The 144,179-nt window shown below is 40.3% G+C and overlaps 1 protein-coding gene and 2 long non-coding RNA genes across 24 annotated transcripts; 2 read left to right on the forward strand and 1 right to left on the reverse strand.

Moving 5' to 3' along the window:
* The first annotated feature begins 32,596 nt into the window (after window positions 1–32,596).
* LOC135290865 (uncharacterized) lies at window positions 32,597–37,998 on the forward strand. The gene is made up of 2 exons (XR_010353688.1): window positions 32,597–33,792; window positions 35,184–37,998. It is a non-coding gene; the product is annotated as an uncharacterized LOC135290865 (long non-coding RNA).
* Window positions 37,999–49,751: 11,753 nt separating this feature from the next.
* Window positions 49,752–117,920, reverse strand: LOC135290285 (uncharacterized). Of its 20 annotated transcripts, none has more exons than XM_064404206.1 (8): window positions 117,731–117,920; window positions 117,402–117,501; window positions 113,720–113,858; window positions 63,459–63,541; window positions 62,862–62,982; window positions 59,855–59,953; window positions 53,160–53,259; window positions 49,752–51,620 (listed from the first exon to the last, which is right to left on the reverse strand). In XM_064404206.1, exon 8 carries the CDS (start codon window positions 51,550–51,552, stop codon window positions 50,761–50,763), a length of 792 nt encoding a protein of 263 aa, XP_064260276.1. In that variant the 5' UTR covers window positions 51,553–51,620; window positions 53,160–53,259; window positions 59,855–59,953; window positions 62,862–62,982; window positions 63,459–63,541; window positions 113,720–113,858; window positions 117,402–117,501; window positions 117,731–117,920; the 3' UTR covers window positions 49,752–50,760. The 20 variants fall into 20 exon arrangements, with proteins under 20 accessions (XP_064260276.1, XP_064260266.1, XP_064260279.1 ...); XM_064404196.1 differs by having other exon boundaries at window positions 63,408–63,541; window positions 117,731–117,892; XM_064404209.1 differs by lacking the exons at window positions 113,720–113,858; window positions 117,402–117,501; window positions 117,731–117,920 and adding exons at window positions 92,176–92,251; window positions 95,926–96,036; window positions 100,232–100,494.
* LOC135290287 (uncharacterized) lies at window positions 85,742–100,012 on the forward strand. 3 transcript variants are annotated; one of them, XR_010353032.1, is made up of 4 exons: window positions 85,742–85,906; window positions 87,085–88,084; window positions 95,657–95,744; window positions 97,025–100,012. It is a non-coding gene; the product is annotated as an uncharacterized LOC135290287 (long non-coding RNA). The 3 variants fall into 3 exon arrangements; XR_010353034.1 differs by lacking the exon at window positions 95,657–95,744; XR_010353033.1 differs by lacking the exon at window positions 87,085–88,084.
* Window positions 117,921–144,179: the final 26,259 nt, after the last annotated feature.

Raw genomic sequence — 144,179 nt, forward strand, 5'->3', positions numbered from 1 at the left:
GTAGAAGTTTATGGAAGGTATGTCAGACATGAGTTGGGGAATGGTGTGCAACCTTTCCAGCTAATAAATGATAATTTATAAAGCTGAAGCTCATTATAATTCTTTTGGTGTAGTGTCATTTAACAGTCCTTATTTCTATTTACACCATTCTCAGGGAACTTCATACTTGAGCTTGATAAATGGAGAACTTACTGGTAAAAAAAGAGGCATTCAGTCTCAGGTTGTGTAGAGATGCTCCCATAACTCCTGGCAGAGCTGGAAACACCAGCTGTCCTCAGCCTTGCTCAAGCCAAACCTCTCTTTAGTGAAGGACAGCTTGACAGCTTTTTCTAACACTCCTCCCACCCCACTGACATTCCCTCAGACAACAGGCTGCTCCAAAAAACAAGTTAAGCATTCTGAAGAGTAGGGGTGACTCTGGGAGTGGTGATGGATGAAGTCCATGCTGTCCATACATTACCATCTGTTAAAAAATTGGATCTTTTGCAAACTTTACCACCCTAGAAAGAATGTCGAGGCATTTCAGGGATAAAGGTGTAAAACACAGTCAGCTCCTGCTCAGATGATGGTCCCCAAGAGGCTGAAATAACTGTGGAAACATCAGATTTTGCAGCAAAGTCATCCCTGTATCTGGCCAGTAGAAGGTCAGTCAACAAAACCCATGAAGTCACAGCAGAGAGGGAGGCAGTGCAGAGTTTAGATGTTCCAGGTCATCTCAAGATGTACATTCATCACAACTGTTTGAAGCTCACTGTGACAAATAACTCCAGGAGAGACTCATATGGAAAAGCCTTCATCTCCATGGAAGTCAAAGTGGCAAGATGGGTGCATCATTTTGACACTGGGACAAAATCCCACTTTATCCCACTTTACCCACTTTATTCTGCCGGCAGGTATTATTCTGGATACATATACTGCATTTCTCAGAAAAGCCAACAAGGCAAATTGTTCTCCAGATCCTGCAGCCTTCCAAAGGAGAATTGCATTAAAGGAAAATGCTCTCTCTCTCAGTTTGCTATGACTTTATCATTTTATTGAACAGATTTTATTACTGATAGGACTTCATACCAAGCAGTGCTAGAGCTAAGTCTCACGTTGCTGTGAAATGCTACAGTCTGTGATGGTGGGACACTTACTGCTGACAGAACAAGATCCCACGTTTGCAAGGTTCAGCAGACTCCAGCTAAGGGAAGTATTTATAAAAATGCTGCCACATCAACTGCTATTTTCTTGCTACAGCTTTGCCTCAATTGCTTTACCTCAACTGCTTTACCTCAATTTCTCCTTTTCAATGCCACACAAAAAGTGTTTCCTTGTTCTCCTTTTGACATCTAGAAGTATTTTTTTCCCTTTAGATGCAAATCCAGACTAAACGTACCAGTTTCTCTTAATTTTCTGTGTTTCTGGCAAGAATTCTGCAAAATTATGCTAGATATTTACATTTATAAAAATGGTTGATAAAATGTTTCCTTTCTTTGTGTGTATGTGTTTATGAGTGCTGATCCTAGCATTAAAGTGACCTGTACACAGGGGATGAGCTAGAAAAGCTGAAAAATCACATATAAGAGTAGATTTCTCTGAGCACAGAATATGAAATATTAGACAACATAATTAATGTCAGAACATGTACAATTTTCAGTCCATTAGAGACAAGGGAAAGAATCATAAATTTGATTAAATGCTCTATATATCAAACTGTCCAGAGCAAGGCAGGGTGTGTGTGTGTCTGTGCAGTGATGGGGAGCTGAGACTGGGCAAAGGAAGGTTCTTAAAATGCACAAGAATGAAGGCGACCCAGACAAAGAATTAAATGTTCAATCCTAATCTGGCACAGATATTAAGGCAAGGAATTTTCAGTCCTAAATTCTGTGTCTAATGGGAAAACACAGGAAAAATGTAAAATGAGCTGAAAGATTTTCTCAGCAAGGCCTCAAAGCTCTCCAAACCAAAAATCTAAAAGTTCAGCTCACGTTTCTCATTGCCTTATTCAGCTAAATGTTCCTTGTTGATTTAAGTGATTGACTTGAGGATCTATGCCCTGAATCAGCAGGATCTCAGAAAATGCAAGACATCTTCCATGTTTCCTCTCTACCTGCCTTACCCAAGGACAGCATCCTCCACAAAGTCTAAGAGGCACAGGAAATAGAACCACTTGAAACAATGACAGTCATCAGTTTTACTTAAGCTGAGAAGATTTTTCTTTTGCTCCCCAGACCCTTTATGTTGACAGGGCCTGGTTTATTCAAACAGCTAAGGGATCCTGGAAGCAGGAGCACAGTCATGCTTATTACAAAATTACTTGCAAATATAAACGGTAGCTAAAAGGAAGAAAGATATTTCTTTGCCATGTCTGTGATGAAAAGGGCAGGACATGAACTTCAGCAGATGGGTTTTAGGTATACCATGAGGAAGCATTTGCTAACAGTCATAATGACAAAGTCCTCAGGTCGATTTTTGTGGAGATTTTTCATTGGTTCCAGGTGTGATTTGTCCAAACTGACTGATGATAACTGATTTTTTACTGTTAATCTACAACAGCTCCTACTTCACTTTCCTAGTTTTTCCTCTACTCCTTCTCCTAATCCTACTAATCCCCTAATTCTTTGCCAGTCAAAAATCCAGAGCATGGCTATCATCCCCTAAATTGAATCTGCATTGGACAGACAACACTATCACTGGCATTAGCTGTCCCTAGGATGAGTTTCCTAACACTGAAAGCACTTCACTCAGTACAATAGAACAGATTAAGACTTTTTTAATTTACAGTGGACGTACAAAGACCATCTGGTGCAACTGCCTGACTCCTTCAGGGCGTAATAGAGGTGAAAACTGATATTAAGAACAAAAATGATAGGTTTCACGCATTGACCGCCACTTGAGGAAACCTGCTGCAGTGTTAGGCCACACTCTCCCTAAAGAAATGCTTCCTTGCGTGAAGTCTGGACCTCTCCTGGTGCAGCTTTGATTCACTCATTCCTGCCCTGTCACTGGATCCTAAGGAAACCTTGGAAGGTCCCTCCCAGCCCAGACTTCTCTCTGATTCTAGGAGACAAGATCAGCACCTCCCTCCTGAGGAAGATGCAGAGAGCAATGGCCCCTCAGGCTCCTTCTCTCCCAACCAGGCAAGCCAGAGAGCTCAGCTACCCCTGTCCCTGGCTGTGCTGCCCTCCTCCATACCCATTTTGTCCCCAGTGTGTCCCAGTGATACCTCTGCAAGGCCTCTGGTCCCTCAAGAGAGTCACAGCACCTCCCAGTTTGGGATGAGCAGCAGCCTTGGAATGGGACCTTCAACTCTGGCATCCTGATTGCTGGTGAAAATATCAAACAGAGCCAGACCTAGGACTGAGCCATGTGGTCACATCCCTGGTGACCTGCCATCAGCCAGGCATAGCCCCATTCCCTACAAATCTAAGTCCAGCTGGTTCTTCACCCAGAACAACTTGAACCCACTCATCCCACAGCTGGGCTACTTGTCCAGAAGGCTGCTGTGAGACATGCTATCAAAAGCCTCATTAAATATAGAAAATTATATCCACCACATTCCCTCCATCCACTGGGTGGGTGACTCTTGTCTTAGAGTGAGATCACATCAGTTAAAAAGGATTTTCCCTCTGTACACCAGTGGTGGCTGTCCAGCCTTTCAATAGTGCCCCTGATAATCTTTTCCATGGTTTTCTGCAAGCTCCCTGAACCAGAGGACAGAGAGGTTCTTCCAGGGACCAGTTCTTCCTGCTCTCTATATGAGATTGCTTTTGGAGAGGCATGGTTCTCTCTGATTACCATAAGGGCATTTTAAATTGATGCCTTGGGTGGGATATCTAACTTCTACCTGCCCATCTACAAACAGGGTGAAGATCGTAACTATCACATAATGCAGGATTCATTGATTTTACCAAAATGGGGGTTCAGCCCTTAAAGGGTGGCCTTTGATGTGGCTGGAATTGCCATTTTGCAGTTACAATATGACTTGGACTTCATAGAAGAAGAAATATGTGAGGCAAGTGAGGCAAGTCTTAACTACAAGCCCTTTTTTACCTGACCAGTCTATGCCAAGAAGATAGTAACCTGCCCTGTGCTGTATTATGGGTAAAGGCAAGGTTTAATAATGAAAATAACATTTTAAGTGTGCTGGTTTTTAAAGTCCTATTCTGGACTAAAATGAACAATAGAAACAAAGCAGTCACAAGGTGTCTGGAAATCATTTTCCAAATCAAGAGCACAAAATTCTTGGTGATGTCTTGTGGGACATGACAGTGCTCATAATCTTAAGACTAGTGTAACCCTACACTAATGTCACCATAGGTTATTTTGGTTTTAAGAATATGGCATTATTTGACTTGTGAACATAAGAATATGACATATTATTTGACTTGTGAACCTTTTGTCTGTCTTTTGGTGTTCCTAAGGCAAGTGTCAGGGTCAGACCTGAAAGAGGGCAAGACTCTAATGCTTGACTACCTTGTAATTGCTCTCTAGATTGCACTGTAGATATAACCTCCATTCAACTCCAGGAAATCTGAACAATAAATGGATCACTGTGTCCCATGGCAAAGTCTCATCTGCAGCCACTGACATCTTATGCAAGCAGAAAAATACACATCAGCACTCAGGAGCTGAAAACTGAAATGGAAAACATTTAAAATTGAAGAAAAGCTCTGGCTCTATGCAAGAAAGCTATTAAGTGTTAAAATGTATTATCCACAGAAATGCAGGGTTCTGTCTTCACTTGGAAATGCTGCACTGTGTCCTGCCCATTATCCAACTGGTTGTACTAGGTGATGCTAATGATTCCAGTTTTGCAGTGTGGGAGTTTTTCTAATTTGGGGAAGGATTATTTAGGTCTCTGTGGTTCTCCCAGCCCTATCATGAAGCACCAGCTCTGCTTGTTTATGCTGTAAATTGTCATGAGCAGAGACTGTGCTTGTGCTGTGCTGCTTTACAGCCCAATTGGTCCCTGAATGTTGCTCCCCAGTGCTTTGGCTGCTGGAAAATAAAAACTGTTATAATTTATATTAATTGCTTTTATTCCCACAACTAGTATGGGGGAAAATAAAATAAAATAAAGGTACAGGTGTAAAAAGGCAAAACAGTGTTAAGAGGAATGGCAAGATGAAACAGCAATGAAAATTGATAGGAAGGGCATTTAGCCCCTCCCTCTCTCCAAAGCCCCCTGCCTCTGATGGCCTTTTTAGCTACATCAGCCTCTATTCTGCCCCACAGTTAGCCAGATGCCATTTTTCCCAGTGAACTCTGGCTGCTCAGAGACAGGATGCTCACCTGGATTGTCCCTCTCAGTTGGCAACATGAGGACAGGCCCCACCAGAGGGAAGGCAGATTGATAACCACAGTGAAACTGGATAGTTCCCCTTCCTGGCACTTCCAGCTCTCTGCCATGGCTGCAAAGAAAGCACTGCATAAATACACTCCACTGTACAATACACTGCAGCCTCAGCCTGCAGATCCTTCTCCAAGCTAGGAGTTTTATTATCAATTTACATGCATAAAGATTTGGGCCAGTGGTGAGAGCTTTGAGAGTGGAAAGATGGCTGAGAGTAAAATCAGAGAAAATGGAGAAGTTATATCCTAACAGAAGCTATAACAGTGCAGAAATTATAGGGTAAAATCCAGCTGCTGTCCCTGGAAGGAATATGGCTGGAATGCTTGAGACCCATCCCACACCCAAAATCTGCACCCACAGCACCTGCAAAGGGGGATGGAACGGAGGGTGGGTGGCCGGGCTCTGCAGGAATCCTCGCAGGGAGAGGAACTCGATGGCTCTCTGCAGCTGATGAACCCACAGCACCTGCCAGCCAGGGCAGAGAGGAGGACATGTCCTGCTGCTGAGCCACCAGCTGGGGTGGAGTCGCTCTCCTTGGATGAACTGGGTTCACAATAACCTAACTGTGATATTAACACACCTCTCCATCCAGTGTTACCTGCCCCAGGGTCTGACCACCCCTCACTGGGCACCTGCTCTGTGGTTATCGACTGTGAGCCAGGTGAGAGAAATTTACACCATCAGTAACAAGGGCATGTATGACCTGAGCCACCCAACTCCACTAAATATGAATTTATAGTATAAAAACGAGTCAAGAATGGGGAAATTTAGGAAGATTGCATTGTAACTGCTGGGATCAGTCAATAGGCTGAACCTGCCTTCTCCGCTGTAGGGCACCTGTCGGGTGAGAACTCTGTGTGTGCTGAACACATTTATTGGGGTTTAGAGCTCCTGTGTCTGTGCTTTGATCATGTTTTTGCAGTCAGATACTGCCAGTGATGCTCCTCAAACCCTGGGCTGTCACAGTTTTGTGTTAATAGAGACGCTTATTCCATAAACTGTCCGTGGGACCCTTTGGGCGCTGGCAGCGCCGGCCATAGGGAACAGACTGGAACAAAGTGGGGAGACCCCTCAGTGCTGCTGGGGTGTGTCCCTGAGGAAGTCAATCAAAGTCCCTCCAATCCAGCAGGGCTGTCCAGTGAAGGGTCCCTGTAATGGGGCACTGACAGACTGGTGGGGCACAAGGTCTCACCTTTCCTGGGGTGCTGACAGAGAAATCCAACACCAAGGGTCAGGACATCTCCCCTTCCCACGTGACACAGTCCCACCTGCCTTTTGTACCTTAGTCCTCTGGGTTTCTCTTCAGGCTCTTTTAGAGAGCTCAATGCCACCATTTAAAGTGTTTCCTTTCAGCAAGGCATTTTTTTATACTGCCAGAGTGCAGAAAGGAGAGACCACCTTGGCATTCATCCTGAAGGTGCAACTGCTGACTGCTGCCAGCATCAAACACAGCCAGTGAATATTCAGTGCCCTGTCTTGCACTGAACTGTTACTACAATCAAACCAATTTTTCAAAAATAATCTGTGCATCATTGTCCAAATTATTTTACTTATTTGAATATGCAAAAAGAATGCAACATTGCCAAATGTAAATGAAGTATTACTCAGTATAATTAACAACATTTTGCTGGGATTAAATATCCCATTGCTTCACAAACCTGACATCTCTCACACATACTCCCTCTCTACCAAGTTCCCTCTTATCCAACTGGCCTTTGGAATGGTGAGCTCTTTGGAACAGTGAGCCCTTTGGAATGGGGACTTCACGTAATTTTTGTACATCTCCATGCTTCTTGTGACATAGACATGGTTCTGGCAATTGTTTTGTGTAATATGGATAATTTCTAATTTGCTGTAACACAGCTATTACCAAGAGCCAAGCTGTGCCAGGTATTGACACAGCCCATAATTTTGAGTTTCACTTTGAGTTTCCCACACTCACAAATTGTTCCTGCTGCAAAGGCATAAGATATATGGAATATAAATATTAGTATAGCCAAAATCCATAAAACCATTAATCATCTGTTATGCTTTAACTCCTAGATAATATCTGGCCACAATTAATACATGAAAAACTGCTGGTGCAGATGTAGTCTTAGAAGACACTATTACCCCAGAAGATCACAAAATTGTTTTTGCATTTACAAGGGAAGTTTTAGCCCTGGATCCAAGCTCCTCTGATTTCTGGAGGAAATGAGGTGAATAGTGGATTTCAAATCAACCTTCCTGTCTCTGGATTTTCTTGTACTGAAAGATGGAACACCATCCCAGAAATCTGCATCAAAATATCTCCCAACAGTCTGTGCTGAAACTTCTGTACTGTGAGCAAGAAATCTGGTATTGGAAATCAGTGATTAGTTTACAGAAATCTTTTACGAGGCACTATGCTGGTGAGGTGGCACAGGAAAGAAATAAATGTTAACAACAATAAAACCACAATGTGAGCAAATTTAAGTGTTCAGAAAAGCTACCCATTGCTTTGATTTTTTTGCAGGTGATTATAATTCTGCTGATGCCAGCCCTTTATCTCTAACTAGGTTACACATCAGCAGAAGCATGAGCACTCAAAACACTGCTGAGGTGTGTGATGGGATGCAACCAATTCATTAACACAGGAGAAGTTCTATACCATGACAAGGCAGGCAGAGAACTGGCAGGGCATGCAAACACAGTTTTTATTAGGATACAGTTATCCTTTATCCACTTTCATTCTGCGTTACTCACCAGGTTGTGCACAAACTACAGAGGGAATTCCTCCATAGCAACCTTAAATTAGCTGCATTTAAGCACTAAATCTTGGTTATCCCTAATTTATGGTCCATTTCTCACCAAAATAAAACAGTATTTTTGCAACAGTGAAATGCAAGAATCATCATATTGCAATAATGCAGAAATTCTATGTTTGAAGTATGCAAATCATAGGTGAGAACCAGACAACCAAAAAGTCCTCCTACATCTTTACTAGTGAGAATACAGAAAACACCTTAGAAGAAATTTATGCATTTAAAAAAAAACCCAAAGGGATGGGTTATTACAATTTATGTCTCTCACAACCTTGAAATCTGATATCACAAATGCTGTCAGAAAATGCTAAACTGACATCTTAAAAATATTAATAAGCAAATGCAGCTGTAACTGTAGCTGCAAATCATTGCCCCATTCCCATTGACAGAAATGGGAGAATAGTGTAGTCAGTCTATGTTGCAACTATCTGTGAATTAATACTAGATCAGCAAGCAATCTTGTGGGTTCATCTCCCAAAGATTTTTTTTCCATTAAAAAATATGGAATCAGGGAACATAAAACTTTTCACCAGAAAGCATTTAAATTAGTAGATTTCCCATTTCAACAAAGTTTAACAATCTATACCAATGCCTTCTAAGTGATATTGCTCTGTAGTTCAATATTACAATGTCTAAATTGTGGGGTTTATATTTTCATGAATAGATCAAATGTGATCATAAAACATGACATGTCCAAAGGATAAAAAAATTATCCACTGAAACCATTTTTCATTTTACTGGAAGTTGTTGAAATTTTGCTTTTGGGGAGTGGAAAAAAAAAAACTATCAAAATATCTGGGATTTGCATGTTCTTGTTTCCACAGCTCTTACCAGTCCCTCCAAGCTGTCTGGACAGGAGGATTTGTTTTGTGCTTCCTATAAATAATCCAAAATCAGGAGCAGCAGTTGAATGCTGCATTAAACTCATCAGATCATCTCTGATTGCTCTGTAACATCTCTCCATGCCATGAAATGTCCAAGGTTGGGTGGGATGGAGTATTTCTGAGGGTGGTAGGCTAACAATACACACAGGATAGATCAGGGAAAAAGTAATCCTGGCCAATCACACATCACAATAATTAATTTTTTTCCTGCAGGCAAAAAACTTTCTTCTTCAGCACGGCCGCACAGCTTCACCTCCTGCTCTTTCCCTCTCCTCCACATCAGCTAATAGCAGTTGCAATTCCTGATTCAGCCCCCTCTGCCCCCTATCACCTCCACTCAAGCAGTGAAGGAAAAGAGCTTCAGGGAAATGACAGAGAAACACAGCAAGAAAGTCTCAAGCATTCAGTATCAAGTCCAGACTCTGACATTTACTGCCAGAACCTGGCAGCAATCAGCACAAGAAACACTTTTAGCAAGTAATTTGCATTGTGTTCCTTACCCTGTTTTTCTCTGTTAGGCAAGTTACAGAAGAATAATATCCATTTTATGCACAAGTGATTTATTTCATTATTTCCATTCTGTTTTTATATTTGCATATTATATACTGGTGTACTTCTGAATAGATCCTGCTGCTTTTATTAGAAACAAATACATTCAACAAACAGGGAGAGTGTGGGCATTGCAGCTCGTTGACTTGGACTGTTTTTTAACCTGTGGATTAAAGGGAATCATGAACAGCCATGTCTTGGTGTCTGCAACATTTTCATTTGCAGTGAAACACAATACAGCTTGTGATTAAAACACCACTGGGAAATATTAACCAACCACCACAAAAACACACCTTTTTTTTAAGGTGAGTGCAACAGATCATACTGGTGCATGACTTTGAAAAATGAGCCCAAGTTTTGAATGGTCTGAATGCCAGATTTCCAGAGCAATCTGCCTCCTTAATGCAGTGGTGGCTGTGGGGTGCTGCTGGAAGAACCTGGCACACTTAGTGCTGTTACAGGCATTCATCAGACTTTTTCCATCCTCCTATCTCATTCCAGTTTCTGCTTCAAAGTAAAGATGACAGGGATGGGTATGAGGAACTATGAAGTTACACTGTCCTCTGTCTCTCCCTCCCCCTACCCTAAGCTTTCCATCACACTCTCATAATCTTTTTCTAAATATTTCAAAGGATTTGTCTTCAAAAGCTCACTTCTCCAGTGTGAAACTGGGTAATTATATCCATATTAACAAAACTAAATATTTCAACACATTGTTGAATAATGCATTATTAATAAATTACTTCAATAAATACTAATTGGTCTCAAAGGGATTTATTTCATTTATCACAAAAACCACACCTTCTGAGGCATCTCATTTTACTTGTACTATGCTTTTGTGCAGCTTCTTTAACCTGTTGTCTGAGCATATGGCATTCAGTAGGTGTTTTAGTTTTTTATTTTCTTTTAAAATGTAGAAAGCAGCAGTGCTGTCTATAGGCACTGGCTGTATCCAATATGTGCTTTCTGTTCACATTCTCACAAACCCTTCTGGCTGCTTCTGAAAATATATATCTGAATCTGAATACACAAATGACCTGCTGTCTCTTGCAGATTATTTTTAAAGAAATATACTAGGCAGGGAGAGTAATGGAACCATTTCTATCACTAGGTGTAAATGTCCAGACAGGCTGGTGAATCATGACAAGTCTCAATAAACTGCCTTGGTTCTGTGTCGTGAGACAGGGCTTTTTAACAGAGCACCTGGTTTCAAACAACTCAGCTTTAAAAAAGATGTAGCATTTTTTTCTAAACCTAGAATTCCTCCCTGGAAACAACACATTGTCCATTGCCCACTATGGAATGCTTGGAAAGACTTATTTTCCTTCATTAGCTGTAGAGGAAATTCAGGAAAAATAATTTTCTTTAAGATGAAAGTAGGGTTTTTTAGTTTTTTCTTCTTCCTAATACACCTATATAAAATACAAAAGGGCTGAATATTACAAGTTGAATTAGTGCAGAAAAATAATGCTGAACAAGACACACAAGCACAACACATTCCTGCAAAGGGCACAGGCAAAAATCACAGATACTTATTCCTCTGGATTAAAAAAGGGATTAAACTTGCAAGTAAAATAAAGACCCTAGAATTTTACTACCCTAGAATCCCTGCTCAAAATCACCTTTAATATCAAAGGCATCTGATCAGAAAAGGCTTTTTACTAAGTAAGGGTCAATTAACTCTTTCTAGTGTAAAGACTGACAGAATGATGATAATCAGAAAAGCTTCCCCATCCTTTGAGTTTGCCACAGTAAATTCTTAGCCTTGCACAGAGCATGGGAGCTTTTATTGCTTGTTATTTCCTGCAGACACCACACTAGCAGCACCAGGAAATGTTCTCCTTTCCACAGAAAAATTCCCTGAATCCCAGGTAGTCATATACCTGAAGGCAGCACTGAGTTCAGCAGCAGAAGATCTTGTGGTACCTCTTAAAGCCAGTGCAGACTGAGAACATTTGTTCTCTCCAGCAGTTTCAGGGACTGCTTTTTATGTTGCACAAAGCAAATGCATTCAAGTAGTCCCAACTTTTGCTTGGACCAGAGTGTATTTCCCCATCCTCTGCAAAAAAAAGGAAAAAAAGGTTAAGGAAGGAGTAATGTGAAAAATTCTGCAGAAAGAGGAGAGAATCATCCTCCTGTGGCTTCTCATGTCCCCATGACATCAATTTAGCCCATGCTCAAACACTGCCTTCTTTAGGGTCATCTATCAAACAAAAGCAAACCCTTCTCTGCTGGGTCCAGTTCAGTGCTCTAAAACAGACCAGCTCCTCCTTAGGGCACACCCTGCTTTACTCTGGAAGGTATTCGCCTTCCTAGTCTCCATATATACACTAGGTAGTTTTAAACCATAGAATTATAGAATGGTTTGGGTTGGAAGGAATCCCAAAGGTCATCTAATTCTAACCTATTCCACCATGGACAGGGACACTTTCACTATCCCAGGTTGCTCCAAGGCCTGTCCAGCCTGGTCTTGGACACTTCCAAGGATTGGGCAGCCACAGCTTCTCTTGGAACCTTGTGCCAGAGCCTGACCACCTTCACATGGAAGAATTTCTTCCTAATATCCCACCTAAACCTAATCTCTTTAAGTGTAAAGCCATTGCCCCTGTTCTGTCACTCCATGCTCGTGTCAAAAGTCCCTCTGCAGCTCTCATGTGGCCCCTTCAGCCACTGAAAGGCCCTTATAAGTTCACCCTGAAGCATCTGTTCTCCAGGATGAGCAACTCCAACTCTCTCAGCCTTTCCTTACAGCAAACTGGGTCCATTTCTTTGATAATGTTCATGGCCCTCTTTTGGACTCACTCCAGCAGCTCCAGGTCATTCCTGTGCTGGGTCCCCAAGCTGCAGGCATCACTGCAGATGAGGTTTAACCTGAGCTGGGCAGAGGGGCAGAATCCCCGTCCTCTGCTCCCCACAGGGCTTTTGATGCTTCCCAGGACATGTCTGGCTGGCAGCACATATTGCTGGATCAAATCCAGCCTCTCATCCGCCAGCACCCCCAAGTCCTTCTTGGAAATGTTGCTCTCCATTTGTTTATTTCCAGCCTGGGTTGATACCAGGGGCTGTCCTGATCCAGCACTTGGTCCTGCTAAATCTCATGGGATTCCCATGAGCCACTTTTGGAGCTTGCTCAGATCTCTCAGGGTATCCCCATCCTTCATGTGTGTGAACTGCACTGCTCCTGGTGTCTGGAATGTCCATCTCTGGAAGTTTCACCTGAGCTGGGAGGGTATCATGCCCTTCTGGCAAGCTGAACCTCAAGAGAAGAACACAAGATTGTGAGAGATCACACAATTCTTTGTTCCATGGCTCAGAAACTCAACTCACCCACAAGAAAAGAAACTATACAATGAAGTGTCAAAGCAAGGAATGGTGCAAGGGAGCACAAGGGATATGGCAGAACTGTCTCATTTCCTGGGGAGCCTGTCTTTGCTGCACAGACCAATACAGACAGTAGGATGTGAAAAGGCATATTAAGGGTATAAGGGTATCGTGACATAATCTCTAAGCCCTCCATGCCTTAGGGGCTGCCCTGACATTGCCCCACAGAGCCCATGGGCTGCAGCTCAGGGCGCCTCTTGCTGCTGTGAGGCAAAGTTACAGGGCAAACTCTTGCATAAGTACAGCAGATAGAATTTGCCTTGATATGTCCCTTTCTCAGGCTATCAATTTCATCACAGCCAGGGAACACAAGAGGATGCACAGTACTCCAAACTAATTTAATCTTACTTCATGTTTTGTGGCTGCCAATGTCCTTAAATCCAGTTTGAGGAACTGAGATGGTCCAGGGGAGAGAGTAATAAAAAGAAACAACAATTAAGTGCATGAGGGAAAGGCTAAGGGCAGTGATGATTATCCATTGGATTGGAACTAGAAGTGTTGCAAAGGCTCCCAAACCTGAAATTGGCCATCACCAAACTGAGGTTTCAGCACTGCCTACAATAATAAGAAAGCAATGCTAGCATCAGTGGATATTCAGAAATAAGACAGTGAAAAGCATTTTTATAATGTTCCTAAAGTCTTTAAAAATACTATGGTCAAAAGACATCACTTTACTACAAAATCAGTAAGAAAAGAAACACAGGAAGTTATTCTACTTAAATGAATGCACTCCAGAGTGCATATAATCAATACTATCAAAAGTACTATTAAACAAGACAGATTTCCGTTGCAAAACTATTTTTTCTTTTTTTTTGTAGACAAAAAAGTTATAATGAATGCAGGTGTACAGGACATACACAGGAATTGCAATATATTTTATATTCAAAATTTCTTAAAACATGAAAGTGAAAAAATATTTTCAGTGTACATATCTATTTTTTATAAGCTCTGTGTAGCCCAAGATTATTCACTAAACCCATAGCTAATACATGGTTTTTAAGGTTTTGTGATATTTCCATCTTAAAAAAAAAATCCAAACAAATAAACAACAACAACAACAAAAAAAAAAAAAAAAAAAAAAAAAAAAACCACCAAAAAAAAGAGAACACTCCACCAAAACAAAACCTAAACATGAAGAAAGAAATCTGAGCAATCTTAACTTGGATTACAAAGTTTTAAGGAAAAGTGATTCAATACTTAAAATGAAAGATAAGAAAACAGCTAATCAAAGAGGTTTGGTGAAAGTAGATTTTCAATCCATACCACAAGTTAAGTACCTGTGTTCCCTGTGGGACTTTGATGCAAGGTGTGATTGAGAATGTTCATTTCCATAAGTGGAAATTTCTTGAAGCATCAGGCTTTTTGGTTTCCAGGGGTTTTGTTGGTGGACAGCAGGGTTTAGCATGGAAATATTTTCAGTTATCGAACTTCCTTATTAAATATGATCCTTCATGACTTGCTTTTTAAAGAGTTAAAGCAAAGAGAAAGGCAGATGTTGCAAAGAAAAATTACAGTGAAATAAATGAAAAAAGCTGAAGTTGATGACTACAGAAACATTAGTACTCTCTGAATGTGTCAGAAACCTGCACTCTGAGAAATTCCTAAAAGACAGCTTTTTACCACAGATGCCGGGCATTTAAAATTTGTTCCTGTCTTTTATTAATGTTAAAAATATATATTTCTTCAATGAAATACTTAAAAAACACTTGGAAAAGCAATTGCATGTCTGGTTTTCAGTGTCCAGTGGACTTTTGGAAACTTTGCTATAATGATATATATGAAACCTTTTCCATAATGATTTAAATATATGTTGGAAAAACAATTCCTGTTCGGCAGTTGTTCAGATTCTGATGACACAGGTAGGGATGTGGCACAAAGTCTGGAGAAGATTTCGCTGTTGCAGTCCTCCTGAAGGAAGCAACTTTTCTGAGCTAAGGCACAGCTCCAATTGACATGAGGGTCAATATCACTGAATAATACAACATGGCCTCTAACACAAATTTCTTCTTTTCTCCCATCTAAACAAACATTATCTAGACACTGATATAATAAAATGTATCTTTTCCCAGGCCTGGTGATAAACAAAATAAATCCATCTTGGATCTAGAAACTATTTTACAGTAGAATCATGCTCAAGTATTCTTAAAATGTCTGTTGGAGATTAAAAGAAACAGACCAAAAAAAGTCACAAAGGAGCACAGGAACAGTACTCTTCTTTATCCTGAGAGTATAAAAAATAATGTAAAATGCAAAACAGCATCCATATGTATACATGTTATATAATGACATTTACATCAAATAGATTGGTATCTAGATAACTGACTATATATATACATGTGTGTATAAAAATATACGTAATTCTATATGCATGTAAACATATTAGTAATGTAGTAATTAACACAAATCTCTGTATTTAGACATATGTAGAGACATAAATGAGCATTTAAATTATTATTAATTTCTAGGTATTTCTACACTTGGACAATTTAGACGTATAATTACCTGTTATTATTTCTTACCAATATACCTATGTCTGTATATAATAAACATACATTTAATTACTAATTGCAACTAAATTTCTCTGAGTAACTTCTGCTATTCTTTGGTACAACTTTGTCCAAAGTTCTGTACAACTCTGGTGTCCAGCTTATGCCCCCAGTTTTCAGCTGAGTGTGAGAGTGGTTCTCTATGGAAGATGTGAGTATCTACTGCCTTACATCCAAAAGGAGCAAAATATCCACACATATGGATTGAAATAAACGTGTGTGAAAACAGCCAAAAGAAAATGCCACTGGTACCACATTTAGAGAGTTTGTTTTTATGATGTGCAGGCAGTTCCAAGCCATTTGAAATCTAACTGCTGTATCCTTCTTGAGAATAAACTGCTGAGCCTGGCAAAGCTGGGCAGGGGATGATGTGAAGGGAACATTTGACAATTTTCATTCACCAGAAGGCAATTACCAGCTTGTTTTGAGTATGAACTGAGCATGCAGAACATCAGTTCCAATGAACTCTGCATCACCCTAACAAAGGCACCACCCAGGAACTGAACTTTCACTGAGCAGAAACACAGGTGAGGAGTTGGGATGTTTGTCATTAGCACTGGCAGAAGATTTAGCATTTATTCTCAGCACAGACCACCTGGCCTTGAGCACTATCCACAGCTTAGATTTCCTTCTACCATTCATCACTGGATGTCTCATTTTAGTGCATATTATGTTGCACTGAATTTACCAGTGCTGTATTACTCTGGTGATGGAGTTTCCCAGTGACCATTCCACGAACTCAGTCTTGGCTTTGTCTTGTCTTGGGCAACATAAAGAATGTGGAGAAGTTCCCATCTTATCGATTCCTGGGGGTTTTGGGGTAGGGGAAGTGTAAATGTATTCAAGATGAAAAGCCAGACCTGACACAACCTTCAGCAGTGGCTGCTGCTCAGCTTTAACCAAGCTAAAAAACAGCCATCTATCTTCTTGTTTTGTTTCACGTCTCTTAGCTTTGAATCTATAAAAGCACTTTACATCTCATCTGTACATCTTGTTAAACAGCCTTCTGTGGCAAACCCTGACAGGAGCTTTGGAAACTGCTAATAAAAGTGCCAGCTTGCTTACCTTCACCCTCCGTGTTCTGATTGCAGTAATGAGCTGCAAGGGAAGTCCTGCTGGAAAATGCACAAGTCCGTGTGGTTTAAATGGCAAATTTTTAACAAGATGAGGAATAGGTGAATTATATCAGAGAAGGTTTTATTCAGAGAGAAGTTTTAGTTTCAGCCAGTCCTGAAGTCCATTCCATTCAAATGTTTTTGATAGCTTCAGCTGGACAAAAAAAAGGGAAAAAAAAAAGAGGGGGTAAGTATTTTTTTTTCTCCCTCTGAATTATCAGGTAGAATTACAAAGATCCTTTAAGCTCTGGTCTGCACAGACCACAGCAAGATGTCCTCACCCACAACTGCACAAGAAACACATATCTAGTCAGGCCATTTCTTCAGTTCCTCTTTGCTGGATGCCTGGGTTGCAGCATCATCATTTCTCCCTTCTATTAAGCAGGAAAAATAAAAGCATTATTCAGAACACAGGAGAAACACTCATATTTTACTCTTTAAATGAACCAGGCAGAATTCTGAGAAATCATGTGGTAGTTACTTCATTATGTGCATGATAAAGCCTTTGATACTTTTTCATGTAGTGCATCTTCAAAATTCAGGATTTTTTTCAAATATGTGATTCTAGAAAGCTGTAAACAAATATATTTCACCATTATACTTAAGAACACTGTGTTCAAGTATGCATTTGTTAATTTCTAACATTTGCCAGACATCACACATGCTGTGGTTTAACCCCAGCCAGCAGCCCGGCTTCTCACAGCTCCTCACTCACTCCCCCACCAGTGGGATGGGGGAGAGAATCAGAAGGGTAACACTTGTGGGTTGGGATGAAGACAGGTTAATAGGGGCAGCAAAAGCTGCTTGCACAGCAAAGCAGAACAAGGAATGAATTCCCTGCTTCCCATGGCTGGGCATGTGTTCAGCCATTCCCAGGATCCCAATGTACAAAACAGTGACTTGGGAGGACAAATGCCATCACTCCACACGTGCCCCCTTCCTTCCCCCGCCCACTTGATACAGTAATCATGATGTCACATGGTCTGGAACATCCCTGGGGTCAGCTGGGGTCACCTGTCCTGGCTGGGTCTCCTCAGCATGAGGAGCAGCAAAGGCCTTGGCTCTGTTCAATCCCTGCCCAGCAATAATGAAAATATCTCTGTATCATCACCCCTGAGTTCAGCACAAATCCAAAACATAGCCCCGCACCAGCCATGGAAAGGAAATGAACTTTACCCCAGCCCAAACCAGCACACACATCTAAATAAATTCAATTTGTATGAATATGAACTAGGAAGTAAAATTGCCTGCAACCTATAAATTGACAGGCTATTTCACTTTTTATTGCAAACATTGGGTGAGACTGAAAAAAACCCCTCTCTCAAATAGCCAGGCTTGAAGAAAATGTGAAAATACTATCCAGTTGCATAATCCTTATAAATGTTCAGTTTCCAATTTCTTCTTTTTGAGGGAAAGTAAGTTTCTTCATAACTGCCAGCAAAAAAAGTCAGTTTTATTCCAAATCTTGAAATAGAAAAAATAAAGAGGATAAATACTAAATAAGCTATTACTGTTATGAAAGTACTTCACCTGAGTTATCACTTCAAGGAAGATGCTTTTTTTGAAAATAGAAACACAAGCGTATTTGAGATAAAAACATAATACAAAAGAATGGATATCACTTTTTCATAATAAAGCACACCAGTGAATCTTGACATCAGAAAAACTGGCAGGGAGAAAGTGTAAATATAGTTAAATCTAGCAAAGAGGGCTATGTCACACTGAAATGCAAGAAAGATCAAAGTTCAGAAGCAGCTGCCAGTTTAGGAGAGTGGAAATGGGGTGGTGGAGAGTCATCGGGAGTTAAGAGGCAAGAACTGCAGAGTGACTCCTAGAGGAACATGCACATCAAAGCTGAACTAATGAAAAGAGAAAATGAAAATCTTTTAGCAAAGTGAAATGCCTGGACTTCAGGTGGGCTGGGCTGAACTTGTGGAGTGGGGACTTGAAAGGACACTGAAAAGCAAAGGAGCTCAGGAAAGCTAGCAGACCTTTAAAGAACAGCCCACTCTGGTGTGAAGGCAGACAAGCCATTCTGTCAGGACTTGGCTAAAAAGGACATGATGGCAGAACTCCAGCATAAAATGCAGCAAACAGGCCTGGGAGCAAGGACAGAGTGCAAAGGAGGAATTTAGTAAAGCTGCCTGGGCAAGTAGGGCTGGTGTCATTCAAGCCAGAACTCAGCCCAAGGACAGGAAAAGGGCCACTAATCACACACACCCTCAAAAAGGGACACAGGGGTGATCTGCAAATCAGTCAGCCTCATCTTGACTCTTGGTAAAATCACAACTAGAGTCCTCTCATAACACATTTCTGGGCATTTGAAAAAGTAGAAGGGGACTGAGTACAGTCAGCATGAATTTATCACAGGTGGAACATGCCTGACGCAGCTTACCTTTTCTGACAAAAAAACAGGATTCGTCGGGCAGGGGAGCAATGGACTTGATTTGTCCAAGGCTGGTCAACACTTTGGGCCACAATCTGATTGTGTCCAATTTTGGATAGTACAGCCTGGCAAGAAGTGGGCTACTATTGTATTTGCAGGGACCCTCGTGGCAGGAAGGAATGATGAATCTGACTCTATGTTCTCAGAGGGCTAATTTATTATTTATGATACTATATTATATTAAAGAATACTATACTAAACTATACTAAAGAATACAGAAAGGATACTTACAGAATGTTTAAAAGATAATAATGAAAACTCATTACTCTTTCCAGACTCCTGACACAACTTGGCACTGATTGGCCAAAGAGTAAAAACAATTCACACCAGATACTAATTAAGCAATCACCTGTAGATAAACAATCTCTAACCACATTCCAAAGGAGCAAAACAGAAGAGAAGTAAATTAAATAATTATTGTTTTCTTTTCTTTCTGAGGCTTCTCAGCTTCCCAGGGGAAAAATCCTGAGCAAAGGGATTTTTCAGAAAATGTAAATGTGACAGGCTGCTGTGGTTTTATTGCAGGACAAGTCATTTAACATCACTCAGTGACCTGCAGAACACACTGGAGGACACATTCATCAGCTTTGAAGGGAACAGCAAATTTGAATGACACTTGAGGACTCTCATTCAGATGGGCAGAACAGGCAGGGGAAATTGGGCCAACAGGGTCTCCATAAAATTCTGGGAAGAGCAATGGGCAGCTTTGACCCGGGAATGCAGACCAGCCAAGACAGCAACAGCCAACCATGCAAATGTCTTTTGAATGGCATAATCTGGATTTAAATCACATTTTTAAATCCTGAAAATAAACAGGCAATGGAGCAAATGCTGTATCACCTCCTTGTTCAGATATTTTCAAGAATCGGTTGGAAAAAGCCCTCAGCATCTGGGTGTGATCTCAGTTCTGACATTTCTTTGTACATGAGGTCATACTTGACACCTCCCAAGATCCCTTCCAGCCTGAATCATCCCTGTGACATTAATACAAAATACTTTTCCTATGCATATGAGGGAAATGCAAAGCATACATGAGAATGAACATCATTGGCAGTGCCAAAACAGAGTTAGCATATAAGCATTGGTGTTCCTCATATTTAGTTTGTTCTGCACAGATCAGTTAAGAATAAAATTAACTGCAAACATTTATACCTATTTCCTATCTTCTAGCAGAGGGGGTCGGTTCTGATGAGCTGAACAAGAAAATAGACACCTGAAATCCATTGAAAAAATGAGTGGCCCTCTGAAAAATGGACATATAATTATTTTTAAAGTTAATAAGAATGATCCAAAGCAAATGCAAAATGCTTTACACATATAGGAAAGTTGGGTTCTAGGGTAGGTTGGGATGTTTTGGAAGAAATTTCTACTACACCAATGGAAATGCAGCTACACCAGAACAGTAACTGATGCAATGCAGATGATACTGAATTACAAATTACATTCTTTTTCAAATGAAATCACAGTAATTTGCTATTTTAAGTAAAATCTTTTTAAATTTTTCAATATGACAGTCTGCAAATTTTTTTTACATGCTTTTCATTACAATAGCTCTACAGTGAATTGAAAGTTTTACCATTCTTATGAAATGGAACAGATTATTTTGCTGAAATCATGACAGGTAATTGAACACTGATTTTTTTCCTTTTTTCTTTACAAATTCTTTCAGCACAAGCAAGAATTGGAGAGACTGAAAATTGTACTCCAGTGTGACGTCTATCTTGAAACATTTTATGCTTTTGTAAGGGCTCAGGACTTGTTTCCTAAGAACTGACTTGAACCTTACATATCAAAGAACAAGGGTGAACAGCAATATCATGGAGTAATAAATAGAAAAGTTGTAGGAGGAGTATGTAACTTTATAATTACTCTGGCCTTCTTTCAGCTAATTACTCCACTAGATTGGCATGAAAAAATACCTGCTACTGATGAAAACATGTTCCAGCTGGAACAATAAAATACTGCCTACAGAGCAATCTGGAAGACTGCAGTCAGGATCAGGTCTGAATTGTCCTAGCCTTAATGCACCATCTGACCCATTATATTAATTTAAAAACACAAGTTTTGTGATATTGGTTCTTTGTTTATTTTATCCCATAAAATGTGCTATAGTTCCAATGCAACTTTTCATGAGAAGCTCTGGCAATTTAGGTATGTGACCTCATCTCAAAAATTACTATGCCTGCTTCTGTCCCACAACATATCTTATTTAATTGGATTTGGTGCCTTTAGCTATCTAGCTAGCCTAAACACATGGATCTGAACTTTACAGTGTTGCATACAAATTAAGTCTGAGCACTGAGTCAAAGTCCCTTTGACAGTTTGTCAAAAATATTTCAACTTTACAGGACCTTGTGATTAATAAATGAAAATAATTACTTCAAAAGACTTATTTTGAGTAAGTGTTACTTGAATTTTTCAAGTACATCTAATAGCAGAGAAGTGTTAAAAGATGCATCATGTTTCACAATTGAACACCTTGCTATTTTCAAGACTTCAAGTCAGTTTTCAAAACACTTTCAAAGCTCTGGCTGGTTTATACAGTGATGTTTTTTGGAAAGTTATCACAGGCACAAAACACCTTGAGTAAAACTTATGTGAGATCATCATGAATGCCATGGTGTCACAATAAATAACAAACAAAAGAGAGGAATGAAGAAAATAAGAATGGGGTTGTTCTAAAGCTAAAGGATGTGGTTCCCACAAATTCTTCTCCACATGTTCTCAAACACTCCTGATGACCAATATTTAAATGGTTTAAATACAAAGTCAATGACATTAGTGTTTTGTATTAGAAATGCAGAAATGCTTGTGTATATGGTCACACTAAAGCATTTTTATAAGTGTTCTCAGAGGTATTTATTTAAAGAAACTTTTCTTCCTTTCAATAATATTTCAAGTCATAGTCTCAAACCTATTTTGATTAGGCATGTGTTTTCCATAGTCATTGCAAATAACAGAGACACCACTTTTGAAATATTTTCCTGTATAACCACAAAGGCAGACACCTCTGTGTTGGACTCACAAAATCATGCTGTTCAAAATGACAATGCATGGAAATACTTTCCATCTTTCATTTATAATTTCCTGCCCTTCTCCTCAATCCCCTTTCTTATGCTCCACCTTACCCTTCCATCTCTGCACATACCAGCTGAACTGGCAACTATGGAGCCAAAACTGACTCTTGAACCTGGTAGGAGTTTTGTTCCTGCACCCAGTAGAAACATATCAAAGGAAATGTGCTTTAGCTTGAGAAATTTATGGGAGTTTTTTAACCTGTCCTGAATACAGAAAAGGATACTCTCTTTTGCTGGCTTACTTTCATCTTTCCAGAATAATTGCTCTGCTGAATATTCTTCCTCTTTCCATTATCATGGTGTACCTGAGATACCAAAGGCAGGAAAGAAAATGGAATATAATGGTTTTGAGGCAAAGCAGCTTTACATCCTGCTTCTTCAACCTTGCCCACATTTGAGAAGTTAACTTTGTAGAGCTTCTGCTGTATATCATACATGAAACAATAATTGCTCTATGAATTAAACCATAATGAGAATCCATCTCTTCTGGGATGAGATTGCCTGTCTGGCAATATCACTGCAGTGTTCAGTGCAAGGGAATCATAAATGGGACTGAAAACTGCATCTGTTCTCACAGGGTGGTCTTTTTGATTTCCAAGAGACTGCTTTGCGCAAAATGCATTACACAGTGCATGCAAAAATTAAAGTACTTAGGCATTCATCTATGTGCGAGCATTGGGGATTTTATGTCCAAACCAGCCACAGCACGTGTCACATATCCTGAGAAGTACAGCTTGTAGATTTAGCAGTTCTGAAGCTCTTTTTAATTCTTTGGATTTCCTCCCAGTGGCAGCTCAAAACTGTCCTTTCCACCAATTACATCATCACCAAGGAAGGTGGGGAGAGGTAGACAAGGACACTTCAACTCCTGAATCTCCCCTATACCCTCATATTCACTACCTTTGTTTCAGTAACAAGGGAATCTGTAGCAGTGAGAAACATTCAGTAAAGCTAACAGCTTTCCCTTTTAGCTATCAAGGTATGAGATGCTGGGTGACTCCTTCCCTGTGGTACTGGAAGTAAGGGTCCTTTGGATATCTTACTGCTAGACATGGCCCAGAATTACTTCAATCTAATATTATTGTGTTTATTAACCTTTCACCTGCACGTCTCATTCCTCTCCCCCTTGCAATCAGTCCCCACAGGTACAGTATTCAAAGTGTATCCCTGCTGGGGATACATCTTGCAAGCATTTATGGAGAACCACCTTTATTCCACTCTCTTTATTTCACCATTGGAGAACTACTCTGATTACCCAGTGTCTTCATACAAACACTGCAAAAATTTAAAGTATCCACAGTGAGACACCAGGCTAGGAAAATGCTGCTGTTAAAAATGCCATGGGAAACAAGCACGCAAGGATCTCACAGGTTCACTTGCAAAAAGATGTTATACTGATATTAAGGTTATTTCAGTTCTAAGGGGAATTCCAGACTCTTGGACTTAGTCCTAATTATTTCAAATAATTAGGGAGAGAAAGAGAATTCCCTTTCAAGGAACTGCCACAAAGATAATCAGAGGGCAAGAACACATTTATTTTATGAAGACATGTGATGAAGTAAGGGCTGTTCAGCCAGTAGAAGACAATGCACTGGAGAGAGCTTAGAGCTGCTTCTAGGACCTAAAGGAGGACTGAGTGAGGTGGATATGAACTTCTGACAAAGGCCTGGAGTGTCAGGACAAGAGACAATTATTTTTTGTACTGAAAGAAGGCAGGGTTTAGACCAATATTAGGAAGAAATTCTGTCATGAGAGGGTGGCCAGGCCCTGGCACAGGGTGCCAAGAGAAGCTGTGGCTGCCCCATCCCTCGAAGTGTTCAAGGCCAGGCTGGACAGGGCTTGGAGCAACCTGCAACAGTGGAGAGTGTACCTGCCCATGGCAAGGGGTTTTAACAAAATGGGTCTTCAAGTTTCCTTCTAATCCAATCCATTCTATGATTCAAGATCTGCTGAAAAAAGCATAAGCATCACTAGATGGAGTTCCTCTGTTCTGGATACCTCTAGAGAATTTGGACACCTCCATGCTCACCCATTAGTCAGTGACCTTAACTGGGCCCATTCACAATTTACAGTTGGGCTGCAGGTGCAGATTTTTTAGAAAACCTTTTCACACTAACTCCCTCACTGGCATAATTATTTACTGACATAGAAGGTCTCTGTGCAAAACAGCTCAATCTATTCCAGAAGACAAGGCCACAGGAAGCCATCCAGCCTCAGAGCACAGAAGCTTCCATGTGTAGAGCAGGCAGTGTTCTTCTCACTCCTGCCAGGGCTCATCTGCAATATTACTTGTGACATACTTTGGACCAGACCTGAAAAGCACCTCCAAATTCCAGCACCGTCTTTCAAATTTTCCTACAGTTTATCATCCAGACTCCAAAGCAGGCTGATTAACCATACATAAAAGGGTGCTCTTTCTCTTGTATTTCATAGTGACCTCTTCTATTGTGTCCAACTTTTTACAGGTGGACAAGACCCTTTACTGATAAAAAACCCCCAAAAACACTGGGTATCAACAGGAAATGTAAGAAAATGCAGCATAAGCAGCCTTATGGCTTTTCTAGAACAAGGTTATTCTCAAAATCTTCCAATATATGGCATTCTGACATTATTCAGAATTAATAGAGTAGTGGGTACATGCACCACTGCATTTTGGCAGAGCCAATTAGACCAACTTCAATATTTGTATCTAACTTGTCAAATTGGCTGTATAACTAGTAATAGTTAATAGGAGCTCTTCATTAACCCAGGCAATCAAGCAGTGATTCATCAGAAGCCAAACTTGCAATAACCTCCATTAGCACCCTGTACCTCAAGGTTAGAGGATGTGCAGTGCCTATGGTGTAAACAAGCAGAAGGATGTTAAAGTAAAAATGGAAAAGTGTTTCTCTTTTGCATTTAGAACAGACTGTTAAAAAAAGGGAGTGAAAACATTTTCACCACTCTGCAAGAGTTCTTGACATTTTCACTGGCTTGCATCAAGTCTAAGTTTCAAACTTTAAAAAAGGCTTGAAAAGCAAAAATCTCATTCAAATCAAATAAAAGGGAGTCAATCAAATTCTTTGTTTCAATAATTCTGAAGAGTTGTTACATTTCATCTATAGTACATACTATAGATCATGTTTAGTGTCCACATAAGCAAATTCTCAAAGCTGTTCTTTAAATTGAAATGTTTGCTTTTACACTTTTTTTTCTGGTACTGGTAGTCTCATTGAAAGGGACCTTTATGCTCAACCAGTTTGTGGTTTAATGACTCAAGTATTTTCCTCTGAAAAAGTAATTTGAAAACTATTCAGCCAGCTGTGCTTCTATTGATGTGACTGAACGGTACCTTTTTGCAAGGCTGATCTTCTGAAACAGTCATCCCATAATCAAAGGATATTGAAGGAGATGTCATATATCAAGTAAAATTGGAGGAAATTGAAGTACCTTCTTCGTGGCACAGGCCTTACAATTACTTTACCGTATCTTGACTTCACTAGAAATAGAGTTTAAAATCATAGTACTATCAGGTACCCCAAAAAAATATTGATTTACAGAGGTACGTTTGCTCCGGTTGTTGCATGTCTTTGCATTGTTAGCAGTTGCTAGGGCACAGCTTCATTTACTGAATTGTGGACATAGCACATCCAGTGAGTGCCACAAAGGTTCTGAAATCAAATGCCATTCACAACAAAATTGCCCAATTATATCTTTGAAGAGCTGATTGTGTTTGAAAAACGTGCACTGTGCTTGAAAATAGCAATAGAATGAACACAATGAGGATTATCACATTATTGATGAGACTATTTTGCTGTAAAGGGCAGAGTCAGGCAACTTAGAGACATTCCATTTAAAGAGAAACATGCTGAGATGCTCCCACATCACCCACATGACAAAGTTACATTTCCCTCTTTGCTCTCTCTGACTTATTTTTTTAAGGATTTTTATCAGTCTCCTTTCAATTTCCTTTTCATTTTCTTCAGGACTCAAAAAGAAAGACAATACAGTGTAAATTAGTCCAGTTTTGTCCTCATATAATTCTTTCTTCTTCTGAAAAATAATTATCTTCACAACCTGAGATTGCCTTTGTAGCAGAGTAAAAAAAAGACAAAAAAACCCCAAACCCTCCTTGAATGTAGCAAAGACAGGCTCTTGAAGACTGGCAAGGAAGGTGAGGCAGGGGGGCATCACCTTCCATGTCAATGACCAGCTGGAGTGAAGGGAGCTCTCCTGGGGATGGTTGAGGACCTGTCTGAGAGATGATGGATCAGGATTTAAGAGAGGTGATCAGGATTAAATGTGACTTTATTGCATTCTGCTCCAGGTTATCCCACGAGCAAGACTGAGGAGATGATTTCCTCTACATGCAGATATGAGCAGCTTCTCATTCCCAAGCCCTGGTTGTCACAGGGGGTATCAGCCACCCTGAAATCTGTGGGAGGGGCAACACAGCAGGAAGAAGCAAGCCAGAAGGTTCCTGGAATGCATTGATGATGCCTCCCTTCTCCAAAGAATAAAGGAGACAGGAGAGTAGCAGTGCTGGATCTTGTTCTCACCAACAAGGAGTGGCCGGTGGAGAATGAGAGGCTCAAGGGCAGCCTGAGCTGAAGGGACCAGGAAATGCTGCAGTTAGAGATCCTCAGGGCAGAGACGAGAGGGCATGGAAAGCTCAGTATCCTAAAGCTCTCTCAGAAGAGCAGACTTTGGCCTCTTCAGGGACCTGCTGGGTAGAGTCCCACCAGATAAAACCCTGCAGGAAAGAGCAGCCCAGTAAAACAGATTGATATTCCAGGATCACCTCCTCTGAGCTCAGGAGCAATGCATCTCAACAAAAAGGAAGGCAGGCATGAACATAGGAGGCCTGTGTGGATTAATAAGAGGCTCCTGGAGAAACTCAAGACACAAAAAGGATGCCTACAGGGAGTGGAAGCAGAGACAGAATGTCTCAGAGGATACAGAGAGACTGTCCAAGCAGACAGGATTTGGGTTAGCGTTGGGGTGCATTAGTTTTAAGTTGGTTTATTCCTGTACCCCCCATTCCTGTTTATGGTTTTGCCCGGGCTCTCTCTCTCTCTCTCCCTCTTCTTGATTGTCCCGTCAGTTACACTTTTATCTTTCCTAGTCCCTCCCTGACTGTCTGTCTGTTATTCAGTATCCTTGCCCATTCATCCAGAACATTCTGTCTTGGACATTGAATGATTGGACTAGAGGTCAGGGCTCAACCCCTAATTTATTTACACTGGACATCCGAGCTGTTTGTTACGCGTTATTCCCTCCTCTCAAAAATTTAGATTGGTCGCTGTGTTCTAGTTATAAGACCTTGCCGGGCAAGCATTTTTGTCCGCGCCCGACGCACTTTCAATAAAACACCTCCTTTTTCCCTGTCGACGCGGTCCAAGCCTTTTCTCCTGCGGGACACAGCCCAGCTTCTCTCCTCACGGCTCTGGGGGTTTCTCGCCCTTCTGAAGGCATTCCGCCTTAAACACTCTCCCTAGGAAGTCTCCTAGCGGGAGAGTGCCCTTCCCCCCTCACCGCTGCCGGCGGTGCTGGCCGGAGCAGCCGGGCAAGTCAGAGAATCAGAGGTCAGCAGCAGCCACTGCAGGTTAGGAAACCTAAAACCCTGAAAGAATTAAACCTGACCAGGGATATTGAGGGCAAAAAGAGAACCTTCTATAGATGTATTGATGATAAAAGGATGGCTGGGAAAAATGTGAGCCTTCTCTGGAAGGAAATAGGAGAGCTGGTTACTAGGGACATGGAGAAGGCTGACGTATTCCATGCCTTTTTGTCTCAGTGTTCACCAGTGAGGTCTCCAGGCACACCACCCAAGTCACAGGAGGCACAGGCAGTGACTGAGGGGATGAGCTGCCCATTGCAGGAAACGATCAGGTTCCAGAACATCTATGCTACCTGAGGAGGCACAAACCAATGGGACCTGATGAGATCCTAAGGGTACTGGCAGATGAAGTGGCTGAGCCACTCTCCATCACGCTTCAAAAGTTGTGGCAGCCCAGTGGACTTCTCACTGACTGGAAAAGGGAAAACATAAACCCCACTGGTAATAAGAAGGGTAGGGAAGACACAGGGAGCTACAGACCAGTCAGTCTCCCCTGTGTGCCCAGCAAGATCCTGGGAACTGTGCCAAGACACAGGGACAGCCAACACGCTTCACTGAGGGCAAACCATGCCTGACAAGTTTGGTGGCATTCTACAGTGGGTTACAGCAGTGGTGGATGAGGGGAGAGCTGCTGACATCATCTACCTGGACTGGTGCAAAGCATTGGACAGTGAAATCCTTTACTCTCAGGGTGGTGAGGCCCTGGCACAAGTTGTCCAGAGAAGTTGTGACTGCCCCATGATCCCTGGAAGTGTCCAAGGCCAGGCTGGATGGGGCTTGTAGAATCCTGGGATAGTGGAAGGTGTCCTGAACCAGACTAGGGTGTTTTTAACTAGGTGACCTTTGAAATTCCCTTCTAACACAAACCATTCTGCTACTTTATTAAATCTTTAAAACTCTATCCTTCTGCTGAGATCCAAATCGTGACAGAAAATAAATGAATACAACAGTTAATTTTTTTCCTAACATTTGTTATAAATGAAAGTTCTGTTCAAGGAAAACAGTCTACTCAAAGCAAGTATTCATAACAGCTTTGTGCGTCTTCAATTAATATATCATTAATGTTTTTCCCTTAATCCAAGTGTAAACCATTAAATTATTAGAATATTAATCACCCAATTGAAACAAAAGAGTTACATGACTAATCGCGTTGTCAGTTTTATGTTTATTGTTTATATATTTTTTTTTTAATAAGTTGACATAAAACAGTAATAGCCCATAAGCGTAAAAAGAAGAGGTTGTTTTTTTCCTATGGCTTCTGAAATTTCATATCTACTTTAACTCTGATCAGTTTCTCTCTGATGTTCCTGGCTCCCTCCCTGGAAAAAGAACAGGAGTTACACAATTCTGCATACAGCAAAGATATTAAATGGGCAATTAGTACAGGCATATCAAAGGTTAATTGTACAGGAGGACTAGGTAAATGTGTTCCAGTTCTGCAAATATTTGAATTAATAAAATGCCCAAGCTATGTTTAATCAAAAAGGAATGAGGAGATGATCAGAGAATCCCTGGAAGATTGCTAATTAATGATCCCTTCCTGTACTTAAATCACTATTAATTGAATTCTCAGAAATATTCACAGTTTAAACATATATTTGACTAAGCAATACTAGAAGGCAATAATAAGACTTGTGGATTCATTCATCAATCTTGTATATAACCCCTGATTAAAGGAGTTTAGGAAACCCATGGAATGATACAGAAGATTATGGAAAGAAGCATGTCTGATTAAACAGATCCAGACCACAGATATTTTGCATTGAATAGTTATAATTAAGTATTTGTAGACCATGTAATTCCAGAGGATCTGAAACTCCAAGTTTATTCACTAGAAAGTGAATTATTTCAATTTCAAATTAGGACATTGAAGTAATTTGGATAATCTTCTTGGTCCACTTTGACTACCAATTCAAGACAATGTAATTTTCTTCTGGAATCTTAAATCTTTAATAATCAAGACTCACTGAAATGAATTTATCTTCTAAATGTAACAGGCAGGTTTGGACACCACAGACACCTACAGAGCTCTCATAAATGTTACTTATATTTCCAGACTTAAGCAAGATTAACAGTATGAGAAGCTAGAATCCATACCATCCCTAAGGGTTAAAACCACTTGTCTTTTGAACAGGAGTTTTGGATTTCCTTTAAACAAAAGAGAACAAAACAAACAAACAAACAAAACCAAACCAAAAAAAAAAAAAAAAAAAAAAACACCACCACAAAAAAACCACAAAACACACACACACAAAAAACCCTAAACCAAAACAAACACCAAAAAATCAACTCCTTCAACTTTTACATCTTAGACAAGCTTTAAAATAAATACAGGAAATATCTTCTCATAAAAGTAGTATTTTTGCTAGTAAGGGGCGGACTTTTGCCACAGCATCAGTCCAATGAAATGTCTGCTTGAGGACGTCTGCAAAAAAGACACCTGAGCAATCAGCAATGCTAAAGCTGAGGGATGACTTGGGTTTTTTTTCTTCACTGCTATTAGCAAAGAGATGGAAGAAGAAAATTACTCAGTTTAATACAAAACACAGAATGTTCCTCCAGTGAGAAGCTTCTGAAAGGTGCTAAAACTGGCTCTGTGAGCAAATCTACATACCCACAGAGACAGAGATGATTTACAAGGAGAGGACAAGAAGCAGCATTTAAGTAGCGAGACCCCTTCCTACTTGGAAGTCAGTGGTAAAATTCTCAGAGATATCAGTGAGGACAAGATCAGGCCAGCAGCAGATTCTTTTCAAAACTGCGTCCTACAAAATCTCCACTGATGGTGTGACTATGCTGCACATAAACGGTACCCAAAGAACTGCTCAGAAAAGATCTACGTAAGTTATAGAAGCGTAGGAAAAGAAACAAAATCGGAGAAACAAAGGGCTCCACACCTTCCAAGCACTACCTTGGGAATTGCTTCCATGTGCATGTTATGAGTAAGGTGAGGAGACTGGCTCATGCAAATGAAGAGCAGTTGATGAGTCTGGTGGGGAGAGGTTCTGTTGGGGTTGGCGGATCTTTTGACACGTAGTTTTGTCAGAGTCTTTGACGCGTACTTTTTCCGCTGTGGCGTTGGACCCTTTCCTGCTCTCCCTTCAATCCTCAGGCCCGGGGCGCTGGCTGCCGGCAGCGCTGGCCGGCGGGGCTGCGGGGCCATGCCGAGAGGGCCGGCGCTGCCCCTGAGGCGGCGCGGAGTGGGGACGCTCGCTGCTGGGAGGCCTGGCAGGGGAGCACCGCACCGCCAATGGAAGGCACGGAACGACGTATAAGGACTGCTGATGAATATTGGTAAGGCTGATACTGCCCATGAGCGCTCAGCCGGTGGGTACGGAGTGGAGCTGGTGGACGGTTGTGTGGGGTTACTGAAAAGAGAGGGGGAAGAAATGCAGCAGGTGCAGATGTCACTTGAAAAGATTAATATTGCACACTGTAAAACAAGGAACAAAAGCACACAAATAATGGTTACCAAGAGAGAAGGTCATCTCGCAGCTGCGAGGACGCCGGCAGCCTGTGCCTGAGCCGAGGCCGTGGCGGGGGGTTTGCGGGCAGGGCTTTTGCGAGCCGGCCGGAATGTGCCGCCTCCCGTGTGGGCCCGGCTGCGGCAGGGGCAGCGGGAGCGCGGCGGGGCCGGCAGCGGCGGGCAGAGGCCGCGGAGAGCAGCAGCCCGGCCGGGCCCGCTGCGGAGCGGCAGGGAGCTCCCGGGCAGCCCTCGGCCGTGTCTGTGCGCGCCGGGCAGGAGCCGCGGCAGGAGCCGGCCATAGCGGCAGCTCGCCGTGCCCGGGGCCGCGGCCGCAGCTCTCCCCGCCCGGCCGCAGCAGCCGCCGCTCGCCTCCGAGGCTCCGGCGCTTCCCGAAGAGGACGGGCCCGGCCCCCGGGACGCGCTGGAGCCCCGCAGCGAGAGGAGCCGCCGGCGCCGCAAACGGCAGCGCGGATGGCGCGGCTTGGGGAGGAGCAGATGAGGCTCTTTCTGGGCCACGCTGTGGCAGCTCTGCCCTCTCGCCTTCGCCTTGAGCCCTTTGCTGCTTTTCCCTGAGCACTGATCCCCGTCCTTGGCCAAGGACCCCCGGAGCCCTTTCCAGGGCTGCAACAAAAGCTTTATCAGCCGTGAGAGTTAAAAGAGTTAAAAGACAAATAGAGTCTAGTCAAAAAAATGTAAAAATTTATTCCACCCGTTTTCAAGAGCTGCCATAAATTCTTCAGTTTATTGGAAAAAAAAAGTTCATTACAGAGGACTAAAATTTCATCCCATTTGTTAAACAGGGTAGATGGTATTTAGGAAACAAAGGCAGCTCTCTGGCCCACACGGTGCTGCTGGCAGAGCCGGCTGCTGCCTACTCAAGGCTCAGGCAGGCCCCTGAGCTGCCGAGCTGCACGGCCAGAGCCATCTCAATGCTGCAGTGCAGGCCAGAGGCGCCGCTCAGCTGGAAGCTGCAGGACTTGCCGGAGGGCAGCGCCGTGAGCTGGCAGTGGCGGGACTGCGGCAGAAGCAGCCAGGCCGACAGCACCAACATCTGCACCCAGCGGGTGACTTTCTGCAGGTCCAAGTAGGAGCCCGTGCAGAGGGTGTCCAGCAGGTACCACTCCTGATCCGTGGGCAGCTGGCCACCAGCGGCGTGCAGGAAGCACGTGTGCCCCAGCAGCTGCTCCCTGGAGCACAGGCACTCCAGCGCCACACGGATGCGCCTGGCTGGCGGCCACTTGGTGCTCTCCAGGCTGAAGGAGTGGCCGGGGGGTGGCCGCAGGATGACCAGCGTGCGGTAGGTGCTGCTGCTCTCCTGGACGCTGCAGGCTGCAGGGCTGGCGTCCGTCCCGGCAGCTGGGTGCAGCTCCGGCATGAAGCTCCTCCGGGAGAGCACTCGGCAGACACCGAGGAGCTCGTCCACCAGCTCCTGCAGCACCTTCGTGCTGGGCAGGCCCTGCTGCAGAATGACAGAATCACAGAACAGCTGGGCTTGGCGGTGACCTTTAGGGACCGTCCAGGGTGACCCCACAGCAATGAGCAGGGACATTCCCAAGGAGATCAGGTTGCTCACAGCCCGCTCCAGCCTTATTCCAGATGTGCCCATTGGTGATGGGCTGGGCACAGCCAAAAGTCTGCACTCTTTTCCTTATGCTCACTGACCTTCTCCTGGCTGCTGGATCCCTCCTGCCTCCTCCTACTGGCAGAGCCACGCTTCCATCTCGTGACCAGCCAGAAGGCCAGAGAGAGCAGAACAGCCTCGGTGAGCCAAGGCAGCCACAGCAGCTGATGAGCAGAACAGAGCAGGCTTTCCACGATGGACTTGTCATCAGTCTCCTGCAGGAGCCGAGTAATTTCCTGAAACAGATACTCCTTGCGCTCCTGCATCCGTTTAACATCATCCTTTTCAATTTGTGGATTCAACTTCAGCCCAGCAGGGGTGAATAACAGGGCCAGGACAAAGGCCAGTGTTGGAGACATGGCCTGGTGGGAGAAAGGGGGCTCAGCATGTCTGGCTGGGAGGGACCAGGGGGGCTGGTGACACCTGGAATGTCACCAGAGCCTCTCTGGGCACCTGCCACGCTGAGAGCCCCAAGCCCCACTTCCCTCAGCCCTGAGGACAGTGCCCTGCCCTGGGGTCCCAGCTCTCACTCCAGCTTAAATCTCCAGGGCATCTTTCCCAGCCCCCATCCAGCCCAGCATTTCCCCTGCATGTTCACTCACTGCCTGCCAGAATCCAACTGCCTGGAGCTGCTCCTGGACAAGGGTGCCAGCATGACCTGTCCTCTGTGATGTCACAGGCAGCAGAACCATGTCACTGAGCTGCCAAGCTGGCTGTGCCCCTGCTCACAGCTCCCACTGTGACCCCTGCCCTGGCATGTCCCAGCCCCCAGAGCCACACCTGCCAGGCCACGAGCCCCAGCCTTGGTCCCCACTGCCGGCCTCAGTGGCTCCTGGCCATCCTCACCCTGAGTGCAAAGCCAGCCCCAGGAGCCCCCCAGGGCGCTCTGGATCCAGGCTGAGACACCCTCAAGCCATCACTGGAAGGGACATGGATGGGGACTGCAGCTGGATCTTCCAGTGCTCACCACCCCTGACTGTGCTCCAGGTGAACCCAAACCTCAGCTACTGTTCCTTGAGCATGTTTCCTCTCCTCCTGTCCCTTGTTTCTTGGGAGAAGAGATCCATCCTCATCCAGCTACAGCCTCTTGTCTGAGAGTTGTAGAATTTGACTGGAGCACCCAGCAGCAAACCAAAGGGCAAATCAACACCTTCTGAGTGTTGGGGATTTGTCTGCAGTGCCCCGCTGCTCTCTGGTGCAGTGTCACTGCCAGGCTCCTGGGAGAATGGGGACGTTCTGCTCAGAGCATTTCTTGTTCATCTGCACCAACTCTGCACACAGAGATTCGAGACTGCAGAGGTTCATTCTTCACAGCCTACGTGATTCTGGGCATGACACTCAAGTGGTTCCAGTCTTTACAGTCCCCACCTGACCGGAGTTAAAGCATAGGAATGGTACATTCCTGGGAAGAACACTCCTTCTTTCCAAAAAAATCCCCTCATTTCAGGCTTATTTATAGTTAAAAGTTTATTAAAATTATCTTATTTCAGGAAAAAACAAAAAAAAAACCAAAAAACCAAAAACAAACACAAACAAACAAACAAACAAAACAAAAAAAAATTAAGTCCATTGAAGGAACCATCATGTAAAATCAAATTTCAAATACGTATAGTTCTTGAAATTTCACTTTCTGTGAAATTTCATCTCTACTATCATGAACAATCATAACAGCTTCAGTCCAACTCTTGCCACATTTAACAGGGTGCCATGTTTTATATTCTGCCTGCCAAATGACCTTCTGAGTCAGACTGTGTATCTGAGTTCAGTTCACCTGGGCATCATTCCCTGCTGCTGTAGTGGATAGATGCCTCTGTAGCTCCTGACTGGCATGATGTTGATAATCCAGCCTGGTTTCACACAGCAGATCTACACGAGATTAAACACCTGTGCTTTGGTGCTTTTAGGTTTTCAGTTTTCTGGCCTGCAATTTGTCAAGGCCCAGCACTTTCCATTTGCCAATTTCATCCTTTAGGGAGGCAAACTCGCCCCTTTGCATAGTCACAGGTGAGCTGTGCCATGAAAAGCATCTCCATGATCATATATAGATTTTGCTGGTTTGCCAAGCAGAATATTGACAAGGTATGGGCTGACTGATCGAGGTTCTCATTAAATATTGTCTCCCTTTTTCTATAATTTTTTTACTTGCTATAGTTCCACTTAGGAAGGATGGGGAACTTCAGCTCTGCTTCCAGGGTTTCTCTTCTCTTTTCAGTGCCATGAAAATACTTCATAAAGCATTTTTTGCTTCTCAGTTTTAATCTGACATAATGTGATCGAGGCTTCAGGACTTTAAGAGCTCAGAGTATCCTCAAGCAAAAAACAGTTAAGGGGACTGCATTAACATACAACTTTTTCACAACATTTCCTGTCCAATGCAGCTTAAAACTTCCAGTAATTTGGAGAAATAAAGGTACAGGAGACAACCAAAACCAAGAGGCAAGAGGGAAGACACTTAGAAATACAGAGCACAGGAGAAGACCTTGGAGATGGCTCAATAGAAAATGCCAGCAACAGCGCCCGGAGCCCGGAGCTGCTCACTGCCACCACAGGGGCTCCTCAGTGCCCTGATGGTTTGTGTCTGATCCCTGCTGAGCTCCCTCTGCCCCTTCAGCAGACACAGCCCTGCCTGGAAAGGGCTCCGTGCTCTGGTGTTCTCAGCCTGCTGCAGGCTACATTCTTAGGAGCGCTGAAAGAAGAGGTGAAACAAAGAGCCATTTTCTGTCCTGCCTGCAAACTCTTCTCCTTCAGTGTATTTCCAGAGAGAGATCATCCCTCTGTCAGCTTGGCTCTGTGCCTGGTGCATTCTCATCCCTGTCCCTTCCATCAGCCGTAAGTCGTGCACATCAGCACGCCCTGTCCCACATCATCAACAGAGAGAGCTGTGTTAGAAGAGCAGAGATTGCATTTTCTTGGCATTTATAACAGACACAAGAAACATGAGTCACAGCAACTGCTTCTTGGACATGATAGAAAATATTAGATTCATGTGAAATTCAGTTAAAAAGACTGCTGCTATTTAAGCTTCCAACTAAATGCACTGGTATTGTTTTATGAGTGGCATCTGCATTTCAACTAGAATGTGTTTTGTGGTCCAGAAATTTGTTTAGTTTAAAAAGAACTAAAATTTGTGTCAGAAAAGCTTTCTGTGCAAGGGATAAAATTGCCTGCAGTGCTGGTGATGGAATACAGAATCCCTATTGCCATCTCAGGTTACATAGGTGTCCCTGATAAATAATTAACTTCCAAATAAATGCATTGACAAATATGAGTAATAAATGGAGCATAATTTGGGGTCCAGAAATTTCTTGAGTTTAAAAAGAACCTAACTTTGTGTTAGAACAGCATTTTGTGCAAGGGATAAAATTGTCTGCAGTGTTGGAATACAGGATTCCCTATTTTCATCTCAGGTTACATGGGTGACCCCGGTAAGTAATGTTGCTGTCATGCACGATGCCAGTGTTTTCATATTCTAAAGAAATAAATAGTTCAATCCTTGAAGCTCTGTAATGGCTTGTGAGATTTTGAAGGAGGAGTTTCATTGTTTTATGTCTCTTGACAAACCGTTGGCCTGGAGGATGAAACATGCCATACACACAGCAAGTCCCCAGTAGGAAGAGACGCTCAGTTTACCTGAAATCATGGATTTCTAGAGTCAGTTTTGCATGGGAGGTATGTTGAAGGCCAGACCAGGACACGGTTGGATTTCTGGGCTGCCACTGTAGCACTGTAGAACCTGGTGACATCCCCATGACTCCCATGTTGAGTTTGTCCAGGTCTCTCTGGCTGACATCTCAGCCCTCAGATATGTCAACCACACCAGTCAGCCTGGTGTCATCCGTGTATTTTTTCCTGGTTTTGGGGATTCTTCGATGGTTTGAATAGTTTGAGTTTCGTTCTGTTTTTTAGTGATTATTTTTAAGCACAGCTTCCAGATCCCCATGTATGATCAGTGTCTATATGAACCCTGCTCATGCTATTGCCTCCTCTGCCCAGTTTCATTTCCCTTTCTTCCTGCCCTCCTTTTCTCTCACTCTTTTCTGCATTCCTGTAAAAGTCTCTTTTCCACAGTCAATTGAATGAACTTTAACTGGCTGTAGTTTCAGGTTGTCAGGCACTATTGGAATTTTGTCTGCTCTCTGATGAAGGTGTGGTCAATCTTCCATTCCTGACTCGGTGCAGTCACCTTGGGCTGACTTCACTGGCTGACTCTGCTGTTTCCAGGGGATGCATTGCGACACCAAGCCCCTCAGGGCTCAAATTCGGGGGACAGTGGGCTCAGACTGCCTTGAGTCTGTGAGAAACAAGCTGACGGGAATTGGATTTCCCAAAATACTATATGAATTTATATTAAATATTATAATACTGTTAGTATTAAGATCACAATATGTGTTATAAAGAGGTTGATGTTACAACAGCCTAGTTGTAAAATTGACTTTCACGAGAACAGTATGCTTTCATGTGTTGTAATGGGGGTTTATGAGTTTGAATTGGACAGACTCTTCCTAGACAAACTTTTGAGACATGACCTTAAAAGGAGTAGAATTTCATCCACTGAGGACTGTGATAACCACAGAGACGAAACTATGTCGGCACCGAAAAGTGTGACATAGGGCAAGGCTATCTAAAACCAAAAACAAACATGCATGTAATAAACAGATATTGCGATGTTGGCTCTCACGAACATTAAATGTATGTTATAAGGTTAAAAGAAGTTCTGTTGGGGTCTGGTGTTTTTATAGATGAGCTTTGTAATGTTGGAAGTTGATCTCCAACCACTGGGAAAGTCGAAGCAAGAAGGACTGCACAGACTGCGAGAGGCGGGACAGAGGACCTGGGTTGGAAGATCGCCCTGTGCCCCAGTGTGGGGAGGGTTGGCTTCCCAGGGGGTTGGCGTGGCAATAGCTTTGCATAAGGATTGTTACAGGTGAGGGTGGTGTGCCTCTGGCTGCTAAGCACCCATTGCTGTCCCTTTCTCCTTATTCAGTCCATTGTTGTGGTTCAAGAAACCTTTTAAAATTTTAAGAAGTGAGACGTTGTTTCTCATAATGCATAAAGCTGATGCAATATCAAGGGTATAGAAGGCAGAGCTGCCATTTTGTGCACGAGCCTCTGGCATTTTGCCACACACCCAGCACTGTCCCTTTTGCTTTGCTGATTTTTTTATTGTTCTCAATAAAACATCCATAACTCATTCCCACTTGGGATCTGGGTCGTTTATAACAGCTCTGGGCTCCTGGAGAGCTGCTCCTGGTGGTCGCGATGCTCAGCCCACTGCGCCAAGCAGCCATGGCCATAGAGACACCAACGGCAGCTTTGCCTGAGGCTGGGAGCCTGCCAGGGCATACATAACATGTTTCTGGCACCTCTGTTTTCCCTGCATTGGCCTGAAGAAAAAAAAAATCTGAATGGGAAAAAAGTGTCAGATTTTACTTTTTATAGCAGATGCAGTTTTTCATCCCACAGTGTCACCAAAAGTAAGATTTAATCACATACAGAAACTATCCACTGAAAAGATACAAGAGCTACATCTCATAGTCAGGGAGACACATCTACCTACTTTTTTAATATCACTCTTCAATAAAATATTTCAGATTGCAGTAAGTTTTTATATGACATTTCCTACGCCAATTAATAATTTCACCACTTCTGTTTTCATCTTTAGAGAAAAAGAATTCACCAAATTGCTCAGAATTACCACAAACAATGCTAATCAACAGAACTGTTCCAGAATCACTTAGAATGTTCAAATTATAAACTGACTCTCGGGAAATGGACCATGTTTAATATCCAGTTCTTTCCCCTGTCACTTTGATTTCTGAACTGCATCATGACTGACTCTATCCTTTTCCATAGGGAAGTGTTCGAAGACTTGACACTTAGGACCAAATTTTGAAGCACCTTGCTCAATCTCCCTTGGAGGATGTTTTTGTAATTTACATTTAAGAAACTTCATCTCAAACAACAGACAATCACAAGAGCAGATATATACAAGATATATACTCACATACAGATATAACAGGTATTGAAATATTCCCCACCCTGGTAAAAGTCATTCCCTCTTCAATGGAATTAATTGAATTGCACCTTACAAAGGATGTATTATGAAAATTCAGGAACAGTACAACAGCAGGAAAGAAGAAAGAAAAAAAGAGGTGGGGGGGGGAGGATAGGGAAAGGGGAAGGGGAAGAGGAAGAGGAAGCTGTAGTGCCTTCTCAGCAAGATGAAAACTACCAAAGCTGAAGTGGCCACATCCTTCATGCCTCCCAACTCATGTGCCAAATATTACTGGAACACTTCTACTTTTATCCACATGACTCTTTTCATTAACTTTTCAGAGATGTTTTTTCTTGTTTTATTCTGTGCAGAAAAATGAACTCTAGATGGTGCCAGGCAGTATAATTGATGCCTGTGCAGGATGAAGGGGCAGAAGGGCTGAATCATGTAAAGATTTTGGGACATTCCTGTTAAACTTCAGGTTTTCAGGCCTTGAGCCTCAAGTGTTAAGAATTTAAAGAGGATTTGCACTCCATGAAGAGACTACAGAGATACCAGCTACTCCTGTTCCTCCCTTGCAGTGTGCACACACAAGCACAGAGCATATCTTGGCTCTGGCAGTGCTTGTGAAAACCTGCCATTCATACAGGAAACTCCAAGGGAAAATTACCACAACAATGTACCTGCTTGCTGGCTTTGTACCATGCTTGGTATTGATTCATGCCTGTAACACTGCACAAAATGCAGGACTGCTTGCTATATTTTCATCTTTTCTAATGGAGAAAATTACATCATGCATTATTCATTCTTGTAGGCCCCCCAGGGTTTTGTTTTTGTTTTTCGTGTTCTTGTTATTTAGTAAGAACTGCATATTTCTTTAGTCTTTGAATAAAAGGTTTTTCTCCAATTTCTCTGAACAACAAAGAAAAGAATATGGAGGAGAAAATGGGAGGGGGAACTTTGTATTTTTTACAAGATAATTGATTATAAATTAATTTTAAATTTAGCAGAACTCTGGCTGTTCAAATAAATTTCTCAAAAATTCCCTCTATGTTTACAACTACCTAGCTTGTGTACTGAACATAGTGCAAACTGACCAGCACAGAGTGATGCTGTAAATCCAAATGCATTTCTTTTTTTATCCAGACTTACTCTTCTGTGCCTGGATGTAGAATTTGGGGTTTTTTCACACACGATGCTTAAAAAAAAATGGAAAGAGAAGAATTCCTGATTCTAGTTCAAGATTATATTACCAGGAAGAGTATTACTGCAACCATTTTGCAGTCTGTGTGTTGTCTGTTAAAAGGACTGCAGAACTCTTACAATTGATAGATCAGATACTTTTTCTATCTGGCTATGACAATCCTTTATTATTTTAATCACCCTACATGTGAAATGAGATTTTTTTTCCTATATTGTTAAATAGAGTAATAAAATATGACAAGAGTCAGCAAAGCAGGGTCCTGAGGTCACTGATGTGTTTCCCAGCTGTGCAGGGCAGAATGAGACCTTGTGAGATACTTGAAGCTCCTCTTCTACCCAGTACTGTTAAATTTCAGTTTGATGCAATTTTAACTGGTGATGGTGAACCACCCAATGGAAATACAGAACACAGATTGCTCTGCAAAATGCAGCTTCTAATGGAGAGATGAAGGAGCAGCAGTAGTTTTGTGCAGAGAGAGAATACAAGTCTTCCAAATCCACAGGTGGTACTTTCTCATGAGAAAGTAACAAACTTCGTTCAAGAGTATTGGCAAAGAAATCAGGAACTAAAACTGGGGTAAGGAAGGTGTAGAAGAAAAATTAAGGAGAAATGTAAAATGTAATTACTCACAGAGTCTGTGAGATTGCTGTTTCCGGAGGAAAGTGGGGACCCTCACTTTATGACATCTTGAAATACCCTCCACCCTTCTCTTGTCAGAATTGCAGTTTGTGAAGGTGCTATTATTTCTCTAGAGTCAGGAAAATAACTAGTTACATAGCATTCTATAAGGCTCAATAAGCAGCTGTTTCGGGGCTTTTATCTGCAGAAACTTGATAGTTCTGCTTATCAACAAAAAACAAGGTAAAATTTCAGTCCCACCTCACCACTTCACTACAGGCCAAAGAAGAGTCAGCAAATAAACAGACACGCCTGTAGACATTCCAGTCTATAGCATTGGGCCCAGTGTTTCTTCATCTGTTTCACACAACTAAAGACCCAAAACTTCAGAGAAGCAGAGCGATGACTAGAAGTATTAAAAGGGATTTCTGGAAATCATATACTCTGCTCCTCAGGAAAGTGCTTCCCACCTTTGGGTCCTGGTCCTCCTCTCTTTCCACAAACATGGAAATAAATCTGGGCTGGGATACAGATAAAGTGAGTGACCAAGTGAGTGATTTCAAATGCTTGCATTGTATTCTGGCCAAGGGAGCAGAACATCACCTCCTGGGAGATCCTGACAAAGTAACACCACTGCTTCCTCATCCTGTAAACTCCAGAGCAGCTTAGGTATGAAACAGATTTCTCCTGTGAGAGGCCAGTACCCTGTCAACATGCCATTCCTCTACTGAGAGAAAAGAATCTGTAAATTTAGAGCTTTACCTCAATACCAGCCCAACAGGAAAGAAAATACGGAGCCCGAAGAGAACACAAGTCTGGTAAGCCTGTAAACCTAAATTTATAGCCTGTTTCTAAATCTAAGAGTGTATGCCCACCAACATGCCAGTCTGGGCTTTGTGCCTGAATTTCTTTTGCATGGAGACAGGCATCTGGAAGAATCACAGGAATATCCTGAGTTAGAAGGGATCCACAGGGATCATCCAGTCCAACTCCTGGCCCTGCACAGGACACCACAACAATCCCAGCCTGTGCCTGGGAGTGATGTCCAAATGCTCCTGGAGCTCTGTTAGCCTTATGGCTGTGACCATTCCCTGCGGAGCCTCTCCAGTGCCCACCACTCTCTGGGGGAAGGACCTTTTCCTTATATCTGTCCTAAACCTCTCCTAACACAGCTCCAGCCATTCCTATTGCTGTCACTGGTCACCACAGAGAAGAGATCAGTGCTGCCCCTCATGAGAAAGTTGTAGACTGTGATGAGATCTCCCCTCAGTCTCACAGAAGCTGATAAAAGCTCAGGCCTTCCCTGGTTCAGATGCTCTCATATCTACAGAATGCATCTTTGATGAAGGAAAAACCCCAGCATCCTATCCTACATCCATGACTCTGTTCAGTCCAGAGCTAAATTACAGAAGCATTTGAAAACAAGTGAATTTAAATACCCTGAGACCTAAGCTGTGTAGCTGTTTTGATAGATACACTCTTGGTTTATTTTATAACCCTTATTCTCCTGGTACAAACTCTGGGTCACACGGCACCATTGACTGTATATAAATGAAACATTTGTCCAGGGCGAGTCACTTCAGGGAAAGTTCTTGAGAAACCACAGCACTGTTCTCACTGTGCAACCTGTATCATGCACCCCAAAAAAATCATACAGAAATCATGGAAGTAGAGAGTGTGTTGTCAAAATATTGATAAGACGGAACAAAAAAGAGCCATTTAGCTGCACAGTTAACTTTCTGGCCCAATAGAAAGAGTATGAATTTCTGTTAACTTCTCCTGCTCCCAATTCTAGTGCATTCTACTGCTGTTCAGTTGTTGATCGAAGGCCCTCTTAAGAGACAGAGATGGCAGAATTGCAGTGAATCTGTGACAGTCTTTAGCAGATCCATCCATCACTGTCACTGACCTCGACTAGGTTATTCACTTTGTTCAGCTCAGAAATCACAAATAACTTGTTCATTTGTGCCTGTCATCACATAACCAAGACATTTGTCATGCTATAAAAACATTACTTTTAAGCAGAAATCTCCTGTGCAATCTCATCAGATCTGTTCCTTGGTGCATATATGCCTTTCTCCTTTTTTTCTCTCCAAATGTTTTGAGATGAGCACAAACTACAAATACAGTGAAACTGGCAGTTCAAAAAAAGGTTACTCTTCTCAAAAAATAAAGATGATGACATTTCTCTAAACACTGTATTTTGTAGCTTAGAACATCAGTTAGAAGTAATTCCTTCATAACATCTCATGTCAGGAAATCAGTTCAGCAAAAGCTATTTTCAGTTGATAACTCTGAAATAAGACATCAGAAATTATACTCTGAGTTCAGAAGCCCAATAAGGATAAAAAGATAAGATTCAAATGGAGCTGGTCCAAACATTTTGGCTGTATGTGTGTTTTTTGTTGTTGCAAAATGCAACAGAGGAGCAAAAGTTTTATTTTTTATTAGACCAAATGACTTCAAAAATAAATAAATAAATAGAGTGTGCTTTTCTTTTTCTTTCAGACTACAGCAGGCTAACTGGGCATGCAGCCTTACTTTTTTTCTAGCCATCAGCATTGAATCTTTAGAATTTATTTTTTTTTATTGTGAGCTATTTACCTCTTAAAACTGTCTTAGCTTTGCAACCCTGTGTCCTCCTTCACAATGTAGAAAATTGAAAATCTCTGTGGATTAAATGCTCTATTTGCTCTCCACATGAATATATTGTAAGTGAATTACACTGACCATGTTCCACCCCTGTGCACTGTGTACAGACAGAAAATCAGGAGCAGGTCAGTACTTATCCCCTGTGATGATGTAATACTGATGTTACCTGGACCTCCCAAAATGATGTTATTCCCTATTTTGGTTCCTGTTACCCTTGGTGTTCCCACTCTTCCCACTTACACAGCATTAAAAATGTAACACTTAAGAAATGCAGCTTTTTGAAACTATGGGGTTTCCAGCAGCATATTTTGAGTAGTTGGCATTTAACATCACAGGCACTGAAATAACAAACTCTTTCACTGTACTTTTCCCTGGAAATGGCAAAGCCCTCAAGGGCACATTATTCTCCACATTTTTCAGATGAGGAGGATGAGGCACCAGTGGAAGTAAGATTCAGTAGCTCTGGGAAGCAATTAAGTTGTAGAAAAAATGCAGGACCCCCAGCTCCTGCCCCAGCACTCTCTGTTCCATCTTGGCTCCTCATGGACACAGCAAAGGTGACTTTTCCTTCCTGAGTTGGAGCCTCACTGGAGCAGTTGGTGTACAAATGATGAAGAGTCCTGAGCACCAGCCTTATTTGGAAGAAGTAGAAATGGTAATTTCTCCAAAATAGCAGTTTTGGGAAAAATTAGACAAGACTGAGACCACTTTCCTGAAGACACTCCGTGCCTACCATAGGCAAAAAGCCCATCAGGACTCTCCTCTGTTTTTCCCCTTTATTCTGTCTCAGCGTGCCAAGGGGACTCTCCTCTGAGATCTCAGGGTCTGGTACAAAGAGATCTTGTTGCTTTTCATCAAACACAGCCATACAGCACACAAACCACCATTCCTCTGCTCCTTCCCACTCTGGCACTGCCCACATGTTCAGGCAGACAGAAACGAAGCACTATCAGATGCTACTCATTAACAAAAATATTAGCAGTGACAACAGCCACTGTTAATGATACAATATCTCCAGGGCAAAAAATGCAGAAAGTTTTACCAATTTTCACCCCACACATTCTCTGCTTGGGAAGAAGTTTCACATGCACAGCCCAAAGCCTACTGACCCAAAAAAGGACAGCCCTTGAACTAAGAAAGCTCTTAGCTACCACCATGTTGCAACCATCAGCTGAAACTGTCTCCACATGCAGATCAGGATTAGATTATGTGTATTTGTTTCATCAAACCTGGAAAAATGTCAGTTGTTGCAATAAAGAAGTGCTTCTTGCTGGGAAAAGAAAGCAAGTCTCCTTGTGAAGGTGCCTTGCTCCTAATGCACTTTCTAATGCACTCTGCGCCCTGGTGCAGGAGCTTGCACCTCCAGCTTCCACAGCAGCAGCTACACGGAGGTTGAATGCTGTGCAGCCTGGATACTGCAACTGCCCAATTCATCCCAAAAAAGCAATGGCTTGGATCACACCGAAGTATCCAAATATGTCCATTAAAGTATCTGCTGTAAATTGGAGGTGTGATGAAACAGACAATTTTTATTTGGCAGTGTTGTCATTAATTGGCTTAAGTTTTGTTGAAAGTCTCGATTATTTGTAGCCATTGATGTGGCAAGTTGGAAAGAGTTACAGAAATTACAAAAATTAATTTATTTTTTTAGAAAAATCAGTTCTGAGAAATGCAAAGTTGCTTGTCAAAGTCTGGATTGCCATCACATCTCAGTGAACTCCAGGTGTTTCACTGAAGGTGACAGACTGAAGGTTTTGCAAAGCTACCTCTTGGGTGTACAGTGGGTGATGCCTAAGAAAAACATAAGTATTATCTCTGTGAAACAACTTACAAAAAAAAAAAAAAGAAATAAACCACCAAAGGCGACATAATTGAACATATGGTGTGAATCAATTACATGATCCACGCATGATTAAGAACAAGCAGGGATGCTGAGGAGCATCTGAGGGCAATGGTGGGAAGATACACACTTTCCTAGAGATATTTACATTGCATCTGAGTATTTGTCAGTGAAAAAATGTCACATGGAAATTATACTATTTTAGGGAGCAAACAAAAAAAATTATGAAGAACTGCATATAACCTAATGCTTAAAGGTCTGGATCTTTGAAAGTCACTTCTGGCACTATAAACTAAGCCAAAGCTGAAGGTCAGAGAACAGAAGTGCTCAGTTTCAGGGATAAGGAAAAAGCAAAGAGAAGCCCTAACACACAGCTGGTAAAAACACACTTGCACACACTCAGAGTAAAATATTGTGAAATGTTCTGTATGTAACTCAACCAAATTTAAACTGTGAATTTTATTTTAAGACATTCATGCTTTCCAGAATGACATCTTTATTGCACATGTCGCTGAAGCACGAGGTCTGGTCTTAAAGGTAACAGTTGATGTCAGATCAAAGTACCTGCCTTTCAGCAGAGCATGACTGTTCCCTTCCTTCTGTAATTTCTCCACAGCCTGTCTTCAAAGCAGAAATCACACATTTTCCAACACTCCCAAGAAAATGCAAAAAACTGATTACCCAAACCAAATTATATTTTCCCCCTTCTGCAGGCTGGAGAATAGCTCTCAAGATAAGCTATTTTACTCCAGGATTGTTTCATTTCCTTGTCATCATTCCCTAGTGGGACTTTGATCCCTGAACTTTTGGCTGTATTTAATATCAATATAACCACCTACATCATATCACTGCAATTTCCAGGATGCTGATTGGTACCATGAGTCCACACCAAAGGTTGGATTTGCCATTTAGTCCAGCAAAATGCATCTCAGATTTATTTTTTCCCAATGCTATGCAAAGGTGCCTAATTAGTTTTCAATACCGTGAAATTAAAAGCAGAGCAAGATATTTTGTTCTGCATTTTGTCTCAATGGTTTAACCTCAGCAGCATATCTGTCCCACAAAAGCTTTGAAAAGCATACAAATTAATGAGAGGATATGTACCACAGAAACCATTGCAACTTCACCATCTAATTAGCACAACGTGGCAATATCCACACTTATATCCTGTTCACCACAATCATCTTTGCAAGACTTTATTTTCTGCTTCTAAAGTAACATTAAGGAAGACAGCTGCTCTCACATTCCACACATCAAGCCATAATCATTTATGAAGGTGTCAACAGAGAGCAACACTTCTGGGATGTCAATATTTAATCTGCAGTAAAATTAAATTACAGGTTATTAGACCCAGTTCATCAAGTCAGGAGTTCAGTGCAGATGCTGAGCTGGATGTCAGGAAGCTTCTGAGCAAAGCATATGGAATCTTCTGCAACATTTGACCATGGAAACCTCACGCAGTATCTGTATATGCACCCCACAGACAGCCCACAGCACCCCTCTGTGTTTTTGGGAACAGGCTGCCTCAGCACCATCACCCCGGAGAAATCACCACACTGCAGCTGTGGACAGGCAGCCTTGACCCCTTCATTGATGTGGCAGAGTCCAGCGCAAGATGAAGGGCTGTCATTAGCTTTCAGTAATGGAATAATTTCCACAAGCTTTGCCCCAGGGAACTTCAGGTAATGTGCAAGTAAAAACCACACCTGCTAACCAAGAAGCTCTGCCCCTTGCTCCCCTTTCTCATTTGAAGACCACTGGAAGGCAAAAATTAAAGGTTTTATGATCCTCTCTTAGAAATGTGATGTGGTAGTCCTCCTCTTCATTAAATGACTGACAATGGCACATAACTGCAACCCTGTTTTTCCTTGCTTTTCCTTCCCAAAGGAGGACCACAACCACTTCTGGCTTATTATAAAGCCTCAGCCATCAGCAGTGCAGCATAACAACGCTAATTTGTCTGACTATTACAACTTCTTCCATTTAAAACACTTCTCCATGCTCTCTAAACTTTAACAAACTTGGCTTGATGGAAACTCCTTCCTCAGACCACCATGGGAGAAGCACATAAAGAGAAAACTTGTCCTTGGGCTGACTATCAGCAGCTGTGCCTTCACACCCTTTGTGCAGCTCAAAAATGAGGCAAAGGAAGTGGTGAGTTCTGAAGCAACTTGTCTGACCAGGTCTAAGGAGAGGACAAAAGCCCCTCTGCCTTATGGTTGTAGCCTTGCCACATGACTTCCTTTTAGTAATTTAACCAGTAATGGGTAAAATACTAATTACCTTCACTAAAGGAAAATTTCCCAACCTACAGCCAAGCAAATCCTTTTGCATCCTCCACACATTCTTTGCAAATAAGAAAAAGAGGACTGCAATTTTTTTATACTAGCACAGACCTGAGGGCAGAATGTAAATGCATACAGCCTGTTCCTCATATTTCCCACTGGTTTATGTTTGTTCCAGTTCTCCCTTTAATGGGCAATTTTCTTGGAAAAAATTTCTTCTTCACAGAACATTACTGTTCTTAATTAGAACATTCCTAAACAATTCCCATTCAAACTTCTGTTCACCACAGATAACTTGCAGGCAGGTATCACCCACCACTGCCATCCTCGGAAAGGTGCTTGGGGAGCTGCTATGATCTTTGGAAAGCCCCCTTGTCAGAATATCGGAATCTGCTTTTCAACTCTACACCATTTCTTCTTTCTTGCAAGGTTGAAGTTCTTCAAAGTAGTGTCATCAAAATAAAGTTTTTAAAATGTGATTAGGTGGCTTAATTATTTGTGGGTATATTTCTGTTTTGTGGTGTACATGTGGTTGTATTGTAATTTTCACCTGCTATCACATGCAGTATGTGCCTTCCAATTTGATTTTTTTTTTAACACATCAAAAAAGGAAAGCCAGACCTGCTTTCTCTGCCTGTTCAGTTAATCTGCCCCTGTCCTACTTACTGCTCATGTGTCTAATCTGGCATAAGGTGACACACATCCCTGGCACAGGCATTTACATTTTTGCATTATTGTGGCTTGGAAGATTACTTTTTATTTAGATGTGCCCTTCCTAATTAGGCTGATAGAGGAAATTTACTAATTTCACCACTCCTTTCATCTCATGAACCTCAATATGTTATAATTTGCTGTATCTGTTTCTGACATCGCAGTCCTTGTACCACATGTGTCCTCTCTGGAAGTGTTCTGTTCCTGAAACTTACTTTTTTCTGATTAATCTCTTCGAAACAGCCTCACATTTGTTATCAAGACTTCCACATAACTCTCAGCACTCAGAAGAAGCAGCAGAAATGTAATTGCTTACAAGTTGTGTAACTAGTTGAAGGCAGGGACACAGCAGAAGGAGCATGGTGTGGGGAATATAGATCTAATACCTTTAAGCATGATTCTGTACTGTCTTGGAATTTCAAAAATTATTTATAATTATAATGAACACACCATTTAAAGAACCTTAAAATTACAGAGAGTACTAGTAGCACGAAGTGAACCTGTGAAAAATGCATATTTTATGATTGGCTTTTTGCAAATATTAAAATGAATATTATACTTGTTATGTTAGAAAGTTATGCTGTATTAATTTTCTTCAGTGTGTTAAATATAGTTTTAGGTTATAACATAATGTTAAAATAGAAATTGCTACACAAGATACTTTTTTTAAAGAGAGGACTCGCACAGAGATAGCAGCCACAGGACACCTAAATCTTTCAAAGAATTTAGTGCTCCCTTAACTAACTTCTCACCCTGCTGAGCCCTGAAGACACCGTTAGGATTCAGAGGAAGAAGCTGACACTGACCAGACGGAATCCTTTATTCGAGTGGAATTTGTGCATCATGTGTGAGGTGTATGAATATGCAACAGGCTATTGCTTTTAAGGGTTAATCCTCTGTTAATGTGTGTCCTTTTGGGGGCTTATTTTGCCCAGAATGATGTACCTGGACTGTCCATAACTCTTTTGTTTTTATTGTCTCGTATTGTCCTAAATCTTAATTGTCCAAACTTTTATTAATTATATTACTATATTTATAACCATTTTATTACTATTAAACTTTTAAATTTTTTTTAAATGTTTGGCATTTTTCACATGACTCACATATGCAGTCCAAGTATCATCATCATTAGGGGGAACAGCTGGATTATTCTCTACAGTAGTTCTCAAAGCCTGGCAAATTCCACTGAAAAGCAGTAAGGAAGGAGCAGATAGTGGCTTCCACTCTTATTCAGTCTATGAGATCACAGTCTTTCACTTTTCAGAGACAAGTAAGTCTCTTAAATACTACATTCCTTAACAGGAGGGCAAAGAATGGAAACCAAAGTAATAAAACCCTGAACAGATGTTCAGACTATCTAGAAGGGAAAATGAGAATTTATACAGAAATGCAGTTTTATTACACGCGCTCTGTTATTGCCACCATTTAAGTGTGCTAATGCAAAATGTATTTATTAAAGACCCAATTAAGAAAATTGTTTAAGTAACTCTCAGTAGTCCAAGAAGCACAACTGTGAATGATGCTGCAGCTTTAACATACCAAAAAAAAAAAAAAATAGGAAAAGATGAAAAGCAAAAATGAGACAAAAATTACTACTGAAATTCTATATGGGTATTTTTAAATTTGATGCTGGGACCTGCGAACACTTCTGTGACTTCTTAGTTTTGTTGAAGAGAATGATTTCACTAACTGTGGGTGCAGTCCTCCAGAGCGAGGAATTGGGAATTTTGTCTCTGATTGGAGCAGACTGAGGCTAGCACATACAAGTTACAGCTGCTGAAAGCTGGGAGCAGCACAGAGGTGCAGTGCTTCAGGGAAAAAAGACAGAGAGGAACAGCTTTGCTTTGATCTTTTCACATACAGGCAAACCAAGAAATCAAGGCTCACAACTTTTTTTTTTTTTCCTCAGAATTATTGCTGTTTTATTGAATAAAATCTCAACTTCAAGCATGTGTCACAGAGTCTTCTACTTTAGGTAAGGAAAACATTAAAGACCTCTTGCTGGAATATTAGCAATATGTAAATGTCTTGATAGAAGGAATTAATTCTTCACACTCAGAGAATGTCTACACAAAGAATTCATGTAAATTTTTTAAAAGGAAACAAACCTAAATTTTAATACACATTTAAATGTCTTGATCACGATCACAAAAACTATCATCAAACATAGCTGAAACTAAACTAAAATAGCAGTACAACGGAGAATTATATTTGTCCAGAATTCCGTAGAATTCTGTTTGTCCAGAATTCCATCAATTTGCTAATAAACTGAGACACACACTTGATGTAAGACTTTAGACAGTAATAATACAATCTCTTGAAGAAACTGACAAATACACATCTGACAAATCCATCTGACAGATGGATTGGGGCTTCAAGCTACAGCAGACAACGTCGGAGTTGCAGGACACACCAGGGGAAAGGTGTGCACAGCACCGGGAGGAAGAAAAGGCAGGTGGGTGACAGCGCTGGCAATACCACATGCAAGTGAGAGACTAAGGCTTTTCACGCGGTTTTTACATTCTTCTTTGGGTTTTTGGTTATTTCGTTTTGCTTTGGTTTGGCTTCTTTACAAAATTTCTTTACTTTGAGCTAAAGAAAGATTCCCGCTGCTGTCCCGATCTGTTTCTCCCGGTGCCGCCACAGCACTCTAGTTCTGCCGGCGGTGCGCCTTCTTGCGGGCTCCGGAGTCCTGCGCGCCGCCGCCTCTGCGCCTCCTGGACTGCCAGGACGCCCCGGGGCCGCAGCCACCGCTCTGCCCGGCGCCCGAGGTCCCGGCCCCGGCCTGCCCCGGCCCCTCAAGGCTCTCCTCCTGCGCCCCGCTGGTGCTCGGGAGGGCGACAGCACCGGGGCCGGCCTGCTGGGGACCCGTGTCCGTGCGGCGCCGCGCCAGCGCGCTGCAGCGCTCGGCGGCCACCTCGATGAGGCGCCCGACGAAGGCGGCCGTCTGCCCCCGCAGCAGCGGCTGCAGCTCCCGCGCCAGCGCATCCTCGCGCAGCCCGTAGCGGCACAGGCTGGCCACGATCCTGCCCTGCGCGAAGGCCACGTCCCACCAGCAGGAGCCGCACAGCACCTCGGCCAGCCACATCTGCAGCGGCCGCAGGATCTCGGTGTGGTTCCTGAAGAAGAATGCCCAGGTCTCGGGGGGGAACCCCGCCACGTGAGGCCGGGGCTCCGGCCCCGCGGCGTCCGGCTCCTCCTCGGGGCTGGCGCTCCGCGACGCCGAGAGCTCCGACACAGCTATCTGCAGGCAGCCCTGGTTGGGCGGCAGCGGGTAGAGGATGATGCGCACGGTCTGCCTGCACAGCGGGCACGACGGGTTCTTCCTGGCCCAGCGCACGATGCAGCCCCGGCAGAACTGGTGCAGGCAGGAGCCCACATAGGCGATGTTGGCCGAGGCTTCGCGGCAGATGGGGCAGCTCCACTCTGCCCCCGTGGCCATGCTGGCGATAGTGGCGGGCAGGGGACAGATGAGGAACGGGAGCTGCTCGCCCTCGGTGTTGTCGCACGCTGTCGGGAGAGAGAGGCCGTGGTCATTGCTGTCCCAGGGAGAGGAGAAAGGAATGGCCAGGCCCCTGGAGAAGCCATCCTCCCCGCTCGCTGAGTCCTGTCACCCAGCCACAGGGCCCCCGTGGGGCACAGCTCACCTTCAGTTGCCTGTGCCAGAGCAGGCAGGGTGGGGAAACAGGAGTGATGGCCCCGGGACTGGCACCGGGAGCTTCCAATGGCAACCACCCAGCGCCACAACTTCAGTCCTTTTTCACTCCATTTTAATTCCAAATAACCAGGGTGAGGGTGGGGGAAGAGTGAGGATAACATTTTACCAGAGGGAGGGATACATGTTTAGCATGGTGAGAGGTAGAGATTGGTGGTTTTTGATTGGCAGTGTACTAAAGCACACCAAAAATGCTTTTGCAGATGACTGGAACTAATGGCAAGTCCACTCTTCAAAACAGCAATAATTTTAAAGTTTCAGGCTAAACCACAGGCCTGCAACATAAAACAACGGTATTTTACTTATTTTACTGTGGAGGTGTGCCTTTGCGACAACAGCCTCAGGGACAGGTAGCAGTTTTTGCATAGTGGTTTACAGAAGTGGATAGTCCTAAAATGGGAGTTACATAGCATATATCTAGATACTGAAGTTGTGCTTGAGTAAATAATTGCCAGAATTAGCTAATTCTGCACTAATTTTGCTTCCTAAGCAGAAGTACTCATCAAGGGAAGTTCTTTCCTTCTTACTTTTGTGACCAAGCTGATAATTTTATGACTTCTAGTACATTAATTAGTGCTAATAACATGTAAATATGAGTTACAATTTAAGGATATGCTTGAGGCACAGTGAAGATTGTGCTGGTATCAAGGAAGTCGTTTCACCAGCATTAAATCAAGTGCCAAATCAGAGTCTGTCCAAAGTTTTGTTTAGCCAACAGATTTCTCTTGGGAAATGGCCATAAGTATTTTGTGCCTGGAAGTCTTAATCGAGTGTACATGGCTCTGCCCTGAAAGCTCCTGTTTTAACTTCCTGAAGTAACAAGATTACATAGAATAGACCTAAATCCTCTGTGTGCAACCCCTGAGAAAATACGAATTTAACTTCAGTCCTGGTTCTGTATCTCAGAGACATATGTACATATGACTTCTGTAAGCCTTATGAAATACAGGATATAATTACATTCCTCTTAAGAAACACAGTAAACAAGCCATGGCAATGGCAGTCTTGAATTAATACTCTGCTCTGCTCAACTAGAATCAAGAATTCAGTTGAATTAGGATTTTCAATTTAGTGTACAATGCTTCTGTGGCTGCTTTTCAGCAGTGGGACACATTTCTCAGAGAAAGACGAGTACCTTTTGCTCCTACAGTCATTGGACTAGTGGAAACTAGTGGAAGTATTACCACACTCCTGACAGATCTCAGACTAACTCATCATTATTGTAATAAATAATAGATGTCAAAGCTGTGTCTTTCATGAAGGGCTTCTGTCTATTACAAGAGTACTCTCCATGTTCTGTTTAAAAACAAACCAAATGTTTGCATCAAACTTACATAAAAGTAGAAGTACAAGTCCACTATACCCGGAGGTACGGTTGATTTATGCTGGTTGGTGTGTTGGTATGACTACCAATCCATAAGGGGAAGGAAGCACCTAAGAAAGGAGAAAAAACTGCACCACATCAATTACAGAAACAACATACAATGAGCTAACCATAACCCCCTTTCCCCATCCCCCTGTGACTGCTGAGGATGATGAAGATAGAGAAATTGGGTGTAAAATTAAGCCTGGGAAGAAGGCAGGAAGTGTTGGGAGGGTCTTTTAAGCTTTGGTTCTAATTATTATCCTACTCTGATTTGATTGGTAATAAATAAGCAAATTCTCCAAGTTGAGTCTGTTTTACCCATGAGATAATTTATGAGTGATTTCTCCTTGCCCTTGACACCTACAAGCCTTTTCTGATATTTTCTTTCCCCAGACCAGCTGGAGAGGGAACTTGAGAGAGTGGCTGTGATGAGCACCTCTGATCCAGCCATGGTCAACCCACCACAGGTTTTCACCAGTGAGCAGAATTTTGTCATTCCACATGGTATTGTACTGCACACAGCTGTAGGCACACCCACCGCAATTGAAATGTTATTTTTGCACCAGTCCATACCCTTTCTCTTCCCATGTGTCATGATCATTTCTGCCAGACACTGAAATGTAAGTGGTTTCTTAGTGCCCTAAGGCAGCAAAGGCATTTAAGGAAACTGAAAAGACTGGAAATAGTTCTAAACTCAGAAACTTCCACATAAGCTTTGTTATTCATGGAGCTGTCCTGCAGAACCAGCACAAGCCCAAGAAATATGACAAACGAGCTCCCTGGCATTAAAGATTATGTCAAGGACCAGCTTCCTCAATCCCTGTGATCCTGACACAAATTCACCAGGGTGCACCATGGTTCTCTCATAGCATCAGTGCCAAGACCTGCTGTTCTGCAGAAAATAAGGTAATTAAGATATCCCTGTTGGAGACAGACTGTGAGTAAAATGCTTCTTATTTAACATTTTCAACATGTTTTCCCTTGAGGATGCTCAAATATAAGATTGTCAATAAAGACTTACTGATATCTTTGTAACAGGACTCAAGAGAATAAATTCTATCCTACATATCAATCCTATATACTTGTGCAGTCCCTATGAAAGCCAACAGACAAATGCTTAAGACAAGAATTGATTTGTCACTAGATAGTCTTTGGAAGGGATGTGTTAATATACAGAACAAGATATCTGAAAATTCCCTGCATTGTGAAAGAGGTGATAAATGTAAAATGAACAAAGCACAGTCGATGTAAAAAAGGTTTTGAAAGTTGGAATCTGTTGAAATCCCCTGAAATACAAATACATATATTAGCAAGGACTGAAGGAAAAAAGGGTCTAAACACTGCATGCAAAATTTAGGCTATACACACAAACTGAGGTTAAGGGAAATTCAAAATTTTCTCATGGAATTGAGAAGTAACAGAAGGTATTAATAAGAATAAATATGTGATCTTTAAAGTTTTTCATTTAGAAAGTAATAGCAACTATTTCTAGAATAAAAATGCTATTAAATCTGCAAAACCAAAATCACTACACTTTTTCTTCTAATATCCGAAATACTAAAGAAAGTAAAAGCTCATTTAAACTGACGAGATTTGAGTTTTATTCTTTTATCAAACACAATGTCCTAGAAGGACAGGAAAGACTTAGTTTTCAGTCCTTCCCCTCCCAAAATCAGTCAGCTCAGCAGAGTGTGGATATTGGGACTGGCATCATGCTGGTTTGTTTCAGGGAGGGCGCAGGGGGGTGTTGCCAGCAATCTCCACCTAGGATAATCGTGAGTCTGAGAAGAATCCCTTCCCAAATAAAATTTCATTGAAACCACTTGTAAAATGAGCCTTTTTATGTGAAGAAAAAAAATACCAAAAAAACCAAAAGGCCATTTTTCATAAGAAGTGTTTCTGAAGACTCCCAGTCAATTTTACCATCAAGTCAGCTTTAATAACAGGCTGGTAAATTGCAGTGCCCTGCAGGACTTCAGGCTGCAGTAGTGCAGCAGAAAGGAAAGCAGGACTGTTAAAGGTATAATTCAAAAAGGACCTCCCAAACTCTCTCTCAGCCTTTTTTATAAGTGTTTCATCTCTACAGCAGAACTCAGCTATCAGGGGGATTCCTTTCATATTTTTTGCAATATGTTTGTCACTCAGCTTACTAGACACTTCCACAATGGATGCTTGTCCTGCTGTGTATAGTCCTTGAAACAAAAGTGTGTGATGTTACAGGGACTGAAAGCTGAGCTTTAATTTCATTTCTATGGGCAGTTCCCTTAAGAGTTGGACTAAATGATCCCTGTGGTCCTTTCCAACTCAGAACTTTCTGTGATTCTTTAAAGTAGTGGTAGACTTTAAAGAAGATGCCCTAATGGTAAGAGATAAGTATCAAGTAACTGAAATGGGACCAATGTAACTATCTTTGGAGCTGGTCCTTCTTTGACCAGGTTAGGAGAACTCCAGGGATGCCATTCAGCCTCCAGGGTTTTTTGATTCTATGGTAGATTTCAAACAAACAATATTACTCTGTCCTATTAGCATATAACTGCAGGTTCTGCAGTATGCAGTAACAGCTTTCAAGAACAAGTTTCCCTTAGTAAAATGCCTGAGCTCTTGCTCAGCTGCTGGCAAAACCAAAAGAGAAACATTTGTTGAAAATGTATTCTTAAATTACATAAATAAGAGGCCTGAGGCTTTTCTGCCTAAAGCTGTCCAGTTGCTGTTGTTAAATCTGAGTCCTCAACATGACCACTCACTGATCCCCAAGGCTAAGTCCTACCCAAAATCCAAAATCAGAGCACAGAAATGCCTTCTCAGGCTTGAACATGATGCACAATAAACTACATTAGATTGAGAGCACTCAGTTGAAGGCAGCATCAATTTAAACTGTTTCTGAAAATAATTTTTTCACATCTCTTTGTCTTCTCTTCCCTGCACCAACATTTGCACAGCTGATCTGCTAGAACAAGGTTGAGGGGGGTTTTTTTTGTTTGTTTGTTTGTTTGTTTGTTTGGGGTTTTTTTTGTTTTGTTTTGTTTCAGGGTGTTTTTGTTTGGTTGGTGGGTTTTTTTTGTTTTTTGTTGGGTTTTTTGGTTTTTTTTTTCTTTTTTTTTTTTTTTTTTTTTAAATAGAGTTCATTTTTATGCCCGAGGATTTCTCTAACCTAGCTCAGCATGGGGTCATGAAAGGTGTATGGAAGAAAGATGGAATCTGTAGAAATGTTTTCCCAAGTCAAACAGGGAACAGAACCCCTACCTACTGTCTAGTCCCAGCACCAGCCAGGTTTCCTGTCTGTGTACTTTCCCTCCACTGTTTTGTGCCTCTGCCAGGAAGATGATCAGGACAATACTAACTCCTCTACTTCACTCTTGTTTAAAATTCCCACTTGGAGTTTTTAATTTTCATTCTGGCATTTAATTGAAAATGAGTAATAAAGGGCCTTATAAGTGAAAGTAGGAATTAATATGTGCTAGTGAATTCTGGGAATTAAAAGTTACCCCTTTTGCCTTCCTTAAGCCCATCCAAGGCTGATCAGGTAACCTGCTGACCTTATAAACTCTGTGTCCAGCCTCCTCAGGTAGGAATTAAATAAAGAACAGATGATGGAAGAGTAATAAATTAACTGTGTCTAGAATCATCCTTCTCCACTCCTTTTTTTGATTATTCCTTCTGTGTCCTTCTGTGGTAGTTACAGAGCAGGTCAGTGACCTCAAGATTGCTGGAACTGCTTACAAGTCCTTACAAAACCACTGCAGGAGGGGTGGCCTCACCTTCACCTCAGGCAATTCTTTTTGAGAAATAAATAAAACTACCAAACAAAGTTTTTTTTCCTCCAGAAGCCAGACACATCCTGCTCTCTGTACCACCTCTTCCTGGATATCATGTTGCCTCCCTCCACTTTTTCTGCTGCAACTGCATTGCAGATACTTTCACAAAGACCAGTTCATGGTATGACTAATTACATCGTGAAATTAGCTGTGCTTATTTTCAGATTTTGCTAATTTAATATCCTTGTTGTAGGCATAGAAACCAGACTGAGAAGTACATTAGAAAGCCTTTTAGATAAGTTCACCTAAGGTGTGGCTAAAGGACTGAATGGTACACATCAAAGAAAATCTTCCAACTAAGGATTCAGAACAAGAAATGAAAGAGTCTTTCAGTTTTTGCAGCTGAAGGAAATCAGCGTCTAATTGCAAGTTTCTGTTGGCATTTCAAAATTAAAATTCCAGGAATGACAAGGAGGAAGGATAGTGAGAGTTTTGTTTCTACAGGCCCAGTGAGAATCCATGGAAGTCACAGGCAATGTGTCCTCCACACCAGAGCCTGTCTCTTTGCACAGCAATCCTCCTGAGCCACATGATTGAAGCACATTACTTGTCTTCCTGTGTTACTGCTAGAGTAGATTGAGATAGCCCTTTGCTTTCTTCCATCAAACAAAACAAAACAAAACAAAACAAACAAACAAAAAAATCAAAGGGAAAAAAACCCAAAAACAAAACAGTCACTGTCTTAAGGCTGAGGACCATATGTTTAAATACTGCCAGTCCTTTCTTTGGTGAAAGAGAACTGTTTGATGAAGTCTAATATTATGTTTTTACTTTATTCAGGGGATTATTTAATAGCAGTATAAACCTGCAACATAGCATTTGAATACATTTGAAATGTATAAGTCCCTTTTAAAATGAAAACATGACCACTGAAAACAATAAGTAGGTTTATAAGCAACACCTCTAACACTTATTATATGTACAAGATCAGGACATCTTCAGGCTAAATTTTTCTCTCATTAGTATGCTGGATGTTTGAATGTAAAATTAGTCAGTCTTTATGCTAAAATTTCTCAGGTATTCAAAACCCTGAAAATATAAAACCCTGAAAATCAAAGTCTATCTTTTAAATCATGAATCACAAGCATCTGAATTTAAAACATTTTTTATCTGTGATGCAGATAGATCTAGGAGAAACAATGATCATAACTGAGGGTGAAACAATTCTCTTTCATCCAGAATTGTACACCTTTTGTTAACAGTAAAGGTATCAGGAAGGGGAAATATTTTGTTGAGATTTGGGGAGAAGTTTGTTTGGGATTTTTTCCTAAAAGGATGAAATGGCTGAATTCTTTTTCTTTGTTTCCCACTGCATACTAGCACTGAAACAGTATTAATACAGTGAAGACTTCTTTGAAGTGTTCCCCTTTAGGTATCATTAGATGGTACCATGTCACAGATTCCTTTCACTGAATAAAACAGTGATTTAAAGAGATTCTATTACTGTAATAGAATTTTATTCTGTTACATTAGTCTGTGATGCTTATATTCATACCTGTGTTTTAAAAACTCAGTGATACAGGAGGAATATGAAGATGAAAGATACAAAGTGTATCACTGAGACAGGGGATCTAAATCAAAGCCTTCATTTTGACTTCAGAAAACAACATTCTCTGGTTAAGGTAAACTTTGGACTCCAGGCAGACATCAGTAATAAGAGAGTTGAGAACTCTTTTGGTGGGAGTCTTAAGAAAATCAAACCAGCTGTAGTGAACCTACAAAATACCTGCAGGGGAACCAGACATAATCTAACTGTAACAATATTTTCATTATAGTCATGATGTCAACATGACATGGATAATTTTCCTTCTGCAAGAAGCAAACCCAAAATCTTATACAACTTGAACAAAAAAGAGAATGCTTTAACCTGTTTAGAAGATTTGTGCTGCAGATTACTGACCTGACACACACAGTGTGTCTATGATAAAGAAAGAACAGTAAGGATTCCATTCCAAGTCTCCTTATGCAGAGGAATTGAAAACTGGCTATTCTGAGGCTAATATGCATAGTCAGATTAATGATTTAGTGTCAATCCAGAGATGAGATGTTCTCAGTTTCTGTAGGTAGGGGGAGAAGTGAGCATGGAACATGTGTCAGTAAGTCAGGCTCAGTGTCTCATACACCACAAGCCTCCTCAACCACTCAGCTCTTTCTGGTACTGCTGTCCTCCAAGACTGCAGTGTAAGCATCCATCAAACATGGTAAAAAATGCAATTTCTTTAAATACTTCATCACTACTTTACTACATTGCTACCACTTCATAATATTTCTCTCATTTGTGCTCCAAAGTAATTTGTACTCATCTCTCACAAACATCTTGATGTCATTTTGACTGGAGTTCTGTAATCAAGAAAGGGACTGCCCTTGCTCTGCTGTTGATGCCTTCCAAGCTATAGAAGAAATAGGCTTTGAATTAAGGTCTGCTGATTAAATTTGAAGACTTTCACGCTTCCGTAACCAGTATGAATATTTTCTGAATCCTAATTAGGTTTCAATGTTCTATTTACACTTGGATTTTCCATCAGATTTCTGTCCACTAGCATGGCATCTGCCCTTAAATTTGCCCTCACAACTGCGTGAGAGCACGTGTCAATGTTTGAGGCTCTCCCCTCCACCCAGAATGTTTGCAAGGCAGACACCTATTGAACTACTGTAGTTGTCATTTTTATATCCTCCTGTAACAGCAGCCATCTGACTGTAGATCACAGACTACAAACTGTTTATTACTAGAAAAGTTACAAGCCTAAGCATTATTTATCCAATCTCTCTAAATGTTTCAATACAGGGAAAAAATTAAAACGCCAAAGGAAACCCAGGCTCTGGAAGCATATCAGCCCCCTTACCTTACCAGAGAACTGCGTTAATTCTACTTTGTGCCAGCCTCTCCTTTGAACAACACCAACTCTGGCTCCTCAAGGCAGGACTGCACTATGCAGCATCTGAGCTCCTGTAAGAAAACAGAGTCAAAGCCACAAGAGGCAACAAAAGATCCCCCTTCTCTGGTTCTTGTAATGTAAGATTTTGATGTCACTGTGGAAGAATCTTCACAGAAGTTAATGCTACCAGGTGATTTTCTAAGTACCAGTAGGCTTTCTTGAGTACCCTCAGTCATTAGAAAAAGTTGTTTACACTCATAGTGTTCAAGCCACTGCTGTAGTTGCTAAGTCACTCCTCTTGGGACATATCTTGGTACCCCGGGATGCCCTGTGCAATATGGAGGGAGGCAGGCAGAGTCCCACCATCCTGACTGATTAAGTTCACTGTGCTGCTGTGTGAAGAATCTTGTACTAGCCAGTTTGCTGTGAAATCATTCCTAGCTCAAGCCATGTCAAAGTAAAATGCAAGTAAAACAATTCATTGCATTCAGTATAGAAGCAGCTACAAAGACTTAAATTAAGAATGAACGAAAATGCACTTTTAAACTACTTATGGCTAAATTCAATCAGAAGTGGTATTGCTCCCCAATGGCAGACTGACTCATCACTTTTCCTAACTCTGTTAGAGAATCTCTGCTTGCTCATTTTAATGAATAAAAGTCTGTTTCTCATGGCACATTCTGGTTTGTTCCACCTGGCCTTCTGAAGACCTAGGGCTAAGACAGACTAAACCTTTCTTTACCAACCTTGGCTATTACGTTATATTCATGAAATTATCTGTGCTGAAATAGTTTCACTTCCTTCAGGAAATCCAGTTTTTCTGAACCAAAGTGTCAGTTTCTGTGTTTGGTTATTTAACTCTCATCTAACAAATTAAAATTTCTTCTTTTAGTAAGCAGCTCCTAGATCTTTACTTAGGAAGTGTCTTTACTACTAAACCTCTTATGAATCAGTTTGTGAGGACACTCATGGTTGGGGTAATCCACACCAACACCTCATATCTGAGTGTGCCAAATGCAACATCCACTCCATATACAGTATTCCATGGCCCTTTTGTCATCCACATCTGATTTTCCTTCACAGAAGAGTCATTTCTTCAGAAAAGGTGGCAGAATATCACTGATGAGGTACACTAATGTTTGCCTTCCAAAGGGTTCAAATTCAGCTAGCCAGAATTTAAGCGGTCTTAGAGATATCTCCTTCTTATCTTTCATTTTTGCCTCTCCTTGTTTCTTACTAAAGGGTACCTGTCCACGATCACATTTGTTTTGATTTCTTGGCATTTGTGTTATCTTTTTTCTTATGAGAGTTATGAGCTTCAGGTGTGGTAAAAGACATTATGCTTCCATGGAAATACAACAATTTTAGCTGTAAAAGGAGCAGTGCCTCTGTCCTGAAGAATGTCATCTTTTATGCCCTGTGGCTCACACCTAATTAGTGTTCTTTTCCTATATCCCTTTCCTTACTTTGACAATTAATAGACTTCATAGTGCACTGGGTAGCTAGGAGGAAGCAGAGGGTCACTGAAGAGATGATCCGAAATAATCCAGCATGCCCTTAGGACAAACTCCAGTGGTACTGTTAAGCACCAGCAGCTTAAGAGGAAGAAAAAGCAGCTCCCCAAAACAAGAGTTGAGTAAGGAGCGCAAAGGCATTAAAAATCAATATGCTATAACTTCTGCTGCCAAGCAACTTGGTCAACTCTGTGCACCAATGTGCTGGCTGCTAATGGATAACTAATAAGGCTTACAACCACAAAAGGAAAGTACTATGCTAAAGGTAAGTTTTAAAAATTGGAATAATGCAGGGTTTCTGACCAGGAGGTTCGGAGAAGTGAACAGTGAGCAGACCTACTCACTGCCTCTTCAGCCGTTAGAGAAAGTTAATTCCCTTGACATGGCACTTTGCCAGCTCTGACTTACCTGGCTGAGCCATTTTGGAGTAATTAGGACCATTTCAGAGTAGTCCTGTCCCAGTCTTGCTGCTGCTCCTTGGAACATGCAGCAGCTGAGAGTCTTGCAGAACGGTTAATAAAAGAAAAGTGCAAGTGTGCTGGGTTCTGCTGGTGCACATGCATGTTAAAACACAGAGAACTGCTCTGGGGCAAAACCAGCATTTTCAGACAACAAACACAGAGGTTACTACTATGAGGGGAAAGGTTGGCACTGCTTAGAATTGCCTTAGAATTTAGGTGGAAATTATTAGATGACAATTATTAAGTGAGGAATGAATGATGCTTAATAATTCTAAATTTCTCAATCAAAGCTGATAGGTATTTTCAAAACGTTTTGGGAGGAAAAATATTTGGATGATATTTCATTAAGAACTTGATCTTATTTTCTTTGTTACAGAAGATTTGCAAGAATTATTTGCTCTAGCTTGGTTCTACTTTAACATACCTGGGCATCCATGTCCACATTGATTGTCCCACTCAAAAGAATAATTGGGGGGGGAGGAAGAACCTCAGCAATCAGGTTTGAGCAAATTGCTGTCTTTTTCCTGAGTGCTTTCCTCTCCCACTCAATGTCCCTGATAAGAGCAAAGATCTTTTTATTCTCACAGCTGCTGCTCAGCATATCTTGACCTACCATGTGCTGCTGCAAGTATTGGTATAGGTCATTAAAAAACTTAAATTAGAGGTTTGGATGAAACACAAAAAATCCCAGCCTGTGAATTGTAGATGAATTTGTTGTGTGATTGGGTTTTTTCATTATGCCTTTAATCAATCTATTTGTATGCAACTTTACTCAGACATAACAATAGAACTGAGCTTATTATAGATTAACAGGAATTTTGTCAAACCTCAACAAAATGTGAAGCAAAAGTGTCGTCAGGTACAACATGACCAGTTTCAACTTCGCTTTTAAAGTAACTTGTATAACGCTGTAGCAAAAGACACCTATCTGCATCCAAAAATGCTTTACAGGCATAGCAGTACTTTTTCTCACAATTCTCTCATGCTTGTCACAAAAAACTTACACTGTCTGGAAAAGGAAATGTTCTAAGGCATATGATCAGTCATTAATTTTGAAAGCTTCCAAAATTCCGCAGTTCCTCCATTTCTAGAACAAGCTTTTTCCTTCAGTTATTCAGAGCTTTCCTTTGAGGAAAAAAAGAAGAGAAAAAAAAAAAAGAAGAAGAAAAGAAAAAAAAAATAACATAACAACAACATCAAAACCAAAGACATCTAACTCAGAATTACAAGATTTCACATATTTCATATCAGTTTTACCAAAACATCCTAAGAAATAGAATAGCAGAATTGAACAGAAGGAGGCACAGAAGACACAAAGATAACAAAGGCACAGAAGACAAAAAGATAACACTTTTGGTCATTTTTTCACCTTTGAAAAAATGACCAAAAAGAGCAAAAATTCACAGGAGTTCTAGATGGTTCCCGTGGAGGGCCCTACACTACAGCAAAATGGTATTGCACAAAGGAGGGCAACATAGCAAAAGTCAGACTGATGGAGGGATGAAAAGATAAAGGATGAAGGATTTTAGAGAACACATTGAATCAAGTACCTGAAGAGTCTTTATGCAGGAGCTGGAGCTGGGAGGAATTTTGCTAAGTACCTGTTCTCCAACGTGTTGGACTCCCAACACCGCAGCTATTGGGGTTCCAAGATCTTCATGTGTGGATGATCATATCTCGGTGCCTAAAATTAAGAAGCAGAGGAATGGCTTAAACACTGTGCAACTGGTTTGCAAATGAAGAAGCAAACTGCAGACTTGATGTTAAAACAGTTTTCATGCCCTTACAACCCACGTAAGTTACAGTCCCCAGGCCATGCTTTGCTTACTCAACATACAGAAAAAGGTGTAAGTACTGTGTCTGGCATGACTGTACGTACTTCTGATGACATTCTTCCGAAGACAACCTGGTACACTGAGTTCCAGTGAGGGCATTGATACATAATACAAGGAGATCCCAGTGGTTTCTAAAGGCAACAGGCAAGTGAATCTTATGAGCTCAGAAACGAACAGGGGAAATCTAGGAAAACAACCCTTCAGCAAGTAAGGCAGGGTTTTTTTGCCAAGCCTAAACACTCTGGTCCTTTGTGCTGAAATTCACAACAGGAATGTTGTTGAGAATACTGAAAGAAATACTGAAACACAAAGTGCTGCAAGGGTAAATGTCTGTGTGGGCAATAATTCACCAGAAATGAGAAGTCTGAAGCCCCAGGAGCAGGGACACTGAGGGGTCTTGGTATGCTGCTCTGAGAGAGGCAGGAAACAAAGGATGGAGTGGCACAGAGGTGCTGTGGTCATGCTCTGTTTGAAACAATGCAGCCAGTGGAGCTAAGAAAAGGAAGGGTCCAAACAGTGACCAAAAGTTGAACTTTGCTTCATTAACTCAAAAATATTGCTTTTAACACTCCCTCATATGCCAACAAAATAAAAACTGCATATGCATGACAAGTATGAATAAAGTACCTCAAATTTCACTTGGTCATAAAATTACATCAGTTAGACTTTTTCCCACTCTCAAAGTAAACAATAGACATGTGACTTAAGAGGGAAAGGAGGTCAGAGGAGACTCCACCTTTCTGTTCTGGGGCTGTGCCCATCTCCTCCCCCATAAAGAGGCCTGTGGAATAAGCTCCATTCTCTGGTAGTACCATTGACTTACCTTTCTGATACCAGTGCCATGCCAACTTCTGACCCATATTCTGTCACAGCAATCAATAAATCTCAGTGTTCATGAAACACCATATTGAACATGACCGGACTTACAGCACTGAATTGGTTCTAATCAGAAATAGAACCCAGCCACAGCCACATCTCTGATTTCTATGGTCCAGCTGGAGCACAGGGTAGGTGGGGTATGTTCTGTCAAATTTCATACTTTAAAAATGTTTTCCGTGAAAGTGTATGATTAAGTTCTTTCCAGACAGCTAATATACAGCTAAGAAGGGGAAGATCTTGCTGCCTCTGGGCCCACTATGTCTGTTTCAACTCTGCTCTGAAGTTTTCCTAGGCAGTAGCTTTTTGCTTCCTGAATGTTTCAACTTTCCTTTCCACGTGAAACAGAAGGTTTATGTACAATCTGCATGTTTTCAGTGTGGGGTCTGCCACTTTCTGGAGGCAGGACAAAGCAGGACCCTTTACAAGGGGAACATGTGTTTTCCTTCTCTCAGGTAGCAGCACAGCCCAACCAGGACAAAAGCACCATGCTGCAAAACATGGTAGTCACATAAAAGAAAAAGGAGTCACCACTCTGGGAACCTGCAGGTCACATAAATAAAGCAAAACATTGTCAGGAAACCACAAACATACAGTCAGGCTTCATTAAAAAAGGGGAATCCATCCCCCTTGAACTACTGTGAACTGCTCAAGGTTCACTGCAACTCCCTCTCCTGAATTTGAGACTTTTCCAAAGACAGAGTGGGAAACTGAGATGGAAATTTCTCTCTGTTTTATGCTGATTTCATCATTTAAGAGTCTTTTTTCCACTAAGCAAATTGGAAGTCACACCTCATCCAGGTTTTTCTGGTTTTTTGGATCAGTTCTAGATAGATCTAGCTCACAACTGTCTCTAACCTGAAGCCCTATCACTGCTGATTTTTGACTTCTCAGTCAGTACCCAGACCTGAGAACATCTTCGTATCTACTGGTTTTATTAGGGCAATGATGATGCACGTGTTGTTACACTTCTTTTTCCTAAGTTCAGTTTCCTTATCCAAATGAAACCAATGACACTCATTGATAACACAGAACTCAAAGTAGCTAGAATGGAGGGAGAATGTGATTTTCTACTTTCTCTTTAGTGCAATAAAACTACACTGTCCGTATTTAGTTCAGTAGATTGTAAAATACTCATTTTCAAATGCAAACTTTGATTATTACCTTGCTGTCTGAATACATGCCCCCAGATATTCAAGTGTTCTTTTTTGCCCAGATCTTAAATCTCACAGCCACAACTTAGAGCTATGGTGAATTTAACAATCCAAAACAATGATTGCACAGAATCAACTGACAATGGGTAATTGCATCAGGAAAAATAAGTATGATGCCAAAAGATTTTGTTGCACCCATAAATAAGCTACCTTTATACAATTCCTTAATCTACTAAGCATTTCTAAATGGGTTTACTCTATTTCTCCTTCAAATCTTGAATTTATGACTTTAGTTTTAATGGACTTATTCACTGAATTCTGAGTGTTATGAATAGGCTCAACTGAAACATTTTTTTAAAATAAGTATAAATTATATACTACAAGTATACACTTTGTTTTCTTCAGATTATACTGTTTCAGTTTATTACAAAATAGACTTTTTCCCCTTGCTCTGCTATTTCAGTTTGTCTTTTATGGATATAGCTGATTAAACGTCCATAACTTAAGGACAGGGTTTACGTTCTCCCTGTTGAGCCTTTATGTTTGATACATGTCACACTTGGATTTACTTCCACTCTGCAGACAAATGCAATGTGTACTTCAGAATTGTCTTTAGTGTTTTCTGTGGTCTTTACTTTCATATTATCACTACTAGGTACTAACAGCTTTAAAAAAGAGGAATTGTATCTTCTCCATTTTTTATTTTCTTGATTGAGGACTCATAAAAATCTGGTTTACTGTTCTTTGAAAGAGCATCCTTCCTCTATGGCTCTGTGAGCTCTGAGCTAACCCATTCCTTTAGTCAAGAAGAAAAATATAATTATGTTTTTGCATTATTAGTATATTATACATTATTAATACTGAGTTGACAACCTGCAGGTCTTCTCAGTTTTTTTTCCAAACAATTCACCAATCAGTGTCTGAGGGCCACTAAGAACCATGTGACAACCAGTCAAGTCAGCATTTTTTAAAGATCAAAATTTTGCATGTAGCCCAGGTCAAAGCTAGGACTTTCAGTACTGCATTACAAGGGTTTTGTTTTCAAACAGAGGCATCAGTGTTGTAAGTATCTGTGGATAAACTAGTAAGGACTGACTCCTGACAAAATGACCTGCCTCTCCATCCCTCCTGCTGCCTGGCCTGTCCAAGAAGCTGTGGAGCTCCTCAGGGAAGAGACTTTTTGGCTTGTGAATCAAAGAGGTGTTCAGACATCATGGCTGCATTCTCAATTGCTCTGTGCTCAGCAGCTTCTAGCCCAGTCTGGCAAGATCCCAGACGTGGCTTATGATTGATGAAGCCCAAATTTCAGGAAAGCATCCAGGATTTTTCACCTAAACTAGCATTTTGGAAACAGAGACATATTAGCGGAGCACAGCTACCTGAAACTTTGGCTCTTTCTGTGACGTTTTATATCCTGGTAGCCAGAGAACACTAGACAGAGCAAAACAGAAATTATCTTGAATGAAAGCTCAAAATAGAATATATCACTGCAGGAGGAGTCAGTTATGATATCTACATGTTCCATTCATGAAATCAGAATAATCTGAAGAAAGAAGGAGAAAAACTGGGGAATTACCACAAAAAGATGAAGAAACTCCTTTCTCCTACATCCTCAGTTAACCTTACATGGATCACTAGCTGCAGGCTATGTTTGTCACCTTTGAATTATTTATCATTTGTTTTAAAAAAGTAAACTACGGCTACTATTTGACAAATGGCTTCTGGACAGGGACTGCTTAATCTCTGCAAGCTCAGAAGTTTCCATGGCAACAGTCAAGTCCTCGGTGAAACTCAAAAGAACAATTAAAAGTAAACAGGTTTTTATATGTATGGGATGCTTCCACTGACAGAGAGCTTCAAAAGAAAAGCTGGATCCCTCTCAATTACCCATCCTGCATAAAAGTCTCATAAGAAACAATAAACAAAAGAAGACCTTTATGTTCGGAATTTACAGCCAGTTTTACATGTTAGCTTTAAGCCCAGGGAAAAACAAGTGTTCACACAAGCCAGAGCCCCACAATCTTAAAGACTGTCTCTAATATAGGCCCAGAAGAGGATTAATATCTTGCAAAACAGAGGAATTAGATGCCTTTCACTTAATTCTGAAACCAGTATACATGGTCTTACTCAGCTGTGACAGTGGCAAGATGATAAATGTCCCATTGAAGAATTGAAAAAGAGACTATTTTTTAACCCCTTTTAGTCCTAACAAGTGCAGAAATGAAATTGCAAAAAGGGGAAAGATATTAAAATGAAATCTTGGTCTTGCAGCAACTAATTCCTGATGTAAATGGAACTGGTTGAATTCTCTGTTTCAGCTCCCCATCCAACTATGATCTGTGTTCAGTGTGTCCAGGCTGTCAGACCTCCTCTCGCAGCATTCCTGCAATGCATGTCTGCAGTACATCATCACTGGACTCAGGGATGCCTGGAGACTGAGACAGCACAAAGATATTGTTAATAATATGCAGAAAAGCTCTTCAGATGCATTGTTTAAAGCCTTTTTTAAAACTGTCCTAGAGTTGCATGCTCTGAGTCACATCTGACAAAGACTTCTTCCTGATGCACACAAAACCTGGTCAGGTCAAGTGTAAAGAGAGAGGAGCACTTTTGCAAAACAAATCATAAATCCTAGAGCAAGGATGCCCTGGGAAGGTCTCTAGATCAGCAGCTGACAAACTGTGAGAAAAGTAATGAAGGAGCATGAGAAGTAGAACATGAGAAAAAACAGAGAAGCAAGCATGACTGGAGGAAGATCAGTTGTTCTGCATGGCTCCTAAACATCATTACAACAAAAATCATAAATGATCACAGCAAGAGAAGGATCTGCTCCATTGTCTTGGGCAGTTCCAGCCCTGGAGGAATGGGTGTCTCATCTCAGCAGAGACAGTTGCTGCTGCAGTTTGAGTGATCTTTAGAAATGCCTTTTAGAGGACCATGGAAAAGGCAGCAATTTCTATTGCACTTTGTTAAGGATCATTCCATGTTTATTTATGACAAACATGTACACAAAATCCTCTGGAGACATCCCAGAAGAGGGGAACTTTCTTTATTTCAAACAAAATTTAAAATCCTAGTGAATTTCCAGTGCCTGCTATCTGTTAAATTTGTCAAGCATTCTGAGGGATCTGGAACTATGCAGTCAGAACAAATTGACTCTTGCTTTCCCTCTTTATCAATATATGTACTTTAGGTAATCTTTTATGGCCCAAACAAAATGGATTTAACTTTTTCCTGTGAGTTAAAACCTTTATTGCTAAGTTGGTCTGTCCTTCTTGCTCCTCACAGAACATGTGACTATTTTCTTTTTGTAATCCAGTTAGAGGCCATCAAAAAGACATCAGAATGAAGGAAAAAATTTCTTCCACAGTGGACTCTTATCACTGTCTTGGTTAAATACAGACTTGAATTTGCCTGAATTTGCTTTATCAATAAACCCTAAATCTCTAGCTACCTTGCTTATGAGTGCCAAAAAACCTTGGAAGAGAAAGGCATAAAGATAAACAATATCATTGAAATCAGGCTGTTATCTCCAAGTAGCTCTTTAAGAGTGATTATTTATCACTAAATCAAATATCAAGGAAAATATTAAAAGGTTACTGAGTCAATAAGATGTAAGTGCAATAAGAAGTTCAAGCTGTTCGAAGTGAAGATTTTGATCATTCAGCATGCCAGTCTTACCACTGCTCTCCAGTTTTTTTGTTTGCACTTCACGTTGCCTAAGAAAAATAATCCTCATCAAACAAAGACATTTACAAATTTCACTGTGAACTTAAAAAATCTCTCCCCATAATAATTTCTCTTATATTACTTGAACTGAAGCATTTACACCACTAGCATCAGCTACCAATTACTTGTGTGCCCTGTGGCAGTGCATCAAGGAATTGAGGCCATCATTGATTCCTCATGCTCAGCTCCATTCAAACCTGAATAAAATTGCAGTGCATATTCCAAAGGTTGTACATTTTAAATCATTAGAGTTTTTTCCATTACTTTCAGTGATCCTTGTAGCTGATCCTGGGACTTGTTTTCAGATATTTTCAGGTTTACACCAGCACAGAGCAAGGGTATGATTGAACAAAGTGACTGGAGAGAGGAACAGGGATATGTTTTAATAAATTTTAACATTTTATCCCCACCACACTTTTCAAAGGGCTGTTCCTTTATAGACAATTACTCATTGATGCAGATTCACCAAAATCATTCTGTCAAAACCAAGGGACATAAAGGACTGTCCCACCCTACAAACTAATGGTCACACAGCTGAAAAAGTTTTCCTGTGAGGCCGCAAAAAAAATGTAAGTTATTAAACTGACCTTGACCTCAGAGCATTACATTTAGCAAATTGGCCAGGAGACACTGGCTTGTAAAGATGCAGCCTCAGTGATCAGCCTGCAGAAAACAGATCAACCTACTGCAAATTCTGTACAAAAAAATTTGCCAAGAACCATCTGAGTGTTTGCAAGTACTAAGAGTGAGTTAAAAAGCATTCATGTAGCAACAGCAGGCATTTCACCCATATTCAGTAACATGCAGTGTCGGTCAAAATATGGAAGCCTTTTCAGTAAAGAAAAGCTGGAGAAGTCAGAGGTCACCTCTGCTGAAGTCAAGAAATGTTGGTGAAGTCAGGGGGAAAAGCTGCAATCATATCAAGATATTAGGAGATAACCAAAGCAGATAAAAGAGAGAGGAAAAAAAAAACCAGATTCAAATGTGATTCTTACAAATTGGTTTTTAGTAATGAGCTTTTCTCCTAATCTTTTTGGTAGGTTTTGGTGGAGGGAAAGGGGTGGTGCTGTTTGGTTTTTTTGGTGTTTCTTTTTTGGCTTTTTCATTTTGGTTTGATTTGGTGGGGGGGGGTGGGGGCATGTTGGTGTTTCTTTCTGTTTGTTTGCTTTTGTTGTTTTTTGTTTGGCTAATACAGTTACTAATACAGTTTCAAGAAAGCATGAAAGATATTAAAGTTAAAAAAAAATCAGCCAGTAAAATTGAACAGTTTTAGAGTAGCTGAAACCAGGTCAGATAAAACCTGGGGAAGGTTATCAAACTGAAAGCAAAAAACCAAGTAAATTATTCTGAGGACACTATGACAAACCAGTAACTGGAGCCTTTCTTCTGGAATGTCTTGAGGAGCTGTTTCTAAGCCCTGACCTGTACACCCCACAAACTTTATTAGCAGACACATGCTAAACTCTGCTACTGCCAAAACTATTGAAAGAGTCAGCAGCATCACAATGGGGTTTTTTGTTCTGAGAACTTGATTTGAGCCAATAAACTCCCATGTTTATTCACAGTAAGGAAGGTCTCACCTGAGATGCAACTTGGACCTTCAATAATTCACATTGAGCCCACAAGCAACTACACAAGACCATTTCTTAAGCAGTAGAATGCACTTGTTAGGGGATCAAATCATGTTAAGGAACAAAATGTAGTCAAAAATTTGCACGCAACAAAATGCAAAGGGGACACAAAGTAAGATTTTTCAGAACAAAGCACTGCAGTCAAGGCAGCAAAGTCATTCTACAGAGTCAAAATCTACAAAGACAGAGGTCAGGCTCTGAAAGTTTTCTTTTCCCAAATGTGAAAATGCCTGAAAATTTTAACAACTGACAAAAGAGCTAAGAGAGAGATGTGTGTGCAAATGGAAAGTGGAAAAGGTAATTGTTAGGTGGTGCCAACGACAGGATTGGTTATCACAGCTTTATGCTCCAGGGGCAATGGGTGGTGAAGCTCAGGATGCATTCCCAGTGAGTACACATGTATAACACCTGCATTAATGGATGCACAAGCCAGACCAGAGACTAACATGGACAGAGGGCAGCCAGTCTGAGGAACAAGGGCAGACTCTCACAGGGAGTACCAGCATCCTTTCATATATGGGGAAAAAAGCACAGCATCAGTAAAGATGCTTTGCAGGTAATTCAGTAGTCAAAACCAAATGGAAATACACTGTCTTACATACTTTCAAATAATTACAGTGCTGGTTTTTGCTAGGATGGAGTGAATTTTCTTCTCAGTAACTAATATGGGGCTGTGCTTAGGATTTGTGCTAAAAACAGTGGTGGTAACACAGGGATGTTTTCCCTACCCAATGTTTCCTGTAGAGTTTCATTTACAAATTAAAAGTCTTTATGGGGAATGGGGATACAGGTTGCAAATACTGTATGGGACATCACTGTTTTACTTGTTGTTGTCACTTTTGACTTACCAGACCCACAGATGTTTGATGTGGCAGAGGAGCAATGTAAGTGAAAGTTTCCCAGTGTATCAGGGTGCTCAGAAAATCTGGAGCAGTGGGAGCCACAGCCCTAGTTCCTATGAAAAGGACCAGTGGCTCAGACTGGCTGCAGGGTTTCATGTCCTTAGGTGCTGGTTTCATGAAAGATAGATCCTACAGCTGAGCCAGTGTAAATATTAATTAAATTTCTGATTTTCCACAAAGTCAGTTGAAATTTCCACCTTATTTCCACCTTATTTCCAGTAAGGACTAATTAAGTTTCTAAATTCCTCAGCAAGCTCGATAAGTAATGCTCAGGGAATGTGAAAGCTGTTAATATACCCAGCTCTTCTCTCTAGCCCAGAAAAAAAAATATTATCTGATGATGATGTAATAGACTTCAGATGGAGACAGTGAATTGTGCATTAAAACCATCCTGTAACACTGAAGAGGGCGCTACCTCCCTCCCTGAGCTCTGGCTTCAGCTTCCCTCACCGAGGGCTGAGGGAAAACATCACTCAGTCCTGCTCAGGACTCTGAAAAATGGAAAATAAGTCTTCTTCACATGAATCTTACTACAGCCAGTGGATGGCACAAGCACCAGAGACATGCCATCATGGAGTGTGTTGTGTGTTTCTGCAAATCAATACAGAGCGGTCAATGAATGTTTCTCACAACTCATTAATTAAATTCTGGCAATCACATTGATCTCTCCCTCTTTTCCCAGTGAAGGCTGAAACTTCACCTGTACAAATTACAAGATCGGACTGAGTCCTCACGCAGCCAAGGAAGTTGTGTGTTCTCAAAGACAACCTGACTTTGCCTCATCTCCTATTTTTTGATTTATGCCACATCATCCTTGTAGGGAACTACTTGTGATTTTTCTCTGGCTGGACTTTCAGGGGCTGCAGATCAGCATCCTGTCAGGTACACTGGTGGTGACAGGGAGCATGGGTCAGAGAAATTATGAGAAACATTAATCAAAAAGTCAGGCAATGGCAGACCTACCACAGAAACTGTTATCCCAATTATTGCTGGGACTTAAAATTAGGTTTTTCCAGACTGGCCATGTCCTCTCTGACACACAGACCCCCAAATGGTCATTTCTCGTTGGATTTGCAAAATAAATGCAGGAAAGGCTTCTCAACAACACCCAATCTCTTGATTACTATTAAGTCATAACAGACAAATGGCCAATTCAGAATGACAGTCTGGTGTCCTTTTCTTGTACCATGGAGATCATTTGGAGTGGGGAGAGGACACTGCAGAACCTTCTATGTCTTATGGCAGTTTCAACTTCAAGTAAACATGATCCTGAAATACCAGAGTGACAAAAAATACTGCTGAGGGAAACACAAATAAGTCACCATGTCATAGTATGTAGTCATCACTTTGTGCAGTGTTCATTGACTTGAACAAAATGATGAAACTTTATTCCCTGGTGAGAAGTTGAAGTAGTGCAAGCATATTTATAGCCCACAAACACACCAAGAAAACTTGTCAATCTCTACAATGCAACTCCCATCTCGCCTTTCAGTCGTCGTGAATATTTTTGGTTGCAGAAGGCAGAAATAGATGGTGAACTAATTAACTCATTGACTTGATTCTCCCATTCAAAATGTTGCCATCTTTAGGAAATAGCAGAGGACACAAAGGGTCATCCCTTATTGCAGATCTCAGTGTTCTGCACGTATTTTGGGTTATACTTTCGTTGCACTGGCTGGCTTTTCCTTTTACAGAAATATCCCTATAAATGCAATACATAAAATAATCTTTGGCTCCAGAAAATTTATGCTCAGCTCATGCAAATATTTAATCCTCTATTACATAAAACATGAGCTGACACTGCACTTATTGTCATAAGCACTTCATTAAACACACTGCTGGTCATGTATAATGTAGTAGAAATTGTTTGCTAAAGGAGCAGATCAGTTGGCATGTATTGACTTACACTTTGCCAGGCCATGAAAATAATTTTCAGTCTGATGGTCAGACATAAAAATGCGAGAAAAAACTTGGAGATATAACAGAGGTACTCTTGAACAAGTTCTTGAACAAATTTAAACAGGCTATGTTGAAATATCAATTTTAAGATGTACTTGCAGATGATTAATTCATCAAATTTGATTAATTGTATACATAAAAATGGAAATAGCAATTTAATGCAGCTTAATAAACTAATACTTTTCACTTTTCCTCAAGACAGTCATCCAGCTAAAGAGTTACAAAACCCTCCCAAGGGTTTCACTAGAGTAATTGTTGTTCCTCCAAGCTGCAAAAGATAATTTCCCAACTCCCTCTCCTTAAATTACTCAGGAATGAACCTCTGGATTCTGAAGAAAACCTTCTGCCCTCTCTGCACTTCTCCAGCTCTGTGAGGAAGAGGTGGATATTCATAGGTGTGTCAGCACTCCAGCCAGAGCAGAGGCTCACCTACAAATCACAAAAATACCAATCTGCATAAAAGAAATGTCATTTTGGCTTCAACTTGGATATAGGTGTGCAAAGTGGAATAACAACAGGATGCAAGGTTTCTGTAATCCTGGAAGCCAAGCACAGTTTTGGATAAGGATGTGAGTGGTGTGGTCATTCCAAAAGGCAACAGTGGGTATATTTACACAAGGATGAGTGTGAATTAAAAATCAAAATAACTGGAAGAGTGAGCAGAAAAGAAAACCTCCCCCCGTGGACAGGGAGGACAACACCATAAATACAGGCATGAGGAGGGAGAACCCTGAGAAGAAGGAAATCAAATTGAGCTTAGCTCTGATTTTTATCCCTGAAGCTCTCTCACCCCTTCTCACCTTGATTTCAGGGCAAGCACCAATGTGGGACTCCAGCCCTCTGGGCTTCCTGTTTGACATCAGCTGTAAAAGCTACAGCTAATTTAGAATACAAGTGTTTAATTCATGGTTGAGTGTATAACAAGCAGTGATTAACGTGGTGTGAGAACTGGCCACCAACAATAAGGGCATTGTTAATTAATTAATTCAATAAAGCTTAAAAGTGGTCTGATTTGTCAATCTTCTAAACACTCCCATCACAGCAATCCTAAGTTCCCTGAGATAGATAGATAGATAGATAGATAGATAGATAGATAGATAGATAGATATGTACTCATATATTTTGTTGCAACACTGTACATAGATATAGGTATTTTAGAGTGCATTTTGAGAGGATCTCCCAAAGAAAAGAAGGAGCCAGTGTGAAAAATCTTCCATTCCATCTGCCTATTGCAAAGCTGTTTGTCTGATAAATCTCATGTGAGAGTAGACCCAGTGATCTTCTTCTACCAATAGATCAGGAAATATGCAAGTAATCTCACTTGCATATTTCCTGTCATTTGTTCAGGTTTCTAGCCACAAGAAGAAAAAAATTCAAATCTCAAATAACTTCTAACAACAGGCTTGAAAAGAAAAGAAATAATGTTCAGGAACTGACATTTCAGGAGGTAGGCCCCAACACTTCTACTCACATTAAACATATCCTAATGTAGCTTGAACAATATTTTAAACAAAATAGTAAAATAAAATCTGCTCTGAATTTGGTTTGGTCATTTTTCAAATTATAGTTAGAGCAAAGGTTTTGCTGTATATAGATTTATTACCATGGGATTTTTTTCAGGACAAGTAATTCACTCATGGATCTTCTGAAGTATTTTCTATTCCAGCCTTTAAATAGATGTACGGGCTACCATCCAAGCATGACCATCTTTCAGAAAAAAATGGTGACAACAGTTTTCCCTCAGGATTTCTCGCTTACGTGAAATAACAATGTCCAGAGACTCTGAGGTTGGCAGGCTGGTTTGCTGTAGTTTAGGGTTTGGTCCTATTGGCCATGAAAAGGTGGAGTTAGTGAAGCTGTTAGATAACTATTTCAGTATGTCCTATTTCAGAAATCAAGGAGTAACCCTGCATTTCCTCACCTAATATGCCATTAGAAATAACCATTTTTTCCAAAATTCTCTCACTGTACATGAAGCTAACCCACCTGGATCTCCCCATGATTTCACAGGAGAATCTCTGGAGGCTTGGGTTGTGTCTGTTTTTCCTCTTCCCCTGCAGCTAAGCCTACAGCCACTTCTGACCTGGGGCAGACCACTGGCTGTTCCTCACCAGCAGAATGGTGAGAAAATGGCACAATTCACCTTAATCACAAGGTCAAGGTATCAACTACAAAAGTTCCCATTCTCCTCACCTCCAATAGAGAAATTCTATTGAATTTCACTCAGCATTCAGCCTGTGCACTTTGTTTTTTGGCAAGCAATGCTCACTCTGACACAGCTTTGCTGTGTGAGTATACAAGTGAATATATATTCGCTTTAAAGCAAAGCCTTGGTTTAAAACAATATATTGTGTGCTGGGCACGTAACCTGTGGGAATAAGATTCAATGTCTTTTTAATAAAATCTGTAGGTTCAGGGAGCATGTTTTTCTTACAAAATCTGCTGTGAGAGGATGAATTCTCCACAAAAACGATATACTTCAGTAAAAGGCAACAATTCTTCCTTAACTTGAAATACCTACTACCTGCTTTGATGTGCCCCTTCATTTCATAATTGGGAGCTCTAAACTTAACTATTGTTGGAAGCAGAAGCAGGAAGTAATATACATCAATAAATGTCTGTACACACCCCCAAAAAAGTTGGTTCTGCTTGTGAAACCATAGTCACAAAACTCTGATGTTCAGATTTAACAGCAGCAATAACTGAGCAACAGAGACTCAAATATGACTACGGGTACATGATACCCCACATGCCATTGGTATGTGCCAGTCATGTGAAACCTCCATTAAGTTTTAAGTTAATTTAAAAATTAACATTACTGTATACTAGGAATATACATCAGAAAAATATCCTGAACGCACTGCTGTGTTGGACTTGAACAGGATGACCTAACAGTTACCTAATGGAAGCCAAGCAGGTCCTGAAGCAATGCAGTTTTCTACTCCATTACCAACTCAGAGTCATTGAGAACACCTAAACTGGTTATTTGTCTAAGTGGTTTTTTATTGGCAATAAAACTTTTAAGCTATGACTTATGTATTAGTACGTATTTTCTTCTTATTTGTTCCTTGCTCAGTCCTTGAGTCCAAATAGATGGAGCACAACAAAAAAAAAGTGCTTCTAACTCTCTGTGTTTCTACTGGCAGTTACTAGAATATGGTCTCAATCTCTTAGAATACTAGCAACCCTGCAGAAGAGGTCAGATTTCATACAAACCCCAGGGGGTTTAGTGATAGCAATTTAGGAAAGCAGAAAAATGTAAGTATTCTCTTCCACACATCAATGCAAACAGCTTAAAGGGAAACACAGCTGAAGCAGAAGGCTTGGCATCAAGAGAGACTCTGTGTAAAGAGGTGTTTCCAACTCATCATAGGGTGACAGTAATAAGTAGAGTAAATTTTTCAGGACAAATAGATTTGGTCATGAAATGGCTGCTTCTAAAACCAGTCAATCTGGCAGGCAGCCCAAGCAATGGAAATTCAGCTCTCTGGGCAGTCAGTGGAGGCAGGTAAGCAATTTCAGAAGGGTGAACCTTCTGAACAGCACAGAAGAGAGCAACACCTGTCTGCTGGCAGCTTCACAGCTCTGAATATGCACTTTATTCAGGACCACTACTGTGATCCAGAAGGATGTGTTTTCAAAGAGGCTTCTCATCTCAGGCATTCAAAATCTGTCCTTCCCTCCAAGTGCTTAAATAGTCTTGAAAAAGAGGAACTTCAGTGAAAACAGAACTTACAGATATGAAATAATTTTAAACTTCTATTTTACTCTCATCTTCTGTTTAAAATCACAGGTAGAAGCTACAGATAACTATTATAGGACCCTTTCTGAAATGAAGTGTGTTTTGCAGACTCATAGTCAGCGTGACACCTTGATGCTCACAGGAACAAGGGACACAGAGAGGAGTTCAGCAGAAAAAAAGAGTGCAAACTGTCATCACATCCTTCTTGTCAGGACTGACTAAGGAAACTTCACAGGACCTGCTGTATCAGAAAATTGCGTTTCCTGAGAATCTCTCTGTTCCCTGTGAACTGCCTCACCTTAATAAGATGTTGTCAGCATATTGAGCCCACTTTGAATCACAACAAAGCATTTCATTCTGACTCCTCTGACAGCACTTCTGAGCCAGGCATTCCAAACAATGCTTGGGTAAGACCATTATGTGTTTATTGACCCTTGAAATAATTGAATTTTAAACTTCCAGTCCATAAGGCTCTTCCAGCTTGCTTGTGCTTTGGACTCTTTCAGAGTGCAGAAACTGCTTATGCATTGAAACCTGTCTGCTTTTTTTACTCAAAACTGGTTTTCTGGTCAAAGAAGAGGACAGCAACCCACTAAATAAGGTGCTTACATGTAGCATTTCTCCACAGCATGCATATTATCTGAGTGCTTTAAGGAAGAGAACTTTTTATGTTCCAGGTTTGCCACTGACTGCAGAACTGGCTGATAAGGCAATAAGTATTTAGAATTATTATTATTAAAATTATTATTTATAATCAAAAAAGGGTTGCAGGTTTACTAAAACATTGCAGCAAACAACGCTCAAAATCCATTTTTGCAAGAGATTGGCAACATCAGGTCTCTTTTTGCTCAAAAAAATCAATGAGCTTTGAGTTGACAGTTATTTTTTATCTGCATCTAATGCACATCTTACACTACAAAATGTTTTCACTTATGTCCTGTGTGCTTAGTTAAACCTCAGTGCCTACTCTAGCAGTAAAGTAGGAGTAATTTAGAGGGTAGCTGTAAAATGAATTAGTAGAACAACAGTATTGGCTTGGCCAGTTTTCTCTAAATCACTGCTGCTGCTACAGCAGCTCTGTCATAACACCAGTTCTGACAAAACAATAATGCTATCAGGACATCAATAATAAGCTGCTCAAAGCTGGTGATTTTGTACTTTATACTGATTTCCTCTGTTTTACAGTCCCTTTTCTTCCCTCTCCCCTTTCCTACCCGTCCTCCTTTTCCCCTCTCTCTCACCACTACCTTACTCTTCCCTCCCCTCCCCTCCCTCCCTTTCCCGAACTTCCTCTCTCCCTCCCTCCTGACTCATGAAATCTGAAAATTCAATAAACAGAATCTAAGAAACACAAATTCCAAGGCAGTAAAAATAATTTTAAAAGCCTGAATGCTTAACAACATATTGAATTTTCACACCTGCATGCCAGGTGGGTGAACCACTTTGTGCTTTCAGAGGAGACTCACAGACCCTAAACCCACCCTGCAGGAGGATTTCGTGCTGTGACTACCCTGTCCTTTAACCCTGTCCCCATCAGTTGTCCATGGACTGAGTCAACTGTCCCATGTGCAGGATCAGGAAACAACAGCACCTGAGTCCATCTCTGAAATGCCCTGGGGGAAGTTCACTGTCTCTGCTAGCTCTGAGTGGGATTGCAGCTTCTTATTTTGCCCTCCTAAGAAAAGGTCTAAAACCTGATAGATGTAGATCCTTCCCTTTCTAGTCTTTCTTCCCTTTTCCCTCACTGGATTGAGCATGCTGGGACTGGGCACATCTTTAATCTCAAGGGTGGAAGTTTGTAACATTCCACCTCACAAATTAGGATTTGCTCCAGCAATACCTGCTGTTTCTAAAATAAAGCTTCCTATTTCATGGATGGCAAATACTCAAGTAACGTGAAATTGGAAGCATTGATGGGTAGTTTATGGGGTAGGTTCTCTTTAATAATTTTAGTGAAAACAGGTCAGCTTAATAGGTTCTCTTGAATGGGACAGAACTATTTTTACTTTAATTTTCTCCATTGCCAGAGAATCTACAAAAAGACTAGGATCTTCTTTTTTTGCTATAGATTTATCTGACTCATGCACATTGCAAGTCTGCTTTTGATCAGAAATAGTTTGTTGACTTTTTATTGTATTTTAGTTTGATAATATAAATGCAAATTATCCTATGTGTACCCAAAGAGGAGGAAAAAAATTATTTCTATTTTAAAAAGCTCCTTGGGGAAAACATTAAAATTTATCAGTGTAGGAAAAAAATATAAGTTTTCCTGCAAAGGTAAAGGTTGCTGTTGTAAAGCTAATTATTTTAAAACTGGACATCTATTTTCTAGTTTCATTTTCATTTTTTCATATTTTCATTGTTTCATGGTGTTTAATACACTGAGCTCACCCATGGCTAAAATTAATTACTCTCCTTTGATAATCTACAAAATATTACAGTGGATAGTAATCTTGTTAGCAAAGAGAAGTGGGAAGCATAATGTTAAGTCATATGTGTTTAGTTTTTTCAAAGCCAAAACAGAGTATAACAGAGTCATAGAATCCAATGAGATTGGAAAAGTCTTTTAAGACCATTGAGTCCAACTTGAACATCTAACACTGAAAATTTAATAGTTCCGATCCTTGGTTAACATGTAAGTAAATACTGAAAGAAGGCATGGAAATACTTCAGCTAACATTCTGCTAAAATAGTCATGGAGTTATATCACCTGCAAAGTTTAAGCTTTTAAAAATAATCTAAAATCTCTCTACTAGATTTCCTATCTTCACTTTAAAAATGCTTTTCCAGCCATTGAGGTAAAGTCATTATTGAAATGTTTAAAATGCAGAGCACTGACGTGCTCCTTGATATCATGGGTTAGAGGAGTAAAAATTATTGATTAAAGCTAAAAAAGGCTAATGCCAGAATATTAAAAAATCTGCAGGATTCAGCAGGGGATTGATAATAATAATATTGTAATAATTTCTCAGCTGCTCAGTGATTATTCATAAGGAAAAAGACTGCAGACATCTACTTACAGACACTACCTACAAGAGATATCTTCTGCTTCACTAATTTTGAGAGCTGCAATCAATCCATGAAGATGTTTTTCATACAGGTACATGATCCTACTTATATGCAAGACTTTTCCTCATGCAAATACATGTTGGACCTGGGTTTTCTCCTTACCCAAAAACTGGACAAAAAAAAAAACAAACCAAACCAAGCCAAAGCAAAGCAAAGCAAAGCAAAGCAAAGCAAAGCAAACCAAACCAAACCAAACCAAACCAAACAAAAAAAACCAACAACAACAACAACAAAAAAAAAAAAAAAAAAAAAACAAAAAAAAAAAACACCAAAAAAAAAAAAAAAAAAAAAAAAAAAAAAAACCAAACCCAGATACATTCTAACTGTCCAGAGTAAATTAAAGTACAAAACTGGATTCACTAGGATGAGACCTAATGAAGCTGTCTGGGTCTGGATAGGAAATGTTCCATATCCTCAGATATTTCATGTGTTTCAGAAGTTGGTTTTTTTTCATTCTTGAATAAAATCCAGAGGTTTTGATTGTGTCTAAAACAAATTAATCAGAAATAGACAGGCACAGCTGCAAGGTTTTCACTATTGATGCAATCATAAGTTTAAGCTTAAATGTGGGTATTTTTAGAGTATGATTCAAGCAATAAAAGAGGTAGTTTACACATCCTAGTAACTAAATCAGGTTCTCAACACTCACTTAAAAATCAGTATTCTAAGTTCCCTGTCCCCCACCAATGTTTGATTTAGAAAAACTGAATCAAAATTGCAGAAGAATTTTGCCTTGCCCTCAAGGTGCTTGATAGCGATGAGATGAAGAACAATCCATGTGCTAATGAGAATAAAATTCATGAGTGGGAAAAGCACTTTTAGTCAAAAAGAGGTCTGGAGTTTTTATGACAAAATATTCTACTGCCTTCACTGAGCCCTCCTCCTGTAACCCACATGGCTACCAAAACAAAGCTCTTAAGGGTGTCACTAGTGCACAATGACTGCACAATATATTTTCTGCTTTTACTGGGATGTGGAGCAGCAGAGAACCAAAATCTGACAAAGGCAACAAGGAAAGGAAACCTGTTAGCATATTGTGATAAAGTGCCTGTGAAATGGTCAGCATAATACCTGTATTTTAAAGTGTTAGGGCAGAGCAAAGACAATCTGGCAAAAGATGAAAATTGTTCTTTTTTTGTGAATAAATATCATCTAAATGAGCAAAAAAATATAAATAGGAGAAATTAGAGAGAATACATTGTTCTCAGAAATACAATTTGAAAAAAATTAGTTTATAAAAAGGATGGGTGTTTATAAGCCTTTTAATGCATTGCTGCAAGGAGGCTAATGAGAATCTATATGCAGCAAAATACATGGAGAGTTTATGCTGTTTACACTGAGTTTTTCTTCAACATAAAAGTTTAAGTAAATGGAGAACAGTAAGTGCCACAAATCTACCAACAGAAAACTCTGTGAGAAAAAACAAAAGACCATTTTTAGAAACCTTGATGATGTCCACAGTTAGGAAACACTTTAAGGGCAGACTCGTGCTTCTAACACTGATAGTAATAAACCTCTATTTATGTCTTTGACAAAATATCAGATTTATTTGTCTCACAGTGTGGGGTCAATTGCTGTTAGAGTGAGATGTGGCACAGAAAAGAGAAAAGTCAGAGAAGTGTGTTTCTGCTCCCTTTTGCCACACAGATCATTAGGCTGCCCTGCAGGGAGCATCTCCTGCCACAGCCCAGTGAGCTCTTTTGGGTGACGTGTGGTGGATGCTCTGTTCAGCCAGCTCCACAAATGCACAGGCCATGAGAGAGAAGAAATTTCCAAAAATATAATTATGGCTTCATTTTTGTTTTTCTATAAGTACTGACTAACTCAGTTTGAATCACTCACTTTACTCTGGATTTGTCCATGGGCAGTTGGAGAAGAATTTTTCCATGGGCACCACTGACTTCTTGATAAATTCAAATTCAAAACAAAATGCAACTCAAAAACCACCCAGATGAGAATGAAAATTTAAACAGCTTTCATTATAAAGAACCATTTAACCAGAATCTTTAGGTTACAGCTAAGGGCAGCCTTCACAAATGCAACCACAGCTGTGTGTTCCCTGTCTGTGGCTGGGAGCAACTCCCATTTTTAAGTTTGTTTAAATCAAACAGTAAATTAAAATCTAACATGTCTCCAGACATTGGTCTGTGCTACTCCATCTCCAAGCTCTTCTCCATTTCATACCTACCATGCTCCATTCCTTTCCTTTCTGGGATTTGTTACCCTCTATTTTTTTATACAAAGAGCTTATTCTGCCTTGGGAGTCCTTGGAAGCCACCAGTCAGCTGCCTGAGGAAATCCCCAAGTTTCTTGATGAATTCACTCTCCTCTAGTTTGTGTCAAGCCGTCCAGTCCCCAAGGCTTCCTCCTCCTCCAGCAAGTAAATTTGCTGCTTACAAAGTTACCTTGGGGAACAAACCTGCCCTCTGCCATGAGCCTTGTCCCCCTCAGTGCTGTCTTTTAACTTCATGATTCCAGTCCTGAATCCAAGTCCTTCAAGATGTTTTTTGCAGACATTTACAAAACAGAAAGAGAGAGAGCATGCAATTCAACAGCATTCGTTGTAATGTGCCCTTTCAGGGTGAAGACAGTTTGAAATTAAACCAGCTGGAGCTTGACATGTCAGTCAAACCAGCTTGTGAAGAGCTGTGTTCTTGACTGACACGTTTTTCTGCCTTGGGTCAGTACCAAGGTACATGAGCTGCCAGGGAAGCGTGAAGCTTATGAGGCTTTCAGATAAGTTCACTGCTGAAATCAGTCCACACAATCCACAAGTCAGGGTCTCATTTCCACCTACACAGTTAATGGCATGAGGTTTGGGGCTTGCCTTCTTAACAGACATAAGCTTTACTTCTTTGTGTATATTTAGCATTTCTTAACACACAACAGGCCAGCTTCTTAGCTGTTATGAAATGTATTCAATGCCAGAAGGGACTGGACCCTGTACTGGCTGTCTATGTAAGGAAATCTTGGATAATTATCTTGTTGACAAAAGCACATGGAAGACAGTGGCTTCAGATGTTAAAAATTTAAGCTGCTTATCACACACATTTTTTGTCAGAAAAGTATTATTAACCACTAGAACACTAGGTAGGTGCAATGGCAGTGAAGATTATCCCATTTCCTATTCCTTCGAATAAAACAGGTATTTTTCTGTAATCTGCTCCAGTTCCAGTAAAGGTCATCATGTTTGACACAGGAATAATCTGCTGAAATTCTGAGGTTCATTTTGCATGGGAAGAGAGGCATGTTGATTGCAATAATGGCCACTCTGTCCCTCAAATCTGTGAAACTATTAAGTCCATGGAACAACGCCAGCTCATAGCCAGCTGCTAATGTGAATTTGAAGAAGACAGGCCTACAGTGGGGCTGTGCCTCATCAGCTGTAAGAGTCTCTATAGTGTGTTCCTCATTTGGTAGATACAAACACAAACTCAGCTGTTCAGGCCACTGCATGGGGAGTAGCATTTTTTAAAGCCATGACTCAGGAAAAAAAAAAAAAAAAAAAAGTAGGTGCTATTCTAAAATCAGATGTGAAAACATTAAAGAGAGAGCCTCAAAAAAAGGGCACAGACTACTTAGGTAGAAGACACATGGGAAAGAAAACAGGATTTTCTTGTGCTCTTACAGTGAGTGTCCATAGGTTCAGAAGAGCACTTTCAGAAAAAACTCGTGCAAAAGTCTTCCTTCACACAACGCTGTGATGTATCAGAAAACTCACTTCAATATGTGTGAGAAGCACATGGTAACACACCTGGCACAGCAAGGAACAATGCTGTTCTGCTTCACATTGAAGCTCTCAAACCCCAGGCTGCTGGTCTTTGCTAGAAAGCCAAGTGTGATGTTCTAATAACTTTAATTTCTCCAGCTTGTGCAAGCTGATTATACCACACAAATTCATGGGCCCCTGCAATAAAATAACACCCAATGACAGCATAGTTTTTAACCTGTATTTGCTGATTAGAAAGCATAGCAAATGAAAATTGCATTTAGAGGTGCATTGCTACATCATTCTTGTGACACTTGCTGGTGCTTTTCGTGCTACTCATGTCCATGAAGTGTTCATAAAAGGAACCTGTTGTAAAATAGTTTCATGGTAACTTGATTTCAATCAGCATTGAATGATGAATTGGAGCATCGTTAAATGCAATGCAAATAACATCTCATAACATCTTCTCTTAAGATGTAAAATAAAAACTAGGAACCTCTGTACAGTATACAGGAATTACACCACAGTGTTCTTTTGCATAAAGTCAAAGCAGCTCCTGGTATTCTCAAAACTATTTTGACCCTTTGCTTTTAGTAAGAGGGATGTCTCTCCCACCTTCACACACAGAATATTTAAACAATATTTCATTCCTTCTTTTTTTTAGTCATGTGGCAGCTCTGCACATAAAAGCATGTCCCATGCACACACTGCACTCAATTCCTGAAAATAAAGAACACACTAAAGTTGCTTCTAGCCAGAGCTCATGGAAGCTCTTGGTCTGTAACTCTGCATGTCTTTGAACTCTGTAAAGCAAACATCTTCTCACAGTAATTTTACATATAATGATATAATAATACAATTCATCAGTTGAAAGAGGATATGACTTATCTGCTGCTAAGGTCATAAATGAGGATTTTAATGATGTGAAGTGTTACATCTGAACTTGCAGGCATCAGAAGAAGCATTTAATTGATGAAGTATTTATGAAGTATCAAGCATCACTTACTGGAAATGCTTTAATTTATGACTAATATAAAATCCAACTTCCTAAATAGGTTAGCAACAACAGAATTCTGTGGGAGATACTGCTGCCATCAGCCCCTGTCTGCAGATTCAGCTGCAGGGTTTGCAGTTTGTTATTTCATCTCTTCTGGTGGAAAATAAGAATTATATTCTGATCCTCTCTTTAATCTGAGGGGTGCCAAGGCTAACCAGAAAAGCAATTAATGCACAAGTGATGTGCCATAAAGAGACCACCTCCCAAGGCACGGTATTCACTCACTGCCATGCCCCAGTCTCTGGGAAGGCAAGAGTGAAGGCACTCACCTGGGCCTCCAATTCCAGTTCTTCCCAATCAGAGGAAGCAGGACATAACATCTCACAGGACACATTCTAAGAACGAGCCTCCAGCACCAGCTTCTTTCAGCTTTAACACTGTGGAGGGTGAGAAAATACCCATCCACCCCTGCCGGTTACCCTCAGCAGGAGGAAGGGAAGTGGGATGGGGAGCAGTGTAGGCCCAGAGGGCTGCAGGGATTTTGCCTGCTGCTGCTGCAGGCGAATCTAGCTCAACTTTGTGAAGAGAAGTTTAATTTATAGCAGTTAAAACCAATGCAGATTTTAACAAAGACAAAACACACCCCGGCACCTTTCCCCCAGGGCCTGATGCTCCCCCCAGGCCCCTCACCTGGAGGCCTGCAGGGACAGGTCCCCCTCAGCCCTCTCCTGTGCAGCTCTGTCTGCTCACGCTCTCACCAGACCTGCATTTATTGAATTAATTCAATAAAGCTTAAAAGTGGTCTGATTTGTCAGTCTTCTAAACACTCCCATCACAGCAGGCCAGAAATCCTTGAGCCCAAAGAGAGGAACCTGGGGAGCCCATTGGTGTTTTGAGGAAATTGGAGCCACATGTGGGACTTTGGCATCCTAATACACTGCCCAGTACATCCCATAAAGCACATGGACCCTCTCAAGAGGCTCATGAAAATTTAGGAATTTGAATTGTTATAGAATCATAGAATCACTAAAGTTGGAAAATATCTTTGAGATAATTGAGTCCAATCAATGGGCTGGTGCTGTAGGAGACATAATTTGGGTTGCTATAGTAAACTGTAACAGTGTGAAAGGGCTCTGACAGACCAGGAGGAAATAAGGTGGAAGTATAGCATAGCTGAGCAAAGAAGGGGGGAAAATCAGGTGAAGGGAAGGTAAAAATGAAGTGATATTTCCAAAACAAAATTTTCTCCAGTTTCAGAAGTAATTCAAACACATAAATGACCAAAGTTTCTTGGTGGAAAAATAAGTAAAAAAAACTGATGGGATTTATTATTACTGAAAGCAATTGCAAACCCTCTTATTTTTATATACATGAGATAATGGCAATATGCAGAACATCGGCATATCCACAGGGAGTGGGAAGAAATACCACCAAGAAACAATGTTCAAGTAGGATTTTTCAGGGAAAAAGAAACTTGTCCATGTGTTGAAGGCCTCCCTCTTACCTCCTTCTCTATGTATAATATACCAAGGCATAATAACTCAGCCCTGGAGAATTTTGTTGGGATGATTTCAGAAGTAGCAACCTGTAACTGGACACCTGACCCTTTGCTGAACTCCTACAGGCACCAGGGCTACAGTGACATCCACTTTTTTGTGACCCTGCTGAGCAGCCAGCCTCCTCTCAGCTCAGTTCTACTTGTTGTGGGGACTGATGGTCCTTCCCTGCCATGAGGTGACACTCACATGGTTGGATGCCTGCAGGTTACTTGGGTAGGACTTCCCCATTCACCCCCAGCAAGTCTGGACCCAGCTCCTTGGACACAGCAGAGCAGAAGTCACTGCAGGAAAATCTGTGCTGTGGATGGCACCCCCTGCTGACACCAAAAGTGTGGCATTTTGGAATATATCACCACCTACTTTTCATCACCAGCCCAGAGAGTTGCCCAGTTGTCTTCTGAGCACTTCTTCAGTGAGGCTTGGTGACTCCTGTGGCGCAATCCTGGTTTGTGGAAAGAGCAAAAGAGACTCAGGGTGGTCCTGTTGCTTCCTACATGCTTTCATCAGGAATTCCCCTTTTATGGAATGAATCTGAACTATAATTTAGGCTCTATCTCAAAAATTAGGCCTACATTCTCAACATTCTTCTGCCATTGCAGGGGGAAAAAATCAAACAGATGTATGAACTCAGTAGGACTCTTTTTTTCTGCAAAGAGGATGAAATTGAGAGAGTCAGAGCAGTAAAAGGCTTCTTCTAGCTGGCTGAAAGTGACAGCATGCAATTTGTACAAGTTACTGACAAACTGCAAAACAATTATGTAGTACAAAAAGCATTCACATGTTAAATTTACCTCACTTGCTAAGGAACAAAGGCTTGCAGGAAGTAGAAGAACCAAGCCCCAGGAAAAGATCATATTTTCCCCTTTACTCAATATTTTGTTGCACTGAAGGCCAAACTCTAGTTTGAATTCAGCTCCAGAGTAGGCCAATAAAGTTTGTGGCTGGGAACATTTTGCCATTTCAGCACAGAGTGTTCCTGCAGCTCCTGGCTGTTTGGAGAGGACTAGGAGAGAGAGGAACAAAGATGTATAATGGGAATAGCCAGAAATCCTGGAATAAAATCAGGTAAAATTTTTCTTACACCACACAGTGCAAGAGAAAAAAAAAAATAAAGGAGGTGGCTGAGGAGTTCAGAAAAAGGAATAATTTGAGTGGGTTAGATAGACTAAATCAGAATGGCTCGGGTGGCATTCAGGTATTCAGACAGATTAACAAGTTAAAAGGTTTCCTGTTTTAGACAGGACAGGAAAGAATATACCAAATGGGAAAGAATGTGAGCATTTCTCTGTTATTTAAATACTTACAGCTCCCTTCAGCCTATTCCTAGCATAATGTGAAAGAGAAATGTATCTGTCACCAATTGCATGGGCAGCAGTGGCTACATTCCCCCTCCTCCCCCTGATCCTCCAATTCCCAGTCATTGGCAAATATGATTTGTATTTTGTGCAGCAGTTGGGGTGTTCTCTTTTGCAGTTTCCTATGAATATAAAGATCCCCTGAAAATTCAAACCAATGCACATTTGTATTACCTAACTATTGATTTATTCTAACTACCATAATGTTAATTTTTATTTTGAAACTGAGAGTTTCCCAGTTAGTTTTTGTTTGTCAAAAACAAAGCTTTTTTCTCTTTTTGTTTTATTTTTACTTCCAAACATCCAACCATCTCTTTTCTCTTAACTGCAGCATCTTTTTGTGTTCTCTTCACACCCTATTTTCCCATCAAAAACTTTAGTCATTCCTGTGTTTAAATTAATTCTGAAAACAGAGGAAGTTTTTGTTTGCAAACACCATTTCATATTTTACCTTCCCTTCACCTGTTTTTCCTTCTTTCCTTGTTTAACTATTCTACAGTCCAACTTACTCTCTCCTCTCCAGGAGCAAAGTAGGGAATGTTGTTTATAAGAAGCTAATCATGAACCTGACCTCCAAAGAAATGTGTCTGTCCCCTCTCTGACTTTTAGAGGTTTGCCAGGGGTAAGAAAAGTTGGTCACCTGGAAACTTGTGTTCTGAAATCATTTAGTAAGCACTGGAATGCAGCAGAGGGAAAGAAAATTAGAACTAAAGCTGACTGACTATTCAATTATTAATCCTATTCATAAAGAATTCAGCCTCTGTTTTGTTTAGCAAATAGTTTGGAAACCTGTCCATTCCTCCCCTGTGCAAAATGTTTGGTATTTGAAAGGTCTGAAAAGTGGTTTTCAGCTTAAATGTTTGTCTATGCTTTCTTCCTTCACCATTTGCTTTTGATGTAGCATGGTGTGTATACACTTGGTTCAGGCAACAATCAAGACACCACAGCTGGAAAATTTTAAATGGAATTATATCACTGGGGGTGAAGACAGTACACCAAAAATATTTTCAAGATAATTTTTACGATTTGCCAGCCATGGTGAAAAATACCATCTGACTGAATTCACCCACATTTTACTCAGGTAGATAAATTCAGACTGACAGCTCAAGATCACACATCATCCAGAAAGGTCTTGAAAAACTCCAGAGACAGGATGGAAAAATTTACCAGTTTTTTCTCACAGCTGCCTTGGGTCCCTGCTCCTCTGCCAGACTCGCTACACTGTAGTTTCTTGTATCTTTTTTTGAATCAGAATCTTCCCCTTTTCAGATTATAACGATTGCTGTTTGGCACATACCAAACCAAGTAAGATTTTCTTAGCATCAGGCTCACAGAACTACAGGATGGGCCAGGTTGGAAGGGACCACAGTGGTCAGCTGGTCCCACCTCCCTGCCCCAGCAGGGCCATCGCAGAGCGCAGGGCACAGGATTGTGCCCTGGTGCTTCAGAAATATCCCCAGTGAGGGAGATTCACAGCCTCTCTGGGCAACCCCATCCTTGACCCTGATCTCATCTCCAGGTGTCCTTTAAGGAATTGGGCTCTTGAAAAGTCTGGTTTGTGTTCTTGCTCTTTACAATTTAAGACAGTGGGTCAGTTAAGCCTTTTAAAACTATTTAGATATGGGATGCATGCAAACTCCCCTCCATTCTGGCCCTTTTAAGAAGATAATTTTACAAAGAGCTAATACGGAAGAAGACCTCACATAATGGTGAGTTGTTCTAAAATATTTGTCATTACTTAATTTCCTGACCCTAACACAGAACCCTTACTGTGACTTTTCCCCAAAAGTATGCACACACACACTATAAATCCACACATCCACAAGCTTTTCCATAGAGACAATAATAAATGAGCAGCAGAATGGAAGAGCAAGTAAATCACTTATGTGATACAATTAACCTCTTTGTGTGAGTCGAGATAATCAACTCCATAAATTAATTTAAGGAATTATTGACCAGTCAATAGCTCTATAAAAAGGGACTTGAGAATGTATCAGCAAAGCTCTGCTGCTCCAAAACAAGGATGCAAAACAGTGGATGACACAAACCAAACTGGCCACGCCAAAGCAGAAAAAACTATACCTTGAAATCTAGGAGTACAGAAAAAAATAAAGCCCCTGGTACTCACTATATAAAAATTGAAAAAAGTCGGGCTCACTTAGACTAGAGAGCAGAATAACAGTCTTAAAAGATGGGAAAATTGCTCCAGAGTTGTGTAGAGTGAGCGATTATCTTAAACTACATCATGAGGTTGATTTTTTTTTTTTTGTCTTGAACTCAGATAATTAGCTTTTATCCTGGAAAACGAGAGGTATCTTGTCTCATGGCCTTGCCTTCCTTGTTAATGATCTTTAGCTAATTAGAAGTTGGGAAAGTAGAAGCTGACAATGTACTCAGAGACCAATTGACACAGAAGTCATCTGCATGACTGAGAAAATAAGCCCAGGCTGATCATAGCCTGTAAATCATCCCCTTGCTGCAGTGCTCCAGAAACAATGAAGATAAATAATTACACTTTGCAAAACAAGAGCTACTTTGCTCCTCCTGTCAGGGAGCTCTATTTTATAAACCTGGTACTAAAACTCAAAACTCAGCTTATGTCAGTGCAGAGTGAGCCCTCAGTGCTGCTCCTAGCATCTGTGCAGAGCCACATCGCTGTTTAGATGCATGCTCTGAAAAGCTGTCTTAAAGCCATAATTATTTTTTTCTGCTATCAAGCATACTGTTTTCTCCAGAAAAATGTCTTTTATCTAGGGCTTTTTCAGTATTCCTATTAAAACCAATTCTCAACATTTATCTGTTTAATGTATTTTAATTTTCTTGCTCTTATTCTCATTTTTGGCCATTTATTTTTCTTCCTATCTTTTAAAATACTAACCAAATAACCTGCTAGTGACAAGACATCCTAATAATATCATACTGTATGTCCAGAGCAAAAGTTATGAGGAAAACTGAATGGTAAAAGACATTCTCAGCCAATTAATTCACTTAAAAAGCAAAATGTGGACATCTTTTATAGCAAATGATAGTGATAAAGATCCTTCTGGACTGTAGTCTCTAAAAGCTGATTTCCACAAATGCTGTTTCCATAAGTGCTGTCATAAAGTTATACCCAAAAGTCAAATTCAGCTGCTGCACACTCTGCAGCTCATTTAACAGTACACAGGGAAACTAATCACTAATTTGTCAGAACAGAGTAAAACACTGGTGCAGAAAGTGGCTTCACACAATCTGCCTTTAGGCAGGTTTAAAATCAGGAAGTCAGAGAAGTGGGTAACTAAACCATTAACTCGGGTAGGATGGAAAACAGGGCTCCTCTCTACTGGTGAAAGGAAACTCCTAGTCCCGGAGCTTTCCCCTTCCCACTTGGACACTGAGCATCAAAGCACTCTCAGAAAATTTCTGAACTCCGGGGAATGGAATAGCAGCAAAATCCTCTGCTCTTCCTTCAAGCACTATGGTCAAAAAAACACACAAAAAAAACCCCCCAAAAAACAAACAAACAAAAAACCCACCACCGAACAAACAAATACACAAACTAACTAAGAAGGTCCAACTCCCAAATTACCAAAGGCCTGCTACTTTTACCCCTGAGGCAACACTAAGGTAAACAAAAGATGCAGGAAGGTGGCAATTACTGTCTCTTTGTCATAATCATCCCCAGGCGTTTTGTGTCTAGTTGTGCAACCCTTTGTGAAAGTGGTGACTGTTTATTTTAACAGTACTGCTGTGGAGTTGCTGACCCTCCCCATGCTCCCCATTCTGAGAATGCAAACTGGAGAATCCTCTGGTGAGACTCACCGCTACTTTGGCAGCCTGAGCTTCATCTTGTGCTTGTGTTCAACACCAGAAATACAGAACCTGTAATTTCAAACACCTATCAAAGAAAACAGTGGATAAGGCAAGAAAATGTATTTTAAATAGTGGATACCAATTTTCTTTGCCTGCTTTGGACTATCAGACTTTTTTCTGTCTCAGCTGTACATGTGTTTAACAAATGGCTATGTCAGAACTGTTTATTGTTAAACAGCATAAAAAGATGTCATGCCCTATATGTCGTGATGGATAAAAATGAGCTAAGTAGTTGTGGCATCAAATTTAAATTTTTAAGGCTGTCTCAATTTCTCCTAATCCAAATTAATTTGTAAATCTTATTAAACCAAAATTGTACCTCAGCTAAATCCTACCACAGTGCTGTTTCTAAGCAAACAGTGCTTTTTTCCTTGGCTTGGTAAAGCTGAGACTCAGAGAGCCTTACTCAGTAAAACTGCAGCATGTTTGAGTGCACATATTGTATTCAGTGGGACCTGAAACAACAATAATGTGTATTCCCAAGAATGGGCAACAGTGATTTAATGCTTTGAATAAAGCATAGTAAAAACATTAATCAGAGATCTGTAAAAGTTTCATGTCACATGATTACAATTGATCAAAATTTTTACAGCCTGGTGTAGTCCTGGGAAGACTTTACAGGCTCTTGCACATAAAAATCTCTTTTTTTCAAGCATGTTCTGAAACCATCACTAGAGCAGAGGCTCGTGCTGGGGAGCTGGGTAGGAAGGGACATCTCAGATGTCAGCACGTCTTAGTAAAGCTGACCTATGTCCATTAATAAAGCAATTCCTGCATGGCAGGAGGCACATAAAACTCTAGTACCTTCCTTGGTCTGGGAAACTCCTGATGAGGAAGAGCAAGCAATTACACCTTCAAGTCCTTGTTATCACTAATATGATAAAAGCTGCCTTATTTTCTCAAATGAAGTTGTAAATAGACAAGAAAAAAACAGACAGAAAAATTAAAATCTTCCCTTAGAATAAGCCCTAAAGGTGAGAAATACCATGTTATTTATTTGCTTTAAGTCACTTACAGTGCAAATTCATTAGTCTGAAATTCTCAGGACACAATGAGAGATTCTATCAAGAATAATCTGCTTTCTTTTCTGTAAACTCTGGTTTTTGAGTTAACATGTCATTTATGATCATACATTATGCAGAGGGCCACAAATGGAGGAATTTGTTCAGCTATGTCATTCTAATACATTTAAAAATAAGGTGTTTCTCATTTTCATGGCTTCTATATTCAGCTTAGTTCAAGCTAATAGAAACTACACTATCTCTGATATTTGACATTCTAATTGCTCTACTAAAAACTGGATTAATATTGATCTCATGAATGATAGTCTGCCAAAGGCGTGACAGCTCTTCTGTCAATCTTTAAAAGAGAAGACAACATAAGGCCTCTCCAGGGAAAAAAAATAGATTCTGAATGAGAGGAAAAAAAATCTATAGTTAGAATTATTGAAAAACTCAAAATTATTTCACCATCTTTTTAGCTAAGAATACTTTCATATTTCATTGCTTGTGAAACTGGAAAGAACATTTCTAAAATACAAAGTTAAGATGATCTGCATGCTTCCTGTAGTCAAATTTTTTGAGAGATGAAAGTAAAACCTTTTTCATCATTATCATTTTGCATAGTACAGGTGAAAAGACTTTAAATCTGAGTCGCTTAGTTATTGCTGTGGGTTCTCAAGGGAGGAAGCACACAGATACAAAAAAAAGGTGAGAGAGAAGTGGGATAAAAAGCCCTGCTGTGATTGACTGCAGTGATTTACTTCATCTCCCTCTACACAGATCTCCTGTGATCTTGATTCACCACTCACCAGTTGTTTTATTGTGATGATTAGAGTCACGCTTATCAAAGCCAGACTTAGGTTTTAACTAGAGCAAAATGGCTAATTCAGTGATCCAGGGAAGAATTTATTTAAAAAAAAAAAAGGTTTTTCTTCCAGGTCATGCTGTGAAGAATTGCAGACAGAGGCAAGGACATCTGAAAAGTGTTAAAACTGCTTACAACAATGTGTTGATGGCATGCCAGTCAGCAATGGTCTCTGAAAGGAAGGAATTAGTAGCTGGGCTTCAAATTCAATCTTTGTGCAATTATTTCACAGTTGCTTAGGTGGCAATTCTGCCAGGTGTGTTATTGTGAATGTAGCCTCTCGTTAATGCTTCAGGGAACCCAATTTTCATGCTCATTTATTTATCCAGTAATTTTTCAGTGGGCTGGCGTAGGTCCCCTTCAAGGAATGCCCTAAATCCAGGCCTTGCCGAGGCTGGGAGTGTAAGAGGGTTATCCCAGATAGTGGGCAGAGGTGACCTGGCCACACAACAACCTGAGGAGTTTGGTGAAACCCCAACTCACCAAACTCCTCTGCACTGAAAGTTTGTGAGTAATTTTCAGCAAAACTACCCTGTATCCCATTTTATGGTTTGTTTCATACACCTTCCCCAGCTTGAAGACAATCTCTTCAGTAAAATACATCCTTTATGTCTGAGAGAGGTTTTTAATTACTGCTGTAACATTACCACATTCATTCATGCACCCTATGTTAGTAAAGCTCCCAGTTTTCCAAGAAAAAAAATTCCCTTTTCCCCTCTTGTTGTTTGTCAAAGTCTTGTTGAATGGAGAAAAGGTGGAAGAAAGACATTAAAAATTCTGCAGGTTTTAATGTTTTGGTTTTGGTTTTGTTTTTGTTTCTGTTTTTTGGGGTTTTTTTTGGTTGTTTTTTTTTGTTGTTGTTTTTGTTTTTGTTTTTGTTTTTGTTGTTGTTTTTGTTTTTGTTTTTGTTTTTGTTTTTGTTTTTGTTTTTGTTTTTCCTTTCCATAAGGGAGCCACTTCCATTTCTTTGCATAGATCATCAACCAGCTGGTAAGTGTGTGAAGTTTTAACCCTAAACTGAATAAATAGTCCAGGAAATAATGAGGTTGTTTAATTAGATGGTGCATATGTAGTTCCTCTTTTTAATTTCTAGCTTTTTCATTTTCTTTTCATTTTCTAGCTGTCCAACAGGACACACTTAGTGGTGAATGTAAAGCATTGGTGTAATTTGACCTGCTATTAGGCAAATCTAATACTCAGTGTTAAAATTACCTACATGATATAGACAAGCATATATTAAGCTTCCCAACAATTAGTACTTTTCTCTCAAAGAGAAATCTGTCTTTTAAACACTATTACATAACAAAATATGGTTTAACTGCTCAATATTATTCCTAGCAGAAGAAGTGATTCTCAAATGTTTGCAAATTACTTGGTTATGAAATAGAAATTTTTCTTTGCTATCCAAATTTTAATCTTGGGGAAGTGTGTACAGTTCTCCTAAGGGATTGTGTCTCTGTGGTGTTCTCTCAAGAGCACAAAAGGAAATAAATAGCCATTAGAATGGTTATTTATAAAAAAAGTGAAAACTATTTCTGACAAAATAATCTGTATTGTGTTCTAGCTGCTAGGACTGTTAACTGTACCACAGGAAGAACAGAGAAGAAAATCCCATCACAAAGACAGATTTGTGTAATTCTTCAGAAAAAAATGTACGCCTTTGCAATGCTATGGTTGTTTTTAATCTAAAGCTACTTTAGACTTTTTCATTCAACTTGGGTAAGCTTGATTTAGGAGTGCAGCTCTAGGTCAAAGAAGACTAACAGTATCCAAGCAACAAGTGATTAAATAAATTATACTTTTCAAGTTATCTTGCAGAAGAAGAAGGTTTACCTGGCAAAAGTGAAAATAAGTGGGGGGAGAACACAGCAGCTCAACCCAGATTCTATATGTATCACATTCCATCTAAACATTCAAGTTATCTTGCAGAAGAAGAAGGTTTACCTGGCAAAAGTGAAAATAAGTGGGGGGAGAACACAGCAGCTCAACCCAGATTCTATATGTATCACATTCCATCTAAACATACAGTATATTTCTGAAGAAACTTTGAAACCTGAAAACACAGCCTGTCAGCAATGAACCACAATTTTTCTGTGAGGGAGATTATTTGCACACACCTGATGTAACATGATTCTTCTCCTTCTTAGACCTCATCCTACTGAATATTTTGCCACGGGGGAGAAAAACAGAAAGAAAGCATTTGTTATTTGCTCTCTCTGGAGGGATCCTCCATTACAGTTCTAGGGAAAAGGATGAAGTTAATATATTGCACAATCATCAAAGCTGTAGCTGAACTTTATGTATTTAATGTCATGGATTCTTGGCATCATTTCTTGGTGGTGGTTTGGTTTGGTTTGGTTTGGGGGGGTTTGTTTTTTCTTTTGTTTTTCACACATATTTTCCTAATGTTTTAATGGTCCAAAACACCAAGTTTCCCAAAGTATTCAGAGCAGATAAAAAGTTAATACGGAGATCTTAAAGTTCTGCACAGAATCATCTAGAGGCAAAGGGTACAGGGTTCTCATTATTATTCAAATTCTAATATCACTTGCAGAAGTTGTTATTACATCATCATCTTCTTATCTGCCCTGTGGCATACATATAGCAATGCATCTGATTAATATACCAACCTGTTTTTTAATGTTCTGCACATCCAAAAAACATTAAAACAAAGTAGGATTTAATTAATCATCATTGAACATGTTTTCAATTTACATATTTTCAATTTTGTATCACCTGAATTCTGTAAGAGTGAAGACTCCTTAATCTCAGAAATGCCTTTCTACAGGAACTTTCTTTTTTCTGGCTAACAACTTCCTACCTGTTTGAAATGGAAATTTTTTTTTAAATTTTGAGTAACATGAACATTCCACAATTAATTCCAGAGTTAATTTCTGATGGCAATAACAGCACAAAACTTCTGTTTCTGCAGCTGTATGCTTAGATTCTAGAAGCATAAAAAGATTGGGAATCCTTCATAAGGTAAGAAAATTTTTTGCATTGAATCAAGCATTGAGAAATTGTATGGGGGAAAAAAAACATAAGAGGGAGAAATTTGCATTTACTTCAGTTCTGTGTCTCTTGAGTCACACCTGGGCATCCTAACCTCTGAAATAAGTGCCACAGGGAGAAAAAAAGAAGATTCATAAACACAGATTCTCCCTACCTCATGTTCCAGCATTTTCATAGGGTGGGTTTTTTTTTTGTTGGGATTTTGTTGTTGTTGTTGTTGTTGTTTTGTTTTGTTTGCTTTTGGAGTTTTTTATTGGGTTGTTTGTTTGGTTTTTTTTCAGAGGGACTGTTTTGTTTGTTTGCTTGTTGTCTGGTTTGTTTGTTGTCTGTTTGTTGTGGTTGTTGTTTGTTTTTTCAGGTTTTTTACAACACACTTGCAAGCGCATCCACGGAACTGAAACAGCTCAACCCTGCTTTTGCACAGCTGCTCTACTGAGTGCTACCAGCCACACAATTTTCACTTCTCATTCAGCCAGTTTACTGGAGTTGAAGGCACTCCACAATATAATTTTGGACACTCCTCTTTTCTTGGCAAATCTACAGGGGGAAAAGAGTGCTTGGTTGAATGGGCAGGACAGAAATTTAAGAAGCTGCCTGCCTGGAGTTTAGAAATGGCACCTGTTTGCAATAAAAAGAAGTGCAAGGCAAAACCAGATTGTGTCTATAACATCATGCAGAACCTAGGAATTAAGCCCAAGGAAGAAAAGCCACACACCTGATCCCTGAAGTAATCAAGGAAGAAGGAAAAAGGCAGATCAGAGTGAGAAGCAAAGAATATTTTCCTTTGAGGCCAACCAGGTGCTCAGAAAATACCTGCAATAAGCAGCACTGCCTGTTCTTTCAGCACAGTGACATCTAAGGATGCCTGTGCTAATGCCTAGGGAGAAATCCTTCCTCATGCCCTCTTGTACTGCTGAGATCTTGAACCCCCTGTGATTGGCAGAAGAACAAGGGAACTGCTGCACTTTTATCATTTAACTTGTGTGCTCCAGTAAGGACCCTTTGCTGGTTTGACACCAGTTATCTCTGTGACTGGAAACTGATACTACCGTGTGAACCGCACAGTATAGAAAACTCTGACAGTTTTGTAGTGCAATGTGATTTTTTACTTCCCCCTGTCCCTGCCCTTCAGTAAGTAAATACAGCCCTGGTTATTTTCATTATGCTATAGCATGCAGGGGCTACAGTCTTGGCTAAAAAATGTAAATTAATACTATTTTTTTCTTCAATCAGAATAAGCTCTCTTATAGATAAAATGAAATTCTGAGGGTGACTTCTCATTACCCTATTTATTAGAACATAATTAAACTATAAAGAGCATAGCAGTAAAAACTGGCATTTTGTCTCATGTCATGGTGCCAACTCACAGTGTATTCGATAATAGCTTAATGGAAATCAGATTCTTCTAATCAGCATGATTTTATCCTTCTGTAATAGGTACAATGAATACTCAGAATGTAAAAATACTCTCTTTAATAACATGTAGGTATTTGCAATCTTTAGATATGGTAGGTATTCCTTCATCTGAAATTTACAGCATGGTATCACAAAATTGTACATAATTAGGCAAAGTGTAAGCATCTTCCCACTATCATAAAAATCCCTCAAAGTCATCTTTTAACTGACACCCTCACTTTTCAAGAGTTCCCATGAATAACAGCTGCTCACTTCAGACAGCACATATTTAGGGGCCAGGGGAGAACTTCATGGATGTCTCTACCAATCTTCCACATAAATTTCGAGCAATATTTCTTGTCTGTGAACCCTTCCAGCTGACAATGAACACTTTAATCCCTACTGCCAATATTCTGCAGGACCCAAACATGGAAAAAAGTAATACTACTCCCATTCTTATGGGAAATAAGATTTTTGGGTTTTTTTCTCCCATTTTTGTCCTCTTTCCTGCAAATCTCTGGACAAAGTTATTGTAAGTAGCTTATAATTTTTTTGTGTGTGACCTTAATGAGTTTCTTTAGGGAAACTGCAACTTAGTTGTCACTAGACAACAAATGTTACATATTTGGCAAGTATTTTTCCAAAAGATTTTGCCTGTGAGCAGAGGGACATCAAATTTTAGTGTGAGCTGTGTATTCTACTCTCTTGAAAATTCAATACTATATGCAACTTAAGGACAATGAAAACTTCACATCAAAATGAATGTGGAATTCTGTCAAAGATCCAGCTGCCTTCAAGAGACAGAATTCCTGGCTGTACACAGACACTTTTCATTATTCCAGTAAAGCTCAAGTGATACAAAGCAGGCCAAGCTTGCACAGTTCCAAAGGAAATTTAAGCACAGCCTAAAAGGTACTTCTGCTCAAACTTCTTGCAACAGAACTGTAATTTTAATAAATTATATTTCCCTGTATTAAGCAAAAACTCTGCATCTGAAATGTTCTGTAACAGAGGAAAATGCTCCAAGCAGGAGATTAACTAAAGCTATTGTTAGAGGTAGGGGAGTAAAATGGACAAAAGGTTTCTTTTATGCTCCACATCACTCAAAAGGTATGTTTCCTTCTCTTCTTTTTGAAACCAGTGTTGTGATAAAGGTATAGAACTTTGGCAGGGAAAGAACCCAACAACCCTTTGTTCCGGTGCTCCTCAGAGATCAGAGGGGCTGGGAGCAGCTGGGCTTCATTTCTCTTTTCAGCCAATTTGGCACCGTCAGCCTGGTCACGTTCAGAACTTTTGTGATTGCAGACTCACAAATAGTGCAGTTCACCATCGCCTGATGACATGGCTGAGTTCATTAAGAACCTGCACAATCCAGAATCATGAACTTCCATGTGAATTCACCCAAATTTCACAAAAAATTTATGGATCAGTTCATTGAAACAACAGAGAGCTGATTCAGAACTATCAGTGAGAGATGCATTAGCTACAGAGTATCAAGGCGCAGTAATGGAGATCTATTAGAGGGATATAGATTATATATATATATATATATATATATATATATATATATAAAATTATTTATTTATTTTATACATGCCTTTCTATATTTATGTATATATCTATAGATACATATATATTAAAAAATATATATATATAATATAGTCTATCTATAGACACAGATATATAAACATTCCCACATCTGCCCCAACATGCCTGGAAGTGTAGAACTTACCCAAAAGTGGCCGTTCAGAAAAAGAGGAGAAGATGCAGAAGCTGTGGACCCATCCCAAGCAAGCAGAGATATTTCCCCCCTCCCTTTTTGCCACCAAGACCGCCCTTCTTTTATGCTATATTTTTTGCCCTTCCCAAAGGGGTGGAACAGTCGCCTGTTATAGGGTGGGATGTTGGTGACCATAGTCATACGTGTAAGGCATGTTTTCTTTTTTTCTTCCTTTGCATTCTTAGAGGGGTGAAAACTAATATGTAAATGCAAGCCTCAGTTGGTTTTGGTCAGAATTTATAGTTGATACAAATGGTAAAATAAACACTTGGTTCCTCCTCCACCCTCTGAGGCAGCAGTAGAGGCTCTCTGACCTTCAACAGTAAGTTTTTTCATTATCTCCTTAACAAACCAGATTAATAACAAGGTTTGTTTCTCAGAGTGAAGGGGGAGTGAGGCCAGTGGCTGGTGCAGAGATGCAGATGTTGTCCTGCGCCTCACTGAAACAACATCAACGGAGAGGACTCACTTCACTCCAGATATGTTTCTGTCTTCAGGCCTAAGCCAGGTGCAAGATAAGCACAGGTCCCATCTCATGCTATTCTTCATCAATTCTTCACCAAATTAAGACAACTCTGGGGCAAGTCTGAAAATTTACCACAATCTGCCAGCTATTATGAACGAAGACATTCAATATTACTTGATTAAGTAATTTTTTCTTGCTTAATTACTTGATTCTATTCAAGCCTACTTAAAGACATTTACCCTTAAAATAAGTCTTTCTCAAAGTAGGGGTAAATTTATACAACATTTACCCCAAGGAAGGACAATTTGCACAGTATAAAATAGTTTTAAGTTTTTAGGCTAAAGATATCAAAAGAAGTTCCAAGCATGAAAGAAAACAGTCACTTGAAAATGCAATAATAACTAACAGTTCTACAGGAAAGTTATCAAACTTATATTACTAAAATAATTTAGGAACATGTTAAACTAACAGATTTTAAAGCACAGTTATTTTTGTTCATGCCTCAGAAAAGGCAGACAGCTTAGATCAATGTGAGGTATGTTGATAGGTAGCAGTCACTGTTTTCTAGGATTCAACAAAAACCAGGATTATCATCGTTTTAGCTAAGCAAACTATAGTATCTTGGTAGATTGTCAAAACACAAGACATCCAAATACTCAAACTAGAAAGACAGTCACATTTCCAACTTCCTTTTTAAAAGGGTTTTCAAACGTGTGACTTTGATTAGAAATATGCAGGACATGGAATAAAGGAGGTGCAAAGTATCCCCTACTGAGATTTAAGAAGGAAAACACCTTTTACACCAGTCTCATCCCTGAATTCCTGTGAGAAAAGAATCCTCAGTTAGAAGAAAACAGAGTGTTCCTGGATAAAATGGGGCATAAAACCAGATTTTAGGAACTGAAACTGGTACCTCAGTGGTGTCAGGAAGGCCTGTTCACTTGACATTCTGCAGACCCTGTGAGGAGATTGGCACCCCCACCCAGTGTCTGTGCGAGCTCAGCACAGGAGGAATGAGAAAAAAAAAAAAAAAGATATTTATGCAGAAAAGACTTGTGGCTACACAGAAACATAGTTATGACAACAAGGACTTATATCCTTTTCAAACAGGTGAACTGCATGCAAATGTAATTCTTAGTCCCAGGAAAGATTCTGGTGTGAAAATGCAGCTGACTTTCTGCAGCCTCCCTTGTAACCCATCCAAAAAGAAAGACAGAGGTCTCAAAAATGTTGTAATTTGCAAGTGTTCTACAATGGACAGTGAAAACCTGACTGACTCCTCTAATGAGGGGAGCAGGGGGGACCAGAGGAGTCACCCCTCGTGGGACACTGCAGAACCCTCTGAGGGCCACATCTGTGGCCTTGCTCTTCAGGAAGCAAATATCACTATTTGCTCTTAAAGCAGCTCACATCCTCTTCTTTTCCTATAAACAGAGAGGACTGAGGAAGTCAAGGACTGATTATCTGCAGGCATACCAGCTGCAGAAAACAATCCCTATCTGCTCTTAGCTGTTCCCAGCTCCCCATGACGGTGCAGCAGTACACGGGCCCATGCAGTTCTCTTTTTCTAGACAAAGGAGAGTAGCATGGTACTTCTTTCCTAATCCTGTGGAGAGGGAAAAATAAAACATATTTTTCCTATTAAACAGCTCAAACTCTTGAACAACTCTTTTGTTGCCTTATGAAAGCTGCCTTTCAAATATATGCTGCTCAAATTTCTCCAGAGAATCATAAGAGAGAAGAAAAGGAAACGAAAGAAAATGGAAAAAGAAAAAAACCCATAACAATAAAATAAAAATTTAAAAAGACTACTCCTTATGCTGGAAAAAAGGGGACAACCAAAAAACTCGGGAATCACAGAATTTCAATGAAAAACTTAAAAAATTACAAACTAAATATCTTCCTATCTAAAAGCTTGTGCTTACACCCTGAAAAAGTCACAGTTTTAATTCAAATTCCTGACAGTCCACCTGAGTACTTGCTTTTTCAACCAGATGCTTCTAACTACCTGGTAGGTAAGGAATGCCTGTCTCCTAACTAACATTGTGCATAAATAACTGCAAGCAAATCAAACTTATGTGAAGAAAGGTTTTGTGGCTTTCTTTTTAATAATTTAACAAAAAGGATTCTAATTCTTGCATTTAGGATGTACCCATTTCTGCTTTCATCAATGTTATTCTATCATAGATGGGAACTGAAATACAGAAAATTCCATTTTTAAATTTTAAGGAAAAAAAAGAAAGAAAACTACCCTTTTTTTTACAGGGAGAGTAGACAAACAGTGGAACAGGGTTTGTAGAGTTTCCATCCTTGGAGATGTTCAAGACCCAGTCAGACATGACTCTGAGAAATCTGCTCCTACTCTCTCTGGTTTGTAGGGTTGAGCAGATGATCTGCAGTGCTGCCTTCCCACCTCAATTACTCTGTGATACAGGAAAAGGAAAGAATGTACCAGAAAGGGAAGAAGATTCTGGAATAGATGCAGCTGCTCACAAACAAATCCTCTTGTTTCAGAAGGAAAGAAGAACAGTGGTAAAACAGTGTATTTTGCAACCATCTGGTACTTTCTGAGGTTTTTATGTATGCTGCCTGTCTTGATTGCAATTCCCTGTAAAGAGTCCAATAATCTGATGTATAAGAGGAGCAGATCTGCTTTACATAGGGTAGGCTATGTGAAGGAAAGTCGAAGTACAGAAAAATACTAAAAGGACAGAAGAAGGAAATAAGGTGTTTTTAAAAATAGTAAGTTTTCCTAGCGGTAAATGTATATAATTGTGGTCAAAGTTCTTTCCCACTATCCTGTTTCAGGTATGTTTGTGCACACTAAGATATGATAACCTTTTTGTTTGTTGATTTTCAGCTAGGCTTGTATGCAATAAGAATTTAAGTAATTGCCACTGGTAAAGAATTCTTTTAAATTGACAAAACATGTTCAGTCTGAGCTGGCAAAAATTTTAATACAATAACTTCCTGGAAGTACAGCACTTGCATTCTTGCTTACTGGTGTTCCCCGCAGTTTCTCTGTGCTTCTGTGAAGTTTTTGTGTGCTTTTGAGAAAGTGGCACCTTCTAAACTGACCTCCCAAGTCACAGGGACCACTTCCCACAGCCACCTTTCTGACCAACAACTTTTCTCATGGTGAAGACACTTAGAGACTAAACACAAGGTGACTTCTATTAGCCATGGTCACAAGTACAGCTGATGCAGGTGACAGGATGACACCTGGGATGGAGATGGCCAGAAACCCTTCCATCCTCCCTCCTCTTCTTATTTCCTGAAGATCAGCTGGGTTACTCAAGTGCTCCAGTCTTGAATCACCATCTGTTAATGGCATCCACACGAATGCCTCTGGGAAATTCATAATGTTAGACTCAGTTACCCTGGAAATGTCCTTCAGTTTCACACTAAATGAGGAGCTGTAAAAGGTAAGCTGTAGTACTGGAAAGTTTAAAAAGCAAAACAATGCAGGACCTCTACAGTCCAGCAGAAGAAATATTTAGGCATTGCAAATATCTGTCTTTTTATGTAGTTTTTCTTTAATGGTCTCTCAGAAAGACTAAGTTCTCTCACTATTCAGAAAATCATTCTTTAAGAAGCCATTAAGAGAAAAAGAAGATAATTTGGTCCTAGTTAATTAAAAACTCTCCTGGCTATGTTAAGGATAGGTTTGTGTACATTTGTATGAATGCCTAAGTATTCTAGGGAGGTGTAGGAACTTAGGTCTGCTTAAAAATTAGTGATCTTGGAAGGAGGCTATTTAAACTAGGATGGGCAACACAATGAAGGGTGTAAGTGCTAGAGTTAAAAAAAAAATACTTTGAAAAGCAATATGCTCAGATTGAAGACATAAGCTTGTCCTGACCTGCCAAGAATATGGTGTGGTCTCCCTAATGTGCTCTAGAAGAAAACATGAGAAGGGTCACTTGGCAATGACAGAGAAGCAGAGAGGTTACTGAGATTGATAGGGCTTCAGAATTATCCACTGGGATGTTACCTGTACAGCTAAGTTCATAAACCTATAATTAAAACCTTTCAGCTTTCTTTTATTTTAAATCTAGCTAGGAGAAACAAAATAAAACACAACTTTAGTCCTAAGCTACCTCTGTTCTCCCAGCTAGCAAACACAAATTTTATGTTTGACCTGAACAACATGTTGGCTAGCTAGTGAGGAATTTTCAGTGAATTATGAGCACAATTAAAAGCTCATCTCAAATACTGTGATGACTTTTAGTTTTATGACTGCTATGTCGTAAAGATATATAAGACCCATCATTACATGTAATATCAGAACTATAAAGACTTCTGTATGTTCAAACTGAAAATTTTAGAGCCTCTTAGTTCTTAACTGATCTGGTTGGGAAAATAAAACACAGGGGTCCAAGTATGAGAAAGCAGCTACAAAACACTTTAGTTAAAAATGTAACTTTTTGTTTCAGGATAAGAATGTCTTAAAGGAATTAAATCTCAGGAATGACTAGAAGATAGCAAGTGTACCAAAGTCAGTAAATAACAGTAAATGTTAAGATAGCAAGAGACATACTCAGTAGCAGCTGTAAGAGTAGTATTTCACCATAACTGGGACAGAGAGAAGTGGCAATTGTTCTTGTCACTTTTGTCTTCTTCAGCCTTTCATTTTTTTGAATATGTCAGGAATAAAAAACCCATTTTGACCAACACAACTGTGCCCCACATACAGTAAAGAAGCTGTGATCTTCAGCTGGCCGAAGGATGCCTCTAACCAGAACTGTCAAAAACCTCCATCTCAAGGGTAGCTGTTGTTAAGTGCTGACAGTTTGGGGCAGAAAAAGTACATGTGCCACTTCAGTCTGCGGAGAAACACTGAAAGACAAAGCACTGCAAGGAGAAGCATTTGTGTGGGCAATAATTCACCAGAAATGAGAAGTCTGCAGCCCCAGGAGCAGGGACACTGAGGGAGCCTGGTGTGCTGTCCTGAGAGAGGCAGGAAACAAAGGATGGAGTGCCACAGAGATGCTGTGGTCATGCTCTGTTTAATAGAATGCAGCCAGTGGGAGCTAAGCCAAGGAAGGGTTCAAACAGTGACCAAAAGCTGAATTTTGCTAAATAAATTCAAAAATACATATTGCTTTTCATTCTCTGCATACTCTAATGAAGTAAAACCTGTAAGTGCTTTGCACATATGACTGAAGCCACTCAAACCCTGATCATGAAATGGCATCAACTTTACCTTTCCCTCACCCTCAAAGGAAATAATATAAGTGTAATTTCAGAGCGGAGGTGTGTCACCCTTCTGTACTCAGCTGACAGGCTGTACCCATCTCTCCCCCTTAGGATGCCTATCAGGTAAACTTTACTCCATGGTAACCACTGTGCTCATGAATAGTGATTTCTGAATCTGATTATGTTATAGCAATCAATAAACTGCACTATTTGTGAGTCTGTGGTCATCAGCGTTCCCAGACTTCGTCTAAACCACACTGTGAAGCTGTGGTTATGAAAGTTCATATTGAAAATGAGCAGGTTTATTGTGTCAAATTGGTTACTTTGTAAGATTATCTGTGAGTCTGCATCACAAAGGTCCTGCAAGGACTAGGAAGACAGACAATATTCTGACTAAGAAGGGCAAGGCCTAGTCAGCCCTGGGCCCACTAATCCGTGGATAATCTGGAAAGCACTTGGGTGTCTCTTTCCTGAATTTTTACATGGCATGGCCCCATCGTGGCTTACACTACAAACAGCAGGGCCTCTTGCTCTGTGTCACATTAATTTCTTCCTACCAGCTGCAAGAGACAGATTCCTTCTGGAAAGAGCACAAGCCGTAGATCCATCTTAAAATGTTTTGCCACAGATTTTGCAGGTACTGCTCCTTTGCTTAGGGCCACGTGAGAGCACAGAGAGGGCCTTTACTGGCTCACTTTACTCTCCTTCAACGACTTTCAAGATTCTGTGGTAAAGAAACACAAACAGCCTATAAAGTGAATTTCCAATGGCAACAAGTTTAGAAACATTTCCCTTCCCTGACTTCATCTTGTTCTCTACTGAGCAGGAGGGAAGTTTTTTAAAGGGACATTCCTGATTTTAGAAGGGTGAATATATCAGTGATCAGCTGCATCACTTTTATCTTTCAACAAAATTTTTCAAGTACTATGTATCTTTGAACAATAGTATCATGGAAGACAGTCTTTCTCTCCTCTCCTTGTTATCCATAAGTTTCTGGAGAAATATGCAGCAATCGATATCTATCTCTACTGGGCAATACAAATTCTGTTAAGTTAGCCTGAATCAATCATCCATAAGGTCTGATTGAATTGGTTTCAACTTCTTACAACAGAGAGGGTAGTCTTAAACTTAATTCAGTTCTGGGTAGAGAAGAGCAGAAATCAGGGTACAAAATCCCCTTTTCTTTTTTTGTGCAGCATGCTGACAATAAGTGTGAGGGCTATCAAAAACAAAACAAATTTTATGTCTCTCCTTGGAAGTTATTGCTTCCATTAAGCCACTCTCTAACTTTAGGCAGAAGATTGAGACACACAACAGACAATCAGAATGAGAACAAAGAGGTATAGTTGTCAGAAAAGGTGGGGGTAACTCAAACTGCATAGACTTTTCGTAAAATACTCCAAGAATCCTGTTGAGACATTGAATCTTGGGTTAATGGAAGCATACCACCTGGAACTGCAGTTCAGTGAAACTCAAACTTTAGAAAATAGTGCCTGTGCTGACCAGTCTGCACTAGTAAGCACCAATTAATATAGTAGGATGCACAAATATTGAAAATTTACCTTGTCAATTTCAGCTTCAGTTCTTCCACCAAGTCTGGGTATCTTTCCATGCCCAAATGTACTATCTTGGGCAAATATTGGTACTCCATGAATTGATATCTTGCAGTGCATTTTAATGAAAAACTAATGCAACAGACCACATTCATTTCACACCAGGCATTGATGGAAGGCTGATGGGTAGAAATATGCACTTCTGAAATATTATCCATAGAACAAGATGTAATGGACCTAGAAACTGTATGGAACTGTGAGTCATTCTGATCAATTACATACATTAGTATTCCAATTTTTTATATCCTTAGTGCCTTTGATGCAGAGAGGATTACAACTCCTGCCAGGCATGGAAGCAAAGGTTTCTATAACTGAAGTGATGGAAAGTTCTGGAGAAGGTGTTGAGAACAAGCAAAGGCCACCAAATCAGTTGCCACTCTATGCATAGTGCAGATCCAAAAGCAAGCGTGGGCAGAAAGCTGTTGTCAGTTTTGACACCCTGCTAATAACATCAGAGGAGCATCAAGATGGGGGTCTGAGTGAGTATTTTGTATTAACTCCTCTGGAAACATGGCTGAGTGCCTGGATTAAACCAGTTTGATGCTAACTGGGTCTGTGAGTCATTTGATATTGGATTATGCAACATCTGCAAAACACCAGTGTCCTTCTTCCTAGTGTGTGTTAGTTACACTGGAACTCTTTACTGGATTAAAGCAAAACTAAATTTCTACTTCTTTCTTGGTCAAATGGTTGACTATGCAAGCAAATACCCAGGGAATAGTTAGAAGGTTGTCAAAGTTAAGGAGTGCTTTGCAAATGTAGTGAAGGTGCTGCTGCTAAGCATGTGTTGTAGGCAACAAACTGTTATACTAAATATTCATATTAGAATGTGACTTGTGTTTGATGAAGTGTAGTAGAATTGTTAATTAAGATCCCATATCTTACCTCAGTCATTCCAGACAGAAAGATCTTGTTTCTCCTCTACCTCATCCAGAAAAACTCTAGATTGACCATTGAGGAATTTCCATGTTTTGTCATACAACAAATCATACCCTAAAATACAGGTTTTAGTGGCACCAACCAATATTTCAGCACTGGTTAATTTCTTATCATCAGGGAGCCATTAGGACATGCTTGCAGTGAAACATTCTTTAAAATGCTATCAATTTCTGCAATTTTCACTTTTTGGTGACCAGCCTTTTTATTTAGGTTGTCTGCTGTTTTATAGTAATTACTGCATCTGTGCCCTTGTGTCAACAAGGGAGTTTACAAAAGCTTCCTTCAGCCTCATAGGGATGGAAATTATGGGTACTGGGGCAATCAGGTCCTTCCTCCATCTCATCATTATCATCACCATGCCAGATGTCTCTGTGCCGTATTTTGGGGTCTGCACACTTTGGCTTTCTTTAGCTAAACCAAGAATGGCAACAGGTTCAGTAAGAGGCCTAATTTTTCCTGCAGCTGTTTTTCTCAGTTTTCAGCTGCAGACAATACCTTTTCAAGTTCCTTATTCCCTGTTTTTAGGTTTCGGGTTTCACTCATGAGGAAATTACTCATGTACTGAGTTTTTTAGTACTTTCTTTCAAAAGTCAGTAATGTCTTCAAAACTTAATTTTTGAATTTCAAAGCAGTATATTCTAACTCTCGAATTTTTGAGGGAAGACAGTACACTTTGATTTGTTTTGTTCACAAAATTAGTCTCTAATGCTGCGGAAATAATCCTTTCACTGTTATATTTTTTGAACTTTTTACACATTTCTATAGTTTTCTATCTACTTTCTATATACCACTTTATGCTCATTTTCCCAAAATTTTTGGGCCCATTCTATTCCTTCTCAAAATTATGACTGTTATATTTTTGCAGCAGTTCATTCATGGCAATCCTGCTGACTACACTTTTTTTTTTTTTTTTTCTGTTGCACTAGAGGATGAAATTTGGCAGAAAATAAACCCAATTGCATTCCAGCTGGTACTCAGAGATCAGAGAGGCTGGGTATGGCTTCATTTCTGATTATGACCAATTTGGCTCTGTAAGTCTGATTTCACTCAGTAAGGACTTGCACAACTGCTGATTCAAGAGTAGTATGGCTTACTGAAGCAACAGATTATGCAGGTTCTGAATTGCCGTTGTTAAATGCACTTACTCTGTTAGCATGAAACCTTCTGAAGCCAATGACTAACTAAACTCTGTTCACTAAGCTTGACTTCACCCTTCATTATGCTTAGTTTTAGTGTGCTCTGATCCTGTCAGAGGCACAAATCATAGGAAAGAGTCATAAAAGATAAAGTTCTAGCTAGTGGCATTCCATGATCAGATAGTGTTTGAGTGACTTTGGTCACATCTGTGAAGCATGTGCAGGTTTGCCTTCATTAACATGTGACAGGGCAGCAAATGACACCAAAAAAGTGGAAAAGCAATGTGTATTTTCAAGTTAATAAAGCAAAGTTCAGGTTTCAAGCACCAGCTGGGTTCTTCCTTTGCCGTGGTTCCCATTGTATTAAACAGAGCATGGCCACAACACCTTTGTGCCTCTCCATCCTTAGTTTCCTGCCCCTCTCAGGGCAGCGCACCAGGCTCCCTCAGCGTTCCTGCTCCTGGGGCTGCAGTTTGTTTCTGGTGAACACTTGCTCACACAAACATGTCTCCTTGCTGAATTTTGAGTGTTTCTCAACAGGAGCCCACCAGAGTTCCATGATGAAAATGAAACAAGTTGGGAACAGCATAAGAGAAACCTTCTCCCAGCTTCAGCAACTTCCCAAGCAAGAAACCATGTAAGATTTTCAAACACTCTTGAAGTTCAAGCCTCATGATTCCAGCTAAACTAGAAGAGATAATAATTTCAGGAATTCCTAGATCTGCCTGTTAGGAATATAAGTAGTAATTCGTGGAGATAAATAGTGTATAAAAATATATATGTGAACAGAGTAAACTGGGGAGAGAAAAAGGGAGGGGGGAAATCCCTTCGTTCCCTTTGGGTTGAGAAATCCAACAGGATGACGGGATCACAAGACCTCAAAACCGCAGCAGATGGCCATCTCAGTATTTGCATCCAAAGGGAACTCCAGCTGCACCAGGGATAAGCATTCATCAGCACCTACGCCCAAAGACACCAGGTGCTGATGGCCCAGACAAGATGCCTATCTGTGGGGATCAGAACCATCAACACATGGAATCTGAATGCCAGATTCCGGGAACCAGGGAAATGGACCATTCTACCCCCAGACGAGGCTTTGTCCAGAGAAAGAAACCACCTTGAATATGAAGAACTCAGAAGGAAACAAAGACTTTCTGCCGCAGGCCAAATAAACTGTATAAAAACTGCTACCTTGCAAGCAGTAGGTGTGGATGGGGAGGTCTAGGTAACAGTTGGTCCTTTCCTCACATTCACCCGTATCACTTCCCGGGGGTGATACGCTGGCCGTTTCGGTGGTGGCTGTCGAGACTGTTTTTATGGTCGTGAAATAAATTTTATTTTTCATATTTTTATTAAAATTGGCTAATTCGCATTTTTTATTTATAACATGCCTGTATATGGATTGTACTTGGATAATTGAGTGGCTGATATTCTTTGCTTGCTAATGAAAGTTTTGCCAAATTTGGCATAAGAAATAATTTCTGCTCCACCACCTCCATCACCACCACCAAGAGCTAGTTTGATCAATTAAAGAAATTTTTCAGCAGTAAACTGACTACAACGCCTTTGACACCTTTGGTGGAGGAGGAGGAAGGTGGTGGTCCAATACTAACAACAAACAGCATTTGGACTTGATAACGCAAAATGTTAATCATGCTCCTTCTCTGTAGAGCATCAGGAATAGTCAGAAGAGCCAAATATAAATTCTTTTCTTAGCTAATGTAGAAGTGACTGGCTCATGACTAGTTTCGTACACCTAGAAATTAACTAGGACATAAAACAATATTTTTATGCAAAACTTGTTTTCCTTGCCTGCGGCCTTAACTCTGACACTCATTAAGCTGCAGATACCTTTGTGACAAGATTGATACAGAGATAAAAAGGTAAGAGAGAAGAGTTTGATTTCGGTGCCTCAGCATGGAGTGCATGAGTTCCTGCAGTTCAAGGAAAATCACATATGCAGTTTTAGATTTTCTTCCTCTATTCTAAAACTTTTTCATTATAAAAAGATTTGTGTGTGTAACCTAACACCTATTTATATACTGCCTAGATAAGCAAGCTAAATCTGTGCTGTCAGTAAACACAACACTAAACACCCAAAATGAGATTACTCTAACCTTTCTGTTACAAATTATTTATTGATCTTTTGGAACAGATCCCTAACTTGCCTTAAAACATGCTAATTTTGAAATGCTCTGGGTAACAGTCTTGCTTCAGAGTAAATACGTATTGCACTCCCAAATGGCTGCCTGCAACAGCAGCTCCCTTTCTTCTTGAGGAAAGGCTGTAGATCTCCAAAAAAAAACTTCCAAGCTTCTGCTGGTTCCTGCACTAATGGGACGACCATCTCTAGACAGCCCATAATGTGTCTCGTTGTCTCAGCCCATTGTCCAATAAAGTAGCAGCCTTAGGCTATTTCTGTTACCTTATCTGCTTGAGATCAAAAACATCCACTTCTAAGAACAGCAACCTTCTTCTCAGCCCCACATCCAATACCAGGATAAGGACAGGGGAGACAAAAAGGAAAACTTGTGGCAGGAAAGAGAATGGTATTTCTATTTCTGCTTTCTCTCTTGCTTGCAGTTGCAGTTGACTTGGGAATATGTGTATGGAAAGTTTGACAAAATTCCCTTTGCTCCTCACTTATTTTCCTCAGAGCAATCTGTAAAGTCGTGGTGTGGTACAGTGTATTAAGGGTTTGAGAGAGAATACAACTACCTGAGGTGCTATTCCAGTAGGAAGAGTGCACGCCTGGGGTCCTATAACCCCGTGGTGGGAGAGGGTCTGCACCTCCCCTCCATAGGGAATATGCCTTTCCAGGAACAAAGTTCTGACTCCAAAGACTGGCAGGTCTGACTACTGTCTCTTTTTGGTTTTCTTTGAAAAAGAGCATTTAATGGTAAACTGAGGTTGTTTTTCATTCCATTGTTTGAACCTTTGCTCATTTCTGTTTTCTTCTCTCTGGTTTTTTTTTGGTTTTTGTTTGTTTGTTTGTTTTGTTGGTTTTGTTGGTTTGTTTTTTTTTTGTTTTTTTTTTTGTTTGTTTTTTTGTTTTTGTTTTTGTTTTTTCTATTTGACCTTATCTTTTATGCCCTTCAAAAAAACAAGGTTAGTGTGATGCCTTTCAGTTAATACTTCTGTTACGCTGCCACAGGCTTGGTGCCTGTCTTCTGCAGTCAGTCATCCCTCTAGATGCAAGAGCCTCCCAAGATTGCTTGGTACAAAGTATATCTATGCCGAGAACAACTCTTTTCTCAAACATCCATCCATAATGGATTATGTTATGTTCCACTTTCAGCTTCTAACAGGAGTCATCCTAGCTGAGCACAGAAATGTCAACTTTGCTGTTTTAAGAGGCTGCTGACTGCTTAAACAGAACCTCCTCTCAGCTTGTGTGCCATCGCTGGCTGTCGAAAATGGTCAGTTGTGCTTGTCCTATATTATTCCTATCTGCATGTTAATGCAGATAATGAGATTATTTGCTTTCCCAATTAAATGATGAATATTGCGTGAATACTAAGAGAAGCTTTATTGATGTATAGTTATGTTAGTGTAGTTGAGATATCCTCTGTTCTCCCCATGGTTCCCTTTCCCCTCCCCGTATTGTTGCCATCAGGCAGCCTGGGTTGTCTAGGACAGGTAGAAAGAAGGTGTGCACTTGTGTCCCTTGCATGGGGCAGCTGGGAATGGAAAAGCTTGGTGCTTGGGGGGTGTGGCATGGCAACACCTGATCTCCAGTCAGGTTAGAAGAAAGCAGTCTCCACCAATAAATGGCAAAGAAGAACTGACTGATGGACTTAGGCAGGGGCCAGGGCTGGCTGATGCAACCCCCCCCAGGGGTATAAAAGACTGAGCGTCCATCTTGAAGATGAACCATCCACATGGTATCTATGGGGGGCAGTTCCCAGCACTGCAGCTTTTTCCTTATGTAGTCCTTTGTTGTATTTTTATTAAAGTTTAATAAACCTTTTTAAATTTTCAAAGTGAGCAGTTGTCTCTCACATGCATTTATACATAAAAGATCCCCAAGACTAAACTGTACTACTGCAGTAAAAGAAGTTATGAGACAAAGGGCAGTGATACCCACCTGTATGCCTGTCTCCAACATCCGTTTGCTATGACAGATCCTGACTGGACACAAAAACCCTTCCCCAAGTTTGGCTCTTTCTGTTTTGCAACCTCTGTGTTTATGGCACTGCTTGTAGCTGGAGTACATCTAAAGAACACTGAAAAAACAAACACATTACTGTTGTGGAGGCTGTACACAAAATGCTTTTTTATTTTTTTGACTGAAATTATATCTTGGAAATGGTTAGCATTCATCCTTTTCTGATTCCCTGAAGTGCAGTGTGTGTGGTGTATCCTTGAAAATGTTCTTATCTACTGACAACTATATGGGAGCATCTAGTCCTGTAATAAAAAGCATCAGAAATTTGTATGTTAGGGATTCTTCTTGAAAGTTTGTTCTGGTCTTTTGATTTTTTGTTGGTTGGGTTTTTTTGTTGTTGTTTTTGGGGTTGTTTGTGCAATTGTTTATTGTTTTTTCTTTTGGGTTTGGGTTGTTGGGTTTTTTCCTTTGTTTGTTTGGTTTTTTACACAACTTTGCTCCAATATGGCTATCTAGTGTTTTACCCAGATTTGAATCATTACGTAGTACAGCTCAGGGGGGACACACATTCTTTGATTACCAGTGAAGCTTGCACTGTCAGATATGGGCTATGAAGTGTCAGAGTGTTAATTTATACCCCCTCCATGTATGGAAGTTATTCTGGTTTTAATCAAAAGATCATCATTTTTGTATAAACTCTTCCATGTCAGCTTCTGTGCAATCACTAACTGGCTTTCCAAAATTAGGAATAGTAGCAATGTTACATAAAGATAAATGCAGAGTCACTTTCATTTGCTGCAGAGGTCAACACTACAGGTTATCACAAAACTGTGACACAAATGGATTCAATGTGAAAAAAGCTGTCAAATTTACATTGGGTTTTCTCCTTTTTGTCTTTTTTTATTTGTGTTTGTGGGTTTGTTTGGGGTTTTTTTGTGAACTGATGGATGTTGCCTCACATTTTGGCTCATAACCTTGACTGACCAAGAATCTATTTTTAATACTCTCCAGTTTTGATCCTGGTATGCCTCACCTCTAAAATGAAGATAATAAAATTTGAATGTGCTGGACATCCTGCAAGCTAAACACCTCAGTATTTCATGATAACCAGACTACTCTGACACGGCATCACAAAGCAGTCTAAGGGAATCAGGACTATTTTCAGAAAGAGGTTATAAAATATGTAAAATAAAATTAATTGCTTTGCATAAATTCCAGATCCTCAAGCTCCTCATCCCAGTCCATGACCTCCTGTGAAGAGAGACCTCCAGATGCAGCTTTGTGATCACCACTCCCTCAAGCAATTCTACAATTCCTTTTGAATGCCTGAGGAAAGTCTTTTCCACTGTGGCCTAGAGCCTTTCAAAGCATCTGTTTAGGTTCTGAGGGACACCCAGAAGAGATTTATGAAGCTTTGCATTGCCTGTGGGGCAAGTTCAGAAATTATCTGATTTCACCCTACATGACAACTCAACTCCAGCTCACTCACTCCTCCATGCCAATGGGGGTTGTGGGCAGAGAATTGGAAGGGTGAAAGTGAGAAAAATCATGGGCTGAGATAAAAACAGTTAAATAAGTACAGCAAAAGCTGTGTACACAAGCAAAGCAGGGCAAGGAATTCATTCACCACTCTGTATGGACAGGCAGATTCTCAGTCACCACCAGGAAACCAGGGCTCTGGTAACAGGAACTTGGGAAGACAAATGCTGCCTCTCTGAATATAAACCCCTTCCTTCTTCTCCCCACAGCACTCCATGCTGAGCATGATGCCTTCTAGAATATCTCTTTTTTTCAGCTGGGATCAGGTATCACAGCTGTTTTCCCCAGCATCTTGTTCACCCCCAGCCTCCTGTCTGAAGGGACAACATGAGAAACAGCAGAGGCCCTGGCACTGTGTAAACACTTCTGCGCAATAACAAAAACATTCCCATGTTTTCCATGCTGTGTTCAGCACAAATCCAAAACACAGCCCACACCAGACCCTGGGAAGAAAACCAACGTTATTCCAGATAAAATGAGTGCTGAGAACCTGCATCTGTAACAGCACGTATTCAGGGAGCAGGAAGCAGCTGAAAGGGTGCAAATGCTGGGGGTAACTCCACTCCCATCCCTTCAGCAGCAGGCTCAGCCCACTCCTGTTCTGTTCTGTAAAGCAGTGGGAAGTGGCAGTGTGTTTTAGTAAAGCCACCAGCTGCTCAAAACTAATTGTCAATATCTATCAATATGCAAGACCTGGAGTGTGAGCTTCCTTCAGACACTTTTCCAAGTAAAAGTTGTATTCCTGATTTCTGTGCAGGGATTAGTAGGTTGCCCCTTATTCTGGCTGTAAAGGAATGAAAGACCAAAGTCACAGAGAAATGGACAGATTTGATTTTTTTCAAATGAGGAACAAAAAGTAGAATATTTTTACTGCTGAAATCTATAAGTAAGGTTTATCATTATATTTGTGGACATCTCCATTCTTCTTTATGTCTGATATCTGTCCATGAATACTCTGATATGAAGTTCACAGCACCTTTGCAGAATTACACATTCTGATAATTTCAATTGGGCCATCACATTCACAGAAGCCATTCAATGCCACAAAAATTTAGATACCTGCTAGCATTCAGCAAAATACTAACTGTTTCTTGAAAATTACATAATTTTCAGTCTTTACTGAAGAAATGGAACCTGCTTAATGTTCACATTGTCTGGCACATACTGTGTTAATTCTAACACATAACATCAAAAATCTCTTATGTGTTCTTTGTTTAGATCTGCTTCCCTGTTTCTAAACAGGGCCACACAGAGTAAGATTTTGGTTTTGATAGCAGTATCTCAAAGCCATCACATCATGTACGTAATGCTCATAAATTTAAAATTTTATCCCAAGCATTCTCAAAGTCCAGAATTCATACTGCACGTAAGAAGACAGCAGAATTGCTCGAAACAATGGGCTGGGAAAGGGAAGAGCCAGACTTTCAAAAACACAAAGCCTCCAACTACTGAGTTATTTTCTGAAAACGCCTAATCTTTAAATAGCTGCTAATGGCTTCAGTCCAACATATCTATATTCTGGATAGGGATATTCGCTTACATGGGCAGCCTTGGTGGCAAATGAATTAATCAGTCATGAATTCAGGTTTATGTGTAGAATTCAGAAATATATGTAGAGAAGATTTGGGAAGATTGGGGAAAATTTTTGGAAAGAAACAACAGCTCATAGGTGATGCAGCCTTTGTAACAGTGAGGCGTGGACTTGGGTGGATGCTGGAGATTTCTGACAGCCCTGCTAAGATTTCCAGAGCTCAGAAGGATGGTCCCACTCTGTAAGGCTCTTGCTATCCACTGCCCTCCACTGCCCTGGATTTTTAAAGAACCAGACAGCAGGATTAGAGCTAAATATGTGCCCCGGTAAATACAGTTTCACCTGCTGCATTTCTCATCAGCCTAGGCAATCTTTTTGTTTTCTGAAAGTACCTACTTATTACCAGAATTTAAATTCTAATGGCACAGAGAACTTTGCTTGTGTTGTTATAAGTAGGTGAATACTGAAAAAAAAAAAAAAAAGATGCTGAAGAATGAAGGTGTTCTTCAGAAAGTGTAATTTTGATTAGCTCCATTGGCTATGTGTTAATGGTGAATGGGGCACAAATTAAGTATGTGTCTCATTACATACCCTCTGCAAGTCCTCCATGGATTAGGTACACCTGATGCTTCAACTCCACAAACTTCTTTAGTAAAAACATTCTCAAGATGCTGGGTCAGGATAACAGCTCCTAGAAGTGATAAAAAATGGTCCAGTGACTTTTGAGTTCTTTTAGTGGGTTCTGCTGTGCACAAATACCTTTCACCAATTAAACTAGGTAAAGTAAAACACCCTAGGAATAATCTCTACATCACTAGGATTTTGATTAGATTAGGAATATTTTATTTCAACCTAGATGCATTACTTCTTTATATGATTGACAGTTAATTTCTCTGCATAAAAAGGGTTAAAATACTCACCATTCAGCCTAAAATTAACTAACTGTAAGAAAAACAGGGGGAGTAAATATCCAAGTGCTATACTGTAGCAGAGGTGTTGGTGTGCAGGGAGACACTACTCCCTCACATCAGCTGATCCTGCTGCAGCACATCCATCACCCTGGGTGCTGGTAGGGGACACAGATTTCTGCTGGCATTGGTTAAGCCCAAGGCCAGGTCTGCAATCACAGTTTTCAAGGGAATTAGTGGAGTAAAACTGTACAAGAAGAAACTACCCTGAGCTTTCCACTGTGACAGAAGACATACATTCTCATCCCACCTAAATCATTGCCCTTGAAACTCCCCTTGCACTCAGGCTCAACATATCCTCCTGAAATTGCTCCCAGAAAGGCCACATAGCTATGGTGAAAGATAAAGATGCTAATGTCTAAATATTTTGTTTTGCTCTTTTTAGCTGAGTGAAACAATATCTCACAAAAAAAACCCCAAAACAAAACAAAAACAAAAACAAAAAACAAACAAACAAAAAAACAAACAAAAAAAAAAAAACACCAACCCCACAAAATTTTCCACCTGGACACTCTAAAAACAATTGCAATTATACCCTCGCTACACCACAGACTTCCTAGGTTAAAATCCTCAGTTTTCTCTTTGCCAAGCCATCTGAGATTACTGATATTCCAGTACTCTTTACTGGTTTTGGTCTGAAAGTGGTGGTCTCTGGAGGAGGACAGAGGAGAGATCTGAAGGAAGAAACCTCTTAATTTGCTACTGCAAATATGTGAGAAATCTTCTCTTAGAGTCCTTGAAGACTTCTGCATTGTGATGAGAATTTACCTAGTAAATCAACATAATCTGAAAGAAAGGACTGTTCTTTCTCCCCTGGAAAGGTTTGACTTCCTGGTAATATTCAGAAATGCCTTATTTAATATCTACCTCAGCAAAAATCTACCTACACTGACCTGGTCTTCAACCTCTCACAGCAGGCAGCCCTGTCCTGACCTGATGTAATATTTCAGTCAGTTTTAACTCTTCTTCTCAATAAATTTTTTACTTTCCAGTTCTGAGGAGAGCAGCCAGGAACACACCAAACACCAGACCATGACAAATTCAATCAGTGCTGAACTGCTGCTCTGGCATATCTGTGAGGGCAAGTCATCCTTTTCACATGTGGTCAAGCCTGGCAATTACCTTGACAAGGACAGCACAGGAAACCCATGAAGAGCTGGACACAGCAGGATCTAAGCTTATCAGGGACTAATTCAGAACAGCATGCTAAATAACTCTATTGATTAAACCTTGTGACATCAGAGATGGACTTGGCTCATGGCAAAGAAAAGAGAAAGGAAAAAAGAAGAAAAGAGGAAAAGGTACTCGGAAATTACTAGTAATTCAGCGCTTCATACAGGAACATTTTCTCTGGCAAACAAAAATTATCCCAGTTTTGAAGTGCATCTAGACACATTGCATATGCCAATTTCTAAGTCATATATAGGACAATACTTTCAGAAGCTAATATGAAACCAGTGACCAAGTTTAAATTGGGAGAAAGGGTTGCATGAAATAGCAGCAAATGAGTCCACTAGAATTCCTTGCAATTATTCTCATGCCATGTCTCACTCCATTTCCTAGCTCAATAGAGGTATTTCCTACAAGACACAGTTTTCACAGAAAACTTTAGCAAATATCTGTTTGCCTCAAATGCCTTTTTCCCATAGAAATCTGCAATGATTCATTGGTTAACTTGCTTTTTCTCATTTCTATTAAGAGATATGTAAGATTAAAGAATTTATGTTCTCCTTGCATTTTTATTGAATTTAGAGCTACCTTAAGGTGCTGGGACAGGGAAGATTCTTGTCAACCAGGTATCTGCAGGCAGAAAAAAGAGATACAGCAAAGGCAACAAAATTGATAAGATTTCGCTCTTTTCTGTGTACAGCAACAAGATTTAAAATTCTTCAACTGACAGCCATACAGCAAAGATGCTGAGATGTTACATTTTTATCGTTCAGATTCTCTGATTTTCACATGGATGTACAGCAGCAATTACATTCTTTATTTCTAAGTCATTAGCGTTGTTCTATTTATGACAACACATATGTTGCTTACAGGCAAAGTGCTTAGCAAATGCAGACAAAATTTTTGGTGATACACAATGCAAAATCTATTGCACTTTTACATGGTAAAAATCATGCACTGATGCACATCAATGTGCATGCCTTCAATTAATTGTGTGAAGGCATTAATTGTCTTAAGTGACTTAAATATTTTTAATTCAAATTTAATTTTTTTTCAGAAATTAAAACACCCAAGTAGAAAAGAATTTAAAAAAAATATTTTAGAAGCAAAAGACCAGATTTATAAAATCAGAGAAGGATGGAGTAACCCTACAAAACTGAACTTCAGGACTAATATGGAAAATAAAGAAACCAAGTCCTGCAAGTTGCTACAAAAGCAAAGAACTTTCCTTGCATTATTTTTGCAGCTTCCTAGGAAAAAATAACTCAGTAGCCAGAAGGACTCTTTCATGAGAATTGAAAAACTAGTTTGCAGTTATACTTCTCATATCTGTTTGACCTATCCTTGTGGAATGGCCTTGCCCTGAGGTATTTGGAAAGTTTTGTTCCAGAGTTCTTCATATGCCACTTAAGGCAGTCACTAATGGTGTGTGGCACTTTGGAGCCAACCCTGCTGAATCAGGCAAAAGAGGATTTGTACCAAGACTCCCACATCCCAGGGGAGTGTGTACCTGTTATGCTGTGACACTTTTGCCTCTGCATTAAAGGAGGTCACTTAAGCAGCTCACTGTTCATTTAGATCAGTGATGCAGTTATTGCCCATAACTGTACAGATGATTTCTTCCCCAAATCCTGTATAAGCCATTCACCAGAATATTTTCCATGTCTTAGTTTCAATAAAATGAAGAATCAAGACTTTTACTGGGAGGACCCTAATGCTATCTGATATTGATATAATGTCAAATAAGTGAATGGGAAGTGCAAGATCAGCCTGAGATACCCAGCCGGAGTTCTGCAGTATTTGTAAATCTCAGAGGCACAGGAGAGTACCAGAGTCACGCTCTTAATAAAATATTCTGGACAAGTAAATTTTCCTGGCTAAATATTAAATCAAAAACCAAAATGGGGATAGGCAACATATCAATATTTTGTGTATCACGAATATAGACAAAATGTGACTTTCTTCAGCCTTAAATTAAGATTTTGTCTCCCTTTTCCTAAGCACATATTTTTATTTCTGTCAGTGAAGATTTGGCTATGTACAAATTTTCCGAACAGGTAACTTTCATTTACTACTGTTTACTGCAATTCAACAGCCATTCCAAGATATCATCTGCAACAAGGGCTTTGTTAACATCCCTCCAGGTACAAAGAGCTGCTAAAGTGAAAAATCAGAAATGTGTGTTTGAGCAAGTAGGACAGAGCCCTGAGGGAAAAAAAAGCTGCAGCTTCTAAGCCCTGTATTGAACCCATAAGCCACAGGTTTGTCTTATTAAAAGTTTAAATTGCTTGGCGTTTTTCCAGTCCTTCTCTGGCCAGAAGGCAATACAGCTGGCACCAGGGTGACATGCTGTGCACACAGCTGTTCTCTTCCCAGGTCACTGCAGGAAATACCACTGTCAAACCAGTGAGAGCCTGCACTTGGGTGAGGCAGAGAAAACAGAGCCAGGGAGAAACTCCTTACTGCCCTGGAAGAGTCACAAACATAAAGGGTGCATTGGGGCAGAGACCAACGCATCAGCAGAGACACCAGTATGGTGGGAAATAATTAAAAAGAAGGAGGCCTCTCTTTCTCAAATATTTAGGTGGTCTACAGTCCTCTTATATTCTTCACCCAGTCTGTGATGGAGACACTCAACCAAATCCATGAAAAAATGAAGAAAGGAGTAGCACACATAAAAACTTACTGTACACATGAGCAAAATGGAGCCCACTGCCTATGTATTTTAAAGATTAAAACCAAATTAAGATTAAAGAATGAATGCAAGACAACTGTTGAAATCATGTACTCTTTTTCCAAGCCAAAGGTGCTAAAATATGGCCCCTGCACCATGCATTATGATAATGTGTTGTACTCAAGACCCGTAGGGAAGATGTATGTGAGCACAGAAAGATTAGAGTGTGGAGAGCAGGAAGTGGAGAAGACTCCCTGGAAGCATATTAAATACAGTACTTTGCAGGAAAACTACAGAAAGAATTCATGTCCACAAACTGTAGATTGAGATAACAATATCTTAATAATTGGCAGAGGTGGGGGGACACAACATAAGAATACGGTGTTTTTAAAAAAAAAAAAAAAAAAGAACAAAAAACCCTAATAATAACCACAACAACAATAGCAACAATTTAAAAAAATAAAATAAATAAATAAATAAATAAATAAATAAATAAATAAATAAATAAGAGCAGCTGGGGAGAAAGGGAAAGAGAGAGGGAGATGAAATCCAAGAGAAAAAACTGATGCGCAATACAATTGCTCACCACCTACTAACTAATGCCCAGGATATCTTCAAGCAGTGGTCAGCAGTTCCTGGCCAACTCCCTCCAGTTTGTATTCTCAACATGACATTCTGTGGTGTGCAACATCCCTATGGCCAGTTCAGCTCTCCTGGCTACATTCCCTACCAGCTTTTCATGCATTTCTTCACTGGCAGGGCTGAGAAATTGGAAATGGTTGTGACTTAAGGTGAGCACTTCTTAGCAACAACCAAAACATCAGTGTGCTATCAGTGTGCTATCAACATTATTCTCATATGAAATCCAACACCAGCATTGCACCAGATACTAATAAGAAAATTAACTTTATCCCAGACAGAACCTTGACACCATCTATTCCAAAGCACCATGGCACTGCTGATTCAGTATGATTAATCTGGTATTCATTGATGGTGGATTGGATTCAAAGAACAAATGCAAGAAAAGCTTCATTTGGGAAGGGAGATTCAAAATTCACCTGAGAAATAAGTTATAATGAATAAATAGAAAAGTGGCATGTAAATGAAGTACCCATTACCCCCGCAATATTGTCCACTGTTCCCAAAATACAAAATGGAGAAAGTCCAATACCAGCTTTTGAACAGGCAGTAGTTTCCCTAAGAGAAAACCTAGCACAGTTCTTACAAGAATACCCCTAGATTTGATCTATTGATTACTGAAACATCTGGTAATGCAAGAAAGAAAGGGAGGAGGGAAAAAGTGGCAAAGGAGGCAAGGAGGGAGTGAGGCAGGAAGAGGAGAAGGAGTAGGAATAAAAGAAGGAAGGAATAAAGAGCCAGCATCAGGGTAAAGAGATGAGGGCCTTTGCAAATCAAAAGGACTTTGCAAAAAAGATGTTTGTCAAACCAGACCAGAGTATCTACACAAGGAAAGCTTGACTTTAACATGTGCAAAAACAGTACTGTTTGTGGAGGTTGAAAACCAACCCTGTTCAATGATATCACACATTTTCTCATAGTTTTATTTTCATGACCTGCAAGTTTGGTTTCCTGGTCTTAGTCAGGAAAGCAGGAAAGGCTGTAATTTCAGAATATTTCTGAAAACTCTAAAAGAGGGAGAGCTTACCCATCTATACATAGTGTGGGAAAGTCTGTCTCACTAAGGATACCATTTTGAGTCCAATTTCTTCCAGTAGGGAGGAAACCTTGTGCAAGCACAGAATCTTAAGCAGAGCTCTGCTTCTACACCAAAACCAGAGAAATAACCCCACAGGTAAAAAAGCCCTGTACCCTTCTCCTCTCATTATGCAGATGGTGAAACATCTGACTGCCCATATAATGCTCAGACTCTTCAAGTAAAAAGGAAAGAATTAAGACAAAGAAGCCATCATGGAAAAACTCTATTTCTTCCGCTTCAAGGACTGTGATTTGAAATGAGTCATAGCTCTCTTCGGAGTGTATCGAGCAAGACAGCAATTTCAATGCCTGCATACAGAGGGAAAGAAAGCAGCCTCATCTCTTCTATCCATTTCTGTCCCAGCATAGGGAGAAAGGGTATGGATCTCCCAGCACCACCAGCAGCATCAGGAGAAGGATTAGCTGGGACTGACAGACACGCTGAGTAGTCCAATGGACTCGGCCCCTCAGCTGGAGCACAGTGGAGTGAGGAGGAGAGTAACCAGCACCGGCAGTGTGAGTCCCACAGGCACTCACTCCTCGGACCCTTGCTCAGCTGGCACCTCTCTACAGCATGACATTTGGCAGAGACATCATGTGCCCCTCCAGAGCACTCAGAGTGCCCTCCCTTCCTCACCCTCCTTTGGCTTTCAAGAGCCATTATGTAGCTTAAAGTGTTTTGTGAATGCAGCTTCCTTTGCATCTGCTGGTGTTGCAAAAACATCAACACCACCACAAAATTCTCTCTCTCATGCAGATTGCAGCAGCAGCCAGAAACTGTTTCACCCTGTCAGAGCAAGAAGCATTTCTAAAATGCACCACAAACAGTAGCAAAAGAAATCTGTTTGGATGGGAGGAGAGTGCAAGGGAATAAAAAGAAGGACTTGATTGTCCCAAGGACAAAGATAAGCTTCACTTACACAAAAAACAAGCAGGTTGTTAATAACAACTGTTAGGGGTTAGGTTCCCACGATTCAGTCATAGCTTAAACTTTTACTTAATTACACCCTCAATTTACTTAATTGCTTTTAAAAATACGTGCATATTCTTACATCTACATCTGAGGTCACTAGTGCCTTGCAGATACAGAATGATATCTTGCAAATCATCAAATATCTGACAAATCCTCTGTTCCTCTTCTTTTGTGAAAAGAGGGGAGTTTTCTCTTTTGAGAAAAGAGATCTCCTCTTTGGTCTATACAGAGAGAAAATTGACATCTTCAAACCTTAGTAAAGGAGGAAAAAGGCATCACATAAAAATGCCCTTGAAAAGAAGAACAAAAAGACATAACAACAAATTCTGTGAGCTAAATTCTGGGAGTGAAAACAGATGTGGCCTTTGAGAATAAGTAACATGAAGGAGTCTTCATCCTGTGAAGTCTGTAGGTGAGTGCTGGATAACTTTCTGCTTCAAAGCAACGGAAAGGTGATGGCACTGCAACCAATTCTCTGGAGAAAAAAAAAAAAAAGATAATAATTTCAACAGTTATTGCATTTTGCAATTGTGTTAACTGGACAACTTTATTGTTCTACACTTGATAGGCAGAGGATACCAGATGTCTAATAAGACTTCTGAAAGGTCATGAGCAAATAAAAAATTGTGTTTCAATTCTTAACATCTGGAAACTGTAACTCCAGAAACAAGAATGTTAAAAGACATTCTGTGTACCTTGAAAGGATTGCAGTTTAGTATAGGTATGAGAGCAACTGCATCATTTACTCAGCTTAATGTTCTTCTGTTAACTTTCAAACAATCTTCAATCTCCAGGTTGGTTCTGTAAAACTTATTTCTCAATACTGCAGCAGAAATGACACATTGGAGCCTTATTTTCCTGAATTCCAGTCATCCTGCTGGAGGTTTCAGCAAAGCAGAGGTGGGCCAGGCTTCAGAGCTGTGACACATGCTGTCAGAGGATGCTGCAGGTCCAAATGACTCTGGATGCCACAAAGGCTCCTGAAGATACCCTGTCACAGGGTGTTGACTCCACATTCAGCTGACCTATTGCCCCATGACACAGGAAGATAGCTCAGCAGTTTTTAACCCTTTCCTGTTTTCACCAGGGAAATCTGATTTTAATCACTGGACCATACGTAACTTAATAATTACCTGTAACAGAGTGGGGCTGCTTGATAGGGAAATCCTTGTAACCAGTTAGGCTTTGGGGCATGAGTTTCTCAAGCAATTTAAAGCTGAGGTTGCTCTGCATATTCTCTGCAGAATTTCCTTTTCAGTGTCATTATTCCTCATTACTTTGAAGGCAGACTAGACTAAATCCAGCTCATCTGTTATCTCACCCTTTTGGTGGTATGAGACTAATGGCTGTGATAATAGCCTACAATGCAAGTAAAAAAAAAAGGGATTTTGGAGAGCTCACTCTCTTCCACAAATCCACATATGGCTGTTTTTTTGTAATGAATGCAAAGGTTGAACACAGCCAGGATGAAGTTATAGTGTCCTTGGGGATCCATCCATCCCCAGCCTTCAGCTGAGAAGGTGGAACCAGCTGGAGATCAGTAGGTGAGGACCAGGTGCCTCCCCAAAGTGCTGGGGTACGGAGCTGTAAACCCTTTGGTGGGGAAAGGAGAGGGCTGGAGAAAGGTTCCATTTTCAGCTCTGACCAGGTCACACCTCACAGATGTGGTCCATCATGCAAACCAGCTGCGTCTCTTTGTCCTGCACAAACAAGATTGTAAGGCTCAGGACAGTCAGAGCACTTTGGTACCCAGTACCCAGTCACACTGAATTTTAATCCAGTTCTAAAGCACTTCTTTGTGGAATTATTCAAAAGATCTCTCCAAGAGGAACTGATCAGGAGGTCCCATCCTCACCTGTGGCCCTCCATAGAACACTCTGGCTTATATTATTTTTGAGACCTAGATAGAAAAATAATTGTTGCTTTAATCACTGTTCTGGAGAAACACATATGGCACTCATACCTTGTGTTTTCACATAATGCTTTGTTCTTTGTTCTTGTCTGAATATAGTACAGTGGTCAGAAAAATGAGCTGTTACCTTAAAAGCAGTTGAATTTGAATTATTATGCCATTTTGCCATGTATTCAAATTAAACACAAAGAGTCTCAAATACCTAAGCACACTGCCTCTGACACCAAAAACAACAGCAACAAAAAGAAAGACAAATAGAAAATTATTTTGGATGATGGCTCTTGCTAAATATAGACCATCAGAATATAAACAAAGAAAACTCTGTAAACAGTGCATCAATTACAATGTCACAGTTAATAGCACCATCTACCTAGAAGGTTGGAACTATTAATGCTAATTCCTTTTGTATCTTCAATTGTGTTTTCTCATAATTTTCAAATCACAAAAGTAATATTAATTCTTCCTTTTCAACCCCTGACCTTTTACCATATTTTAAGAAGTTAAACCGCATTGCATACATAAAGTAGGGACGATTATTCCAGCAACTGTTCTGGCAAAGACAGGTTACAAAGTGTTCCATCTGGATTTATCAATTTATTCAATTAGACATGTAAACAGACTATGAAAATTCTATTATACATGCCTATTCTAGTGATTTGCTGTATTAGCGCTTTTGACATCTGCATAAAACAAAGAGCAGTTTCTACTCATTAGAGCCCTGGGGAAGGCTCGTTTATGATTATTATGGATTTTTAAAATGTTTTTTATGCTTCCCACACAGAAGGAAACAAATGTGTTAAATTTGTACCCTTCGAGGCTGGTGGGGCCTGCTGGCTTACACGTGTGATGAAACTCCTATCTATATGGACTGGTAGAACTAATCTTACAAGATATAAGATTGTATATTTTGAAACTGAAAAAACAGAGGTTTTTGGGTTTTTTGTTTTTGTTTTTTGGGTTTGTTGTTTTTTTTTTTTTTTAAATCAGCAGCTATGAGGTGAAGGAAAGAACAGGAAGATAGGAACAGGAAGGCAGATACCTTGTCCATCATGAATCTTAATACCTATCGATTTCAATGTGTTTGCACATGTAAATTCAAGGGGTGACAGAAAGACTATAATAAGTCTCCTAATTGGTCCCTAGGATATCTCAGGCCACTATCTACTGTTAAAAAAACAGGCCCCAGGTAGGTGTCCTTATCTTCCCTCAGTTAGGTGCAGCATTCAATAGCCTAATGATTTCAGAGCACTGTGTGTGTACAGCTTCAGTCCTAATTTTAGGAAATAAGACTTACTACATCTTTCAGGCATGCTGCATGTCTTCTTGCTTTCACATGGCTGATTCACTCTACAAAAGAAATGAAATCAGAATTAAACCATAAACCACTACTAAATCTGGTATCTCAAAGTGTCACCGAAACTCAGGAAGAAAACCAAAAACCCTGTAACACGGTATTTGAAGTGACAGAGAGCCAGGCATTCATTTATTCTGGCCAGGATGTGCCGCAGAAAACATTTCATACACACATAAGTTTTACTAGATTTTTCCCAAACTTTATTCAGTCGTAAAAAATCATTGGTTTAATGTTCATTGGTCCCGAGTATTTCTTTATATTTTGTTTCCTGTTGGACCCAGATTTCTTAGCCTCTGATATGAATTAGTCCACACTCCTTGATTTCCTTATCAGCCTTTTCCAGATCAGGTGCCTCCAGCTGTGCCAGGGGGCAATGTAGATGGGGTAGATATTCATTAATGTTTTCTGATGGTCGTTGATGTTGTTGATGGTCGTTATCTTTTTTGGTATCTCTTGGGCTGTTCCCAATCTGTTGAGATGTTAAGGTCATCTCAGTTAGTACAACTTCCCTTAAAAAAAAAACCCATTAAAATTCCTTTCCCCAAGGCAAAGGCAAACCAAGCCTGACTAGAGAAATAAAATACAAAAATTGTTTAAAGTTATATTATTTCCAATAAAAGGACAAGATTTTACTCCTCTAATTAGGTCAGCTGCAGCTGCATTTTATCCTGACAGGGGTTTGGATGCCAGGGCAGGAGAGTCTGGGCTGCTGAGAGGCCTTTTATTTTTTCTGAAGGTCACTGCCAGGGCTGAAGTTTTTCCAGCTGTACCTGCTGGTGTCGCTGACACAGCTGCTTTGGGAGCCGGTGGCTCCTGGACGTGACAGACAAACTCCGTTTGTGTTTGTGCTGCCTTTGGGAGTTAAACACTGGGCTGGCAGCAATGCCCTGGAATTCACTGCTGCAGCGCCCAGAATTACTGGGAGCAGAGCCACAGCTGCTGCTTGCACTCCAAGAGAGCAGAAGAAACACCATTAATTGCAGGAATTCTTTACATCTTGCTAATATTGTCAGCAGACCCTTTATGCTCCTTCCAGGATATCTTTTGGGAAAACCCGAGCTTTTTTTTTTTTTTCGCTCATAATTTCCTAAACACAGGTAGATCATGGATGTCTTTTAAGTTCTTTACAAGCCAATAAAGGGACTGATTCCTTTCATTATTATAGTACAGATTTATGGCACCTGATTCTCAAAAAGGATATCTAGCATAAAAAGAGGGATGTGAAATTGAGTTACTGATTTAAAGAATAACAAAATACCCAGATTTATTTCTGTGTATACCAAAGCAAGCACAGTAGTGTATTCATGAGACCAACCTCCTTTTTCTCTCTTAAGCATGGATCCATGGCCAGACCAGACCTTCATTTTCTCTTACTGCTTTCCAACTCATACAGTGTCTTCATAACGTCAGCTCTAAAAACGGATTATCATTTTTAAATGCACCTTTCAAATTTTTCTGGTTTAACCTTCTCATCCAATGTTAGCTGCAGTGTCAGTGTGTGAACACTGCTTTGATCTATTATCAGGCATTTTGCTAATTTATATCCAGCACTTGCTGTAGTTAAGTTCAGCTAGGAAAAAATCAGAAATCAGACCAAAAGAAGCACAATATTTCCCTTTATTAAAAGACCATTTTGAATGAAATTTTCTGTTGTATTTCTTTCACTCTCATAATCAGAAAAAAAAATTCTCATAGTTACATCTTTGGATTTATGTTTTCACTTTTTTTTTTTTTAATTTTAAGTTTTCAGGGTAGAGTGTATCAACTAAACACCATTCTTCTCTTCACCCAAAGTATATTTGGGGCAAATGAAGGTCTAACTGCTGAATTTTTAGCTGATGCTTCTTTTCGCTGTCACACTTAAATTACTCAACAGCCCCCCCCCACCCCCCCACATACCCAGGATTTAAACAACTGAAGAAACATTTACTTTTTATTAAAACTGTCAAGAAAAGTGCTTGCTGTTCTTAAAAATATGAAAAGATTGATGGGATAAGAAAAACATTTTTTTTTGCTTTGTTTGGCAATGAACCAGAAAAAAAAAGAGTTTTGACTAAAGCTTCCTGGCATGCAAGTATAAAAAACAAACAAGCAAACAAACAAAAACAGAGGAAAATAGCTAAAGACTATCAAAGGAAGAAAAAAAAAAAAGAAATGCTACTACAGACCATCTGTAGGTGAACTACAGAAAAGAATGAGTTTGTTACTATTTTATTTTTGTCTTTCCCTTTCTCCTTAAACACAAATTTCTAAGATTCCTACATCTCTTGCCACAATGTCCCTTTCTGTTTTAATAAATGCATCTACACGACCTTGCAAATAGAATAATTTATAATCTCTGTTGCTCAGCTACTCAGCAACACACTTCCTTAGTCTGAGCCCTAATAGCAAAGACTGGAATTAATAAATCCTGATCCTGAGCTCTATTTTACCTTCTAAGAGCCTGCCGTGTAGACACAGCTATGTCTAAATTTGTTGTAAACAGAGGGGTTTGTTACTTTTAATTATGTAATTAGATTTGCTTTGGCCTGGCTGGGATTGAGAATAGTAACTCAGGAAGATAAGGAAGCGCTCTGGATCTTGGCACATCATAAGGCAGAGAACACAAAAAACCCAAATTCTTCTCTGATGCAAGCCATGGCTGTGGCAGCTGGAAGGTGCCAGCTCAGGGTCATGGGCTGCAGCAGTGACTGCTGGGCACAGACACCCTTAGACAAAGGTGAAAAGCTCTTATTGTCCTCCCAGACATTTCTGTTCCGAGCTGCTTGATGGATCTGTGCCCTTCCTGCAGCCAGGCTGTGCCACAGGCAGAGCTTCTCCATTCGTGAGAACCTGTAATACCCACAGTAGGGAGGAAAGCATCAAAGAGTGATCCACAAAATTACCATGAAATAATAAATCCATGTACTCCTGCTAACATAAGCAAACAGGCAGATTGTTGAGAAATAATTTTAAGGATTTTAGCTCCATTTTTTTTTTTTTTGTTTAGAAAGAAGAAACATCTTTGCGTACCACTCCAATTGCTCACTTTGTCCTAAAATAAAAACATGATGATCCAAGGATTTCAAAAGATAAACAAACTTGTCTGCTAAAATAAAGAGGATTGGTATTATTAGTAGCAAATAAATTGAATTCTCTTTTTTCCATATAAGTCCCTATGTTAAAAGGACCATTCATATAAAAAATGTCCTTCCAAAACCTTCCATGATGATTTATACAATTATCTGACTCTGCAGAAGATCTCTGGTTAGGAAAAAGGTGCAGAGACCAGCGAGATAATTTCACTTTCTCTAGACATTACTACTTTCCTATCTGTATTCCAGGTACTCCCCCAGAAAGGTGGACATTTGTCACCACAACGCTCATTTCTTGCTATATAGGAAAGTGTAAAGGTCCATGAGCTCCTCCCTGCCTGAAAGCATAGGAAAGGCAACTTAACTCCTGAATGGAACACAAAAGGTCATTGTTTTCAAGAAGGTTGCCAAGAGATAAAATTCCTCTTTTTCACAGCTCTTTCCTATTTAAGAAAATAGAAGAAAAATCTTTCAAATCTGCCTTTAGAAGAAGATTAAAAGGTCTGATTTAACTAATAGAAGATCAAATGTTTCCTCTGTCAGCATGGTACAAATCTGGAGTTCTTCTGAAATTAGAGCTTTTGCCTGGAAAGTTCACAGAAGAAATTCAGCTTACAAAAAAAGCAGAGCAGAAACCGTTTCTGACACCTTGTCTCTTCACTGTCACTACCAAGTTAAATAAGAAAATTGAACAACTGTACATTTGAAGAGATCCAGAATCTGATTTTTTTAAACTCGTTGAACCAATACAGTCTTCTGCTGAAAGAGGAGCCCTACATGGGAGTAGTGCTCAAGGAGTTCATGCTGTTTACTCCTTCTGATTAGCAGTTAATAATTAAAAAATATTAAAGAAAAATATTAAAAAAAAAGAAAAATTAAAAAAAGAAAAAAGGAAAAATAAAAGATTCAGTGCAAACAGGGGTCTCTCCAGCCCCTAGCCCCCATGTGTCCTGAGGTACTGTTGGAGAAGTAATTTTCCTCTCCCCTATAGTGTAAACCTTGATAGAGTTGCTTTACTCTCTCCTGTCACCCTTTTTGGTTTTTTTCTTTAACAAGGGAGTTGCAAACAGAAGAAAAGCAACATTTATCCTATGTTTTTCTCTATTTAGGCCTAAATTCCCACCATGTTGTACATGAAAATACCAATACATCTCTACTGTAAACCCCATGCTCAGGAATTTTCTCAGAATTTCTTATGTTTGAGTAATGAAAAGATAAACATAGAATCAATGAGAAAATAGGGCTGGAAGGGCTTTCTGAGAAATCATCCAACTGCAACCCTTTGCCTCAGGCTAAGAACATCTTTCAGGGTTTTAAAATCCATATATTAATTGTGATCTATTAAAGCAGACTTGTAAACCACCAAAAGAGAAAAGTAAAGCTTTTTATGCATGAAAATATTGCAGATAACGCAGAGTACAGAAGAGCACAGCTGCCAAAAGATTGAATACATCTTATTTTGACATGTCTTTGGTGAAGAAATGCAAGAATATAAAAAAATGTGATGGATACAAACTGCTGTTTGCAGGCTATCTTGCCTAGTGTGCTCATTGTAAACATCAGCAATTTCCTAATGAAAAAGAAAATAATCGAGTTTTAAAGCTATATCTATCGTGTTTATCTCTCTACATTTTCATTACTTATTACTTCTGAACACCTTACTATGTCTTTCTGGCTACCTGAATACCCACTTAATATAGGAAAATATTCCTTAGCATGTAACTGATACACTCTGTCTCCAGAAAAGCTAGAAGATTTGCACATATTCTTTCAGAAGGACAGAGGCTATGGATCTGTACACTCAGCTTCTACTTCCCTGATGCCTAGATTCCTGCAGGAGAGGATTACTATTTCCAGGTAGTCCTTTCTCCCTCTTTCCTGAGGTATAATTTGGTAATTTTAGACTCTAAGTATCTACAAAATATTACTCTTATTTCTCCTTAAAGCATCCAGAAAAATATATTTCTTAACTTCCCTAGGTAGCTCCTTTTATTGATCACCCATCTTTAGTATAAAAAGTTTCACCCAGCCTCTCATCTGATATTTTTTTTTCTTTTAAGCTGGAAGTTTCTTTTAACTTTCCCCAAGTAGAGGTCATGCAGAATGGTTTATTGCTATCCCTTATGTGAGTATTTTCGTTCTAAAAAACAGCTACTCTTCATCTCCCTTCAGCCTTATATTGCTAAGGTGAACAGAGCTAATTCATTCAACCTTCCCTCACAGGCCCTGTTCCATAAATCTGTCCTCACTCCTTGTGTTTCCTCCTCCAATTTGCAAAAATCATCCCTGCACTCCTGTACCTGCACTGGGACACAGAGACTGGCCCTGGCCTCACTGGTGCCCAGGCATTATTTCCTCCTACATCCAACGTTTGATCTTCCTTTGAGGAGATATTTTAATTAAAAGTGCCTTCCCCTCCTCCTTCCTCCCCAACAGCACAGCCGATGCAGACTCAGAGATTTCTGCATCTCTGTCACCCAACTTTTCTTTGTTCCCTTTTTTTTTCTATTAATTTAGAATAGTACATTGCATTTGCTCTTACTGGATTTCATCTTGCTGATACCATGCACTTCCTGCAATTAATCAAAATCATATTTAATTTTAAACCCATTACCCATCATGCTTGCAGCCCCACACCATCTGGATAGGCACAACATTTCCATTATGTCATTTAAGTCTTTAAACAAGATATTATCTCCCTGCTACAATTGACCCTCATGACATCACTTGCAACATCTTTCCAGAATAAGACAGCAAATAGGTTGAGAGGCCCTAATTTTGTATCATACTCCACTGTGCAGTTCATGTGAATGCCCCACTGTGTCAGGAATCAATCATACTTTCTGTTTCTCTTGCACAGAGCAAACTGTGTACCCTGTCAAAAAAAAAAAAAAAGCTTTAGATAAGACCTGATATTGTCATTTATGGGGAAATTTTAGGGCTTCAGCCACAGCCCATGGAAGGCTGCAGAGAATTTTGGAGTGATCAAACTACAGTTATTGGTGTGGTTTTGGTTTATTTGCTTCTTTGTGGTTCCTGTATGCTCAACTCCAAATTTTTTTTCTGCAGTTGAATTCAGAAAATGGAAACATTCTTTGCACCTGGACTCAAAAGGAAAGCTCAAGACAAAACTTCAGGCAGGTTCCCCAGGAGCAGGAATGTCAGTCCTTATGGGACATCTCTCTTCCTCCTTATACTTCAAAACCTTACTGATGCTGTCAATACCAACATGTAGTTCAAGTTGTTGCTGTGCTGAGTTCAGCTCTCCTTTTCTACCTTCTGCTCACACATCCTTCCCACTGGATGGTAACGTAAACCTCAGCCACCTGTGTGAGTGTACACACAGACACAGAAGCAGATCCAGAGAGTGAAGACAAATTTGAGAGGGAAGAAATGATTAAAGGTGTTGTGTACCAGCCCAGCTTCCTGAGTTATACCACTGAGAGTAAAAATTACCTTCTAGCCATTGCATCTGAAACACTCTCAGCTTCTAAATTCTCCTAGCAATTCTCCTAGGACCTGGACTAAAAAAGGCACAGCACCAGAGTAATGATGTCCTGGTCTTCCACCGCCAAAATCAGCAAGAGAATTGTCTGGAGTACACTGTGTGGGTTGATACTGTCACTTTCAGAGATAGGTAGCCAAACACTCATCCTGCAGCCTCTCTGTGCTGCACAAAGTGCAGGACAAAAAAGTAAATAAATGTCCAATCCAAAAACTAGCAGGAATTTTTTTACACAGTGAGTGCTCCTGTGCTACAGAAGCAGAAGGACACTTGGTCTCTGTCCTGGACTTGTGAGAAAATTCTCTGTTCACCCCTGTCTTCTCCTGGTCTTCATCATTCCAATCACCTTAACACAGACCCCAGACTCAGCAGTCTGTCACAAAATCATGTATCAGTGCTTCCCCTGTGGCCCCCGTCACTTTGATCCAATTACACTTTGGTGCATATATAAGAAGCATCAGCAGGAATTGGTTTCTAATTCTGTCACTTGTGACAGAACTGCTATTTACTGCATTGTGTGCAGCAAGCAGCCTTGCTTTGTTGCAGCTCCTTTTTATGATAATCTAAAGGAGCCTTATCAACAGAAAAACTAAATTCCTGTTCTGTGGCCTTTCTTCATGATCTGAAATAAAATTGGCACTTGATATGTCTAAAATAAGTTCCATAATGGCAGCAAAACTGCCATTCACATTCAGTGTGCTGAAAATATCAGATAAATGGCAGGCTTGGCTCATGTTAACAAGCTTTGCACTTCTTGTGTTCATTTCATCTGTGACAAAATTCAGCACTTACAAGCCATTAAGGCTGCATTGTGTAAGTCAGAAATGCAGACAGATATTCTGAATTTTAATCATGTAATCGCTGTACAAGACATTCAGATATTATATGCTCAGATTTATTTATTTTTTTATCCTCCTTACAAAACATGTACACAGACAAAATAACTAATTCTAAGAGACCAGCTTTTATTTACGCTCATCGAAACAGCTGTTTTGAAGGTGGCAGTATTGATGCTGATATCAGGAACCACACCAAGCCAAAAGGTCATATCTTAAAGCAGAGAAGAAAAGACATGTTCTGATGGGATATTTTCAAGCTCCAGGAATTTACAAATGGTGCCAGAAGCCTTTGGAGCAGCAGGAGCCTGCACAAGCCCTCCCTGGATAAATCACTCTAGTTGATGCTACTCAGAACAAAACCTGCCTGAAGTGAAGGTGGGCATTGTCCCCTCCTGCCTTTATTGTTCCTGTTTATCTGTTCAGTGTGGTGGTAGGAAGCACCAGCACTTCCTTCCCATGGACCTGGGACATGGGGCAGCAATTAAACATTTGAGGACATTTCACAGAAGAGCAACAAAGCAGAACCTTTACAACTGCTCACAGAGCCAAAATACAGGGAAAGCAGCAGAGGGGCAGCTGCAGGAGGCCAGGAGGAGCTACACACAAGGTTGCTCGGCAGATCTCAGCCTCTCAGCCGCCTGCCCCTTTGTGAACTTTTCAGTTCTTTAATACTGTACCCACAAAAGCCATGGGAAGGGAGAGAGGAGTGCAAGCTGAGTAGAAAAAATGCCTTGTCTCCTGCATCCATCTTCAGTCCTGTAAAATTTTACCTTTGCAAAGAGCAAGGCTTCACTTCTGTTTTAATTTGTCTATCACCATACAGAACACACGAAGGCGACATCCTTGGGTGCATGATCAGGGATGAAAATTAAAGAAGAAGGGATCATGGCTTCATGCTGGTTTCACTTCTACCACTTCAAGTTTTCTGTGGGTTTCTGGGCCTGCAGTTCAAGGCAAAGTTATTTCTGAAAATTTGATTTCTGAAAGACAGAAACAAGAGGAACACTTTTTTCATGGTAGCCATATTTGAAATTCAAAGCAAACAGAAACTACTTTTAGGCTTGGTGAAACATAAGAGAAAAAGAGAGAATCTTTCATGCTGTCTGCATTTTGATGCTGCAGAAACTAGAAAGACAAACCCACTCTGAAAAAGCAAAATCAAAAAGTTTTTAAAATCCACAGCTATACTTCTTCTAGGAAGCTCACGAATTAGGCTACTTTTCATATCCTTTTCATTAAAAAAAATGCAAGTAAGCTTCAGAACAATCTTGATTTTCAGAGTTATCAATCTCCTGCCCCAAAGGAAGGAGCCCCAATACAAAAAAAAATTGTCAGAGAATGGATAACTTGCAGCTTTTCTTCAAAGCAGTTAAAAGGCCAGCTACTGTATCTGTTTTGAAAGCAGAGCTCCTCAGAAAGGCTGTCTAGCAAAGCTTTGGCTGCTTGCTGAGCCAAAATATGTGGCTTTAACAACCTCGCAGCTGCAACAAAAGCAAGAGCTACCTTGTGTTATCAAAATGACATTTATGAGACAAATTCCTGTTAGGGATCAGAGGGACAGAAAACCAGAACTTGACCCTGGTTCTGGTGGTGAGTTTATTTGGTTTCAGGATTACAGCTGCTTTTTATCCTGAGCTCTGAGTATTTATCAACCTTAACTGATCATTACAAACATCATAACATCCCAATACTATGACAGGGAAATATTATGAGACTCTGAAACTTTACAGGCGAAGCAGAAGTGATGAGAAATTCCTTTTGTCGTATGATTTCAGAAGTTATCTTTGGTTCCTAGGTTGATATGAGCAGTAAGACAAAGATACATATTATGTCTGTCATGGGAGTGTACTTTTTTTTTTTTTTATTCCTGTCAAAGCACTACAGAATTTCCTTATAGGACTGCATTTAGCCAATAGCATGGGTTATAGCAGGTGTTAGTTCCATCTTCATTTTCTTTAAACTGGATGATTTTTTACCATAAGGATTCCTAAGAAGTCTGTTCACATTATGACAAATGTCAGTGAACATCCATGAGTCACTGCTCATTTGCTCAGGCCAGTGGCCTCTGGCTGTCTCAGCTCCTGACACATTAGCCACATGAAAATATATGTTCCCATTCCTAGTGCATTTCTAGAAACACATCTTTGCCTGACTCTTGTGGTTAACAATCCCACATCTCATTCCGGAACGTCATGAAAATCATGGAAATTGCAGAAGGAAAGTTTTTCATGTGGAAGGTGTATTTCAACCCTCCAACTTTAGTCCAGAAAAAAGCCCAAAGAAAGACAAATCTAGCCAAGATCTACAAAAAGCATATCTGAAATGAACAGTAAGAGGGTTTTTTTGTGTTTAAACCCAAAAGGGTAAGGAAATAAAGGCAGTAAATCAGTGTATTTACTTAAAATCTAATTCAAGAGACTGGGGCTCTGAAACAAGGGAAATGAGCTGCACCACATTTTTTAGTTTTCATTTTGCCTGAAAATCTTCTCTTAAGAATCAGGCTGAAAGAATACATGAAGTTCTTACTTGCATGCAAAAATGTGTTGTAAATTCACAGTCCAGCTTTTCCACTTAAGTCAGGCATGTGCAGGGTGTGTATTTAAATAGACTCTAAAAAATGAGCTGCTTCTATTGTGTCTTTGCCTCAGCATGAAATCTGAATGAAGTGGCACATCAGTGGTCAGAAGTTGGTGAACTTAACCAAAGCATCTGCCTTGGAAAGCTTCCAGTAAATATCATCAGAAAACTTCCTAAATCACCATGGCCTTAGCTTTACCAGAATATCAGCTCAATTACAATCTTTCCTTTCCTTGATTCTTCAGAGTCTTCAATCTGCAGGTCTTAAAAACATACGGTCACACTCTCTTCTTGGTTTCCTTCAAAGAACACCAGTCTCTGTCTTGTGACCAGTCTGGCATTTGACCTGTCACCACAGGAAAAGGTGACAAATAATTTCTACTGTATTCTCTCCGAATGTCAGACTTTAATGTTTTCTGGTTTATTCTTTCATGTGTTGCCATCACACTTTGTTTCACCTAATCATGACTGAGAATATACTGCATTACTGTTTTCCCATTTGATTTGTTATGAACACAGAAGAGCTTTCTTCAGTCCAGGTACACTTGATATGTTAGGTAGAGGAAAGCATTTTAAAGTGTAAGAAAGGCATTTGATTCTAATAATAGATGTCCCAGAGAACCAGGATTTATTGTTTAGTTTCATTTTACTGGGTTCACTATGAAGAAAATAGGGCAGGGAAACAGCAGACGGAAAACTTAAATCCAGATCCGGATGTGAATTGAGGTTCCTTGTTAACTTTTGCTGTGATTTCTGATTTCTAAGTAAAACTCTGACACAAATTCTGTCACCATATGCTTCCAATTTCTCATAGCAAGCTGGACCCATAATTACCCACACAGGCATGATGTGCAACATTTCCACCAGTTTAGAGACTTCCATGGAACTTCAAACAAGTCACATTTAATTTGGATTAGAATATATTTTCCAAGCAGATTCTAGATTTACCTGTCCCCACAAATGGAGATGTTTGATTAGCACTGGCAAGCAGAGTGGCAGAGCCCACTTTTCTACCAGCCTGGATTGGGTGGTGGAGCAGGATCATGACAGGGAAGATGTGAAAACAAAAGCGGTTTCCTGTCACACCACAGAAGTATACAGCTCTCATTTCCAAATCCTTACAACTGCCCAAGTCAGTTCAAGTGCCTAAAGGAAGTAATGAGACCTCAGCACTGGCAATATTTTTGTAGTCAAAGAAGAAAAGACAGATCCATCTGGCTAAAATACTGTATAAGGACTAGATTTCACATGTAGATTTACTGCTTTATTGTGAGGAATTCACTTATTTTCTAACCATGATGTTCTCAGTCAGTTCAGACATCAGGAACAAATATGCAACTGGTTGTTTCATGCCCCACTTATTTAGATTTTACTAAAATTGATCAGGATAATGGTATGCTATTCAAGCAAGGAGGAAAAGAAATGCACCTTTTTACTTTAATAGTAAAAAAAAAGCTGGTTTGTCCCCGGATCTGTGCAAGATGCAAAAACAATATTGAATTACTGCACATCCAGATAAATACTTTTTCTGGGAGAGAAAATGGAATTATTAGGTTAGCTTCATTATTCAAGAATGAAAAATAAACAAGAAAAGTAAAACTGGAATTATAAGCAAAATTTCAAAACTGCTGTTGTTTCAGTATTACAAAGTGTCATATAACAAGAGAATCAGGTTTTTCCTGGCATGGATGGTGTGCCAGCTGCATGAGGCATCAGTTAAACCAGAGCAGTGTGGCAGTTACCTACAGGTCTGTTTTTCCATGTTTTTCTTAATCTGCTGCTGGTGTTGACAGGGTTACAAGACCTGTAATATCTCCCTGCTTTCCCATTCAGGGATCTGTATGGAGCTTCTAGGAATAGTTTCAGACAGTTCCTCACTAATGCCAGTTTTACTTAGCCAGCCCAGATCCACTGATCACCTGGGATCTGGGGAAGCTCAACCACCAGTGAGGGCTTCCAGCATGCAGCCCTTCCTGCTCTTCTGTGCTGCATGGCAGGTGCAGTTTGAACCACAGACTCTGAGCACTCAGAGAATCCTGGAGTCACTGAGGTTGGAAAAGACCTTTCAGATCACGGAGTCCAACTGTGAACACAGCACTGCCCAGCCTGCCACTAAATCACGTCCTCAAAGGCCACATCCCCCTGTCTTTTAAATCCCTCCAGGATATTTAAAGCCTTCCCCAGGACTCCATTCATTTTGGTCTCACCTTTTGCAGGTGCCAGCATCAGAGATGGGGTTTATCCAGTTCAGCTCTTTATTCTTCTAGCCTGCAGCCTCTTCCTACACTTGGTATAGCACAAGGCTGCAGATTAACAAGGACTCATGTTTGCACATGGTTCTGCCTTTCTCATCTCAAAAATCCTTCCTTGGTGTGCTTCAGAGAAAGTATCTTATGAGTGAGAATCATTCTGTTTACTCTTAAACCTTACTCCTAAAGCCCACTGCTTGCTAAGAGCTGAACAGACACAAATGTTTGACATAAAAAGCTGCACTTGAAGACAACCTAGATTTTTCTTTTGTGTACTAGTTTTTGTCTGCTTTGCAAATTAGCATCCTGGGCAATTGTTCCTAAGCAAGGACAGGACTATTTAGTAGCAATGTTACTGAGCCTCAAATACCTGATATGGTTTAAAATATATTTGGCTAGCTATTGGCTGTCTTGTCCAACCAACAACTCAGGAAAAATGGTAGTGCATCCTCACATAAATCAGTGCATTTAGATGCATCTTATTCTTAAATGTCCTTGCCTGTTTAACTAAGGACAAACTAAGGAATTTCAGTCTTTTGCTATAAAAATGCATGACATTGTCCCATTACATTCCAAGAAAGTTGAATTATTATTAATTACATCTCCATCTCCAAACTATGAGGCCTTCCATAAATTGCTACAATTCACTAATCTTCACACATTCTGAATACTCTGGCTTTTGGAGGCACAATCTGGGTCCAGGCAGCACGGACTGATCATAGAGGCCTCCTACAGCCAGAGCTTTCAACATGCTGCCCACTGCCCACTTTTGGGCCAAATCCTTCATTTGGCCCAAAATCCACCCTGTCCCCACAGTGCTCTCAAATAATGCAGAGCAGGAAACCTGTGTCAGGGAGAAAGTACAGAAGTGGAGCATCTTCTAAAAAATAAACTCATGGCACCAGGCAGTGCTGGAAGATTAGGCGGGAGGCAAACAGAACCAATTGTGATAACTTACTGCTCATTTTTAATACAGGAACTGCTAATTTAAAATATGTTTTGTCTTCTGAAACAAGTTCTTCCTAATCTGAACATGTTATAATAGCCATTACTACCATATTAGTAATACTTTCAAGCTCCTTTTCTTATCATTGTTTAAACATCTAAATCCTCTTGAATATCAAGCAAAGCACAAAATATCCAGCATCCTCCATGAAATATCCCTGTAATGGATTAGCAGAGAAAAAAAAAAAAAACAAAAACAAAAACCCAAAACAATTGTAGGGGAGAGATCATGAGCCTGAGTTTATAACCACATTCTAACCAACTCAAGGAATTATGGGTCAGTAGAGAAACAACAAAACCTCTCAAAGGAAAGAGGGCAAACCTCGAGCTCATGTAAACTGCAGCTTCATTAAAGTCCGTGTATCCAGGCCAGTTAGTGTATCTGGTGGGGACCATATGGCAAACCTTCACATGAGCTCCCTTCATAAATGAGCACCTGTGTCAAGCTCACTTTATACAGGAATTTCCTGTTTGTGACTTGAGTAACAGCCATGAATAATTCATGATGGAAAGATACAGATTTGCAGTGCTTTTCCATCATTTTACCACCGGGCTTGTGCTCAGCACACTCAGGCTGTACCACTTCTGGAGACTTTAGTAGGCAAGGCAGCATGCTTCTTGTGGAAGAAGTACTAGTTTGGGTAACACCTGATGTCTGTAATGTCACATAATTCCATGAATTATGGTGACACAGTACAGGACAAAACACTGAGAATGAAGACAAGGATGCCAGACCATGAAATCTACTTTGGGAAAAATTTGGGTGACAAGCAGTTTTTAGCATGGTGGATGCAACAGGTCACCATCCTCTAAATTATCTGAGAGACATTTTTCACCTGCTGTATCACATTCAAGATCACCTGTGGCACAGGGCAAACCTCAGCATTGCCCAGAGGGCTTCCCCTTTGCAACAGAACCACTTATTTCACTCAGTTAATCCCAGCAGACACAGCAATTCTCAGTGCACAGACTTCGAATAAAAAAGCACTAGTGCCCTCCCTGCCTCTCCAGTTGCAGAACATGTCGTTCCTCTGGTGTCCATCCCTTTTGCACTGCTAGCACAGGCAAGCAGTCAACCCCATCTCTGGCTTATTCTGAATTTTTAAGTGCAGCTGTTTTGGTGCTTGTCTGTTTGCAGAAAAAAACCCCCAAATTTGTCAGTGTGCTATATAATATATATAGGGAAAGTCTTAATCTTATTTTTCTTTTTTATTTTCTTTTTTTTTAAATTTCTTTTTCATTTTGCTTTGTTTTTTATTTTATGGGGTTTTGTTTGTTTATGGTTTTGTTTGGGTTTTTTTTGCTTGGTTGTGTGGTTTTAGGGCTTTTTGGGGGTATGGGGTTTTTTGTTTGATGGTTTAGTTTGTTTTTTTGGGTTTGGGTTTGTTTTATTTGGTTTGGGACTTTTTTGGTTTTAGGGGGGTTTTTTGTTGGGTTTTTTTGGGATGTTTTTTGTGGTTGGTTTTGTTTATTTGTGTGGGTTTTTTGTTTTGTTGGCTTTTGATGGTTTTTTTAGGCCCTAAGATGCTGGCCTTTTCAGCAAAGATCCAATTTTCAAAATCAATTAGTAATTTTAGACTCTCCATTTTAGTCCATCCCACACCAGATACATCAACATTACCTCATTTTCTGAAATAGCTTAGTATTCAGGCTTGGAAAATCAGACCTTCATGTTAACCAGTCACTAATCCTCAGTTCTTATTTTACTCCCTAGCCCTTCAGCCACAAATCTCTTTTTCAATGAGAGAGAGAGACTGGATTTTTTTCTTCAATGACATATTCATTTACTCATCAAAGGAAAAAAAGTGGTGAATGAAGACACAAGAGAAAAAAAAACAAGAAGCAGCAACGAACCATGAGTCAGATTTGAGTCTGTACGGAATGACTGTTGAGTTAGGGCTCTACGAAATCCAACCCACCACAGATTGATGAAGAGCACCCTCATTTATTGCCTACAGGAATTTTTCTAAAAGGATTTCAATCCAAAATTCAGGTTTGAGAAGGAGAAGGAAGTTGGTGAGTCACAGGGTTGTAATGCATCAACTTTGGCTATATATTTGCAGGATGATCCTACTTTCTCTTGCTGCAGATTAATGAGAGGAACTCAACTGTCCTTGACAACAGCATGTCAGGATGCTGTCACCTTTTTCACCTTCAAAAATTACCTTAAAGTTATCTTAAAATAATGCATTATTGCATTGTTTAGACAAACTTAACTAACATAGACTATTAAAAAAAAAAAGAAAGAAAAACTAAAGCCTTTCAGAGCCTATTTTATGTCTGGCTCTGTATAATAGAGATCCTGAGACATGATCCATCACAAAAAGCAGAAGTGTCTGCCTGAGTCCAACCTTCAGGGAAGATCTGATGCTCTGAGATCAGCATCCTTTCCCTCTATTTGCCAATGTTCCACGAGGCAAAATACCAGAGCAAAAAACAGATTTCATGAGACACATAGATATTAGAAGAATTCTGTGCAGTAGCCACTAGGATTTCCTCCCCCAAAACAGACCTGGGAAATCACCACCTGGCATATCCTCCCCAGAGGAAGCAGTAGAGAGCTGACAGAGTGTTTGAAGCAGTTGATCTGAGTATTAATAGGCAGACTTCTCCTGCAGTGCCAAATCCAGACCCAGTGTGGAGGAAAGAAGGGTGGGAAGAAGAATCGAGATGAGACTTTCTTAGAACAGGGCAGGTTGTGGAGAAAATTGAAAATACAGAAAAATGAAAGTGATTTGGAGTTTGTCATACAAGCTGGAGCTGTTGTAAGAACAAGGAGTTAATGAACTTTCTTCAGAATTCTCAAGAAGGAAAATTATAATGATTACCTCTGAAAGTATTATAGCAGCTTATGGACCAAAACTCATGGTGAATATTATATTCTCAAAACACTTTCTGATTCTCTTTGAAGACCCTGGTGTCTCTCAGGCACAATCATTATCATAGCTCTTCAAAAGGTTAATGCCAATGATAAGTGTTCTGAAAGAGCTTCATGTTAACGAAATCCACTAAAGCACAGTTAAATGATCCTCACATTTTGTTTGCACCTGTTACAAGTGAGTGGTTCAGGTGACTTAAAGAAGGACAAGCAAGGGATCAGCAATAGTAGGTTTAATATAATTTGCAAAAGCACAACAAACTTGGATGGCAAAATTCACTCTGTTACTTAATATATATGAGGTACACAAAGAAAAACTGGAATTAAAGCAATCTGCAATGATTTATGTGGATGCAACACCACAAGAAGTTAGTGTCAGGAGACCCAAATAAAATTAGATCTTCAGGTAATTACCATAGACCACGCTAAGTGCCTTTTTTCACTAGGAATATTCTAAGCAGCAAACTTCACCCTT

This window comes from Passer domesticus, chromosome Z, assembly GCF_036417665.1.
Source record: "Passer domesticus isolate bPasDom1 chromosome Z, bPasDom1.hap1, whole genome shotgun sequence".
NCBI lineage: Eukaryota > Metazoa > Chordata > Aves > Passeriformes > Passeridae > Passer > Passer domesticus.

Excerpts from the sequence above, each read along its gene's own strand:
- LOC135290285 (XM_064404206.1), bottom strand. The coding sequence starts at position 51,552 with ATGGCCACGGGGGCAGAGTGGAGCTGCCCCATCTGCCGCGAAGCCTCG.